The 144,179-nt window shown below is 44.7% G+C and overlaps 1 protein-coding gene across 2 annotated transcripts; it reads left to right on the top strand.

Moving 5' to 3' along the window:
* Positions 1 to 63,183: 63,183 nt before the first annotated feature.
* LOC115085238 (protein THEMIS3-like) lies at positions 63,184 to 140,276 on the top strand. Of its 2 annotated transcripts, XM_029591015.1 has the most exons (5): positions 63,184 to 63,347; positions 86,004 to 86,126; positions 105,582 to 106,040; positions 120,280 to 121,322; positions 140,208 to 140,276. In XM_029591015.1, exons 1-5 carry the CDS (start codon positions 63,257 to 63,259, stop codon positions 140,217 to 140,219), a joined length of 1,728 nt encoding a protein of 575 aa, XP_029446875.1. In that variant the 5' UTR covers positions 63,184 to 63,256; the 3' UTR covers positions 140,220 to 140,276. The 2 variants fall into 2 exon arrangements, with proteins under 2 accessions (XP_029446875.1, XP_029446876.1); XM_029591016.1 differs by lacking the exon at positions 86,004 to 86,126.
* The last annotated feature ends 3,903 nt before the right edge of the window (positions 140,277 to 144,179 follow it).

Here is a 144,179-nt window from a genome sequence, read left to right as displayed (position 1 = left end):
CACCGGCTCCGGAGTAGAGGCAGCACTGGCATAGCTGGAGGGTCCACCGGTTAAGGTGGAATCGCGGATCCAGAAAAGGGCCACAGAAGGGGATGGGCCCTTTTCTGGATGGGGCTTCTTTGCCGGTGGCTCTGTCAACACCGATGCCAAGGGCTTGCCTGGATCGGCAGACTGAGCCTTGTGATCGACATCTTTCTCGATGATCTCCTCGGTCCTTTTCTTGAGGAGGTAAGGAGGGAATCGACACCTTTGGAATCGTCGACGCCGGTCGGGCAGCAGCGATGTCCTGGTGCTGGCGAGAGGTCGAGGCTATCGATGGAGTCAAGGCTATCAATGGAGTCGGTGTTTTCGACTGAAAGAGAAACTCCATTTTCCCTAAACGAACCTTACAGCCCTTCGGTGTCATTTGGGCACATTTGGTGCAAGTTAGGACATCATGGTCGGACCCCAAACACATAACACAGACCCCATGTGGGTCAGTTATGGACATTGTTCAAGTACAGTCAGGGCACCAACGAAAACTCAATGACAGTTTTTGGTTTTGAAAAGTTAGACTATTGAATTGGGTGCAACTTTTTATTTAAGGTTCCCATGTAGATGTTTAGTCAATTATCAAGGCAAGAAATTTATTTTTAGTATGCCACAACATCTAGAAAGATTTTTGAGAGATAAAGAGTTCGTAAAGGAAAATCAGGTTGAAGCAGCAGAAACAGGTCTGTAAAAATAAAGATTTCTACCCCTCTCCTCCTTGTTAATTGTATTATGTAAGTTTTCTTTACCGTATAAAGACCCTCATTTATTGGATAAATGTGACAATCAAATTTACTTTTGACTGTATTAGTCTTCTTGTAATAAGTTTGCCTGAATTGTTCACTGTTTATTGCCTTTTTATGTTAATTTTATTTATTGTTTTGAATTTAAAAATTGAATGAAGTATAAATTATAAAAAAAAATAATAATAATAAAAAAGAAAACCCGACGACATGATTCCATCCAAAAATTTAGCCGCAGTGTGGTCGATGGCCAGTAGGCCCAGAAGGGATAACTCAACGGGAATCGACCGCAAGAAGGGTAAAAACCTTACCTTTCAACCACGGAGTATGGATCTCGATGGGGGGGACCCCCTGTGGGGTAGAATTGTTTTGAAATTTTTGAAAGAAGTTCCATGAGGAAAATTCCTATCAGGAATCTCAAGAGAGTTCCTTAACCCACGTGGCTACTGCTGCGCAGAAAATAGAAGACTGAAGGGGGACCCCTGCTGGATGCAGGGTCAGTGCATTGCTGGACATGCCCAGTAGGTGCCAGTCAAAGTTCTAGAAACTTTGACAAAAGTGTTCCGTGATTGGGCTCCATCCTGATGATGTCACCCATATGTGAGGACTACCATCCTGATTGTCCTGTGAGAAAATATATTAGGGTTTGAGACCAGTCAGAGGAAATTAAAACTCAAGTATGTATTTGGGTGCGCAAGTCATAGTAGGCAGGTCTGTGGAGTGGAGGGTGTTCGTTGAACATTTGTAGTGGCTGTTCTTCTTACATGCTCCAAATATCTTGACAAATATTTAATTTTTTGTCATATATCTCCTAAATATCTGCTTTTCTGATAATTGCTACTTAGGGTTTTTCTGTTAATTGCCCTCCAGATGTCAAAATATTTGGGCCCAATAATTATGAAATGTGAGCAAACGAAACATCAGAAAACCAGCCTTCATGAAAATACAAAATAATAATTAAAAAGTTTAATTGAAGTGCTTTTTTAAAACTAAAATATCTTACCTGAAGTATATTACATTTGTGACATAGTAAATGACAGCAGATAAAGACCAAAATGGCCCATGCAACAGAAGCATGTATAAACTTCCAAATGCAACCCTACACCAACTCCCCTTCCCATATGTCTTCTATCCCATCCCCACACCGCTGCCATCCACATTCATCCCAAGATCCACCACATTGACGGCCTTCACTATCAGGCCATCCCAGGTTCCACCATCTTCAACCCTGCCTCATACAAGATGAACACTCAAATCAATATCCTGGCTCCCCCTGCCATAATCCCCACAGCCACCAAGGCCAGTGAGTCTGCTATAAAATATTACCTACCCATGTTCATAGAAGTGTTGGTCCTCCTATTCGTGGTCCCTCCAGGCAGACCATCCCATCTCTCTTGTTGCACCATTGCTGTGCAGGGATATAACTGCTGCTCTGTGTACTTATTTGGAGGCCAGATACAATCATACCATTGCTGTTTATGGTTGTAAGCACTGCTCCATGCAGATTACTTCATGCCTTCTACTACTGTTCTGAGCTGTAACTGCTGCTAAGTGCAGGTTACCCACTGTTGTTGTGGGCTCCAACTGCAAAATCCTTACCCAGATTGCTTAGATAAATACAATGGAGGAGTAGCCTAGTGCTTAGGGCAGCGGGCTATAAAAGAGGGAAACCAGGATTCGAATCCCACTGCCCCTCCTTGTGACCTTGGGCAAGTCACTTTACACTCTGTTGCCTCAGGAACAAAATTAGATTGTAAGCCGTCTGGGGATAGGGAAATACCTATGGGACCTGAATGTAATCCACTTTGAAGTGCTGGAAAAGCAGAATATAAAAATCTAAATAAATACAACAGAACAAATGAACTGGCTATCAATTTCCTATTGACTTATAATAGTGTTTCTTCATTTAGACCCTTTGCCATGGTACATAATGGTAGCCCCATGCTTACGTTGTGAATTTTGTTTTGTCTGTTCTTTGTAAAACATGTTAAACTAAAGATCCTCTAGTCTGACTTTCTAGAGTAGCTCCATGACCTGTGTAACCCCTTCTTTTGGTAGCTACTAACCACCAATGGGGCTAAAAAAGATGTTTTTTGTCTCTTTGGGGCTGGAGCCGCTCCTGACTAGCTTTCATCGTCTCTCCTTCCAGGGTCAGGATTCTTTGCTGGTGGGGGAAAAGACGTTATCTTTCAGCACCCAGAGTGACAGGCGTGACCTTTCCGCTCCCTGGGAGAGGGGAAGGTTTCCTTCACTGGAGCCACTGATTGTGTCCAAAAATAACAAACTTTGCTGGTGTTGAAGTAGGCAAAAAAATGGCCCAATGAACTCAGTGCCACAGGGGCACTCTTTGATTACAGTCTTTTTCTTCTCTTATCTGTGCAGGGGTCTCCATTGCAGGGCAAGAGAAGCATCCACCCTCCAGGGCTTGACTATTGGAAGGGGGGGGGTTTCTGCCCAATCGAGGATACCCAGGTGGGCAGGGTATCCTCGATTGGGCAGAAACCCCCCCCCCCCACTTCCAATACCGGCAAAAAGAAGGCAGTCTACTGCCCAGAGAGTCCCAAATCCTCCCTCTCTCCAGGGGTGAAGACTCCCGATGGGTGTCCTCAAAGGTCTCCAGGTGTCCTCACCTGGAGACCTTTGAGGACACCCATCGGGATGTTTCTTCTTCTCGTTCTCTCTCAATCGAATCTCTGACGGGAGGGATCCTCTCTGGGACAAGCAGCATTCAATGTCCCCTTGAAGGGCAGGAGGAAGGGCAGCAGAAATCGTCCTCCCTAGTATTCAACCAAAAAAATCAGTTTTCCCAAAAATGAAGTTAACAACAGAGTTTGCCCCTTGCATCGGGTCACCACCATACCTCCTTCCTCATTGAGGGTACAGAGGGGGACAGGTCTTCTGTAGCCTGGGCACCCCAGACACAGGGTTCCTCGTGCTCTGGATCCAGGAGATACCCAGGGGTCTCACAAGGGCTCCTACCCCGAAAATACAAATCCTGAAAAATAACCCAGAGAGAAGCACCTGCCAGCCAGTGAGCGGACTGGTAGGAACCACCTCCCGACCTTGCTTAGGATCCCCAGGCAGGGTTTGCCTGGATCCTCCAGGTAGGCCTGAAAACATATGCAAACAAATGCTCCTTACTGCCACCTAACTCTCCAAAAACCTAAAAGCACTGCCCACAGTTTCTCAGTAGAGAGCTGCTTAAATATCCTTCCCAAGGGGATGGCCATCCCAGCAACTTCAAAGGGAGGGGCGGTATATGAATGGTGCCTCCCCCTATATGCTAATCTACACTGCCTAGCTAAAAGGAGTTAACCAGGGCCTTAATGGTAATGAAACGAAAGGGTCCGTTACACCCTTTAGACCGTTTATAGACTCTTCAGGTTGCATTCTTTAATATCATATCCTTACAGCATAGTCATTATTTAACTTTATTACTAAATGACTCTGCATAATGATTTGAAACTGGTTTTAAACTGCAAAATGCATTGTCCTCAACTATCAAGAAATACACGTGAAAGGGAGTTGAATCTACTTTTTAAAAACAGAGAAAGGGAATGAACTGAGGACGTAACTATAAATACAGAATTACAGTCAGGAAGCTTTGAATAAAAAGGTTTGAATGCCATCTAGAGGTTCTGGAGACATCATCCACCAGAGAAGTCTCTAAAGCAACGACATTACCAAAACAGCTTTTCATTAATTCAGCAAGCAGTTGCAATGAATAAACACATCAATATTCTTTTCATTTGGGCTGTCACTTCATTCCTGACATGAAATACATTTCTGAAATTCTTGAAAGCTCCTCCTGCTAATCGCATGCCTGTGCTAGCACCGCGCCAGTCTCTGCCATGTCTGCATGCAGCACGGACAGCTAAAGAGCTGCCCCAGGAGGGGAGGCAGAAAACGGGAGAGGAAAGAATGAAATGGCAGGGATAAGATGTGAATACCTTGCTTGCATCTGTTCCTCCAAAACTGTAAAAGTTAAAGGCACCAAACAATTTTTGGATAAAAGAGTAAGACAAGAGCTAAATAGAAAAAACAGGGGTGAAATGAGTAAATAGTTTAACAGAAGATACCGCTGCTGCTAAAGTCTTCTAAATTAAAATAAATGTGCATAATCTCCAGAGGTCTGTTGCTGTTACAGAGGTACAGTAAGTTCGGAAGCATAATCTGAGAGCGGGATCAGCCAGATGTCATCATCAGTGGCAGGCCTTTATTTACTGTAAGGAGCACGGGGCAGTAAAATAGTACAGGATTTGATACGCAGCGTGACGGGAAGAGGTGGGGTGCTTCCATTTCAGAATAAGGCTTACAGGTGTGAGTGAGAGCAGTGATGTAGGGACTGAGTGAGATACCACCATCGTAAAAGCAGTACCAGAGCCACACTGGAGAAACCCCTGGGCCAGTTACAGAGTTCACATTTGCTGCTGAGGTTAGCCTGCACTGGCAGATTTATTTTAAGTTGGGGATAATGTGCCTTCTAAACCCCCTGGCATACTGTCAGGCTAGTGGGGGGGCTGCAAGTATTTGCTGCACACGGATTCAGGTTTTGTTCACAGGTGCACCTAAAAGGAACACAGACGGGAGCCGGCTTACACACTGAAGGATATTAGGTAACTCAAGCAGGCTTCCATTATAGCACTCTCTTTCCAGGTACAAGGCTTCACAAGTCCATAATACAGTTCGAGGTCTGCTCACACAGTAATTCAACACTTCACGTTCCATAGACACAGACAAATGTAATTTTAGATACAAGACACAAAGCCTTCCTAATCTTCAAATTGCTGAGAACAGTGTATATTGTTCTCTGCAAACCCCTTTTGTAAGCCCTGAGGACCAATCCAGTTCCTTAGGGTGGAGGTTTCCAGATCTAGGGTGGGGCTGCAAGCAAGACCTTTCTGATTGTTTAGGTTCCCCTCTGCATAGTCACCTGGAACAGGAGCAGCTCCAGAGAAGGTGAGGGTCTCCCTAGACAAGGAGCTTGTCCCACCCCCCAGAGTGGCTGGACCACTGATTCAATTCAGGTAAACCCCTTGCTGCTTGTCCACCACTGTGCCCCCTTTATACCTCCCCCTCTAGAAAAGGTTTGGAGCCACTGCAGACCTGGTGATTCAGAGGCAGAGCTCCAGTGCCCCCTACTCCCACCCCAGTGTCCTGCAGGCCCAAGACTGGCCTAATCTCTTTTACCCTGAAATATACAAGGATATATCTGAGGAAATCTGAGGAGACATAAGGTCTCCAGTCCATTGGGTCACCCATTTTTAAGGTTTAAGGTTTATTTGTACTTATATACCGTTGTCTCGGCATGGCCTTCACAGCGGTTAACATAGCAATAAAATACAATAAAAGAAAATTACAAACAACAGTAATAATAAGAGATAAAATTTTACAAGTAAGAGTAAAAGATATCCTAATAAAATAATGTCAGAAGCCATAAATATTAAACCAATAAATACTAAAACATAAAACATGCTTTAAGTATTGAGGTTAAAAAGTCAGAGCCACCTGAGATTGTACAGTTACATTGATGCCTATTTCTTATCTTCATTATATGCCGCATAGAATAGCCAAGTTTTAAGCACCGCAACAGTGCAGCAACTGGGGGAGAAGAAAGAAAACAAGTCTAGACCTCTGTTGCTGTCACCTATTAAATGGATCCATGGGCAACTTTCCATTTGACTGGAAAATAAAGCTTTCAGCATTTTGTTTATAAAAACTATTCATTTAAAACAGCACTGTAGTCCCAATATATTTTTGTTGCGAATTCAATTGGCAGTTAAAGCAAAGAAAATTAAATACAATTCTTCTTTTCTGATTTTTATTTAGTTTTCAAGTAGGATTGAGTGATTTATATGAACAGTCAAAAATGAAATGTGCATGTGCCAGCTTGATGGTCCAGAGACGGTGCTGCGTGCTCCCATAGAGGAGATCTGAATTCAAGTATCAGACCCAGCTTCTGCTCAGCAGGATGGCAAAGGCTGAGTTTGGTATGGTGGCAACAGTGACTGTCATTATATTATTATACAACCAGTAATGCACACAACAAGTGGTATTAAGGAAATGAATGCAAATTGCTATCTGTGGCCCTCCCCTGTATTCCCCCCCCCCCCATCCCACTGCCCCCTGTCTCCTCCTCGCTGTCCTTCATTATACAACCTAGGTTACAGAGAGAGGGTAGAACCTAACTGAGGGGAAAAACACTAGCTACTGCAAATGAAGGGGCATTGTACCTCATCTTTGGATGCTCTTTCCCATTCATAAATGGCAGTTAAAGCTCTGAGGCAGCTTCCAACTGAACTGAGTGCTTTGGTATGGAGGAAGGCGAGTCAGACTAGAAAATAATAACAGGAAAGTCAAAACAACATTTATTTTGGAGTATGAAACCCCGATTTTCTCAACACCCAAGCAGAATGTGGTAGATTGGTTTGATCCATGCACTTCCCTGTGGGTTGAGCCTAGAATCAGATATTATGAGCTGATAACTGTCTTTGAGAGAGCCTGTTCTGAGGGAGTTCCCAGGAAAGCCTGCTCGAGAATAGGACTGTACGCTCACCTCTCTCTAAGGCAAACGTTTCTCCTAATGTGTGAGAGATCAAATGTCAACAAAAGTGGTAGAAAGCATCCACGGGGTATATCTATCCACATCATGAGCAACACAGCTGTGAAGAAGTTTCCCCACACTGAAAAAGTTGATACTATCTTGAAAAAATTGCAAGAGACAAGGCTGGGGTTGATTCAGTAACCCAAATGAAGAAGGAAACGTGAACATATTTTCTGCTATGAGAGAGGTGATGCCAGGGAATACAAGGGGATCTCCCTCTCTCAACTGTCTCCTACGTTATTCTCCACAGAAAGAAAAGTGTGTGGTATCTGTCCTGTCTTTAATGGTATTTTGGGGAAGCTAAAGGAATTCCTTTCTGTGGATTGGAAGTGTAAGCCTGAGCCTATTTTATAGTGCCAGCAGGAAAACTCTGCACATGGAAAAAGTAGTAGTTTGGGGGCTGATGGAGAGAGACCTCAGATGGAAAAGATGCCCACCTGTGTAGCTGTTGCAATTAGAAAAAAGTAGTTGTTGATCAGAAAGAAAATAAAATAAATTGCTTGAAAAGTAAGGACCCCTAGCGTTGGCAGATGTGGGGTGCATTCTAACATTTTTGGTGCAGCTCTACCAGAAAATGGTTTCAAGAAGCCCTCCAACATACATGTCTATTGTTGGACTCCTTGGTCATCATTCCAAAATGGGTCAAGTGGGTCACCGACATCGCCTCAGACCCCTGACACCTGGCATAGGCCTGCCGCCCAGCAGCATTACCCTGTTAGAATGCACTAAGGACAGTCAGCACCAGTTTACAATCATGCTGGAAGTGGTTGGCCCCATCCCCCTTGATTTTCATCCTAAAGCCCTCACGATGCGAGGGGTGCTCTGGTGGAGGGTGCAGCAGTGGACATCTCCCTCAGCCATGAGGAAAACGGCAACACTACTGCATCAGCTCTGAGGCTTTTGATAACATTCTTCCTGCAAGTAGGTTCTCAAGATACATCTTTGGGGTGACATCTATTCTTCTTGCTGTATTACACTAATACTTTCAGCTATTCATGCCACACAAATTTGCCATTCTCATACAGCCTTGGAGGGTTCATTCAAAACTTTTGAGGGAACGAGGACTGGTATAAGTGAAGATTTGGCTGGGTCTCCAACCTGTGTCCACCTCCCGATGACAAGGACCTATAGCAAGCTTTCTATAGGTGGCACCAACCTCGTCTTGGCTCAGGGGTCCACCTCTCGACGTAACAATTTGCTGAGGCCATGGACCCGGCGGATCTTTCGTGCCTCCAGGCTATTCCAGGCCTAGCTCTGAAGATTCAGCAGCAGCAGCAATTTTTGGAGATGCTGGCGGCCTCCCTCCAGCGCTTGAACGCATGCCTCGATGCCTCCACACCCATGGGTACGCCTCCAGCTTCACTGGCACCCGCAGTACCTTCTCTCCAATTTCCGGCTCCTCCCTGGTATACGGGTGACCCCAAGCAGTGCCGAGGATTTCTCAAACAGTACTTCATGAACTTCACGCTACAGCCTGCACAATCTTCCTCAGATGCTGTGAAGACCACCTTTATCCTCTCCCTTCTTGATGGAAAGACATTGGCCTGGGCATACCCCCTATGGGAATGAGGGGACCCACACCACCAGGATCTGCAGTGCTTTATTCAGGTGTTCAAGCAGACCTTTGATGAGCCTGGTCGACTGGCCGCCACCGGCTTCGATATCCTACACCTCCGCCAAGGAGCACGACCGCTGTCAGACTACACCATAGAGTTCCGTACCATGGCCACTGAACTAAATTGGTGGGAAGACAGCCTGAGAAGTATCTTCCTGGAGGGTCCTGGAGGTAGCCTGCATCTGGGACTGGCCCCAGCCTTCCGGGCTTTGATCCCTACTACGATTTCTGGGTTTTGCCAATTTCTATAGACATTTCATTCCCCACTACTCTCAATTGGTTGTCCCTCTTACAGCACTCACTAGGAAAGGAGCCAATACTAAAGAGTGGCCTGCAGAAGTGCTAAACATTTTTACGACCTTGAAGCAAGCCTTTCTCCGCGAGCCCTGTCTCTGTCATCCAGCTCCCACTTCCCCTTCATCCTGGAGATTGATGCCTCCTCCATCGCATTTGGGGCAGTCCTAGGCCAGCTCACCACTTAGGGAACCTTCCATCCCTGCTCCTATTTTTCCTGTGAGTTCTCTCCAGCGGAGAGAGGTTATGGCATCGGGGATAAGGAGCTCCTGGCCATAAAACTGGCTTTTAAGGAATGGCGACAGTGGTTGGAAGGGGCACAGCACACATCACTGTCTATACTGACCACAAGAATTTAAAGCACCTTCGCCATGCCCAGTGTCTAAATGCTCGCCAAGCTCGCTGGTCCCTGTTTTTTTAACTGCTTCGATTTTATGGTGAAGTACAGGCCAGCCGCTAAGAACATCAGGGCCGACGCCCTCTCCTGGTCTTTGGAACAAAGATAACCCAGACCACCCTGGCTACATCATTGACCCGGCATGCATTCTGCTGGCTGCTGCCCAAGGAGTCCCTCCAGGGACGATGGTGGTGCCAACCTGACTCCGACAATGAGTGTTAGAAACGGCTCATGACTTCAAGGTAGTAGGCCACCCTGGTCGGGCGAGGATCCTTTCTCTGCTCAAACAGTATTATTGCTGGCCGTTGATGGACAAGGACGTGAAGGCCTATGTGGATTTGTGTCCCATCTGCGCTCGACAAAATCCCTCAGTGGGACAACCTTGGGGGCTGTTACAGCTGCTGCCAGCCCCCAAAGAACCCTGGAGCCATAAATCTACCAACTTTGTGGTAGATCTCCCCTCTTCTAGTGGCAACTGAGTAATTTGGGTCGTCACCGACTGCTTTTCCAAGATGGTTCATTCCGTCGCCCTCCCAGCACTTCCATCCACTCCAGAGTTGGCAAAGCTGTTCACCGCCTATATTTTCCACCTCCATGGACTACCTCATCACATCGTCTCCGACCACGGGGTCCAATTCATTGCTAAGTACTGGCAATCCCTTTGTCACAAGTTTAATATCAAGCTAGATTTCACCACAGCCTACCACCCCCCGGGCCAACGGCCATGCAGAATGGACTAACCATACGTTAAAGACATTCCTGCGGGCCTTTGTAAATGAGCAACAGGACAACTGGGCCAGCCTCCTTCCTTGGGTGGAGTTCTCACACAAATCGCACTTCAATGCTGCCACTGGATCATCACCCTTCCTCGTCTGTCCCATCTCTGGCAGCTCAGTTAACAGCACATGAACTTCAGGTACTATGGTCCCAGACCGAGAATATGATCCGCAGAGCTGCCCAGAGAGCGAAGGCCACTATCAACAGACATCAACGTCCCGCTCCACAGCTAAAACCTGGGGACAAGGTATGGCTGAGCACCCACAATATACAACTTCAGGTACCCTCCATTAGGCTGGCACCTCATTACATTGGCCCCTTCTCCATCCTGCGTCAGATTACTCCAGTCACTTATCAGCTCCGCCTCCCCGCATCATTGAGAATGCACAATGTCTTTCATGTTTTCCTACTGAAGCCAGTGATCCTGTCTTGGCCAACCTGGAGACTGCCCAACCCAGAAAGGATCGCCACTGAGGAAGACAAAACGTACCAGGTGAAGGAGATATTGGATGTCCATTGCCGAAACAAGAAATGGGAGTACCTAATAACCTGGAGCGGGTATGGCCCAGAGGAGAACTCTTGGGAACACGCGTCCAACATCCTGGACAAAAAGCTCCTTAAGAAGCCTCACCTGAAAAAAAACAAGACTTAGACGAGGGGGTACTGTTGTGGTATCCAACCGCGGAGCCTCCCGGCCAGCCACACTTACCCTCCAAGCTGGCCTGGGCCTCCCACGCGGCACCTCAAGCCACTGCAGCCGCCTACCTCCAGCGCGGCGGGGAGCTGATCCTGCCGATGCCGTGCCACCAGCCTCTGCTGCTGTTAGGTGCACGCGCGCAGCTCTCGGATACATTTTAAAGGGGCTGCGGCGGGAAAAACCTCCCGTAGCCCTGGATGTTGACACCGCCCTTGGGTCCTATTTAGGGCAGCTCTGTGAAGGAGAGTCTTTAATTAGACTCTTAACTGTCTCAAACAAGAGTTTTGAGTTGAAAATTACTCCATGTATCTGTTTTGCGTAATATTCTTTTTTTTATTTGTTCGTTAGTGTTCAGTATTGGGATAGGTGAGATTTGTATCTTTTTAGTGATTCATCTGTAGGGTTTTTTTGCCATCTTTTTTCTAGTTTTCTTAGTAGTTTTTTAGACTCTTTTAGTTTATCATTATACCAGGGGTTCATTTTTCTCTGATTTTCTTTATTTTTGTTTGTAATGGGCTATGTTCAGCTGCAATTTCTTTGATCATATTTTCCCATGAATCAAATGCATCATAGCAGCTGTTTAGGTTTAAATTAATAATTTTGATCTCTATTGCATTTGTTAGTGTTTCCATTTTTATTTTCTTTCTAAATGTTTTAGGGGCGGATTTTAAGAGCCCTGCTCGCTGGTGCGCCTATGTTCAATAGGCCTATCGGCGCGCGCAGAGCCCCGGGACTCGCGTAAGTCCCGGGGTTTTCCAAGGGGGGCGTGTCGGGAGTGTGTCGGGGGGCAGGGCCGAGCGGCACGCCATTTTCGGGGCGGGACACGGCGTTTCGGGGGCGTGGTTTTGGCCCGGGGTGGTCCGGGGGCGTGGCCGCGCCCTCCGGAACCGCCCCCGGGTTGCGTCTAGGCGCGCCAGCAACCCACTGGCGCGCGGGGATTTACTTCTCCCTCTGGGAGGCGTAAATCCCCCAACAAAGGTAGGGGGGGGTTTAGACAGGGCCGGGGGAGTGGGTTAGGTAGAGGAAGGGAGGGGAAGGTGAGGGGAGGGCGTTAGCGAATTCCCTCCGAGGCCGCTCCGATTTCGGAGCGGCCTCGGAGGAAACGGAGGCAGGCTGCGCGGCTCGGAGCGCGCCGGCTACACGAAATCGGTAGCCTTGCGCGCGCCGATCCAGGATTTTAGCGGATACACGCGGCTACGCACGTATCTACTAAAATCCCGCGTACTTTTGTTTGCGCCTGGAGCGCCAACAAAAGTACACCAACGCACCGTTTTTGAAAATCTACCCCATGGTGTTTTTCATATCAGAGCTTTTAGTTATTAATTTTTTGTATAATAGATCAGCTTTGATTAGATGGTGATTAGACCATGGGATTGTCTTGTGTTTAGTACTTATATTGTAGTAATTAGGATTTGTGAATATGAGATCAAGTGTATTGCTAGCTTTGTGGGTGGCTTCAGAGACATGTTGGATCCATCCTAAGGCCTCCATTGCATCAAGGAACAGGTCGCAAGGGGGGGGGGGGGAGGGGAGGGATCTTGGTGAATCGTTTACGTGAGGATTAAAGTCTCCTAAGGTTATTGATGTTTCTGGAGTATGGAATTCTTTTGTGAAAAGTTCAATAATGGGTGAGCAATCTTTAATAGCCTTCACTCCCACCAGTTATCCCCGTCCCTTAAAACCCCACCGATCTACCTATTTGCCTTTATTTTATAACTTACATGACATCCATTGCAGAAGTATATTACATGGCAGAGGGCATTGAAGCACACTGTAGCGCATAAGTATTTACTGACACATCTCAGCTTCACACCCCGAAACACCCATGCCCTACCCGTTTTTTAAAACTTTCAAAATGTGCATTCTGTGGCATTTACCCATGTATCTGGACAGCTTTTAAAATCTGCTTGGCGTGCGCAAACCCAACATATTTGTGCATCCCGTAATTAATGTGCTCGTCGGGCTTTTAAAATTCACCTTTAAGGAGGTGAGTTTTTGTTTAATTTTCTGTTTTATTTTTCCTAGCATTATAAAGTGCTGTTGTGGGTGCTGTAGGCAACTAAAACGGTAAATACTGAGGAAAAATAATAGCTTTACCAAAAGTTTTGAGAAAAAATATCTAAAGAGACTGAATACAGTTCTGTGCTTTTACTCAAACATAAATTACTGAGGAAGCTCATGAGGCAACGCCTGTGTGAGAACACCTGCATATGCTCAGTAGAGTTTAAAGCTCTGCTAGCTAGAGTCTGTTTAGTGCCACTGGATGATGTCACCCTTTTGTAATGGTTATTTCAGCCTGCTTATCAATAGAAAATCATTGCTGAGATCGAGTGAGTGTGAGTCAGGTAAGAAAAACTGAGTGAGTGCTGTTTAGTTTTGAAAAAGAGAAGGAGAGCCAAAAAGGGGGAAAAACACAAAGAAAACCCCCCCATATTGATTACTGGAGAGTTTTCTGGGCTGGGATACAGAAAGTGTGCATTTGTTTTAACTGAAAGGGTGAGAGGCAATTTCTATTTCAGAGCCCGTGCACCTAGCGACTAATAAATTTGAAAATAAATTTCCAGTGTGGCAGCAACTGGGTTTCTATTCCTTTTCTACTCCACTCAAGATATTAGTCAGCGACACATGTTTTCTGAATTATTTTTCTGTAGTCGGGCTATTACACTTCCAATAAGGTATCCTGTGGGATGAGAAAATACTTGTTCACATAGGGCCTGATATTCCAAATCATTTGCATGCTGAAAATCGGGGTTTACATATGTAAATTCACTTTATCCATTTAAGTGGGCTTTTGAAAATTGATACAATATATACATTTGAATTGTCCATATATTTTACCCATGTTAAGTGCACTTAACGTGGGTAAATGGCTTTTGAAAATCGCTACGATAATATGTTACATTTATATACTTAACTCCCTTGAAAATTATCTGCTTAGGCAGATTTCTTGGTACCAGGGTATTTACATTTTTTTTATTGAGTTGTTTAAAGTTAGGGAGTGTGGATGCTGTTGTAACCGACAGCCAGTCTGGTTACCGGTAAGTCCTGGGATATGTCCTTAGAGCAGTTAGTGAAATAGATAATATGGGGAGGATACCATTCAAATTTCAGCTCCTCCCTTTGTCTGAGAATAGCCATCCTCCTGAAAGGCTTTATAACAGCTCTCTCCCGAGAGTTAGGAGGTGGTGAGGAGCTTAACTTGGTTTGTGATTTTTCAGGCCCAGTCAGAGGAAGCAGGCTAATCCAGCCTGGGGATCCTGACCAGGATTGGAAGGGTTTTCCTTCTAGTCTACTCACAAGCTGGTTGGGACATCTCTCTGGGTTGTTTTTGGTTTTTAAGATTTTTTGTAGTTAGGAGCCTTGTAAGATACCTGGGCCTTTCCTGGATTCAGGGCACAGGGAACCCTGTGTTTGGGACACTCAGGGATAGGGAAGACTCCCCATATGAGGTGGTGACCCGCTGCAAGGAACAACTCTGGTGTAATTATCAGCTGGGGAAAAAAGGACTTTGAGTTCTAAGATCCAGGAAAAAGATTGTTTTGTTTTGGCTGCCCCCATCCTTCTTGCATTGGAGCAAGGTAGGTCACCTGAATCCAGAGATCCCTCCAATCAGGGATCCAGAGGAGAGATTGAAATTGAGAACGTCTCTAAAAGATCCTGAAGATCTGCTATGAGTAAAAGAACTGAAAAGATAATTGAGGACACCCATCTGGAGTCTTCATCCCCGGGGAAGAGAGAAGATCTACTCTCTGTGCAAGGATAGGATTTTGGCCATCTATGGAAGGGGTCTTCCCGCCCAGCTCAAGGTTGCCCTACCCATGTGGACCTTCATTCTGACTAATCCAGAAGAGTGGACGGATCCCCAGCCTACAAATAAGACTCCTGTACAGATAGAGGGAAAGGACTAATGGAATCACCTAAGTCTGTGGTATTGGAAATATACAGTATCTATTGTGCCATTTGCATCAATGTTAACAGTAAAGACTTAAATTTTGAAACACTAATTCATTTACTCCATAGTAGTTATTTGGGCACACAACACACACAGTGAAGAAAATTGCCCCTCTCCCAGGGACAACCAGAAGTAAGTTAGTCACCCCTGCACTGGGCCCTGAGAGCTAACACCCCCCCCCCCCCCCCCCGCCATCAAAAACATCCACATCCTGAGGAAAGAGCCAAAGAAAGAGCTAGCCAGGGTCCCTGCCTTGAAGAACTACAAATATGTTTATGGCCCCATCGGAATGTGGCCTGCCTCATGGTCAAGAGGCCTGAGAAAGGTTACCACGCGGGAACACCATTTCCACTACAGCCTCAGCCTGTGATGGATCTGGAGACCACATGCAAAGAGCCCCATTATGGACAATGGTGAGCTCACTCCTTCATACACAATCACCACACAGATACATATATATTTCTGAGCAGAAATAATTTAGGGTAAACCAGCTTTATTGCAACAATAAAAGGAGTAAACCTGCATACTTTCCTTTCCAGGCACATGCACAGGGAGAACTTGTAGAAGAATACAACGGAGAAAATTCAGAAAAGAACTGTGAGTATTTTGAAACAGCTTCATTATCTAGAAAGGGTCATGTAGAGCAAATTGTTACCTACCTGATATTGTGGTAATTATAGAATCTTGCAAATAATAAAATGAGAGAGTTGGAGAGAAGAAACACACTCCAAGCTCCATTTGTTCCACATATGCTAATTAAAGTTATATACTTACCTGAGCAGGCATTACCTGTGAAGAAAGATAAAATATTGTTAGCATTTTTTTGCTAGAGGGAAAAAGTATTTGTGCCAATAGAATACTTGCATATCTGCATTCACAGATATTTTTGTGAGGAGATACCTGAAAAATTAGAAGTTATAGCTGTATAGGAAACTAGTATCTGAAATGCTCAGACTTTATTCATAATGCCTGATGTGACAGGACTCCCTCATAAATTGGGTCCACTTCTAAAAGTTTGGCACTTGGAGAGAGCATAGAGTTGTCTCTATGGGGAGAATTGAAAGAAAAATGGTTTTAGGTTGCAGTACCACTAACTGCCACTGTATGGCATAAGAAACAATGATGAACTCTACTGTATGTACTTTAATGGGAATGTTTCAGATAAAGGTTACTCAGAAGTTATCATGTTGTACTTCCCTTTAAGAGGGTTGGAAAGGAAATCCTTTGGAAGCATGACCTAGGAAGGTATATAACATGGCTCAAGTGTGGCAGGAGAGGAGTACTGAGAATAACGGCTGAGGCTCCAGAATGGTATTGGAGCCCGCCTTCTCTCCCTGTTTGGAGAGGGTCCTGCAAGGGCTTTATCCCTTAAAAAGGGGGGGGGGGGGGCATATGATAGAAGTGTTTAAAATCATGAGAGATCATGATGTGAATCATTTATTTACTCTTTTGGATAATAGAAAGACTAGGGGGCACTCCATGAAGTTAGCATGTGGCACATTTAAAACTAATAGGAGAAAGTTCTTTTTCACTCAACGCACAATTAAACTCTGGAATTTGTTGCCAGAGGATGTGGTTAGTGCCGTTAGTATAGCTGTGTTTAAAAAAGGAGAAGTCCATTACCTGCTATTAATTAAAGTTGACTTAGAAAATAGCCAACAGTAACATGGAATAGACTGAGGGTCTCATTTTCCAATATTGCATTGGATACCAAAAAGGGTGTACCTTATGCTAATAAGCATGTGTATCATGAATTGAACTATCAGCTATGCGAAAGGCTGTTATTGCACAATTTGGGCTATTTTGAGAGAGAGAGAGAGAGAGAGAGAGAGAGACTTACCAAATTGCCTCCTCCCTAGACAGGTATTTGTATCCCTATGGGAGGCCCACCTAGTAACTCGAGGTGAGGTTTAAGTATTAGTGTAGGGGGTTAGGGGCCACTTTCACATTCAACGTGAGACGTACGAACAGAACAGTGGTCTCTTGTGAAGATTTGATGACCTACGGAGTGAGGAAACTCACTCCAAGATGAGATTTGTGCAATGTTCTCTCCACCTAGTTTGATGGACTCTCTACCTGGGTAACAACAAGCTAGGTGGAGAGAACATTGCACAAATCTCATCTTGGAGTGAGTTTCCTCACTCCGTAGGTCATCAAATCTTCACAAGAGACCACTGTTCTGTTCGTACGTCTCACGTTGAATGTGAAAGTGGCCCCTAACCCCCTACACTAATACTTAACCCTCACCTCGAGTTACTAGGTGGGCCTCCCATAGGGATACAAATACCTGTCTAGGGAGGAGGCACTTTGGTCTCTCTCTCTCTCTCTCTCTCTCTCTCTCACTCTCACTCTCTCAAACAGGAGACACCATGATAAACTCTTACCAGCCTGTAACACAAATGAAAGAGGTGTAGTTATTGGCTGCACTAACAGTGCAGCTGTTTCACAGCACACAATAAATCCTCCCTACTTTACATTTACTCTGCCCCCTGAATACAAAATTTGCATTCACAAATCACATTAACTGCTGTTAGCGCAGTTTGTGGAATTATCATGCGCAGTAACTCCTTGGAAAATGAGGCCCTTAGTTTTTGGGTTCTTATGGTCTGGATTGGCCACTGTTGGAAACAGAATGCTGGGCTTGATGGACCCTTGGTCTGAACCAGTATGGCATGTTCTTATGTTCTAGGGCAGCGCCAAGAGATATGCATGTATGTAGTTACGCACATGGGCCTTTGTCTAGGTCTATTTCAGCGTAAAGTTACTTCGATTTATGAGATGTAAGTCTGAATAAAACAATTTCTGGATATATGAACTGCTTGTGGGGTCTGGCTCAACTGGGGGGAGTGCAGGCTAAAGATCCAGGGGGGCCTTGAGGAAATAATTATAGACTGGGTAAACTGGTGGGTGAACTGGTTAAACTGGTCATATTCTGGACGTGCACATTTTATAAAGTTCTCTCACTTGCACGTCTAAATACCGACTAGAGATGTGAATCGGAACCGGAATCGGTTCTGATTCCGGTTCCGATTCACATCGTGTTTTTTTTTTTCATCCGGCCCGATCACTGTTTTGTTTATCGGCAGCGCCTGAGCCGATAAACAAAAAACCCACCACGACCCTTTAAAATTAATCCCTTAGCTTCCCCCACCCTCCCAACCCCCCCAAAAAACCTTTACAGGTACCTGGTGGCCCAGTGGGGGTCCCGTCAGCTGCCACTAATAAAAATGGTGCCAATGGCCTTTGCCCTTACCATGTGACATGGTATCTGTGCCATTGGCTGGTCCCTGTCACATGGTAGGAGCACTGGATGGCCCGCGCCATTTTTAAAGATGGCACCGGCCATCCAGTGCTCCCTCCATGTGTCAGGGGCCGGCCAATGGCACAGATACCCTGTCACATGGTAAGGGCAAAGGGCCATCGGTGCCATTTTGATTAGTGGCAGCCGACGGCCCGGGAGTGGGAGATCGCTCCCGGGACCCCCACTGGACCACCAGGTACCTGTAAAACGTTTTTGGGGGGTCGGGAGAGTGGGGGAAGCTAAGGGATTAGTTTTAAAGGGTTGGGGTGGGTTTAGGGGTTATTTTTGTGTGCTGTTTTTCCCGCCCTTCCCCAAAACGATAAGAGAACCCTCAAGAACAATATCGTGGGGTTTTCCTATCGTTCTGGGGGAGCCCCCGATTTCTGACGATTTTGAAAATATCGTACGATATTTTCAATTGTCCGAAGCCCGATTCACATCCCTAATGCCGACATTTCCATGCTGAGGGCATACGTGCTTAAAATTAGGAGCACATATACACGTACCAGGCCTATTTTATAACATATGTGTGTACATGCGTGCGGCATATAAAAGTTCAGCGCATCTTGCCATGCATCCTATACATACACATATATAGGCGCCCGCATGCTTGTTTTAAAGTTACCATTTATATGAGGTTCAGTAAGTAATTCATATTCCAGCTGGGAGTGGAATGGTGGAGTAAATAGAGTATTGTGAGAGAGAGAGAACAGTGTTGGAACTTGTACCTTAATTTGTTGATTTCTGCTTATCTTGGATGATGAACCAGTTAAACAATAACTAATTCAGGAAACTTGTCCTACCATCTATAATATTGTAAATAGTTACTGGCAAGTGACCCCCAAAAATAAAAGTTAAATATTTGAATTCTACCTTGGTGTGGATGGTGATTTGGGTGCACATTTTCTGTTAGCAACTAGTAGGGATGTGCAGAAGGAAAAAATGTGTTTCGATTTGTTTTTCATTTCGCCAGGACCCAAATTTGTTGCATTAGTTTCATAGGGGGAAAAACCAATTCGTTGATTAGTTTTATTCGTTTTCCGTTTGCCATTAAAGTCAATGGGGGAAGTATTTGCAGCCTATTTTTGGCTGCAGAATTGGGGTTTTCTTATCAATTCTGATGAAACTTCTGGGGAGCACTCATCAGAACGAGAAAAGAGCTCCAAGGTACTTAGACTGTGGCAAAGAGGCACCAAAGTGGCATGAATAGCCTAAGGCACAGTAAAGGGGCAAAGGGGTACCAGGAGTGGCAAGAGTGCTTTAATAGAGGTGCAAAGCAGCAGCGAGAGTGTCAAAAACACCCTACAGCATTCAAAAGAGAGTACTGATAACAGTTGCATGAACCCTTGAAGGCAGCACGACAGACAAAGTGGCAAGACAAGTGGCATCAACATCCTACAGCACAATGACGGGGGAACATAGCAAGCAGAAAGAGTGTCAGAAAAAAACACAAGGCGCCGATAAAGGGACAAAGCAGCAGCAAGACTAGCACCAATAGACTGAGGAACCATGATAGTGGCAAGAACACCACAAGGAGTAGAGTGAGTCATCTGGTGTATGGCAGCAAGGCAGAGTGGTAGAAAGTTGATAGGGGCAAGACAGGCTGGCAGAGCTGAGGTAGTCAGGTCCCTGTGGTTTTGATAGGAGCAAGACAGGCTGGCCCCGGGGAGAGTTCCCTTTCCTTTGTGCAGGAAAGGGCTCCCTAGAATGAGTTCACCCCTAGAGTGGGGTGGTTCCGTTGGTGTCTAGTGAGCTCTCGCTGGTCTTTTAAAATCTGGTGGACGTAGCAGAAATACAAACGAGAATTTTGAAGGCCGAGGCGGAGGAGGTTTCCATGTGAACAGCGGTTCAATATGGCCTATTGGGGATTTGGATTAAAAGAGCACTGCTTCCTGATTCTGTAAGCAAGACCCAACCACCGTTTTGTACTCAAATGTTTATAGCAGCCTGCAGCCTGCTGGCATTCAGATAGAAATCGAATCAGTTGCCCAAGCTTAAGGAAGCTATTGAAAACTTGCACTTATACTTTAATTTAGCTTCCTTAACAGTCACTAAAAACCATCGAATGGCAACCTTTCTCGGACCTCATCACACAACTGTGACACACATATATTACTGCTTATTTGACACAAATAAACTGTACTCTGATTAAGAAGCTTATGCTCTCGTGGATATGGAGGTGTAATATATGTTTACATGATATTTATATTATAACAATTGCAAAGCAGGATTTGTAATCTGATTTGTTTTTACATTATCTCACTGCTCTATCCATACTCTGGAATTCCTTAGACTTAATGAATTTGCTCTGTTTTCATTTTGGACTCTGCCGTTTTGGGGAGGGGTGGGAGGGTGGGGAATGGGGGAGGGGATTACTGCACTGTATACAATAAGTAAAAGTTTGTATTGGATATACTGTTTCACATATTCAAAAACTCAATAAAATTTTAAATTTAAAAAAAAGCGCACTGCTGTACCAATATCTGTAAGTCTGGAAAACCGCCCACAGATGCACAGTGCAGTACGTTGATGTACATTACAACTGAGACTGCTGTATGTGCACACAACAAAATTTTAACTCCAAAAGAGGCCTACTGGGGATTTGGATTAAAAGAGCACTGCTGTACCAATATATGTGAGTCTGGAAAACTGCCCACAGATGCAGTACAGTGCCTTGATGTACACTACAACTGAGACTGCTCTATGTGCACAAAAAATGAAACAGCAGAGAAAAGACTTGACTGGAAGCCTGAGCAAGCACAATTCCTAGTGATGCTGCTTCTTGTTTGAAAATACCAACTCACACTATCTCCCACCCTCATCACCCAAACCCTGCCTGTGCCCTCACAACCTACCCCAGGAGGGTAAGATCAGCAGCAAAGTGCCACTGCTGGCAGCTTGTCTCAGTGGGAGATACAGAGAGAGACAGTCTTAGTTCAATAAAAATAAAGTGCAGTCTAAAAAAGCCTGGCTGGCACAGCAGCAAAAATGAACAAATATCTTTTTCAATGGAAAATTCTATCAAAGTAGCTAGCAATTGAATACAGATTTGAGACACTCAGACTATGAGTAAAGCCACAACACCCGAAAAGAAAGAGTGTGGCACGCCGCATGCTTAAGGTATAAATAGTACAGCGTCATCAGGAACTGCGTCACAGAGTACTGAGTGAGAGTGGCAATTGGCTGCATTAGAAAAATGCTTAGCTCTGATAGGTCGCATTCTCATCTCCTTGCCAACCTGTCTGACCCACTCTATGACAGGGCTGTGAGGTCTCTTATGACTCACAGGAAAGGGCTGGATTTTGCTATGGATACTCCCACTCTCCTATTTCAAACGGCCGCTAAGAAATCATTGCAAAACAAAAGAATGAAACTAACATGATATGTTTTATTCGTGGGGGATCGCCATGAGTTTCGTGAACCCATGAATCAAACGAACAGGGATTTATGCATTGTGGATTGCACATTCATTGAAAACGAATGCACATCCCTGGCAACTAGCGTAACTGGAGGGCGAGCAGTACAGGGTTCACAGATGGGGAAGACCTGAGAGACAGTTTTTCTGTCCAGCTCAAGAGGTATCTATACCCCACTGCCCCTGGGGGCCTCGTGAATTTCACCATCTGTTTTCCCCCAATTTGTCTAAACCTGCAAAACCCGAGAGTCTAACACTTAATATTCAAACGATGTCAGAGCCTCTCCATATTTTATTATGACCACCCTGGTTATACTGATATGTAGAAAATGTCATTACCTGTTCTGTTATAATGGTAATAATCTTTTGAATACTAAAGGAAGAGAGTCCAATAAAAATTTTGTTATAGATATCCTTGTCCATTTCTTCCAACTTTTTTGACAAACAACTGATCTACTCGGAATACAGTGACTTTTTTATTTTATTTTATTTATTTAAGGAGTTTATATACCGTCATTCAGAGCGTCAAAGTAACGCCATCATAATGGTTTACAGATAAGGTTATGGGGAAATTGGGATGGCAAGGGGATCAAGAAATAACATGGAATAAGACTTGGTAGAAAAACACAAATCAGTCTGAAGATCAATATATGAGTTTTCCTGTCCTAGAACCTCCTCCCAATCTCTGGGACAGGATGCTAAATTTACCATTAACCCTCTAGTGGAGCAGGATTGAGGGGGTTGCAGTGCAGTATTCCCCCCACCCCACTTACATATGGCATCAAGCTTCCTGGTGCTTTCGAGCCAGTAGGGTCCCAAACGGAACTCCGCCGTGCCACCGTGCAGTGCACAGCCGCAGGGGGAGTCTGGCAGTGCTGCGTAACCGCTCGCCCAACCCTAGGCGGTTCTCAACTGCCTCCTGCGTGTAGTCTCAATTTAAGTGTTGGTGCACCTGGCATCAAGGGCAGAGTGGAATTTCTTTGGAATGCAAGGGATTTTCTACTTAAATAAAACTAAATAAATAAGCATAAGCCCAGACCTTCGGTCCTGCCAGGAAATTGAGGGAAAGTGCTGAGGCAGCAGACAGACTGAAGCCCAGCTTTGGGTAAGGGGGTTTGTAAAGGCACAGGCAATGCCGAGCAACAGTGGAACTGCAAACTGCCAGTGGTGGCACATGACTCACATAAACAAAGGGGTTGCCATAGAAACAAACCACTCAGGACTTCATTTACTAAAGCTTTAAGGGGGGGGAAAAAAAGCTTAGTAAATCAGGCCCTGAATTAACTGTCTGCTTGGGGAAAAAAAAACAAACCTATAAAAACGAGCTTAGAAAAAAGCACATAGGAGCAAATCAGTTGAGCGAGAAAGAATTGTGGGAAAAGTCTGCAGCAAGACTCAGTCAAAGGATAAACAAAATCACACTATAATATGTGGGAAAATTAGTCCCTCTTTGTAACAAATACACTGATGCCTTGCACGGAAAGAAACTGTTTACATTATTTACCAGAGATGCTAACTGTTCTCATAAAAAAAAAAAAAAAAAACCCTAAATATTTCTTGGCTCCTGTTCTGTTTATTATGAGGTGAAATATAATCCATGTAACACCGAAGAATCCTGTCCTAGCACATAAAGTTTCCAGGTGACTCAAGTCACTGGTTGCTAGCTAGGTCAAGTTTTCAACTTGTCAACTCATTCCATTTAGGAGTTTGTAGCCCTGATTTGTGGTTTAAATTAGTTCTAATAGCAATATGCTTGTGCCCTTACACAACACCTCTGTTTAAAGTGCTTTGCAAATATATTAAATAATTACCGTAGGCTCTATGGAAAGTTTAGACCGCCATGGAGCTTCCTCACTGCATGAGCATATGGATCTAACTGCAATGCAAGAACAAATAAACCAAAAACCCGATCAATCTAAAGGTCAGCTAGAATAAATCAAACAGTAGATTGTCCCAAATAAGTCAATCACATCAAATCCAGGTTCAAAAACAAAACTGTACCAATTTATAACACATTTTTTTAAACATATTGGGCCAGATTTTCAAAGGGGTATGCGCGTAAGATACGTGCATACCCCCCGAAAACCTGGTCCAAACTCCCCCTGTGCGCGCCGAGCCTATATTGAGTAGGCTCGGCGGCGCGCATAAGTCCCGGGGCTTTCCTGGGGGGGGGGCGGGGGGCGTGTCAGGGGTGTGTGTCACGGCCGGTGCGTCATTGGGGGCATTCTGGGGGTGTGGCTGCGGCTTCCAGACCAGCCCCCGGACCGGACCATGATGTGCCGGCAGCTGGCCCAATGCGCACAAGTTATGCCTGCTTCGAGCAGGCATAACTTGTACAACAAAGGCAGGGGGGTTTAGATAGGGCCGGGGGGGGGGGGTTAGGTAGGGGAAGGGAGGGGAAGGTGGGGGGAAGCCGAAGGAAAGTTCCCTCCGAGGCCGCTCCGATTTCGGAGCGGCCTCGGAGGGAACGGAGGCAGGCTGCGCCGATTTTGGGCAGCCTTGCGCGCGCCAATCCCGAATTTTAATGGATACGCGCGGCTACGCGCGTATCCATTGAAATCCCACGTACGCAAATTTATAAAATCTACCCCATTTTGTTTTTAAAATGAGTATTCATATATACTACTCAAAACACATCACTGAGAATGTTGTGAAATTTAGGTCAGTAAATTCATAGCACCTGATGACACCGCAGGGTGAACAAAATCATTCCTTGTGCTCTTTTTTTTTTTAAATATGTTTTCACATATATTACTTGCCAATATCATTTCCCACAAATGGATCAATGTCTAACCCCTTCTTTGGGGACCTCCCAAAATACAGGGACATTAAGTTTTCCCTGGGGCCACTTGTTTACCAAGACCTCTACTTCTCTCCACTCTCCCTCTCAATGCAGTTCTCCACAAACCACCAGGATGCCAGCATCCATTCCAGCGGGGAGAAGAATACACCTCTGAGGCCATAGGCTCTTGGGGCCCAAAAGTCTCTCAAATCTCTCACAGTCAGGACTCACTACTTTAGATGTTCTAGCTTGATGGCTCCTCCCTTGAAGACATATGGATATCAAAATCCTTCATATCAAAATTATTTTAACCATCCATTGTGGCCATCATAATAGGCACTCCTGGTATCCAAAACACCTTCCTTGCCTTACATATAATCATAGGCCAATATATAATCTTTTTCTTTTTAATTTTTTCTTTTGCACTTTAAAATACACTTATCTTAGTGATATGTGAAGCAGCATTCCCTGATACGGGCCTGTATTTTGAGTGTCTGCATCAGGGGGATTACTGTGGCAATGTCTTCATTTCATGGATTATCTTAGAGGTTGAAATTTTGCTAAAATAATAATAAAAGAATATCTTCAATCACTTGACAGTTTTTCATCAAAAGTGCTCAAATATACCAATATCTTCTTCAAATAAAATGTCAGCAAAATAAATGTGCAGGCAATGTCCATAGTTTAATACAAAACTCCTTATGACTTTAATATTCCGTCAGCTGCTAGAAAGATACCATATTTAGTACTTTTTCCCTTTAACGTTACCCTCTCTCACTATGACTTCTTTTCGATGCCAAAGTGAAAACTGGAAGCTGGGACAGAGATGTCTGGAGATTGTGGGGGTTTTTTATCACAGAATTCCATTCTATTTCAAGGTTTAATCCTCAAGGTGTCACAGCATCTAAATAATATATCCAAATTGCTCCCTTAAATGTAGACGTGCAGTTCGATTACCTCTTCTTGGAGACTCTACCACTTGTTCCAAGATGCCCCACCTGAGATCATTAAATTGATGGTTGCATTCTAAACAATGGGATACCCTCAGAACTTAGATTTTGCCAGTTATGTGCTCTATGAGACGAGTCTTAACACTACGTTTTGTACATCCAACATATACTTTGTCACAAGAGTATTGTAAAAAATAAACCACATGAATTGAAAGACAATTGGTGTTTCCAAGCAATTTTATTCCTTTCCCTGAAGTTGGATTGGTCCACTGAGTATCCATTACAGTTTGTACATAAAAAATACAATTACCATACTGACTATAACCAGTTACTGATGTTGACCGTAAAGATGCCTCTGGGGGTAATAATGAGAGAATGATATTTCTTCCTCTTTTATATGCGATCAACAGTGGATTGGAGAACACTGAATGCAGTGATAAAAAACCTGCCAATATTTAAAAATGATAGATGCAGTGGTTTTTACCAGGTGAGAATATTGCAACATTCACAATAACTGGCTAATTTTAAAAGGAGCACATGTGCCAAGAAATGCATGTTTGTGGGTGTGCGCCAAAGCAAAAGTATTTTGTATCATGTGCGCATACTTGCGCACACAGCAGGAAATAGACATATTTTTGCCAAAATTTATGTGCGTATATGCGCGCAGATCCAAGTGCGTTCTACATAGACATGCATTAAACTGCGCGCACATGCATGCAAGCACGAGGGTGGTACTTCCTGTTCATGGGTGTGTAGCAACATGCCAGCACAAGCCAGGCAACCCAATTTCTCCACCAGGGACATTGCCCATCTGGCATCCCTGGTGGTAGCAAACAAGGGAGAGCTGTTCCCCATGCTTGGCTGGAGAAGGAAACTGAGGCTGATGAGAAGAGCTTGGAGGGACCTTCAGCTGAACTTCAACCAGCAGGCATCGTACCAACGAGGGATAAGTACAATGTGGTTACTGTGATTAACTAAGCTAGTGCATAAGGGGGGCATCAAAGTATGACTATGCATGGGGGCCCCCAAATGACCATCATATAGAGTGATATTAAATATGTATGTATGGAGACTGTAATGATTAAACCTGACATTACTAGCATGGATGTTCATTAGTTGCCTATGGCATACTAGGTAACAGACATATAGAAAGCCAGATTTACAAGAAAGGTTTGAAGCCTTACAGGCACCAATATAATAATGCTGTAAAGAAGAGAAGCTACCTACCTTTTCAGGGTTAAGAACATTTTTTTCAGGCTGATATCTATAGCAATACCTCTCAAACCAGTCCTCAGGGGATACCTAGGCAGTCATGGGTTCAGGATACCCACAATGAATATGCATGAGATAGTCTGACATGTACTGCTGCCATTCTTTTCAAATCTATACCATACATGTTCTTGGAGGATCTCCAGAAAACCTGCCTGTCTTGGTGTGCCCCAATAACTGACTTGAGAAACACTAACTTATAGAATAGCTAAGCATTTAGAAGGCATTTAGAAGACATAGATTGGAACCAGTTGCAGGGTTCTTGGTACTCCATAAGGATATTCCCACTAGTTGCACTGCACAGCTGCGTGATCAGTGACTTGGGGTATCATGGGCCTTCATGGAGGCTATGTGTTCAGATATACTTCAGGTACAGGTGCCATTACACACCTTCTATGTGCATTAATGGATTGCCAAGAGCTGCTACTCAAATCACATTGTAGTAGTATACATTGTCACATACCAGTATGGAGGTCACATTACCAGCTACAAAGTGCCCTCAATGTTCTCATCCTATTTCTTTTCTATAGATTGAGGACCTCAAGAAGAAGGCCCGGTGGCTGCATCTCCGGAAGAGGAGGTGGCTCGACTGGCTGCATAGTCAGTGGGATGGGACTGATGGTAATTAATTTTCAAGCCTTCTGGGCACTGTCCTCATAAAAAGATAATGTATCTGTGTACCTATAACTGGGCATCAATCTCATACTCATACATGCTTTTGTTTTAAGGTGCTGATGAAGAGGTGGAAAGGGAGAATGAAGGTTAGGAGGAAGCACCAGCCCCAGCCCCTGCACAACCAGCCGCCACCGCTGAGGGAGAGCAGGATGCTCCTCCACCAACCCTGTCACCACCTAGGGAGGAAGTGGCAGAGATGGAGCCACATCTCCCAGAACAGGCACACCCTGGGCCTATAGCTGGTCCTGACCCCTATCCCATTCCCGTAGGGCCTCCTCCCCATTTTACCCTGGGAGGGATGCAGAGACCTAGACCGTCCAGCCTTTGAGGTAGGCATGCACGCCCCTCTGCTTTGTCTGCTACCCACCCCTCACCCAGCTCAGCAGCCAAGAGGTTCATCATCGGGAGCACATGCTCACGATGATGAGCCTCTCACCAGGCATGATTTTGAGGCTTTCCTGAGGGGGGTGGCAGAAGAGAATAAAGCTTTGCATGCATACCAAAGGAGAGTGCTCGGGACATTGGATGCCCACTTATGGGCATTACAACTCCTTGGAGCAGTAATTAGAATCCTGGACAACAGGATGCCACCATCCTCAGCACCCTCCTACCTGCTTCCCTAACTCCCTGGGATTGTTATTCCTGGGGGAATTCTGCATAAAAAAAATTTAAATTCTGCACTCAAAAATTTAAAATTATGCGCATAAAAACTTTAAATTCTACAAAATTCTGCATACTTTATATTGATCAAAATAACATACTATACATGACAGTCTTTAAGTAATTAATTTAAAATGTAATACAGAAAAAAGTTATTACTTAAAGATGCAGAGTTTTAAATATTTTGAGCAGAATTTCCCTAGAAGTTCACTGTAAGAGTGTCTCTTCCACCCTCTCTCCCTCTTTCTTTGCCCTCTCAGGCTCTAAATCCTCCACTTGCCACTATCTCTCACTGCCCCCTCTAGGCTCAACCCCTTCCATTCTATCTCCACTCACAGAATTTAACCCCTCTCTTAGTACTGCCCCCTCACACAGGTTCCCTCTGTCCTTCTCTCTCTCACACACACACACAGGCTCCCTCTCTCTCTCTCACGTGCACACACATACATACACACCCTCATACAGGCTTTCTCTCTCTCTCTCTCTCACACACACACACACACATGCTCCCTTTCTCTCTCACACATCCCTGCATACTAGCTCCCTCTCTTGTTCACACTTCCCCTACACATAGGCTTCCTCTCTCTCTCACACACACACATATCCCTTTACACAGGCTCTTTCTCACACATATACACATCCTTTCACACAGGCTCTCTTTCTTACACATTCACACACCCTCACACAGACTCCCTCTCTCACAAACACCCTCACATATACAGAATCCCTTTTTCACAAACACCAGCTCCCCACTCTCTCACACATATACACACTCCTTCACAATCTTCTCACATACGCTTCCTCTCTCTGGAACCCACACCAACACATCCTCACAATGCTTTCTCTCTAACCCCCAGGCTTGCTGTCTTACACATAAACACACACACACACACACTCACTAGGGCCTGTTCCATCTTTGCTGCGAGCAGGATGGCCTCCGCGAGCGGCACACCTGGGCCTGCTTTCAGCTTCACTGTGAGCAGGATGGTCTCCACTTGCGGCATGCCTGGGCCTGCTTCATCTTTGCCACAAGTGGGAAGGGCTATGCTCGCAGTACACTGGGGCCTGCTCCTTCTTTGCCATGAATGAGACAGCCTCCACTCATGGCATGCCTGCTTCATCTTCACCACAGTGGCGTAGCCACGGGTGGGCCTGGGTGGGCAGCTGCCCACCCAACTTAGACCCAGGCCCACCCAACTTGCACCGGAACTGCAATGCTGTCGCGGGATCCCATCCCTGCAACAGCAAACAAGAGAACCCACGCCTCGCGCGCCATCACTGCACACATGGGGAAGCGCTGCTGCGGCCGTATGGCCGACCGATCTTCCTGTTTGGGGGGGGGAGGCGGAAGCGCCACGCACAGCTTCCACTTCCTCCCCCCAAAGCAGGAAGATCATCTGGCCTCTCTCTCTTGCCACCGGCCTCCTGCTATCTTCGGGCCATATGGCCGGCCGAACTTCCTGTTTAGTGGGGGGGGGGGAGCGGAAGCGCAGTGCACAACTTCCGCTTCCTCCCCCCTCCCCCTCCCCCCCAAGCAGGAAGCTCGGCGGGCCGTCCGGCCCAACCCCGAAGATAGCAGGAGGCCGGTGGCAGCAGGAGAGGCCAGTTGATCTTCCTGCTTTGGGGGGAGTAAGCGGAAGCTGTGCACGTGCTTGAATGTGTATGTGTGGATGAGAATGGGAGTCTGGGTGTGTGTGTGGGTGTGAATGGGAGCTTGAATGTGTGTATATATGGGTGAGAATGGGAGCCTGGGTTTGTGTGTGGGTGAGAATGAGAGCTTGAATATGTGTATGTGTGGGTGAGAATGGGAGTCTGGGTTTGTGTATGGGTGAGAATGGGAGCTTGAATGTGTGTATATATGAGTGAGAATGAGAGCCTGGGTTTGTGTGTGGGTGAGAATGGGAGTCTGGGTTTGTATGGATGGGTGAAAATGGAAGCTTGAATATGTGAGTAAGAATGGGTGCTTGAATGTGTGTATGTGTGGGTGAAAATGGGACCTTAAATGTGTGTATGTATGGGTGAGAATGGGACCTTAAATGTGTGTATGTGTGGGTGAGACTGGGAGCATGGGTTTGTGGGTGAGAATGGGAGTCTGGGTTTATGTGTGTGGGTGAGAATGGGTGTCTGGATGTACGTCTGTGTGTGCATAAGAATATAAGCCTGGGGAGGGGTGAGAAAGTGAGAGCTTGTATGTGTGTCTGCAGAGAATGTGAGCTTGTGTGTGGGGGGGGGAGAGCATATGAGAGTGAGAGCGTAAGTGTGTGAGGGGGAATCTGTGAGAGAAAGCGTGTATGTGTGTGTGTGTGGAAGGGAAGAAGACAGTAATAGAAGAAAGACACTGAAAAGGAATTGGGAAATGAGCGACAAGGGAAAAAATGGGAAAAAGAGACCAGGACCAACTGATTAGAAAAATACAAAGATCAGACAACAAAGGTAAAAAAAAAAATTATTTCGAGAAGCTAGCAATTTAAATATAAGCAACACAACCGCTCTCTCAAAATTTATGGACAGGTAGTAGCCATGTATAAAATTGTAATAATAAGAAGGCTAAAGTACCACAAATCACCATGAATTATGTTTGTATCATTAAGTAGACCTCATACTTAGGTGTAGATGTGAAAGCTATTCAGCATACCGTTTTACACCAGTAGTATAATCATGGGTCGGAAAAGAATTTTATATGCTTAGTGAGTCCAAAGTGAAAAGAATTCAAAGTTGATGTAGCATGACATTTCTCATTGTATTCATTGTTACAGAATTTCTTAACTCATCATAGTATTGACAACATTCAATTTCTTAAGATAATGTAGCTACTTAGCTTTTTTTGCATGTGAAGAAACGCCTGAGAGTTAAAGATGTTACAAAGCTCAAGGTGTACTAGCCCGACACGGACCGTGTTTAAGCGTCTGCCTTCATCAAGGAGCCGAATGTATGTGAGATGATTTTCACCAACATGGAAGTAATGCGTTTCCTCACTTTCCTACACTATCTTAAGAAATTGAATGTTGTCATTACTATGATGCATTAAGAAATTCTGCAACAATGAATACAATGAGAAATATCATGCTACATCAACTTTGAATTCTTTCCACTTTGGACTCACTAAGCATATAAAATTCATTTCTGACCCATGATTATACTACTGGTGTAAAACGTTATGCTGAATAGCATTCACAGCTACGCCTATGTATGAGGTCTACTTAATGATACAAAAAAACATAATTCACTGTGATTTGTTTTGTTGATAATCTGTTGTACTTTAGCCTTATTATTACGAGCAATTTAAATATGTCATCTTTGGGAATGTGTATTTCTTATATTTTTGTATTTTGCTCTTTCTTAAGTATTCTACTGTTCAGAAATTTTAGTTTCTCAGGCTTTCTATTTTGGTTTTATCTGCATGTTTCTGTTTCTAATTTATAGTCTCTTGTTTCTATATTAGGTAAGGGTCGGTCTCAGTTTTGCCTGTGTGTGACAGAAATGCAGTATTTCTGCTAGTGTGTAGTTTCTCTGTAGTACCCTGTTTCCCCGAAAATAAGACATCCCCTGAAAATAAGACCTAGTAGAGGTTTTGCTGAATTGCTAAATATAAGACCTCCCCCGAAAGTAAGACCTAGCAAAGTTTTTATTTGGGAGCATGCCCGTCGCACAGAACACCAGAGCATGCAGCTGTGATTTTTTTACCCTGCAGGATTCACAGTTAGTTGTCATCACAAACCAGCATAACCAGACAACTATTCAGAATATGATAAATGTTCATTTTTTTGTTCAACAATATATGTGAATTCTTCTTCATGGAAAAATAAGACATCCCCTGAAAATAAGGCCTAGTGCATCTTTGGTAGCAAAAATTAATATAAGACACTGCCTTATTTTCGGGGAAACAGGGTAGTAGTCCAGCTTGTTCTGTTATTCCCATAGGTGATGTATTAATGTTCTAGGGCCTGGTGTAGTATTTGCATTGCTGCTTTTTCATAAGGTTGCTGTTATTTGAATCTTGAGAGTCAGTGCTGTGACTGTATGGCAAGGTTCTAGATGCATCTTTCATTGCAAGAGTTTGTGTTACTTCACAAAATAGCAGTGGAGGGTTATTTTTTGCTGAGGTGACACCAGAATTTGAATTTTTTTTTTCATGTTAGTTGTAATGTGAATTGCCCTAGCTCTGTGCTGCACCTGTTCTGATGATTAATTATATTTTATTGTATTTATGAAGATTTCTGGTTTTCTGCAAAGATGGTTCATGAAAGAATACATTAATTTTTGTTTTATTACATGATTGGATCTGATTGTTTTCTATACTTATGCATTTATAAACTGCAATAAATATAAAATAAATTCTGATTAATAAGGAATGTTTAATGCTGGTAAGTGCTAGAAATAATTGAAGTAAATTATTTTAAAGTTTCATACATGATGCACAATGGCTGTTGCAAATTACTTAGAAAGCCATTCTAGGGTGCAGTATATGGCATAATTTATCAGTAAAAGAACAACTAGTAGACCTGCATGCCTATAGCCCACCCATGTTAACCTTGTGCCCACCCAAAAAATCAATTCTGGCTACGCCACTGCTTCACCATGAACAGAGTCCAGCCAAGATACATGCGTAAGCCTAATTTTCTGCCCGTGGATGTTGACCTCCTTGTAAAGGAAGTAATAAATGCCTACAGTGCTCTCTATGGCGAGAGGGCAAAAACTATGGGCTCCTACCAGAAGGAACAGATCTGGGAGCAGATTAGGCACAAAATTAATGCTGTTTTTAAAAACAGTAGGAGTATGGATGAGTTGTGCCACAAATGGAGAGACCTGCGATGTCTTTTGAAAAGATAACAGGCGTGGAGGCTAACAGAAGGGACAGACTCCCATGTGACCTTCACAGCGGCGAAGTGGATGGTGTTGTCCATCCATCTCAGATTCAGCTCTGATTGGGGTGAGGGACTTGCACATCTCACAGCCTCAACAGCAGCACTGTGAGTAATGTATATTAGATACGTAGTGCTGGTATATCTACATGACATATAGTTAGTGTGGGCATACCCTTTCCTTCTACTTTCATGATGTAGGCCACAAGTGCTCACAGAGAAGAGCATGATTCACCTCTTGGTTCCAGAGCATCGGGTCTGGAGTGTAGGGCACTGCACTAAAAGATAACTGTTTGCTGTGTGTGCCATGATATTATAGTTGGACCGATGGTCTGCACATAGAGGGCATGCATTTTTGGTAGGAGACTGGTACTTGGGATAATTTTTGTACTTTCCATCTGTGACGTAATGGTGGCTACTGTACTCTCACCTCCAGACCCAAATAAATGGAATCTTCTTTATCGGATTTCATATTCAACCATATAACTTAAATATGATAGAGGAGCTTGCAGAACACTGGAACTAGAGCCAATAAGTAACCTTTTCCAAGAGTTTATGCAGATAATTGGTTACCTCAGCAGTTAGGCAGGCAGAGTAAAAGCATGTGGTAACAGAAACGAGATGTTTGGAAGGGGTACATGATTGATATTATTAAGGGAGAATCAGCAGGTACAGAAAGAGGAGTTGAGGGCCTGAACTGATTGTGAACATAGACATTCTTTAGACACTTACACACCTCTGATGTGAAGCATCAACATATTCCATGTTTACAGCATGTTACCTTTTAAAAAATTTAGCATTAGAATGTACTTTCTATGAAAACATTACTAGCCATGTTAACAAAATATTGGAATTGTAAACCGTTGTGATGGCAATACCGAACGACAGTATATAAAACTCTACAATAATAATAATATTTATTTATTTTATTTTATTATTTTTTTTATATACCAGTGTTCGATTTTGCATATCACATCGGTTTACATTTAAACAAAATTTGCAGGAACTCATGCGTTACCTTTGTCAAATACATTAAACATTTAAATATGGGGATTGTTAACAATAATAATAATAATACTGTTGCAGGGAGCCGAGATGAAGCCCAGGCAGGGCCAAGTGGCCTGCAAAGGCCATGGTGCCACATACAGCATACAGAGGAGAAGGACATTGCAGCAGAGTACACCAAAGGCCGGGCATGGAGGAAGATGAGCCATAACCCTGTGGTGATCCTGAGCAAGAGCTGGAGGATGTGATGCAGAAGGAGACAGTGAGGGAAGAGCAGCAAGCTGGCACTGATACCTCTAAAGAGGAGGAGGGTGCAGAACACCCACCGGTGGAGGCAAGGCCTGCAGAGTGCCTTCTGATCAAGCTGAATGCTCAAATGCTTGAGGAGGTAGCCACACTGTGTCCGGTACTCCACAGCCTGCAGGAGGTGATTGAGCAAGAGGGACAGGGGCTAAGGGAGGAGCTGAGGGTTCTGCACCAGGAAATGGCGGGACAGACTGTAGTATGGAGGGAGCTGCTCACAAGATTGCCCTCTTGACAGCCCCAGCCAACACCAGTGGTCCGGAACCAACCTGCCACACTATCTTGCAGCCACCTGCATGAAGAGCCTGGTCCTGCACCCTCTGAAGGCCCATTGCTAAGGAGGAGTATAAGACACAGCTTGCCCAGTGCCCCTCCCCCCATAGCCCAAAAAAGGGAAAGCATAGGCAAAAGACATTTTATTGTTATTTTATTATTTTTCTTGTTTTAATTTGTTTTATCTTGTTTTAAAATATTTTATTCATGTTTGTTGTATGTCATTGTGATTTTATAATGTAGAAATTTATGTTATCTATTAAATGATTAAACAAGTTTTAATTGTAAGCCACTCAGAACTTTGGATGATGTAGCATATAAATTTTATAACATAAATAAATAAATAAATAAACTTAATTTTTTTTCAATTCAAGCCTGAATAAAATCACATTCACCTACAAAAATATCTTTGTATTACAGTGTTCCTATCCTCTATAGCCTGTCCTTGACTGTGGCGCTGTATCACTTGCAATTCCTCCTGTCCAAGCGCTTGTTCCTCCTTCTTTTCTTCTTGATTTGTATTCTCATCTAGTCCCTCTGGAGGAAGCATGCATCTGGCTTTGGCCAAGTTATGTAGCATACAGCAGGCTAGGAATATCTGACAGACTTTAGGAGGGTTGTAGAGGAGGCATCCCCCTGATCTGTCCAGACAGCGGAAGCGTGCTTTGAGTAAGCCAAAGGTTCTCTCGATGACAGCTCTGGTCATCCATTGGATCCTGTTGTATTGCAACTCCGATGCACACTGTGGGGTGGCCACAAGGAATATAAGCCAGGTTTTGAGGTAAACTGTTATCTAGGATTCCTGGTTGAACTGGATACTATGGGATTAGGCTGGGTCGGAGCTCTCCTCCAGGACAGGCAGCCCACATAGAGACGTTGGATACCCACAGAGGAGGCTGGTTGTGATATGGTATTAGCAATGAATTGTTTCTTACCTAGTAGCCAGCCCCATGATGTGACCTTCCTGGAAGTGGTCATAAATTCCTGACTGGGAGAGGATGTAGCCATTGTGAGTGGATCCAGGAAACGTCCCTTAGCGTCACAGACCATCAACATATTAAGGGAGTGGAATCCTGTGCGGTTGCGGTAGGCGGCCTCATCTCCCCTGGTGCCCTTATAGGGATGTTTGTGCAATCGATTGCCCCCCAGGACAGAGGAAAAGCATGCCACCTGGTAGAAAGCCTGCATGATTTGTTCTGAGGGAAGGATATATCCTGAATATAATACCCATTTGAAGGACTTCTGTATACAGTGTAACAGGCAATCTCTTTCCAGTAACCGTGAGGCCATAATGCATGCCTGTGTCTTATATTCTTTCACTGAAAAGCATACTTGTTGAAGATGAAAGAATTGATCTACAGGGAGACTACCACGGCCTAGACCTACGCAAGGCTGAGGCTTTTCCTGTGCCTAGGCCTCATCAGCAGATTACCCCAGACTGGGTAAGTGGGGGCTGGGGAGGATCCTGGCCCCAGTATTTTTCCAGGTGGGAGGGATGGCTGGTGGAGATGGGCAGCCTTGGAAGGCCCTATTTCTTTCTTTTTTTTATACATTTTTTTAACATTTATTTTATTTTGTAAATTAAAGAAAACAAAATAAACATTAAATGAAACAAAATTCATGGAAAAAACACTTCAATAATGACATTTAAAAAATGAAACTCAGTTTTTACCCCCTGTGCGCACAACTATTAATAAATTCATATTTTTTTAAAGTCTTCAAAGTTTGCTCAAGTTATTTACAATAACTGGCATGTTTGTCTCTTCATGACATTTTTTTCGATTCCACCACCTATACCAGAGGAATTCCACCAACCTATACCAGAGGAATATATGGGATATCATTTTGCATTCAGATTTACCACCTGAAAACATTTTGGCAACGAGGCCTCATATTATTCATTTTGCATGTCATCAGTGTAATTTATGTGATTAAAGTATTGAAGGTGCTACTTGAAGATATCTAATATTTGGCATAAAATACGGAAGAGGACTTACATTACATGTACTTTGTCTTGGGTGGACAAAACATGCTGTGAAAACAAGGCTGATACAACCTTGTAGCTGCATCGCCATCTCAAACGTGCAAGCCCCACTTGTCACATTGTACCTTGCATCAGCACAAGTTTGCAGATCTGTGCTGGAGAGCTTTAGATCAAAATCTCCCAGTGTGGTGGGGTAGTGCAGTATGATATCACATTTAAACTATCGTGAACAATCTTGGATTTTCAGATTGAATTCTGTGCAACTGACTGGCTTAAATAAGAAACTGGAATGAACTGAATGATATGAGTGGGGAAATTTTGTAGAAGATGACGTGGATGTTTCTGATTGTCTGCATTTTTAAAAGTCTCTAAGCCTCTCCTTCTTTTTTCAGTTAAAGAATGATGAATAAAGGCACAAGATGGATGCCTACAGCTAAATTGAATTCATGGCGGACCCCCCCGATGCATGTTTGTTTTAAAACACGGTCCGTGTCAGGGCTGGGATTGAAGATCACTGAGATATAATGCTGCATCTGGGAGTCAAGTAAATTTTATTTGCAGAAACAAAATTGATGTAAAAGGTATGTTTCATAAAAAGATTAAACTATAATAGACCTATCATTACAGTATATCTTTGAATTGCCATATAATATGGGTAGCCAGGACATACACTTCTCCCCGCACCCGACCTTTCAAAAAGATCAACACAATAAATACACAGACAACAGAGTGGGATCAAAAATAGGCTACAAGTAATAACCAGGTGCTCAAGCTCAGCATAAGCAAAAATAACCAACCCACAGTGCACATCCGCCACCGACCAGCAAGACGAACATCACCAGGCCACCCGGCCTGTAGGTTACCAACATTAACAATAACCGCACCCACAACCCCCACCACTGCCCAACATGGAGCCGTAATGTGGGACAACTGAACCCAGTTGTATTCACAGGAAATCCAGACATGACCACCGTCAAGTCAGCCAAACATTCAGCGCCAGGCTGAACCCCCAATCGGCTTGGGCTACCCCCTCCCACCTCCCGCCCAAGGCTGCCACGATAGAACAATACCCAACAGCAAACAGAATATAAAACAAGGGCGGGCGGGTGGGATTCAGAGGCGACAGCATCAGCAAGCAAGAGCGCTTCACACTGCCACGCACAGCCCTCAAAACCCCCAAACTCCTCCCATTACCAGACTATCCCCACGCCTGGGAACCAATCGGTTTGCAAATCATTCAAACCACACTGCCCTGACCTACTGGACTGAAAAACTCCAGTCACGACCCCCCCCCCCCCCCCAGGCTTGCACACAAAATAAGCCTGGCACCATATTAATAGGGGCAAAAGATACGAGACCTGCCTGCCCATCCAAATAGTTTGGTGGAGGATTCACTGGTAGGATGGTCATTCCACCTTTATAAGCATGATAGCTGTGGCTGCATTTTGATAAAGTTTCTGAAGAGTATTCTTAAAGGTGTCTGGGGAAAGTATTTATAGTATATTTACATGTGGGTCGTTTCTCTGCATTGGCTATTTTTTGTGTGTTGTAAAACCTACTTACCACTATTTATTCATAAAATATCCTCCTCCCCCCCTAAGTGTCATATGAAGAGGGACACAACAGACAAAAACCATAAGAAAACTTATTTGCTGATTTACTGGAGTGCTTTTAAAGACGCATAAAAGTGAAATCTTTTTCTTTCCCAACTGTTGAAATGAGTGGTTACACAGATAAATAAGAACAATCTGTTCAAGTACAGAAGTACATTTAAGCCCCTGGTAGAAAATCCATCCATCAATAACTTTCAGACTAGTTTAAAAATAGACAGTTTCACAAGTACCCACTAATAAAAAAAAGCTATTTAAGTAAAGATTGGTTTGTATTCTTAAGCAGCCTTAACTACTAAAAAGCACATTGAAATTTACAGAGCAGGAAGCTGTAGATTTTTTAAGCTATATTGATGTTACGCACCCCATCCGCGCCCGGCTAGCGCACGGGCCTGCTCACCTCCATGGTTCCAAGCACTTCCAGGCAGCTGCAAGCACTTCCAGGCCTCGGCGTTCCGCGGCGGCGGTTGCCGGGCCTTCCACTGCGCACCAGGCCTCACTCTGGAGCTCGGTGTCCTCGGTGGCGTTAGCCACGTCCCTGCACATGCGCGGACCGCCTGGCCTCTTGTAGGGCCAGGGGCGGGTCCTATCTCCGTGGCGTGCCCTGATTGATTCCCTGATATAAGGAAGTCCCTGCCTGTACTTCCTTGCCTTGGCAATCGGGTTAGTGTCTTGCTAGATTGTCACTGCGTCTGAACCTTGTTCCAGTCTTGTTCCAAGTCTCGTTCCAGGATCCTTCTGTTCCAGTTCTGTTCCTGCCTTGTTCCTGCATCCTAGTCATCAGGAGTTCAAAAAAAAGCTAAAAACATGGCTTTTCCGTCAAGCCTTCCCAGATATCTAATGCTACCTAATCAAGTCTTTTAACCCAAATCATGGGTTATCTCACTGTTTTTTCCTATTACAATTTTTTTCAACTGTACCTTAATTTTTGAGCTCTTTCATCTTTGTATTTATACTTTACTCACACTCCATTTACTCTATCTCTTTTATATTATTTTTTTTTCTATATAATATTTATTACTACATTACTATGTTTAATTGGTTATCTATTCTATTTGTTCCATAATTTATTGTTAGTTCTATTGTTACCTGTTTTATTGTTCAACTGTTCTATGTAAAGCCCACTACTCTTTTTGGGCATTTAAAAGTTGTATGTAAACCGGATTGATTTGTAGTTCCTACAAGAACTTCGGTCTATAAAAATTAAAAATAAATAAATAAATAAATAAATAGTTCTCCAGCGTCCTTCTGTTCCTGTTCGTCTGTCCGCCTCCCCAGGTAGTACCTCCAGACTGTCTTACTGGTACTGACCTCGACTTGCTCCTTGACCTGCCTGCCTGCTGCCTGCTTTCTGACCTCGGCCTGCCTGTGACCTCGTCTGACCTCCGGAACCTGACCCCTGCTTTGTTGACCACTCCTCGGACTGACTCCCGGATTCTGACCTCTGCCTGCTTGACCACGTCTCCAAATTCTGGCTCTGTTCCTAGCCTTGTCGTCATCTACACTGTTCTGGTCCTCCCTGCTCCATCTGACCTCCAGTCTCGAACCTGACCATGCTCCTCTCCTGTCTGTGGGCACACCGGACTTCCATCTCTCCAGGAGACCCTGCGAGGCCCACCTAAGTCCAAGCGGCCCGGGTGCCTACGGGCTCACCTCGGGCTTCCAGTGGTGAAGCTCATCCTAGCCTCTGTCTCCTTCAGTGCTCTGCCCCCTGGGGGCAGGTGCTTTCTGGTCCCTACCAGGGAGCTGCTCTCAACTTCTCCAGGACAAGGGCCCACCCCCCCCCCCCCCCCACCCGAGCGCAACAATTGACTGTGGAGATGCAACTGCTATCCCTTCCTCCTTGCTTCTACAAGCCATCACTCTCTCTATATATACATCTGCCCTCCCACAATATCCCCCTGTTCCCTTTAACCCTCCCTTCCCCTAGTGGTTTAGCTAGCCACTCTTTCAAAACATCATGCTGCCTATATATGGTACCAGTGACGGTGGAATCAGCAGCATTCCTTGAGCCCAGGGACTGAAATCCTGTGCGTACTCAGTCTCTGTGGCAGACCTGTCTCATCCTGCTCCAGCACAGTACCATTTCAAACCATCCGTCCACTTAATCAGAGAATAATTGAACACAAAAGTGCAATAAGAAGAAAGATAGAAGGTAAACCTATGGTAGAACATTGCAATTCATCTAGCCATACTTTTGATGACTTGAAGTTTTGTGTTATACACAAACCAATTCTGAATTGAGAGGTGGTGACTTAGATAGTCTATTCTTAAGACTAGAACAAAATAATATTTTTAAATTCAACACGGTCTCCCCCTTTGGACGCAATCAGGAAATTGATTTTCAGTGTTTTTGTAATTCCATTTCTTTATATTCTGCTATCTTCATATATCTTTCTATATTTGACCCCTTTTTTCAGTATTTTTATTTTTTCATTTCTTCCCTACTCATTTATTTCATATTAACTATTATGTTTGTTTTAGTTGTGTTTTAGTCATGTTTTATGAATTAAAAGTTTTTATTAGTCAGTTTATACTGTCTCACACTGGTTATTATTATTATTGTTTTTATTTTTATATAGATATATTTTTTTTAGTTTTTGTTCTTAATGAATGTATTTTTAATGCCCTTTAATTATTTATTTAATATCTATTATTATTCATATTTCATTTAACTTATTTATAATTTTTAATCATACATTTTAAAATTTTTTTTTTTTACCTTTTAACATCTATTTGATTTTAATGCTTTATAATTCTTTAATTTGTTTTCATTTTTTACCTTTTATTTATTTATTATTATTTTTTACATCCCTATGGTCATCGGTGAACTAATGTACAGTGTAGATGCCAATCAAACCGCATTTCAAAAGGATATGACATCAGCATAGTTTTGGCAGGTTTTGCCATGTTTATATTGCCATTATCCAGTCCTGACTAGTCTTTCTTGCCACATGATATGCCACATCAGAAACATAACGATACAGGTTTGCTTCGCCTAGTTCTAACTCTCAGTATATATATATAATTTATTTATTTTACAGTTTTCCGGTGAATCAATTTTGTGATGGAATTAAGCTTTTAGAATTTTATTACTTATCAGATCTAAGAGTCAGCTTATATTAAGTTATACCTCATGAGATAACAAGTTATAAGGCGGTATTCAAACCTATAAATTGGATTTTATCAGCGTCGAGTACGACGCCTTACACAAAATCAAACTGAAGCGCAGCAGTATAAAGATATCTGAATCACTCCTTGAGATTTATGTTTTTTACTGAATCCGTCCCAGAACACTTTTGGTAGAACACAACCTATATATATATTTGTGAGCCATTTTAAAAATAATTTTCTTTTACCTTTTATTTTCTTTTTTTGATTGTTATTATTAAGTACCGCGGTATATTTTATTATTATGTTGCTAACCTCAAGATTAGATTTTAGTGGCGATTAGGACCTGTTGTATTGAATTCAATCATACCATGGCTGTCCTTAGTTTTAACTAGTCAGTTTAGTGAATGTTTTAAATTTTATATAGTTTTTCTTTTTGTATATTATTCAATATGTTTTTTCATTTACTCAAATGCTTTTATTTAATTATTATTGAGCAAACCAATTTTAACATTTTTTTTGTATTTCATTTTGTAGTGGCTTTATGCTCCGTTCAATGATCTTTACTGTACAATAATTCATTTAATTAGTCAATGGTTTAAGATAAAACTTTATCTATATAGGATTATATGTTATAGTTCAAAGACTATGGTAGTCAGATAGTGGACCCTCGGGCCGGGCTGCCAGGGGTGACAGTATGGCAGACCGGGAGGCGGAGTCAGAAGCCTGGTAGGACTTCACCCGGGACCCGGAATCCCCCCGGGAGGAGCCCATAGGGACCCAGGCCCTTGGGGCTTAGGCTGTGCAGCGAGAGTCCGGAGGCTGAACAAGGGGTCAGTCAGGTAGCCAGGAGAGAGCAGACCTTGGAGCGGGCCAAAGCGGAGAAAGAGTAACAGAGTCCAGACTGATCCGAGGCTGGGCCAACGATCTGTGGACAAGGTCAGGGCAGACCGTAGAAAGGACAGAGTCCTGTAGCAAGGCGGGGTCTGGACTGGCAGCAGGCAGACAGGGGAAGTGTGAAGCAAACCGGGATCGAGGCAGGCAGCGGCAAACAGGCGGAGTACTGAGGCAGACTGGTTTCGAGGCAGGCAGTAGGCAGGCAGAGTACTAAAGCAGACCGGGGTCGAGGCAGGTGGCAGACAAGCAGGCAGTGTACTGAAGCAGGCCGGGGTCGAGGCAGGCAGCAGACAGGCAGGCAGAGTGCTGAAGCAAACCGGAGTTGAGGCAGGTGGCAGACAGGCAGGCAGAGTGCTGAAGCAAACCGGGGTCGAGAATCAGAAAGTCAAACGAGAACGTCACCGAAGCAGGTACAGGAACGGAAGGCAACTAGTATTCAGAGAACCTCGTTGCAAGGCGTTTAGTAGGAGACTGGATGCCGGTTAAATGCGGTCCGGGGTGTGACGTCAGCAGAAGGGGCCGTCTCGAACTTCCGGGTGCTGGCCGCACATAAGGGCCTTCCTCGCACGTGCGCGTGAGGCAACGAGAGGGGCGGAGCTTCTGGCGGCCTGGACGGCGTTCTCCACGTGGTGAGGCAGCCGCCTGGCGGCCTACTGGACCGGAGGCCCGGCACGGTCCTCCACGGACCGGGATGAAGGTAAGCGGACCCGACCCCGAACATGGGGGAGGCGGTCGGGACCGCAACATTATATGTCTTATTTTCACATTTTTAAGTTTGGCTGGCTCATAGTATTCTTTTGAACTTAATACATTCTAGATGATTGAAGCACCTTGCATATGAATTAAACTAGATATCAGGTGGATCCCTGGTTTTGTAAATCATAATCCACACTATTATAGTTTTAACTTGAAGGTATGTATAATATTTATATATATTTCTTTTTTCCTTTTTCTTTGCTTTCTTTCACCACTGTCCCTATTTCTCTGGTCTATTCTTCAGTGGATCACAATATATTATATTCATGAATATATATTTGATACTACCTTTCATTTTTATTGTCAAGATTTCTGTTATATTAGTGTTGTGTCACCACCATTTTTTAGGCTCTCATCAATTACTTTTTGTCAGATTTTTATTGATTTTAATGTTTTCAATGTTTTTCGTGTTATAAAACTAGGTGAAGTGTCTTTGAATATGTAATTTTAATTTGTATTTTGTTTACTTAAAATTACCTTATGTGTATTTTGCAGCCCCTGACGCAGTCCCGGTTTTTGGGCGAAACTCGGCCTCAGTCGGGCATATTTGTGGACTGTTATTTTAAAAAAGGAGTCCCTATATCTAATTCCACTTTGTTTGCCTCCTGGGGACAAGTGTGCCAGGAACAAGTCTGTTGTGGACAAGTGCGCTGGGGACAAGTGCATCTAAGGACAAATACACTCGGATTAAGTGTGCCGGTGACTTGTGTGCCAGAAAGAAGTGTACCAGGGGCAGGTGAACAGGGAACAAATGTGCCCAGGTTAAGAGTGCCGGGGACAAGTGTGCCTGGGTTAAGTGTGAAGGAAAAGTTTCCCGGAGATAAGGGCACCCGGGTTAAGTATGCTGGGGACAGCTGCACCCAGGTTAAGTGTGCCGGGGACAAGTGCACCTAGGATAATTGCGCCTGGGTTAGGTGTGCCAGGGACAAGTGTGCTGGAGACAAATGTGCCAAGTTAAGTGTGCCAGAGACAAGTGTGCCTGGGACAAGTGCAGCTGTATTAAGTGTGCCAGGGACAATTGTTCCAGGAACAAGTGCACCGGTGACAAGTTAAACTGGGACAAATGGGTCTGGGCTAAGTGTACTGAGCTCGTGTTTGCCAGGGACAAGTATGCCCTGGTTGAGTGTGCCAGGACAAATGTGCCAGGGACATGTGTGCCCGCGTTCACAGTGCCAGGGACAAATGTGCCGGGGACAAGTGTGCCAGCTTTAAGTGCACCCAGGTTAAGAGTGCTGGAGACAAGTGTGCCGTGGAGAAGTGCTCCGGGGACAAATGAGTCAGGATCTGGCATGCTTGGGTTAAGTGTGCCGCGGACAAGTGCACTGGAGATAAGTGCACCAGGGAGACGTTTGCATGGGTTAAGTATGCCAGGGGCAAGTATATCCGGGACACTTGCACCAGAGACAAATATGCTGAGGATAAGTGTACCGTGGACAAGTATTCCTGGGTTAGTGTGATGGGGACAAGTGTGCCTGGGTTAAGTGTGCCGTGGACAAATGTGCTGGGGAGTTTTGTGCCTGGGTTAGGTATGCTGGGGTAAGTATGCCAGGAACAAGAGTGCTGGGGACAAGTGCTCTGGGGAGAAGTGTGCCAGGGACAAGTGTGCGTGTGTTAGCTGTGCCAGGGACAAGTGCACCAGGGACAAGTATGCCTGAATTAAGTGTGCTGGGGACAAGTACGCTGGGGACAAGTGTGCCAGGTTAGATGTGCCTGTGACAAGTATGCCAGGATCAAGAGTGACAGGGACAAGTATGCCAGGTTAGATGTGCCTGTGACAAGTGTGCCAGGGACAAGAGTGCCGAGGACAAGTGTACCAGGGATAGGTCACCCGTATTCTCTCTCGAGCTTCAGGCTTGCTTCAATGGTAATGCTACATTTCAAGCAGCAAAATCTTGAGAGAAAAAATGGTATGGCATCTCCCATCCCTGACATGTATTTTTTATTCTAGTTGCAGGCTGTCTTGCTGTTCAGTCACTGTGTTGGAAGGGGAAGAGAATGAGCCTCATGCTGCTCTATGGATATTTGAGATGACACTGGCTGATTATTATTATTGTAAAACATTACCTGAATAATGAGATTTCCTGTTGTAAATTACAGTCCCTGAAGCTAGATAAAAATAGAGCCTTGGAGATAAGCGACAATTCTTTCCTATACAAAGTTATTTTAGCTGTAATCCCATTAACCTGGAGAAGTATTAATTGTATACATTTTCTCCAATTCAAAGGGCTTGAGGGGTAATGAAACTATATGAAGAGATAATTTCCCCTATATCTCCAAACTCACAACTTTGTGTAGTTACAGGACATATAACCTATGGCAGGATTCTTTTTTTTTCCTCTCTTGAAGCTGCTTTCCCAGGAAAATTATGGCATGGGCCTATGGTTGTCTCACAGCTGTCTGACTCTTGCTTCTTATTTCTCCCCTGAATATCATTATCATCATCATTTGTATATAGTGCTGCATACCAGTCAAACACAGGGCTGTACAGAGACACAAAGAAAGGGTAATGTTAACACTGCCCGCATTAGCAGGCCCAGCTCAGCCTTCAATTCGTGACTCTCCCTCATCTAGATAGGCTTGGATGTGCCCCCCGAGCCCAGGCACTTCTCTCTTTTCTGGAACTGCTCCTGCCTCCCCCCCCCCCTCCTCAAGGAGACCTTCTCCCGGCACTCACAGATTCCAGGCCAGAGCCAGTCCCATTCCTGCAGAATCCCCATAAGACACTCTGCCACCTCCATGCCCTGAGACCTGGCATCAATCCTGCTCCAGAGCCACAGCTGCATGTGGTACTTCCTGCCTTCAGCTTGGAAATCCTAGAAAGAACCATTGCCTCCTGTGGGAAATAACAGGGGAATGTTTGGTTTTTTTAAATTTTGTGAACAAGGGAAGTTGTGTTGCGCTCCATTTTCCCCCTTAATTCAAGCCCTAACTTCAGCCCCTCTCAATATTGGAGCTGCCAAGGTGGAGTCATTTTTAAGAGAGAGTTTTTCAGCCCATAGTGTCACATACCACCACTACCTCTTCCTTTTTTCCCCATCTTTCCATTAAAATACTTTATTTGGCTGCAGGACTGGAAGAAAAAGGGCAAATACCATCTGCCCCTCACCCCCATTTTTGACCCATCCTAGCTAGTTCTCTGTTTATTGTAAACCGATGTGATATCACTATTGAATGTCAGTATTTAAAAACTGTTAAATAAATAAATAAATTACAGAAATCTTCAGCAAACTTAAAATAAACAATTTTCCAATCTTAGCTTCATTTATTAATTTGTTCAATCACCTTACTGGAGGGATGGGCTGTGGCTGATCCTGGGTTTAAAAGATTGTGTCAGTTTCGGTGCAACTGGCTCTGCCGGCTTCTGCTGCCTGCAGTCACAGGGATGATTTTTTTGGCTGTGACTGCTGAGACTGTACATGTGATTGCTGGTAAGAATTGTGATTGATGTAAAGGAAAGTGCTTATAAGGTTTCCTTTGGTACTATTTACGGTACTGGGTGTAATAGTACTTGGATGATCCAGGCGCATCCAGGGCTGCCGACAAAGATTGCTCTGCTCTGCCACATTTTGCTCCTAATTTGGGAGACCTTTTCTCTTAGGGCAGGGGACGGGAACCAATGGCTCGCGAGCCAGATGTGGCTCTTTTGATGGCTGCATCTAGCTCGCAGACAAATCTTTAATAAAAAAGTAAAAATCTAATAAAAAACCCCACCCTCCTGACGCCCCCCAAGACCTCCAAAATTAATTTACTACAACCCCCCCCACCCCAAGACCTGCCAAAAGTCCCTGGTGGTCCAGCGGGGGTCCAGGAGCGGTCCGGGAGCGATCTCCTGGACTTGGGCTGTCGGCTGCCAGTAGTCAAAATAGTGCCGACGGCCCCTTGCCCTCACTATGTCACTGGGGTCGACCAATGGCGGCGGTAGCCCCTGTGACATAGTAAGGGCAAAGGGCCGTCGGCTGCCAGTAATCAAAATGGCGTTGACGGCCCTTTGCCCTTACTATGTCACAGGGGCTACCGCCGCCATTGGTCGACCCCAGTGACATAGTGAGGGCAAAGGGCCGTCGGCGCCATTTTGATTACTGGCAGCCGACAGCCCAAGTCCAGGAGATCGCTCCCGGACCGCTCCTGGACCCCCGCTGAACCACCAGGGACTTTTGGCAGGTCTTGGGGGGGTCAGGAGGGTGGGGGGTTGTAGTAAATTAATTTTGGAGGTCTTGGGGGCGTCAGGAGGGTGGGTGGGTTTTGTTAGATTTTTACTTTTTTATTAAAGATTTGTCTGCGAGCCCTGGACCTCCACTGGACCACCAGGGACTTTTGGCAGGTGTTGGGGGGGTCAGGAGGGTGGGAGATTGTAGTAAATTAATTTTGGAGGTATTGGGGGGCATCAGGAGGGTGGGGGGTTTTGTTAGATTTTTACTTTTTTATTAAAGATTTGTCTGCAAGCCCTGGACCCCCGCTGGACCACCAGGGACTTTTGGCAGGTCTTGGGGGGGTCAGGAGGGTGAGGGGTTGTAGTAAATTAATTTGGCAGGTCTTGGGGGGCGTCAGGAGAGTAGGGGGTTGTAGTAAATTAATTTGGTAGGTCTTGTATGGCTCTCACGGAATTACATTTTAAAATATGTGGCATTCATGGCTCTCTCAGCCAAAAAGGTTCCCGAACCCTGTCTTAGGGGGTCATTTATCAAAATGCGATAAGGCGTTTTCACATGTGTTAACGGCTTATCGCATGTGAAAAGCCCCGTTAACGCATGCGAAAATGTGTTTAACGCATGCGATAGCACCATATCGTATGGTGTGATGCAAATTCAGAAAATAGGAGGAGAGTGGGCTGGGTTAGCCTGTCTGCAAAGAGCTATTGCACAGCTGTAATGCTGATTTTAACTACACCTCTTTGAATTGTGATAGCTGCTGTGACTGTGCAGTAAGGTTTCATTGTGATTGGCCCATAGGTAGGTATTTGTATCCCTATGGTAGGCCCACCTAGTAACTCGAGGTGGGGTTTAGGTAAGAGTGTAGGGGGTTAGGGGGCCACTTTGACATTCTATGTGACACCTACGAACAGAACAGTGGTCTCATGAAGATTTGATGACCTTTGGAGTGAGGAAACTCACTCCAAGATGAGATTTGTGCAATGTTCTCTCCACCTAGCTTGATGTTACCCAGGTAGAGAGTCCATCAAGCTAGGTTGAGGGAACCTTGCCCAAATTTCAAAGGATCTGCAGGCACATCGAGTATCCTTAAAATTCCGAAGACTTCTGCACGAGGATCAGGCATCTTCTTAATCTCTATTTTCAAAAGGGCTGCAAACTTCTCCACAAATCTTGAGTACGAAATGTCTCCCGGGGGGAGAAGAGGGTTCTGGTGGTTCTTCTGGGGGATCTGAAGGTAACCCTGTGGAACTCGAAGGTGAGGGAGGCTTGGACTGGTTACCTTGATAGTCTGAAGAGGGAGAGTCTTAGTTGAATAAGAACCTCCTGCCAAGGCAATACCGGTTCTTCTGTGGGTTTTGGAGTCATAGTATGACAAGGACTCTTGGGCCCCGGCATATGATGGGGACTCTCCAACTCAAGGTGATGAATTGGTGACAAATCCGGATGAGGAAACACAGGATGTAGAGAGGATGTAGAGAGGAAAACAAATTCTTGATGAACATCTCAATCTGTTGTATGGCGTGTGTGGATTGGCTTACCGGGGACGGAGACCTAGGTCTCTCAGGGACCAGAGGAGATGAGAAACTGGGCTTGTACTCTCACTTCCAGCGACAAATCACCCTGCTCCTGAATTGGTGCAGATGCAGAGCTTTCGGAGTAAGGTCTAGATCAGCGGTTCTCAACACACTAGTGCGTTGCAAAGCACCGGCATATGTGTTGCACACCTGCTGCTCTTCTTCCCCCTCTCACCTCAGCGAGACGAACACTGCTGCCATTCCTGCCCAGGCTATCAGCACATTCAAGCCCCGAGGGGAATGGCAGCAGTGTTTGTGGAAGCTGCCAACAGGAACGTGACCTTTTCTTCTTCCCACCTCTGTGGCCCGGAAGAGGAAGTGATGTTTACCGGGCACGCGAGAAGAAGAAAAGGCCATGCATGCATACTGCTGCTGCAGAAACCGCATCCCAAGGCTCCCCCCCTGGCCCCGCTACACTCAGCAGTTTGCCTGTGCTGCGATCATCGCGGCACTGAGCAGTCAGCTGAGAATGTGGCCACCAGGATTTCCTGCCTCGCTGCTGTTGGGGAAATCCATCCATTAGCTGCCCGGACCCAGAGCTGAAGATCAGTGCTGGCTGGCCACTTTGCCAGGGGCTGCAGGAGTATGGTGCCACTGCCCCCGACCCTCCCCCCCCGGCCTGGCTCTGACCTCCTCTTCTCTCGCCAGTGCGACACCAGCAAGAAAACATAAAAATAATAATCAAATTGCAAAAAAATTAAAGGCTGGGGTGGGGAGAAGAAAAATCGATTTTTCTTCTCCCCACCCCCAGCTTGTGCTGCAATCGATCTCAGAAGAGATCGATTGCAGCACAAGCAAACAGCTGAGTGATGCCTTCTTACCACTGCAGGGCAGGGGAGGTCACTCCTGCTGAGGTTTCCAACCTGTCAGGACTCTGCTTTTAATAGCAGCATACTGGCTACCTTGTGCTGTAGCTGCCATGTGTGCTGTGGGTGGGGATGGGGGTGAGTGAGTGAGACAGAGAAAGTGAGCCCCTTGTGTGTAAGTGTATGAGAGAATGTGTGAGATTGAGACTGTGTGTGTAAGTAAGAGAGAAAACATGTGAGAGCAAGAAACTGCTCAGGAAAGTCACTGGTGTGTGTGAGAGAAAGAGACATTGGTCAGGGAGGTGACTGGTGTATGTGTGTGTATGTGTGTGAGAGAGAAAGAGAGATTGGTCAGGGAGGTGATTGAAGTGTGTGTGTGTGTGTGTGTGAGAGAGAGAGAGAGAGAAGGAGAGAGATCGGTCAGGGAGGTGTCTGGTGTGTGTGTGTGTGTGTGTGAGAGAGAGAGAGAGAGAAAGAGAGGTTGGTCATGGAGGAGACTGGTGTGTGTGTGTTTGTGTGTGTGTGTGTGAGATAGAAAGAGAGATTGTTCAGGGAGTTGACTGGTATGTGTGTGTGAGAGAAAGAGAGATTGATAGGGAGGTGATTGATGTGTGTGTGAGAGAGAGAAAGAGAGAGTGGTCAGGGAGGTGACTGGTGTGTGTGAGAGAAAGATTGTTCAGGGAGGTGACTGGTGTGTGTGTGTGTGTGTGTGTGTGTGAGAGAGAGAGAGAGAGATTGGTCAGGGGGGTGACTGGTGTGTGTGTGAGAGAGAAAAAGAGAGATTGGTCATGGATGTGACTGGTGTGTGTGGGAGAGAAAGAGAGATTGGTCAGGGAGATGACTGGTGTGTGTGAGAGAAAGTGTGTGTGTATGTGTGAGATAGGCTAGTCATGGGCCCTAAGGAAGAAAAGCGTATAGACAGAGCTTCAGCAGCCATTGCTGCTTCTAGTATGTGTTATTGGCCTACAAGGGAAAGGAGTAGGAGGCCGATACAGTACAGTACGCTCCAGCGGAGCGCACTGTTAACCTGCGATTGGACGTGTGTTTTCGACGCGCTAGCTTTACCCCTTATTCAGTAAGGGGTAATAGCGCATCAAAAACACGCGTCCAACCCCTCCCCCGAACCTAATAGCGCCCGCAACATGCAAATGTATGTTGATGGCCCTATTAGATATTCTCGCGCGATTCAGAAAGCAAAATGTGCAGCCTAGCCGCACATTTTACTTTCAGAAATTAGTGCCTACCCAAAGGTAGGCGTTAATTTCTCTGGGCACCGGGAAAGTGCACAGAAAAGCAGTAAAAACTGCTTTTCTGTGCACCCTCCGACTTAATATCATGGCGATATTAAGTCGGAGGTCCCAAAAGTTTAAAAAAGTAAAAAAAAAAAAAAATTTGAAATCGGCCCGCGGCTCGAAAACCGGACGCTCAATTTTGCCGACGTCCGGTTTTCGAACCCGTGGCTGTCAGCGGGTTTGAGAACCGACGCCGGCAAAATTGAGCGTCGGCTGTCAAACCCGCTGACAGCCGCCGCTCCTGTCCAAAAAGAGACGCTAGGGACGCGCGAGTGTCCCTAGCGCCTCTTTGCCGCGGGCCCTCATTTGAATACAGAATCACGCGCACAGGAGAGTGGCCTGTGCGCACGCTGGGAGAGCGGGCATTCACCCGCTCTCCCGCGACTTTTACTGCATCGGCCTGTAGGAGAATTATTGGAGAGAGGGTAAGAAAGGTAGCTTTTTAAGTTTATCTTTCTCGATGACTGCCATTTTAATTATTGGGTATAATGTAATGTGTCTGCTGTTTGAAATATTTTATTGGTGTTTAGAGAATTTTTAATAATTTGGTAAGTTTTTAATGATTGGATATTATTCTATGTATTTGTTTTTTGAAACATTTATTATATTTATAAGTCTAGTTTTAGAATTATTATTTTATATTACTTGAGAAATGTATAAATAGAAATGTGGAATGTGGAAACAGCAAAAAGCCAGACTGAGTGTATGCAGTGCAACAACGCAAAAACATTAGCTTTATGGTCACTTTATTCTGTATTTTGTGAGGGTCTGTCTGTATTCAATGTGTGTGACCCAGGTAAGGGTATTTTGCCAGCTTGTAGTTTCTGTGTAAGGATCTATAGCAGCTTGCCTTGTTCTGTTTTCCTAATAGGAGGTGTATTGGTGTTTAGGGCCTGGTTAAATTTTTGTAGTGTTGCCTTTCATAGGAAGGGTTGTTACTGTTTGAAATCTTTGCGTATTAGTTTGTGTACATTATTGTAGATCTTGGGAGTCTGTTAAGAGCTATATTTCTGTTTGCACAGAATGCAGAGTGGCTTTTTTGGGTTTCCATTCTAGTTTCTGTCTCCATATTTGTACTTTACGGTCTTTCTGTACTTGGTGAAGGTTGATTCTATGTGTGTGACTGAGGTGAAGTATTTTACTAGCATATAGGTATTTGTATCAATATTATTTGTTGTGTTTTCTCAATAGGACATGTATTGGTGGTAAATTACTGTTTTTTCATAAGGAGGGCTATTGCACCCGGTAGGAGAGTGTTTATGTTGCTGTTACTGAGATGACACCAGCAATATCTTTTTTGTATGGTAAATTGAATTGGGAGTGTCCTAGTTTACATTTAGCCCCGTGACAATCATGTGTTCAGTGTGTCACGCATGTGAGAACCATCTGTCAGGTGTGTCCTGACAGAAAAAAGGTTGAGAACCACTGGTCTAGATGGATATGACCATGGCTCTGATGCCAAAATGTTGAGAATTGGATTCACGTAACAGCCGGCAGGAGATGTCCAATCCTCTCTCCTCCTCTTCTGAGAAAGTGGATGAGGTCTTACTTGCAGGTCAGACTACTGTGGATGCTTCAAGTTAGGCTGCTGGTGATCCCAACTGCATCTTAGTAGGGTCAATTTTTGCATCATAGATTTTAGGCATAACGTCAAATGGGGCTGCAGTGCCTTCAATACTCTGAGCATCACGTTGTGGCATCCTGTCGATGCTAGATTGAGACGATTCTCCACGAAATGTCGACTTCATCGTTGCACCGTAGGAAGATCTTGGCTTTCTCTGCGTCATGCGATCCGACACTTTCTTAGTCACGACATCTCTCGGCAAATCCTGCAATGACTCTTTTTTACCTTTTTATGTTTGGTTATTTATAGCTCCTGACACAGCCGCTGTGCGAAACTCGGTCAGAGTTGGGCTCTGTTTAAATATATCTGCCAATATATATCTTCAAGCTAAGGTGACTGGTCTGTCTTGCTTCTGTTTGCCTTCTGGCTTCGACAGAGCATCTTCCGGTCTGCTTTGTGGAACCATCTCATTGACCTTCAACACAGCTCAGCGCTCCCTGCATCGATGATGCCCTCTTTGCTTCAATGCTGTTCAATGCATCATGCGTTAGTGGTGCTCCTATAGTCTCAGTATGCTTGGGTGTGATCTTCGTGACTCAGGCAGCTTCGGTATCGGTTTTGATGAGGGGATTTTTAGTGCTTTAGTGACCAACGACCCCAATGCCTCACTTACCCTAGTCAGGATAGTGAATGCACAATGGGCAAGCCTGTAGGGTTTAGAAAATGGTCCTTCCAATGCTGCCCTTCTGTCCTGGTCCCAATGATTCTTTTTAGGCCTGGGTGAAGAGTGAGTTGATAAACGTGGTGATGGAGCATAGCTGCCAATTCTGGCCTCCCGCTCCTGAAGTGCTGCTATTTTTGATGCTCTCTGTCTCTGCACCCTAGGAGACATATGATGACAGTTGTGGCACAATGCTTGGTCATGGTCTGGGCCCAAGCAGAGATAACAATAATTATGACCGTAAGTGATGGACATATGTCCACACTGACAATACTTAAAGCCCGGCTTTTTAGACATGCTAAGTAGCACTGAAAAGTGCTGTTTGGAGATCACTTGTGTGAAACTAGAAATCTGAGGAGAAAAAAAAGGCCGAGAGAGACTTCTACACGTATGCGCGAAGCACAGAAAAAAATAGACTGAGGAGGAATGTACCTCATGTTTGCGTGGGAACTGCTGCGCAGAGCAAAGCACCAATTACTGAGAGAGAGCTCTACTTGGTGCACCGTCGGATGATGTCACCCAGACAGCATAGCTAATTCAGCCCTGCTTATCGATGGAAAAAACAAAGATGCAGAAAAATGCTTAGCTCTGAAATGGCTTAACAGGTATCTCTGCTGCCTGCATCAGCAGCATCTCATATGTGTCAGGCACAGGACCGAGCAACTCTCATATACACATGCTCCCTCTCTCTCTCTTACTCACACCCACACATATTCTAACAGGTGGAAGCCTCTCTCCTTTCTCTCACCCTTTTCCTTCCCATCCCTTCCCACTCCCACCCTTTCTTTCCCCTCCCCTCTCACTCACATCTTCCTTTGCCTCCCCTCCCCACACATTGTCTTCCTTCTACTACAAACCCACCACACCACAGCTCTAATTTGTCCTTCAGCCAGTGAGTGTGTCTTCCTTCTGCTGGGGGGGGGGGGGTCTTTTCACCCCACTACAGCAGAACTCGCTCTTTGCCAGCAGTGGGTCTTCCTCTTGTTAGTGGGGAGTGAGAAGTCCACTGGCAAGTCATTTTACTGCGCCACTGTGAGAATCTCTCTTCACTGGTGGAGCTTGGGAACCCCACCAGCACAACATCCACACATGTCCTGTGCAACTCCTGCCTGGCTAGGAAATGAGGCAGATGCCACAGGTGTGTTTTGGAGGGCACTTGTTGCCACCTTAAATTTTGTCACCTAAGGCAGCTGCCTCACCCTGTGAGGACCCATTGCCAAGTGCTCTTCCAGCCTGCAGATGGTGTGAGCAACGAACTGGCTAGTCCTCCCAGCTCTATGCTCTTCACATCCCCCAGCGGCCATCTTGTTTCCTGTATAGGCTTGTACTTATACTGCGGCAATCTCAGCAGTCAGTTGCCAGAGCTTGATCCTACCTTCTGGTCCTCGTACACTGGCTCTGCTTCTGATTTCAGAAGACTTCAACTGTCAGCTTCGACATCCAGCGCTCCCTTCTATGGTCTTTCCTGGCCTACTGGATTTCTGGTTAGTTCCAGTTCCTTTTCCTGTGTCCTGCCTCTTGCTACTGTTTGGGGCAACCCCCATCTCTCATGCCTTGCTGGCTACCAGCACCGCAGGACTCAACCCAAAGGGAAGAAGGCTGGCCTAGGCGGAAGTCCATCTACCAATGGTGGCCGGGATTTGACTCTCCTGGGACGAGGCTGCTCACTTTTGGGGCAATCCACACACTACAAACATTACATATCCTACCTACATTCCCTTATCTTTTCAGCATCATCCTTGGCTTTTTATACTGTAAACATGACCATAAACAAAATTGATTTAACAACCTTGCGAAAAGCCAGCAGATTAGTCATTCTTCTTGCCTCCTTAGGCAGATTATTACACAATCTAGGGCCCATAGGAAAAAAAAAAAGCTCAATAACGTTTATTGTATAGCTTAGTCAATTTTACTGATGGTATTTCAAGCTGAGCTGTTTGCAAAGAATGAATAGCCCTTAAAAATTTGAATAGAATTAATCTGTCCTTCAAATAAGAACAAGGCCATGTAAAGCATTAAAAACTAAAATCAACAATTTAAAATGAGCTCTGGCTGACATGAGAAACCAATTCAAAGTCATTAAAGTTGGGGGTAATATGCTCACTCTGTTTACTCCCATAGGGCCTTGATCACTAAGCCACATTAGGCCATTTAACGAGCAAAAAATGGCCTAATGCGAGGATTACACATGGTATTTCAAGTACCTTGCATTATTATAGGCCCGGCACTGTGTGTATTTAAATGAGCTCATTAGCATGCAAACACATGCTAATAAACTCATTACTACTCTAAAATATGTAAATCAAATAAATCAGCTTGCCAACAATTTCACAAGCTTTGTTATTTGACTTGAGTTGTTAGTTTCCCAAGTGTTAAGATTTGCGGCTCGTCAGTAAATCCCATGAGCCACGGCATTCACCCCCGACACCGGTCAGTCTCAGAGCAGCTGGAAGCTAGAGATGTGAATCGTGTCCTCGATCGTCTTAATGATCGATTTCGGCTGGGAGGGGGAGGGAATCGTCCAGCGGGGGTCCGGAACGACCTCCTGCGTCGAATCGTTTTGGTCTATGGCCGCCGCCATTTTGCGGCGGCCATTTTGCAAAATGGCGCCGGCTGAAGACTACATGATTCAGCGTGCCGGTTTTCCTGCTCTCCCTCTTCCCCCGATTTAGCTACGGACCGCCGCTACGGAGGTAATTTAAGGCATTTGGGGGGGGTTCGGGAGGGTGGGGGATTTAATTTAAAGGGTCGGGGTGGGTTTTAGGGGGTTTTAGTGTGCCGTGTTTTAGTGTGCCGCTGGACCCCCAGGTAATTTAAGGCATTTGGGGGGGGGGTTCGAGAGGGTGGGGGATTTAATTTAAAGGGTCGGGGGTGGGTTTTAGGGGGTTTTAGTGTGCCGGTTTTCCTGCCCTCCCCCTTCCCCCGATTTACGATTTTTTGACGATAAATCGGGGGAATTGGTATTGTATCATGGCCCTAACGATTTTTGACGATTTAAAATATATCGGACGATATTTTAAATCGTCAAAAAACGATTCACATCCCTACTGGAAGCCACTGCAGTCAGCCTCCCATGCCGTCTTCTCTCTCCTGTTAGCCCTGACAGGGTCCAGCCGCAGTGTAGCAGGGATGCCGCTGGATCCAGCATCCCTCACTGCCATGACTCCACAATCTGGTTTCCCCTTAGGCATGCACCTACACAGTTCCAAACTTACAGAGCCTGTGACGGGAAAGTCCCCGTAGTGCCCTCTGATGACATTGGACATCCTTCGTATATATGGGATCCACAGACAGTTTACCATTGCCTCAGCAATGGGTCTCCTGCGAGCCTTGCCTCATCCAACCTTTCCTCATCCAGCATTGTTTTCCAGCCTTACTTCATCCAGCCTTGGTCTCCAGCCTTGTCTCGTCCAGCTTTGCCTTCCAGCCTTACCTTATCCAGCCTTGTCTTCTAAACTTGCCTCATCCAGCCTTGTTCTCCAGCCTTGTCTCGCCCAGCTTTGCCTTCCAGCCTTGTCTCGTCCAACCTTGTCTTCTAGCCTTGCTTTGCCCAGCCTCCTCTTCCTTAATTGTCTTGTCCACCCTGGGCTTGCCTCTTTGGACCTTGACCTTTTGCGTGGACCTGACTACCTGTGTCTGCTGCCTGGATCTGAACTCTTGCTTTGCCCTGACTATTCTTGCTAGCTGCCTGCCCCAACCTTGGCCTGTCTCTGACTCTGTCAGCCTGCTGCCTGCCCAGACCCTGATGTGTATCTAGACTCCAGTTCTCACCACTGCCCTAGGGACCCACCTATGTCCTGTCAGCTGCCAGAATCCAAGGGCTCAACCTGCAGGGGAGGCGGCTGTTAAAGTGAAGTTCCAGACTGTCCCGTTACAGGGCGCATTTGCCAGCTTCCAGTGTAGGCCTTGAGGGTTTGCCTTCGAGGCTGCGTCAACTACGTTGCAGCATCAAGGGCTCACATACCTGCTACCCTTCACACTGAGGATGCCTCAGTACGTTAATTGTCCCAAGGCATCCACGACCTAGCTATGGATGACTCCCTCCATCTAGTAAAACCCCTGGGGGTCTGCTTAGACTCCCTTGCCTCCCCCCCCCCCCCCCAGGCTGCCCTTGAAGGTGGCCAGTTGTTTTACATATAAACTATTTTTATACCAGCCCTCCCTCCTCCAACCCTGCCCTTTTACAATAAAATCCAGCCCCAGGGCTGAGACCCTCCCCAGACACCCCCATCCAAATATTATCCCTGGTGGTCTAGTGGACCCCCCACCTCCCCCAGACCCCCTCCCCAGACTCCGTCCTTTTACCTCAAAATGATCATTGGTGGGACAGTGTGGGCCCAGAGCACCCTTTAGGCTCTGGGCCCAGGTGGCGCCATTGTCCAAAATGGTACCGCTCGGCCTTTGCCCCATCATCCATCCATCTCCTGCATCTTTGATAGCTTTGTTTATTATCCTCTCTTCTTCCATAGACTCTCTTCTTCTATAACCAGCATTTTATTTCTCTTCCTCCTCTCATTTTTCATCTCTTATCTCTTTGTCCACCCCAACCCCATCTCTCACATTATGTCTCTTTCCTGCTTAAAGGTGAAGCATTGGATTTGTTTTGGCCACTAAGAGACTGCCCAACCCTGCAGAACTATTTCACCATATTAGCTGAGATTTCTGCGAAACAAAGTTAAGTGGCTATCCCTGAATTTGAGCCCCATTCCTGTCAGGCAACCAATCAAGGCAACTTACCTACCTTTTCTTCTGCCTTAAAGAATAAACCAGCTATTGCCAGGGGCTCTGTTCACCATGCTCCTTATTGGAGAACAAGCTGAACCTTGTTCCTGATATTTTGAAGTCCATCACTAACCCAGAGCCTGAAGGGGACATGTCTGACCTAGCTGGCATTATTGTACAAGTGAAACAGAATATGCAGAAGGTCCAAACTCTTTTGGGTAGAATTGGTACAGCTGCAGTCCCATGGGAACTGCAGTTACCAAGGATGGTTATCTGCACTCTAAGGCTGAGCAAATAAGTGACTCTGATTTTAATAAAGATAAACCTGTGCCTGAAGCAAAACTGGCTGCTGTGTTCATACCTGTAGAAAGTGCTCTTTTTTTGCCTGGGTGTGTAGCCCCAAAAGCAGTCTCGGTTCCTATTCAGGATACCATGCCTGATTTCATGGAAGTGTTTATTCTAAAGGAAAACACAGCTGCAATAGTTAACTTTGAGACTTTATTAGGGAAAGACAAAGGGAACAGGGAGAGGGAACAGAACAAAGCACAAGGACATAGTTTATTCTGGGGGGCAACAGGTCCATACAACTGTACAATCACCAAACCACCCCCCAGTTCTAGTAGTGTGCAGAACCTTTTATACCTCTCATACTGACCAATCAGAATATATTCAGAGTGTTGATTCTGGATAAGTGCAGTGCATTTCATTTGAGAATGTTTTAGACCAATCAGCTAATGGGTCTGGGGTGTTGGCTGGCTGCATTCCAGCATGTACACAGGGTCCTCAGTAGTCTTAAACTAAAACTAGCATTCTTGAATACAGCAGAGATGAGGTACTTCAGAAAGTCAATGCACAATATCACATACAGAAGATACTTCAGCTGAATATGTGCTTGAGGGGGGGCATGATATCTGAAGCTGCACCAGCCCCTTTTGCTGGAAACAACTCAGCTTGCTTTGGTATCTGAGACAGCCCCAATTGTGGAGGACCTGGAAGATGGGCCTGAATCTGTACATACAGAAGGTGCTTTACTACATAAACTTGTGACTAATAAACCTATTTCTATTTCAGGGATTATTGATTTGGGCCTTGCTCCTTAAGGCAGGATCACGTTTGTGCCTAATTAACCTGTTTCTATTGCAGGAACTCTTGAAATGGACCCTGTTCCTGAAGTGCAGACCCGGGTGACCTTTTGTGGTACCTGGATTTCAACCCTAGAAGTGGGGTGCTGTCAGGGTGAAATGTGTTGCAGCCAGCCTGCAACTGAGGTCACATCAGTTCAGGGCTGGTATGCTATGTGTCGAGTCACAGAATGGCTCAGAGTAATCCAGGCCCAGACTACTGACAGCCTAGTGTATGGTCTCACCTTTGAGGATCTGAATTGGTCCTCAGGGGATTCAAAAGGTATGCAGGGATGCCAAGAGGGTGCTCCTGGCATTTATGCACCTTGATGATGGTGTGGTTCCCATAAGTTCTTCTCCCTGTGTGTACTGATATTGTGTTATGCAACGTGAAGGTATTGAAGCTGTGTGTTAAGCCTCAAAGTAGATGTGTCTCTATTTACTGTGTCTGCCCCTCAAAATGAATTTTCTGTGGAAACTGGACTAAATAAATGGATTGAATTTAAGCTTTGTCCCAGTCATCATTTTTTTATAACCTTTTTGAAGTTACCTGTTTATTTATGCCTGCAGTAAATCACGGCAAGTCAGGGAATGTTTATGTTATCGCCGTGTCTATTAATAAACCAGCACTGAGACGCCATCCTTAGCATGGTTTGTAGTCATACCTGGGAAATCTCTGGATATTTCCACAAATTACGGGGTCTCTGGACAAGATGACTAAATCTCTGGGTGCCGCGAGAGGCTGGAAGGCACAGACACAGTGCTATCTGCAATCTCGCCTCTCTTCTGCCGCACGTGCCACTGCATGCGGGGTGTGCTGGAGCGGCTGTCATGGCGTGCTCGCAAGTGCACGGTGCCTTCTTTCTGTCAGCGTGGAGAAGCAGACCTGACGGAGTGCGAGTGATCCCTCCAGCGCCACCGAGGCACAGAAGAGGCTGCAGAAGCACTGGATAGTAAGTGAGGATGCTGAAAACCCCTTCTGAGCCCCAAGCCATGTATAGCAGTTGGCGGTCTGGTACTTCAAAGCAGTGGGTGCTACCGCACTTCTGCTTCCAGTGTTTGTAAAAGGGGCTGAGCGCACTTTCGGTAGTCTGCAAATGAGTCCAAAAATCAGAGCTGCGACCTAATTTCCCCTGACTTTGTGATATATTACAGTATGGTATGGTAACGTCAGGGGAAATGAGATTGTAATTCTGGTTTTTGTTCTCATCAGGGTCGGATTTCCCATAAGGTCAACCTAGGCCATGACCTAGGGCGCAGCAGTCAGGGGGGGGCGTATATACAGCAGAAATAACAATAAAACATTTTCAAATTTTTCAGTAGTATTTTGAAAAGGCCATATAAAATGCTGTTTTTTAAATTTACATCCATATACTTTAAATAAATTGAGCAGTACATTTAAGTTGCCCATCTCTACAGTTTGCGCTGTCTTGCTCAGTCACAGGCAAAAAGCATTTGCTATTTCTCTCTCACACACTCAGCGTGAATCACGTGTTAAAGGAAAGTTCCAGATTTGGCATTACAATAGTGATTCCAAGTGATTCATTACGCTCATATCGCTTGTCTTCTACATATCTACTGATAATAGGTACGTAAAATATATCGTTACTACTTTTATATACTGTTTTGTTAACTCAGGGCTGAAAGCCGTAAGCAGAAAAAGTTGACGGGGGTGTTCGCCAAATTATAAGGGGGCTGCGATTTTTATTACAAAACATGAAACATACACAACTTATGGCTTGTTTACGCAGCATCATTTAATGTGGAGTAATGTAAGCTTGACGCAAAATGCAAAACATTTCAATAAAATTCTATGTCAGATGAAAATCGATGTAAATCTTCTGCATTTTATGTCAATTTTATTCGCTGTTTTTTGTATCGAATACGCCATCTGGGTGAATAATTTGAACTAACCAAAGAAGTGATGGCCGTACCTCGTATGGGTTATTATAGATGTCTGCATTTTGCGGGCTGGCCCGACCCAAACCCGTGGGCCGGGTCGGGTTAAAAATATTTCAGCGTGGGTCGGGTCGGACAGAAGAGCTTCCGCGGGGTGATGCGGGTCCTGCGGGCTGAAAAACATTTTTACTGGTTTTGGTCTGTTTTATTTTGCTTCTGGGTTCACTCCTCGCAAGTTTAAATACGTTTCGAATAACTGGCAGGGATTACATATTAAACTGATAATATGGGCATCCAGGACCTCACTCGTTCTCTCCTACCCTTTCATATTCCAAGAATCACATGACTCATAGTTTGGGTAAATAAGGCCGCAGCTTTATTGACATGAGGGCCCGAGCCAGACATAACAATTAACAAATGCGGTTTCAGCTTTCACCCCCCCCCTGACCATCCGCCGCTCCCCCCGGCAGGAATAGTCACTACCAGCCTCCGGCTCAATAATCCGGCACTCCCCCACCGGGTTCCGACTCCCGCCACCTGCCTGCAAGGAGCCAACCCGGGTGGACTCCCGCCGCCAACTTGCAAGGAGTCCGGCCGGCCGTCCCCGCCGCTTTCCGGCAAGGAGCTCCGCCTCGACAACAGCCCCCTCAGTTGTCACACCATCGTTTCGCTGAAACCCCGTTTAACAATCAACCAAACACCTACCTATTATGGCTCGGGCCATCCGCACACACACCCCCCCCCCCCAAGCTGCGACAAAGAACATAAGCCCCACCAACCACAACTGAACCTAAGGGCGGGCGGGAGGGGATCCGCACTCGCTGCTGCCGCCGTGCTGTCGCCCCGAGCTCTCCTCTGCCTGCACGCTCACTCCTCGTGCAGCCCCCCCCCTCGCTCATCTGCGCTGGCAGCCGTCCAATCAGTGCCGACGCTGCCATGGCAGCGTGACCTGTTCCCCAATCCCTGCCTTTCACCGCCTACCCCTCCTGTTCTCCTCACCCCCCCCCCCTTCTCCCTGACCTCCCGGCGACCTACTCTCGCACCCGCTTCGCCCCCTGCCCCTTCTCTCCTCTCCCCCCCCCACCCTGGGCCGCCGGATCCCCCGAGTGGGCCTGGGCCCACATTATCCTGCCCAAGCGGACACAGGGTCCGCTCGAGCTTCCAAAATTATAAATCAACTTTTGAGGGGGAGGGGGGCGCAGAATTGTGCTTTGGCCTAGGGTGTAGAAATGTGTAAATCCGGCCCTGGTTCTCATTTGCAGACTGCAGATTCAAGCCTTTTTACAACCACCACAGGCGCTAGAAGCAGGAGAGGAAAGAGGGTGGGGTGGAGGGGCTCATCTGGCTCGTCTGATGGTCAGTGCAGTCCACGGGCACACTGCAGGGCACCTCTGTCCTATGAAAGCTGTCTTGAACAGGATAAGAAACATTGATTTATACTTTTAGCTTCACATTCACTCCTTGCTGACAGTGTTCTGTTTTCTGCTACTCATGGAGTTCCTCTGAAGGAAAAAAAAAGCAAGGTGGGAGCCAATGCCTTTACTGATTATAAAGAACAGGAATATGAGGATAAGCCATGGAAAATATGACTTAATGTCTACTTTTTGGGCCTCGCCTAGGGGGGGGGGGGGGGGGGGATCTAGTTTATTGAAGCATCTGTGTGCTGTGCCGAATCTGCGATCCAACCACTCCCACTCATCTACAGCAAAACTCAAAAGTTCCCAGATAGATTTGTACTGCAGGCACTTCCAACTTGACAAGGCGGCTGCTTAGCAGTTCCTGCTGAAGTTCTGTTCCAATATTCCTTCCCACGATAGTGGTGTACAGCACACCTTGTTTTGGTTTTGGTGGTGCTTATGACGTTATACCCATGATTCCAAAAGCAAAGTTATTTCCTACAGACAGAGATAAGCTGAATTAGCATTATAAGGCAGCACCAGGGAAGGGCCAGGAGATAATCAGAGAAAAAGAAATGCAGGTATACAGAATAATTCCAAAAGCAATATTATTTCCTGCAAACCAAAAACTTCACAGTCACAGGAAGGCTAATAATGTGTCCCGTCACAAGTTCTGTTGTCTGCATATTCCACTTCCTTATTCACACATTGAACATTGCACAGGTGCAGACACACAAAAAAAAAATACTGCATTGGGCTTTCTGAAAAAAAGATTTAGAGAACTCCTTTGACCATCTAAGTGGGGCTAACTTCTTAGCTGTGAAGGAGTTAAAAACAAGAGCCTCGATGTTTTGCTGTAAATGAGTTACATCTTCAATGATCTTTGGACCACAAACTATTCTTTTGTCCTCTGGGGGATTTTCCTGGACTATCTAGTTCCTGATTTTCTTTGAGAACTATAATTAAGTGCAAAGAGCAGGCACCCAGTTCAGTTCCTTCCGGATTACTACGGACATCCTTTAGGAGAGATTATTTTTTCTGTTTTCCATGGAGCAATCTTGGAGTTCATTTGTGAACTCTCTGAGTCCTGACTTTGTAAGCCGCACTGTGCAGGTGGTCGAAGGAAATTATCAATCGGGTAAGAAAGAGGGATGGGACGGTATACAAGGATTAACACCTTACCAATGAATGTAATAATCATACAATTAGCTACGATGCAAATATTTTATATTCCTTTTTTTTTAACTGATTTCATGACATATGAAGGGTATGTGTGGAAGTAAGAAGCACTGGAAACCAAAGTCCTCTATTTATCCCGTGGACTGGCACAGCATAAAGAATGACAGTTCAAGTTTCCATTTTATTATTTTGTATTATTATTTTATTTACTTGATATACCACAATTCCTTTAAGACCATCAAAGCAGTCAACAGAGTTTACATTGGGATTCACAGTCCTACCCACGTGCATCAACTCTGTCTTGGTGAAACAGTCTCAGAAAGTGAGAGAATAACTCAAGTTTGATACCTGAGGCCGTTCTATCTTTAGCCCGCCCGTTGAGACTACCAACAAGGGCGCCAATTAATGCCAGTTGTGATATGGGTTTGAATCTGTATTTCAGAGGTAGGAGAGACGTGTGCTGATAAAATGCTTGCACTCTGCCGCTTTCCATGCTGTATTTATGGGACATAGTTCATATTGTCACAGCAGACACCCATCTCTTTCCAATATCATGGTTGCATTCCAGCCTTAAGTGTGTTAATTGATGCTTTTGCTTGTGGCTGATAAACTAATGGCAGAGTTTCAATGTGGTACAAAAGTTCATGCAATCAAGACCTGGCATGAAACCTAGCATGCGCACTAAATCACGCTTTTTTTGTGAAATTTCTTAACATGGTGTACCCAAAATATGACAGGCTGAAACCAGGCCCTAAATCTGATTCTATGTCACTAGTAAAATGTCCTTTTGTCTCCAGTCCAAATGTGATCACCTTTTGCTTCATGATGATTTATGCTGTCACTGAAGAGTATATAGCAGGATATTTATCTGCCTCTTTAAGAAGAGGGGGTTACAATTGACCATTTGGGAGGATGAGGATACATTTTTACTCCAGCATAAGATTCTGTTCAGGGTGGGAGTGTGAGATTTTCTGAATTGGAATTTTCTGAGTGAGACTTTGAGCAGGGATTCCTGGTGGGTCCGCTGATACAGCACGTCCAGTAAGGCCATTGCCACCAAGGAAGCCAGCTCCTACGTTGTGCACATAGGGCACCTAGAGGGGACCTATGGACCACAACAGCCTTGTGGGAATTGCTGGGAATCTGCTGATCAGCAGTGCTGAGACTCTGGATGAAAAGGATTTTGTGGAGGGATGTGAGTACCTATGGGACTTGCATGAAGAGTTTCCAAGGCACTGAAAAAGGGATGAGAAATTGATTGAAACTTAGATGAAGATCTGAAAGAAGAGGAACTGTAAAAGTGTATTTGTTTTGCTGTGCTGTTTATCTCTGCCGCTGATTCCTATGTTTCCTCCTTTTGCTGATTTTTATTATTGTAATATTAATTGCTGGTAACTCCAGAAGAATAAAAGTTTCAGATTTTTTAGGTCTACTTTTCGGATTGAGTCTCTGCTTGCTAGATTGCAGGGTTGCGCATTCAAAGGTATGAGTTTGGCAGTCTAAGGAAGAGAAAATGAAAGAGTATGAAATAAGGGAACAGTCAGTACTTTTTCCTGTCTGCCTTGAGAGAACATGGCCCTTGCCTCTGGGCCTGGCCAACTACACTCTCTGCTTGACCACTTTTGTAACTTTTGAACCTACGGAAACTGGGGTCAGGCTCTGAAACCCAGCATCGGACATTTTGTACTCCATAGGAAGGTTTAAAAAATATTTAGTTTATTTCCTATTAGAAGAAGCAGCAAGTGATCCAGATAGGGTTGCCAACTGGCTCCAGATTTTTGGGGCAGGTTGATCCAATCCTGGTTTTACCCCATTGTATACTGGGACTTATTCTGATTTCCCTATTGCATTCCCTAAAAAAAGCAGGACTATAAGTACCTGAAGGCAGGGGAGTAAAACTAGGACTGGATCAACCTGCCCGGAAAATCTGGAGCCAGTTGGCAACCCTAGATCTAGATACAAGCAGCACGAATCTGCAGTAAGAAGCAGGAAACAGTGACTATAAACAGGCTTCAGAAGTGTTTGTGTCCAAATCAGTCCCCTGGTCTTAAGCAGGTGCAGAATGACATAAAAAGAAGCATGAAATAGTTTAAAGTACCTATCAAAACCTTCCAAGGAGAATAATGAACAGTGGAATGCTCTGGCCATTGGGATTTCCCCCGTTTCTCTCTTTTTAAAGAGAATGGTGGTATATTTTAATCAACCAAAGCACTAGAATAGGAGTTCCCAACATTTTTGGAGATCATGGAGCCCTTTTCAACCTCCAAACATTTCATGGCTCCCCACCCCCCCCACATGCTTCACTTTAATTTTTACATGCATTGAAATGCCATATGGTAAACGAATTCTTGTATTAATAAATAATATGCACTCCACAATCATTTGTAATAGATATATCTTAATATCAAATAAAGGATGATTTCTGCTATAAACTGTGCTCTTCCTCCTGCCCTCCTCTCGGCCTCTTTGTGAGTGCTACAACACTCACATACAGTACCAGCATGGCCCCCTCCCAAGGACCTTACTTCCTGCCCTGGTCCCTTTTACCTACAGCCCCTTCCTGTCCTTTCTCCTCTGCAGCTCCTTCTCTGGTTATCTCTCTCCTGCCCTCCCATCCGTGACCCTTTCCTGGTTGCTCACCTTTCTGCCCTGCCTAATCCACCCAAGGTTCCTTCTCTAATGCCTTCCCTTCTATTCTCTCCCTCATGTGGCCCCCTTCCCTGAGTGTTCTCCCTCCTGCATTCCTTCCTCGCCCCCCCCCCATTGCCCTTTCACTACAGCCCCTTTCCAAGTATCTTCCCTGTCTTTATTCTCCCCATGGCTCCTTCCTGAGTGTCTTCCTTACTGTCCATGCCATCCTACTCTCCCAATGGCCCCATCCCACTTATTCTCCCTCCTGTCATCCTCCCTGAGTGTTTTCACTCCTTCTCCGGCCCCCCCCCCCCTCCTCGCCATGGCTACGTTACTCATTTATGAGCCGATACAGTAATGTCCGCGGGAGAGCGGGTGATTCACTATTCAAGTTAGGCCCGGTGGTAAAAACAGGCGCGTCCCTAGCCTCTCCTTTTGGACCGGAGCAGCGGCTGTCAGCAGGTTTGACAGCCGATGCTCAATTTTGCCAGCGTCGGTTCTCGAGCCCGCTGACAGCCACGGGCTCGGAAACAGGACGCCGGCAAAATTGAGCGTCCGGTTTTTGACCCAACAGCCGTGGGCCGACTTCAAATTTATTTTTTTTTAACTTTTGGAAACTTTCGGGACCTCCGACTTAATAAGTTGGAGGGTGCACAGAAAAGCAGTTTTTACTGCTTTTCTGTGCACTTTCCCGGTGCCCGAAGAAATTAGCGCCTACCTTTGGGTAGGCGCTAATTTCTGAAAGCAAAATGTGCGGCTTGGCTGCACATTTTGCTTTCTGAATCGCGCGGGAATACCTAATAGGGCCATCAACATGCATTTGCATGTTGTGGGCGCTATTAGGTTCGGGGGGGTTGGACGCGCGTTTTCGGCCCCATACTGAATAAGGGGTAACGCTAGCGTGTTGAAAACTCGCGTCCAATAGAGGGTTAACAGTGCGCTCCATTGGAGCACACTGTACTGTATCGGCCCGTTAGTGCAGCTTTTCTCCCTCTCTGTTAGGCCAGCAGAACAGCAAGAACACATGCGACAGGGGCTAGACTTGTTCCTCAGGCTTATCATGTGGAGTAGTGGTTTGTTGAAGGTGTTGGTGATAGTGCACTTCCCCTTCTCCTCCCCCTCTTGGTGCAAATCAGCTGCGCTCTTCTGTTTTTGGTAGGCCTGAAGTAGCACATGATTATCTTTCAGAATGATTGATTGAAAAGATGGATCATTACCGGATAATGGAACACAGGAAACCAGCATACTTTTAATTTTTGATCTTCAATTCTGAATGTGGAGAGCCTAAATTTCCTCTGCCTTCTAGGACACACCCAGCCCATCTGCCATGCATCCCGGTTCCTCTACCTGCTCTTGCAGCACTGTGGAAGCAGCCACATAGCTGCTACTGAGGCACGGGAGGAGAACTGCACTTCCTGTCTCTGCAGCTGACCCCTCTCCTCCCATCTCTGCAGGGTAACTGCAAGGCTTAGAAACAAACTGCAAGTGGTGAAGAAAAGAGGAGGAGGCCGCTTAAGTACAGGAAGCATAATATTTTTATTACCAATGAATTCGGGACTGAGTTTTATAGAATTCTGGATGATTCTATTCTTGCCTCCTTGAAAGAAATGTTTCAGGCCGTGCAAATATCTGGTTTGTTTGAAACAGGGCAAAATCTAGCTACAATGGTTTTGATTCCTAAACCAGGGAAAGACTTTCTTTTCCCTGAATCATAGAAGATGTCTTCTTTCTCCTTCAAATGATATTGGCAGCTGTAAATGCACCAGAGTAAATTAACTTTGGTGCATCCGCCTCAGTGGAGGGCACCATTTTGCTGTACAGCAGTACAATTTACTGCTTTACATCAAAATGGTTCTCTCCACTAAACAGTATGCGCAGGAGTTAATTTTCTCTGACATGTCCTCAATGGACAGTATCATTTGAAGAAGAAATAAGGCATCTTCTATGAGACCTTGGTTCCAATCTCCTGACCTAGGCCTGACCCTGAGCCAAGGCCCCAGTATCGAGTCCCGGCCTCTTGGCTGGGTCCATGCATTGGGCCTGGGCCCAGGCTCTGACCAAGTCCAAGGATCAGACATTGGGACCCAACCTCTGGGCCAGGCCTCGGCATAAGGCCTGGGCATGGGCCAAGACCCAGGCATCGAGGCCTGGTCTTCAGTCTGTAGGGAAAAAAGCTTAAGATTTATAAACCTCACCCTTCCTTTAGGTATGTACCTACTATTTACCAGCGACCCTTCTGTTCTTTGTTAGAAAATTACACAACTGTCTGAATAAAAACAAACCTTCAGGTTATTTTATGTCAAGAAGAAACCGGACTATACTATCTGGGTTTTAGAGCCCCTCAGAAGGAAGCTGCGGATTATTAGTATTCAAAGATATACAACAGATTGCCTGTATAGATATGCACAATGTTAGTCAGTGACAAGCAACACGCATATAAACAAAATAATTGGGAAAACTTGGAATTTGAGAAAGGCTCCAGGGTCAGTGGCAGACTTTACCTGTTGAGTGCCCACTAATAAAAAACAGATTTTCCAGGTCAGATATTATGGTAACAAAATTGCTGAGGCACAAAAGAGCAAATAACCATTTGGAGCATGCTGAGATCCCACAACACAGTGAAAGGGTCAGCAGTGAGCTTAGACTGAAGTTCACTCAATATAAAGCTTATCTGACCCATGGTAGGATAAACACCAATTTCACTTAACTGAAAATGCATCGCATTGGCAGTCAATCAATCCATGAAAATTCAGAAGGTAATACGAACATAATTCTGACAAAACAGGTAAAAGGTTCATGGACCTTTTCATGAAGCCATCTGTTAAGACTGTTTCTTCTCACATCATGGTTTCTCTCCTGAATCCATTCTGGATGCCAGAGGAATAAAAGATATACAGGTAGACAGACTTCGGGTTACAAGTGTCAGGCTATTAGTAAGCCCTGGTTTTTAGTAGACAGTTAAGTTAGTGTAGGATGGTTCATGGGGAGGTTCCATTCACATTCAGCTTCTCCTTCTGTGGGGTCTGGAATGGCCATCCCCCTAGGTAGGGTATATAGGGATGTGTAGAAGGAAATGATACTTTGCTATTCGGTATTCGTTGCGCTGGGATCCAAATCAGTTGCATCCTTTTTCATAGGGGGGAAACCCGATTCGTCCATTAGTTACATTCGGTATTCGTTTTACATTAAAGTTGGAAAAACAAAAAAAAAACCCCACCCCAACCCTTTAAATGTAATTAGCTACAACCCCCCCACCCTCCTGACCCCCCCAAGACTTGTCAAAAGTCCCTGGTGGTCCAGTGGGGGTCCGGGAGCGATCTCCTGTACTTGGGCCGTTGGCTGCCAGTAATCAAAATGGTGCCGACGGCCCTTTGCCCTTACTATGTCATAGGGGCCGACAAATGACACCGGTAGCCCCTGTGACAGAGTAAGGGCAAAGGGCTGTCGGCTGCCAGTAATCAAAATGGCACTGATGGCCCTTTGCCCTTACTATGTCACAGGGGCTACCGGTGCCATTGGTCGGCCCCTGTCACATGGTAGGTGCAATGGACGGCCGGCGCCATCTTGTGCTCCTACCATGTGACAGGGGCCAACCAATGGCACCGGTAGCCCCTGTGACATAGTAAGGGCAAAGGCTATCTGCGCCATTTTGAATACTGGCAGCCGACGGCCCAAGTGCAGGAGATCGCTCCCGGACCCCCGCTGGACCACCAGGGACTTTTGGCAAGTCTTGGGGGGGTCAGGAGGGTGGGGGTAAATTCGATAATGATACGTTGCATTTGTGGGGGTTCACGATACATTTCACGAACCCACAAATTCAATGAATAGGGACCTAGCCGTTGCGGATTGCGCATACATTCAAAACGAATGCACATCCCTAGGGTATATTGCAACTCCCTTGCTACAGCTTGGGAGGTAGCTCTTTTAGGTTGATAAACAGTATGGCTGTTTTGCAGGCCCAGTCAGAGGAGCCAAGCAAGCCCTGCTTTGTGGTCCTGACCAGGATCGGGAGGGGTTTTCCTTTCCAGTCCACTCACTGGCTGGTCTGGATTTTTCCCTCTGGGTACATTTTTTGGACTTTACCTTTTAGCTAATAGATCTTTTAAAGTCAGATTAGACATAACAGAATCAGATTCAGTATCAATGTCTACAGGGGTCCCTCAGGGTTCCTCGTTGTCACCTACACTTTTTAATGTTTATATGGCACCACTTTGTAGATTTTTAACTGGCTTGGGATTGGTGCATTTTCTTTTTGCGGATGACGTCCAAATTTTGTTACCCATTGATGATTCTCTTCAAGCTACTTTGAAACTTTGGGAACTCTACTCTTCATCTATAACTCAATTATTATCGCATATGTCTCTTTCGCTAAATAGATCCAAAACGGAAATCCTATATTTGAGTAATAAAGTTACTGAGAAAATGGATAGTGAGATAAAATCCCTCTCACCGGCATATAAAATTAACTATGAAGTAAGAGATTTAGGTCCTATTCTTGATGCTGAGTTAAATATGAAAGCTTATATTAAAGCTATCAATAAAGATGGTCTTTTTAAACTTCACATTTTAAAAAAACTAAGACCGTTTCTTCATTCTGGGGATTTTCGCACAGTGCTTCAGGCTCTGATTTCTCCAAAGTTGGACTATTGTAATGCGTTATTGTTAGGAGTACCAAATGTCACTCTTCGCCCTTTACAGCTACTTCAAAATGCAGCAGCCCGCCTTTTGTCTAATAGGAAGAAATTTGATCATATTACACCAGTTCTGATAGAACTCCATTGGTTGCCGATTCATGCAAGAATTCAATACAAATGTCTAACTCTTATTCATAAGACAATATATGGGGATCATTCCGAATAGCTTAATGCCTCTCTCAGGATCCATACTCCGGTTAGAAATTTAAGATCTCTGGGAAAAGCATTGCTTACAGTTCCTTTTCCAAAAGCGGCACATTTGAATTCAGTTAGAGATAGGACTTTGTCTTTGGCTGGTCCTAAAATTTGGAATTCCCTTCCTGTTGATATTAGAACGGAAACTTGTATCCAGAAATTTAAGAAATTGATAAAGACTTGGCTATTTGAACAGGCTCTTTTAGAGTCAAGTTGAGTTATTTAACATCTTAGATTCTCTTATTGATTATATAGAATTTTAGTGTTATTGTTTTTTAAGTTAAATTAATCTATTTTTAGATTTTTTAGTAATATTTTATGTTTTAAGATGTACTACATGTGTATTAAATAGACTTAGAAATGTCTTTTATAGAGATTATAAATGTATGATGTATTTTATTATTGATGTTAATTGACAAAAATGTGCATCTCTATGATCGTATAGATCTGTATTGACGTTTTACTCTGTTAACCGTCTTGATTTCTTTTTGAGGAAAGTCGGTATATAAAGATTTGTAAATAAATAAATAAATAAATAAGTGGTAGGAACCTTACTGGAGCCTGTTCAGCTCCTGGCTCAGGGAATGGGGAACCCTGGGTCTGGGCAGGTTAGGGAAGACCTGCCCTCCATACCCTCGACGAGGAAGGGGATGCCAATGACTTGCTGAAGGGTACACTCCAGTGGTATCCTCAGTTTCTGGAAGATTTGTTTTTTTCAAGATCCAGGAGGAAGTTCTGAATGCCCTTCCTTCCTGACTGGAGCACAGAGAATTTCCTGATTCAGGGGATCCCTCCCATCAGGGATCACAATAGCAAAGAACAAGGACTGTATCAGAAGAAAGGAAATATTGAAATCCACTGAGTAGAAGGCCAAGCCTAATACCTCTGAAGACACCCACCCGATGCTTCCAAACCCCTGGGGGGAGAGAGAGAGTTTATCTCTTTGCACAGAGACTGTAACATTGTGACTTGGCCAGTTGCAGGGGTGTTCTGCCCATCTAAAGGACACCTACCACTTGGGGACTCTATTTTTCCAAGCCCTGGAGGGTAGAAGTTCCACTGGGTCTGGCAACCGATAATCCTGCACAGATAGAGAGGAGACTGTAAAGCAACTAATTCTGTGGTGCTGTGGATCAGTATTGTGCCGTTTTCACTCATTTGTAACAGTAAATATTTATTTGGACAACTAACATAGTGGCTTCAGTGACTTTATCTGGCACCTCCAGCACACACTGGGACATACAACTCCCCCTCCCCAGGAAGAATAACAAAGGACACAAGAGATCACCCTTAGCACTCGGGGCCTTGGGAGTAATCTCCCCCCCCCCCCCCCCCCACTTGACAAAGAATCCAGGCCCTGAAAAGAAAAGCCATTGATCAAGCTAGCCTGGGAAGGTACAAGCCCCAAAGAGTAAAAACAAATATTTTTATGACCCTATCGGGTAGCAGTCAGCACCAGGGGATGGGGTTACACAAGGATAGAAATGCAACCCCTACCTGTAGAGATCAAAGTTGGGCAACTGTATTATCTCCCTGATGAATTTCCACTCAGGGAGCTTTCACCGAGTCTGTCTCAACTGAGAAAATCCAACATCTTCTCAGTATTCATATGGCCATATGTGATGAACAGCATGGAAGTGAGCCCTTGGTGCTGCAGTGTAGTTGATGCTACCTCGTAGGTGAACCTATGAGGTCTACGCTGACAGCTGGTGAACCCACCCTGAGGCAGTACAGGCTGGAGCTTCACTATACTAGCTGCTTCTCCCCCCAGGTTGAGTCCTTGGGTTCTGGTGGCTGATAGGGCTTAGGTGGGTCCCTATGGTGGAAGAGAGAACAAGAGTCCAAGGGCACGCAGGGATCAGAACAGGCAGCAGACTGGAGAAGCCAGAGGCAGGCCAACATTGGGGCAGGCAGCAGATGAGAGTAATCTGGTCCAATGTAAGAGATCAGGTCCAAGCAGCAAGCAAGCGAGGTCAGGTCCAATGCAAGAGGTCAGGTCCAGGTGGCAGACAAGAGAGGTCAGGGACAGGCAGCAGGCAAACATGGTAAGGTCCAATGCAAGAGGGCAATACCAGGAGTTCAGGTTGAGGATGGACAAAGTCACACAAGAGACACTGGATGAGATGGGCTGGGCAAGGCAAGGCAAGGCTGAATGATACAGGCTGGGCAAGGCAAGGCTGGATGAATCAGGAATGTAGGAGCAACATGCACTGCACTAGGCAAGAGGCGAAATAGGAAGCACGGCTTCCTTAACAATCCAACCACATGATGTCATCAAGGATTACTGGCAGGCCTGTTTCCCGCCACGGGGACTTCAAAGGATACTGCGTCAAATGCACGGCTCAAGGGTCCAGTGAAGTTGGCAGTATAGTGGCAGCATCCTTGCTGCTAAAGACAGGACTAATAGCATCTGAGCCATGCTGGAGACAAGTAATATTCCATGGCCAGCCAAATGTAACACCATGTAAATTGAGAGATTAAAGAAAATTTAATATAAAACCAAGACTCCAGTCTAGGGTAATAATATTCTGAGGAAGAAGTCCAGAAACTTCTCTGTTAAGAGATGGAAATAAGAAAGCTAAAAGAATTTGCATCTGTGGGAATCTAGATTCTGTCTCTGATCACGGATCAGTGAGAGGTCTAGACCAAGTTCAGTCTCCTAACCCACTTTGCATAGTACTTTAAGTCCTAATGCTACAGATAGCCTCATCTTTCAACAGAACAACCTCTTGTTATAAGAGATAATATTGATAACTGGATGCACAAGGACCAGTTTGTCAGCCAACAAACCCTCACAACTTTCAGGTTTACACTTATTCCCTCCATAGAAAGGGGAGGTGAAAATCTCTAAGTGACCTCAGTCATATGCAAGACTCCAAACCCAGGATGATTAGGGTAAGATTTGCTAGACAAGTTCAGAATAAATCAGCTATCAGAACAGTGTGTTTCTCACAGCTGAATATATAGATATCATCTAAGACATGGAGGGGATGGAACCATCCATCACTTAGCAGTCAGTGCATAACCCAAATATGACACTGACTTATCTGGAACAGCTGCAAAGTGATATGTTTGTTTTGCACAGCAGGTCTTTGAAAAGTGGGAGAAAATCCTTATCTGCTGCAGAGGAGTAAATTCCTTCTAGAGGGAATCTATTGCTGATGCTGATATTGCGAGATGCCACAGTTTGCAACAGCCTCCCCACATGTCTTGCAATATCTGGGCTGTGCAGTAGTGCAAAGTGGTGGTGTGAGCTCTGCCTGGATGGGTCCCTGAATTCAGCAGGATACTCAGTATGGTTGAGGAAGACAGCAACTACTTAGAAGCAAATTCACCAGAAGTAGGGAGAATAAAAACCTCCCCTTCCCTGAGAAGGAAGCAAGACACTACGAGGAAATTCTAGTAAGGTTTCCCTTAGCAAACCTAAAGCAACACACTTTCATCCCGGATGGAACTAAGTTTTCAACTTTTACAGCATCAGCATTTCTCAGAGTGATTACCCTGTTTTGAGAACTCGAGTACTGTGGATACTCTGGCTCTAGTTAAAAACTCAATTCCACCTATATATCTGAAGGTGGCACAGTGGCACTGTTGGGATCCGAGCAATGAATCTCTTATTTCAGAGTCTCCTGCCCTTTGTACATGAGCATGAACCACTAATGGATAGGGATAATACAGGAACACCGGTATATAAAAATCTAAAAATAAATAAATAAATGTGCATTTGTTTACAACAAATGTCACATCCACAACGAAAAGGTCCCTATTCGTTTCATTCGTGGGACCACGAAACGAATGGCGATCCCCCACGAATGAAACATATCATATTAGTTTCATTCATTTGGTTCACAGTGCTTTCTTAGCAGCCTTTTGCAATAGGGGAAGATCATGTGGGAGTATCCATAGCAACCAGCCCTTTCCTGTGAGTCATAAGTGACCTCATAGCCTGGTCATAGAGTGGGTCGGACATGTTGGCAAGGAGACCAGAATGCCAACATATCAGAGCGAAGCATTTTTTAAATTCAGCTAATCGGTGCCCTGTGTTGCTCATCCTGGTGTTTTTCTACCTTCAGCAAGTGTACCACAGTGCACTTTCTTCTTGGGTTCTATCTGAGAAGGTTGTTTGCTGATTGAGCTCTCTCAGAGTGTCTCAATTATCTATTCAATTGCTGAAAATCAGAGCTATTGCTATTGCTGAAAAAGATTTTTGTCCTTTTGTGCTGCTGTGCCAGGTAGCCAGGCTTTTGTTTACTGCACTCAGACTGTCTCTCTGAATCACCCACTTAGACAACTGCCAGCAGTGGCATTTTGCTGCTGATCTTGCCCCCTGGGGTAGGTTGCAGGCAGGGTTTGGGTGGTGTGGGTGGGAGATAGTGTGAGAGTTGCAGTGGCTGTCTGGCAGTGGGTATTGTTCAACTACAAGCAGGATCACAGCGAGTACTGTAGGATTGGGCTTGCAGACTCACAGCAGGAGTAGTCAGGCTGTGGCTTCCAGTGTTTTATCTGGAGTTTCAGTACTGTTTTTGAGCACATAGAGCAGTCTCAGTTGTAGTGTACAGCAAGACACTGCACTGTGTGTCTCTGTGTGTAGTTTTCCACATTCACATATATTGGTACAGTGGTGTTCAGTACAACCAATAAAGAAATAATCCTTTTAATTCAAATCCCCAGTAGGCAGTGACATTAAAATCTATAATGTCAGGGAAAGGTACACGTCAAGCGATTGGCACTGGCAGAGGAGGCACTTCAAGAGGCAGTCCTCCATTAAAGTTAAAAAGGGACCTGTTTCAATCTAAATCTCTGGAGGGGCAGGCAGTTCCAGTCAGAAAAAACTTAAATTTAAAGATGATGCACCACCACCACCTGTTTCTGACCCTGTTTTGGAGGTGAGGGAAGGGGAGGCTGAGCCAACCAAGGCAGTTGGGGTAGTGGAGAAAGCAAAGGAGCGAGACCCAAAAGCAGCAGTGCGACAGCAGCCTCTAGTTAGCACTGACGATGTAGCACAATCACTCTTTGTTTCTGATTCCGATGAAGAATCATCTTGTATGGGATTCCCTTCATCAGAAATGGAAGACTTAATAGCTGAAGAAGGTTTAGGAGGATTAGTTAGTTCTGTCTTAGCCTCCACTTCAGTGCTGGAGGGGAGAGAGGAAACTTGTGATGAGGAAGAGCAGTCAGTGCAGGCAGAGAGTGTGACTGATGCCCCGGGCATTGCTTCTCAGGGTGCACCCACTACCTCAACTCCAGTGCCAGCATCCACCCCGAAGGCTATAAAGAAGGGATCACGAAAGACATCTGTGATCTGGAGCCACTTTAAAGTGAGGGAGGACTCGCGAATTCCTCAGTGTAATTACAGTACCAGGGATATTAGCAGAGGCAAGCAAGTGGGCCATCTAACTAATTTTGACATGATGCATCTTTAGGCAGAAACAACATCCAATAGTACTGACATCTGGGGATAGTGGCAGTTCCAGTCAGGGGACCCCTTTTTCCAGGCAGCGTAAAGTGGTTGAAAAGGAGCAGAGTCATCCCACGTCCTCAGCCCCTTCTAGCAGTCAGGTGGCAGGCCAGCAGCCCCCTGCCATGTGTCAGAAGCGATAACCCACCATGGAGGAAATGGGGTGGTGTTTGGTAGCACTATCCCGGGGAAGGAGGCAGGCAGCCTCAAAAGTTGTAACCAGTAGCATCAGGGAAATGATTGCCCTTGATGACCAGCCCCTGCAGGTAGTGGAGAATGTGGGTTTCAAGCGTTTGCTGCAGGTCTTAGCTCCAAATTACAAAGTCCCCTCCAGAACCACATTTAGCAGAAAGGTTCTCCCCAGCCTGTACAACCAGTGTCACAGTCGCATCCAAGTGCTGCTTGCTAAGGCAGAGGGGAGTGTGCATTTCACCTGTGATATCTGGACCACCATGAATGCTTCACACTCTTACCTCTCCCTGACAGCACACTGGTGGGACCTGGCTAAGGCAGGGGCAGGCAGCAGCTCTATTAGTGAACAAGTATCAGGGTGCAGGTGGGCTTTACTGCACACCCACCTGATGGACGAGGCCCATACCTCGGCTAATATTCTATCATGCATCAGAGAAATGCTGGAGGGGTGTGTTGTGTTTGTGCCTGTTCTCGCCCTCGCTCCACCCTCTCTACCTTAGTGGCGACTCCCTTTGGGTCTGACGGACAGATGCTGCCGTGGCTTCTCCTCGCCGTACTTCCTGGAATCCCCGGACTGGCCTGATGCTGCAGATCCGCCATGTTCCTGATGATGTAAAGGCGCGTGCGCTCCCTCCAGAGTTTGTACCGGCAAGGCTGCGACCCTCGGGGGCGTCCCTCCGTAGTGACGTCATCCGCTTCCACTTTAAAAGGTCTTTGCTTACAACTACGAATTGAGTTAGCAAGGGGAATTCTTTCTCCGTTACTCTGCCTCCACCACCTTACCAGGGGTACCCACTCCTCAGGGGTCCCGCTCTCTCTCTTCTTGATTTCAGATTACTAAGACGGGATCCGGTACTCGCTCCTCGAGGACCTACGTTCCCTAATGCTCAGAAGACTCCTGTCTACCTGGAAGCGATCGCAGACGTGAACACAGTGAGTTCTATTACAGATTAGGGATGTGAATCGTGTCCTCGATCGTCTTAACGATCGATTTCGGCTGGGAGGGGGGAGGGAATCGTATTGTTGCCGTTTGGGGGGGTAAAATATCGTGAAAAAATCGTGAAAAATCGTGAAAAATCTAAAAAAAATCGCAAAACCGGCACATTAAAAACCCCCTAAAAACCCACCCCCGACCCTTTAAATTAAATCCCCCACCCTCCCGAACCCCCCCAAATGAGTTAAATAACCTGCGGGTCCAGCGGCGGTCCGGAACGGCAGCGGTCCGGAACGGGCTCCTGCTCCTGAATCTTGTTGTCTTCAGCCGGCGCCATTTTCCAAAATGGCGCCGAAAAATGGCGGCGGCCATAGACGAACACGATTGGACGGCAGGAGGTCCTTCCGGACCCCCGCTGGACTTTTGGCAAGTCTCGTGGGGGTCAGGAGGCCCCCCACAAGCTGGCCAAAAGTTCCTGGAGGTCCAGCGGGGGTCAGGGAGCGATTTCCCGCCGCGAATCGTTTTCGTACGGAAAATGGCGCCGGCAGGAGATCGACTGCAGGAGGGTCGTTCAGCGAGGGTTCCGGCGCCTCGCTGAATGACCTCCTGCAGTCGATCTCCTGCCGGCGCCATTTTCCATACGGAAAATGGCGCCGGCCATACGCGTATGGCCGGCGCCATTTTCCGTACGAAAACGATTCGCGGCGGGAAATCGCTCCCTGACCCCCGCTGGACCTCCAGGAACTTTTGGCCAGCTTGTGGGGGGCCTCCTGACCCCCACGAGACTTGCCAAAAGTCCAGCGGGGGTCCGGAAGGACCTCCTGCCGTCCAATCGTGTTCGTCTATGGCCGCCGCCATTTTTCGGCGCCATTTTGGAAAATGGCGCCGGCTGAAGACAACAAGATTCAAGAGCAGGAGCCCGTTCCGGACCGCTGCCGTTCCGGACCGCCGCTGGACCCGCAGGTTATTTAACTCATTTGGGGGGGGTTCGGGAGGGTGGGGGATTTAATTTAAAGGGTCGGGGGTGGGTTTTAGGGGGTTTTAGTGTGCCGGCTCACGATTCTAACGATTTATAACGATAAATCGTTAGAATCTCTATTGTATTGTGTTCCATAACGGTTTAAGACGATATTAAAATTATCGGACGATAATTTTAATCGTCCTAAAACGATTCACATCCCTATTACAGATAGGAACCGGTACTCGCTCCACGAGGGCCTATGTTCCTTATCTCCAAGACTCCCTTCTGTCTAAGACGTTATCGCAGATACGGAGATCGTGAGTCATTATTGTGGATTGCAGATAGGAACAGGTACTCGCTCCATGACGGCCCATGTTCCTAAATCCCTTCTCAACTCTCTTCTATTTCAGAAACTATTGTATACCTATATCTTGTGCATTACTATTATAGGGATTGCAGATAGGAACCGGTACTCGCTCCACGAGGGCCTATGTTCCTAAAACCCTCCAAAGACTCTCTTCTATTCCATAAGCCATCTCATAAACAGATATTGTGAGTTCTCATTTCAGACTGCTTATAGGAACCAGCACCCGCCTACGGCTCCTGTTCCTAAATATACTGAAGACTCTGTTGCAGAGAAGCCATTACAGATCTCTGCAATTGTGAGTGTTTCATCTACTACTGGTTATGTATCCAGCATACCCTGTCTACTCACTACCTATAGTCTCTCTCTACAGCTCAGCAACCCAGAGACCGCAATTCCAGTATCTGAGGTACTTCAGCCCTGCCGGGCACATCAGCTCACTACTGCCACCTCTGGTGGTTCTACTTCCTGTCTAAATAAAGAACTATCTGTGTTTGTCTCCATACTCCAGCCTAGCCGGTGGTCCCTCTCAGGATATCGTCCTGGGGGCACAGTCATCTGCTATCAGCCCAGGGATTCACCAATTTCCTCAAGTGTTTATTCATTACACTACTAGAGCGGTATTATACAGACTGCCACTCTGTGGGAAGCCAACCCACCGCAGATCATTAACTCCGCCTACGGAGTATTACAATTGTTAGCTCTTCCCCTTGTCAGGGTGATCCATAACCGATTGCTAACTCCCTGGCGGACTTATAACAGATTGCTACCCATAGCAGCAGGGATTGATAACAGATTGTTACTCTTCTCTCTCCAGGAGGAGATCCATATCAGACTGCTAACTCCTCCCTCTACAGGAGGAACTTGATAATAGATAGCTAATTCCGAGCAGCAGAATTATAATAGATTGCTAACTCCTCCCCTCTGGACAGATTGCTAACTCCTCCCCTCTACGACAGTTTGCTAACTCTGCAGTCTAATCCACAACAGAGTGCTAACTCCTCCCTTCTTGAGGAGTAGATCGTAACAGATTGCTAATTCCTCCCTTCTTGAGGAGTCAAGCCTAACAGGGTGGCAGCTACACCAGAGAGCCAGGAATCTCCAGGCAGGGTTCTTTGTCACAGACAATGGTGCAAACATGGTAAAGGCAATATCCGACAGGGGCTTTCAGAACATCTGATGTTTTACACACACTCTGCACCTGGTAGTGAAGTCAGCTCTGGGGTTGGAGTTCAAGCACCAAGACAATGAATACCTGCATACGTTAATACAGAAGTGCAGGAACATAGCAGGGTTCTTCCACAGAAGTGTGAAGGCGGGGCAGGTTCTCTGTCAAAAGCAGACTGATTTGGGGATGCCTCACAAGTGTCTCATTCAAGACATTGGCATCCAGTGGAATTCCACCTATATGATGCTGCAGAGGTTAGTGGAGCAGCAGACACCCCTTCATGACCTTTCTCTGGAATTGGAGATAGGTGTGCATAGTCCCCTAGGGCATCATGATTGGTTAGTCATGAGTCAGCTGGTAAAAATCCTGCAGCCCTTCAAGGATGCCATGGAGGAGCTGAGTTCCAGAAGAGCCACTTTGGTTAACATCATCCCTATAGTTAATATTCTGGAGGAAAATTTGGAGGGCTTTAAACAGGAAGAGGGAATGACGCAGAGGTGCTGTGTTGTCTGGACGTTTTGCAGAAGCAGGTGCAAGAGAGATTAGGACCTTTAACAAAAGACGACAAATACATGCTCGCCACAGTCTGTGATCCCCGTGTGAAAGGGAAACTCACCCTACAGTCCGAGTGTCTCACATTTGTGAAGAACCTGCTGTTAGAAAAGGTCTGTGAACAGGAGCGCCGAAGGCAGAGACAGATTAGGCATGAAGCAGAGGAGGAAACAGCGGGCACTTCAGAGAGTAGTGCAAGCCGAAGCAGGAGCAGCACTCTGTCAGCGACAGCTAGTACTTCCTCCTCCACTTCAGTACACCAAAGCCATGTTGCCCCTAAAAAAATCATCTCTTCTGGCACAGGCTAGTGAAAGCGGCTGGCAAGAAGGACTCTCAGCCCACCCAAGCAAAGGAGACGCCAGCACAAATGGCAGTGACAGGGTATCTCACAGAGCCCACTGAGGACATGGAGACAGATCCACTGGCATATTGGGTACTCAAGGTATCGCTAAGCCACACCTAGCCAAAGTGGCTTAGTGATATCTGTCCTGTCCACCAACCAGTGTGCCCAGTGAACGTGTCTTTTCAATGACAGGGGATATTATGAGCCCTCATCGCTCAAGGCTGGCACCAGAGTTGATGGAAAAGCTAGTGTTTTTGAAAATAAACATGCCTTTGCTTGGGTTTCCAGATTTTCCCTGTGAATGGCAAGATGAATAAAAGCACGTTAAAGCCTTGCAGCAGCTCCAACTGCCTCATATGCTCCAGATATATCAGCACATGGACTTGACTTCATTACTGTGCCTGTCTGTCTCACGCCTTATGTCACACTCAAGGGCCTGACCTCATTGCTGAACCTGTCTCGCGCCTTATATCTATATCAACCAACACCTTTTCTGGGGTCTGATGAGTGTCGGCATCGGGTGCCTTAACCCGGCATTTGGTTCATCCCGCAGCACCAATTCTGCTTACCAAAAGTGGCCCACTAGGTATTCGCATTCCATACCCAGCTCCACGCCAGCAAGTCGGGCGTCTTACCCATTTAAAGTTTGAGAATAGGTTGAGATCGTTTCAGCCCCAAGACCTCTAATCATTTGCTTACCAGATAAAACTGGTGGATGGCCCGAGTGCTAGCTATCCTGAGGGAAACTTTGGAGGGAACCAGCTACTAGATGGTTCAATTAGTCTTTCGCCCCTATACCCATGTTGGATGACCGATTTGCACATCAGTTTCCTCTGGCTTCGCCCTGCCCAGGCATAGTTCACCATCTTTCGGGTCCTATCACACGCTCATGCTCCACCTCCTCGATGGGGGAGGGTTTGTGAAGAGCAGTCAGGCCGCTTCTCCCCCCCCCCTCCCCCAGGGCATCGGTAATGATCCTTCCGCAGGTTCACCTACGGAAACCTTGTTATGATTTTTACTTCCTCTAGATAGTCAAGTTTGATCATCTTCTTGGCACTCTGCCAGGGCCGTCGCCAACCCCAGCGGGGCCGATCCGAGGATCTCACTAAACCATCCAATCTGTACTAGTGACGGGCGGTGTGTACAAAGGGCAGGGACTTAATCAACGCGAGCTTATGACCCGCACTTACTGGGAATTCCTCGTTCATGGGAACTAATTGCAATCCCCAATCCCTATCACGAATGGGGTTCAGCAGGTTACCCACACTTGTCGGTGAAGGATAGACACACGCTGATCCATTCAGTGTAGCGCGCGTGCAGCCCAGACATCTAAGGGCATCACAGACCTGTTATTGCTCGATCTCATGTGGCTGAACGCCACTTGTCCCTCTAAGAAGTTGGATGCCGACCGCTGGGGGTCACATAACTAGTTAGCATGGAGGAGTCTCGTTCGTTATCGGAATTAACCAGACAAATCGCTCCAACTAAGAACGGCTATGCACCACCACCCACAGAATCGAGAAAGAGCTATCAATCTGTCAATCCTTTTTGCAGCTGGGCCAGTCCCGAGAGTCATATACATGTTTTGCTACCTTGTGCAGTATGGCAGCAGTAATAAACTGTGAATGACAAAGAGCTGGAACAATTTCATCTTCCTGGTGGTACCCTTCCGTCAATTCCTTTAAGTTTCAGCTTTGCAACCATACTCCCCCCGGAATCCAAATACTTTGGTTTCTAGGAAACTGCTCGGCAGGTAATGGGAATAACGCCAACGGATCACTAGTCGGCATCAGTTAAGGTCAGAACTACGAAGGTATCTGATCGTCTTTGAACCTCCGACTTTCGTTCTTGATTAATGAAAACATTCTTGGCAAATGCTTTTGCTTTGATTTGTCTTGTGCCGGTCCAAGAATTTCACCGCTAGCGGCACAATACGAATGCCCTCGTCCGTCCCTCTTAATCATGGCCCCATGTACGAAACCAACAAAATAGAACCGGAGTCCTATTCCATTATTCCTAGCTTAAGTATTCAGGTGACCGGCCTGCTTTGAATACTCTAATTTTTTCAAAGTAAACGCTTTGATATCACTTAATACTGACAGACTGTAGGTGGCACCTGAGGGTATAGGACAGAGTCAGTCAAAACTTCTCTGTCTCCATCTGCTGGTGGGGAAGCAAAACCCAGGAGTCTGAACTGACCCATGTTGAACTGCTGTTCACATGGAACCCTTCTCCACTTCAGCCTTCAAAGTTCTTGTTTGTATATTTGCTATGTTCCCCAGATTTTCAAAGACCAGCGAGAGCTTACTTGACACTGCTGGACCTGTGACGCTTTCCAAGGCTCGGGCCCCTCTCTTGGGGCGAACCCATTCCAGGGCACCCTGTCCTTCACAAAGAAAAGAGAACTCTCCCTGGGGCTCTCGACTGAATATTTGCTACTAGTACCAAGTTCTGCACCCACGGCCGCTCCACCCAGGCATTGTTCATCATCTTTCAGGTCCTAGCACATGTGTTAGACTCCTTGGTCCGTATTTCAAGACAGGTCGGGTGGACAGTACATCCCGGTTGACAGTTGCGCTGGGAGTGGGGGGTCCCATCCCCCTTCCCCTGCCCCCCTCAGAGTCTGGTAACAGGCCAAGGTGAGGGCAGGCAGCGGACAAGCAGTGTCGATGTCCAGACAGAGGTCAGGGTAGGCAGAGATTGGGCAGTGTCAAGTTCCAGGCAGAGGTCAGGGTAGTGGAGATCAGGCAGCATCAAGGTCCAGGCAGAAGTCAGAGCAGGCTGAAATCAAGCAGTGAGGTCAGAATCCAAGGCTGAGCTCAGAACTGGAAGACAGTCAGAGACAGACAAGACACAGATAGACAAGGGCAGGACTGGAACTAAACAGGATACAAGGAATGGAACACAGCAGGAGACAAGGCAGGGTCTGGAGCAAGGCTGGAACAAGACATGGCAGGAATAAGGAAAGGTAGGAACAGGGCAGGAAAAGGCAAGGTAAGGAACAGGACAAGGCAGAGAGAAGGCAAGGCAGGAAGTGGAACAGGCTAGGCAGGATCACGAGCAACACGCACTGCAGACAAATGTAGGAGGACCTGTTGCTGAGGTGCCAGTTGAGATGGCAGCTGGGGTTTAAATCCCCAGCCTGCACTGACATCATCTCCCGGCGCCATGCCTCTCTCCTCCGGCTAAAGAGCCTTTAAGAACTGGTACACAGTGCATGCACACACCTAGGGGGAGCCTGGAAGGCATGCCAGCATCTGAGTTCTGACAGTTTCAGAGGCGTCTTGGGGTGAGTGAGGCCAAACCCAAAGCTGACCCGCAGTCACCCAAGCATTACTAAAGGTCAAGCAAACTAGAGGATGAGTAAGGGCCAGACAAGATCTCCACAATCCGATCACTGGATACTTCTTCAAATTGGCAAAATAAATGCCTAGGAGGCCCTAGAGTTGCAACAAGTTGGGCATCAAGCTTCAAATAATCAATTCAAAGCCAATCTTCAAGATCTTATCAAAATGGCAGGCACATTTTTCACATTCTTCATTAGATAGTTTTAACTGGTCCTGCTGAACATCTTGATGAATAAAGCCTAAATGAATAAAAAAAAAAGTTGCACATTATACGCCCCCTTAAAGATTAAACCACAAGACCAAAAAGATTAAGCTACAATTATATGAAATGTCTTATTCATAACACTGGCAGGGCCGGTGCAAGGGTATTGGGCGCCCTAGGCGCTGGTATAGGTGAAGTGCCAGTTGGGTCTCTGCCTCATCATACTCCGCCAGCCGACAGTGGGGACCTTAAGGGCTCCTCCCTGCAGGTTGCACCAACTCCACCTCAGTCCACCTTCACTGCCTTTTTTGTAGCTCAATTTGAAGGCTTTGCAGATAAGGTGCGTAATAAATATTGCAGATAAATAATTTGCTCCATGCTGATTATGCTTTAGTTTATCCTGCTCTGAGCAAGATTTTAGGAAGATTCTTTATAACACCTCCTTTTCTGTCTTAGATCATCTATTTCACTGGTAAATTTGGCCAATGAATTCTGCTTTTTAACAAAAAAACCTTTTTGGGTGGGGGAGAGTCTAGTTTATCCAAATCCCTAAACATTCCCAAATGCTCCACCATTTCACCTACTGTAAACGGTGCTGGGTTGTTAGCAAGGAATTCCCCAGTTCTCTAGCAGCACCTCGGGGGATGGAGAGGGGACTTCTATCTTTAATACAATAAACCTCCTTAACCAGGAGATTTGCTCAACAGTGTTCCATAGAACTGTTCACAGCTAGGCTCACTAAAAAGTGATCAGTCCAGGACAGCAGAGCGATATGCAGATTCTCATTATTATGAGCAATTACTGTAGATAGGGATATAAAAATTAAATCCAGAAAATGACCTGCCTCATGGATGGAGACCCCCAGCTCAATGACTAAGCAGAAGGGCAGCCATCCCTTGAATAAAATTACTGGCAGATTCAGTGAGGAATCCTCCGCCTAAGACAAGTAACTGTTTCTAATCTAATAAAGCAGTCAAAGTAAGTACCAGGAGGTCAGACAGGTTATGAGAGGTCTCAGCAGGTGCCTGACAAAACCAGGCGCAGGGAATACTGGCACTTTTTATCAGCTTCTGGCTACCAGCAGTTATCGTCTTATTTATTTATTTTATTTATTTAAAACTTTTATATACCGACATTAGTAAGGAACATCATATCGGTTTACATCCAAACTAAAAAATGGAAAGTACAAAAAACAGGTAATGGGTAGGGGCAATGAACAGAAAGAGGCCGAAAAGAGGCCAGAAGCATATCAAGGAGGAACAAAATGCAAATAACAGGTACTGAGCAACAAGTAACAAAGTGAAAATAGAACTTTATACAGGATCAATTAATACGGAAGTTAGCCGAAAGAGGAGGGAGGAAGGGGGTCTAGTCTGGCTAAGCCTGCTTAAAGAGCCATGTCTTTATGCAAATATTCTGGGTAATAAGTAATAAGTCTGGGTAAGCCTGCTTAAAGAGCCGTGTCTTTATTCAAATATTCCTGGAATGGCAAAAGAACAGAGGTAAACGTAAGGAATTTGTTTCAGGTATTGGTACTGAAGGCCATATTTTTTTGTACAATTTTTATCTTACAGGGTCATTATATAACCTATCATTCTCCCAAGGTGACCTTCTGACCATTGTGGATGTGCTGATAACAGCTGACCTCTATGAGAATAGGAAGTTGGGATCCATCAGCATACCTCTTAGCTATAAAGGTACTCCATTCAGTTCAATTCAGTTTATTTGGTTTGTATTACACCCTTTCAGGCACTTCAAAGCGGATTACCTTCAGGGACTGTTGGTATTTCCCTACCAGAGGGCTCACAATCTATCGTGGTGGTTATTTTTATAACGGCATGTTTACCTTAACCTACTCTCTTCATATGCTTTGCATTTGCACTGAGATTTGGCAAGGCAGGTGGGACTACCAGATGCCTCTTGGCCTTCCAAATTTCAAAGAAATTGGTTTAGACACAGATAGGTACAAAAAAAAAATACCTGTCACATACTCATTTTCAACAATTTTCTTATTATTTTGTCCTTGTTTATAAATAGGGAGTTTTGAACTGAAATTGGCACCTTTCCTCAAGTATAGTTTAAACCAAACGAAGAGCATTCTTTTTGGGGGGAGGGGGTGGGAATATTTTAAAATAGCCCCCGCAATTGAAAATTATGCAAGCAGTTTTATCGCCAGTGCTTTAGGGAAATTTTCAAAGAGAAAATACCCATATTATTTCTCTTGAAAATTATCAAGTGCAAGGTCCATGCATTAAAAGCATCTGTATTGTTACTGCCTGCTCCGTGTGTAGGCAAGGGGTGGCAAAATAGTGCCTGTAGATTTGGAAATTGAATGTACACGCTCTATTTTCCCTCCCATAACCTAAACACCCTCACAAGAACACATCTTGTGAACGCTGCTAATCGTTCACGCAATGGAACCCGCACACACTTTTAGCCTCATTGCAGGAAGGAAATTTTCATTCAGGTCACTTCACCTGGGTAGCTACCCTCTTGAAACCACACTTCTGATGTGTCACAAAATATGATTTTAAAGGTTGAGTTCTCTGAACGATTTAGCTGAAAGTGTATTCTCACACAGCAGCACACTTGTAGGGAATCGTACGTGTATAACATCGTCCAAAGAGAAGACGACTTCCAGTTTCAAAGATGGTTTTCCGTGCTTGCATTGAAAGTCATTGAGGTCTGGAGGAGGCTGAAGAGCTGAGGGTCCTTCAAACCATGTAGATCATAAAACTATAGAATGGCCTGATACTAGAGCTTTGGACCAATAATAAAAATGGCCAGCAATTATGCATGGCATAGGTGGGATTTTTTAAGATTAACAGTCCTGAGATAACCCAAAGTCAAACCATTGTTTTGAAATAAGCCATTGCCTTGTCCATTTATGGCATGCATGGTCAGCTTTTTTGTGTGGCTACCTACAGCTGAATCTGGCAAAGCAAAGACAGTTTGATTTCTTGCTGCTTCACTCTCTTGCAGAAGGTGACATGCACGGTGAAAGGCGGTAATGTGTGAAGAATGGGTGATGTTAAGTAAACTAAATGTATCTCTGGAAGGATATTTGCATTCTTTCTGTATTAAACATCTATTATTGCACAATTATATTGTGTTCCTGGCTGTTACAGTTTTAGTATTTAATTCTTGCCAACTTCCTGGATGTGTTATGTTAAGAGGAAACTTTGTAAGTGCAATGTACTAGAAGCAGCTCATTCTGAGTTTCCTTTGATTTTCTGTTACTATACAATACATATCATTCAAGCAGAAAGCTAGAAATCACTTAAAATACCATACTACAGTGTTTTAGAAGTTTCCTTTTATACATTTGACAAATCATTTGTGGGTTATAATTTTGAGACTGAAGCTTTATCATTTTAAAACTTGCCAGAACGGTGCGGACAATATTGCACAGCATGAAATGTTGCTCTGTCCAGTATGACCCAACAGCCTCTGAACAAAAGAGTCATAATTACTAGGGCACAAATTGCTATTTCTTTATATAAATGGTTTTGATAATTGTCCTCCCCATACTTCCATGCTTCAATCAAAATATCTCATTTGTTTTCAATTGGTGAAGGAAGTATTAGCTCCCAAAAGCTGATCAGAAATATATTAATGTTAGTCTAATAAAAAAGTGTCACTTTTTTTTTTTTGCTGACCTTTATTCCCCTTATTTCTTTGCAGCTAATAGGTGGTAAGCTCTTGATTAGATAGTCCCTCCTGCATAGATCTTACAGTCTCTTATGTGCTTTTGTACAACGCTGCATATGTCAAGTAGCTCTATAAAAATGATAAGAATTCGTGCTAAGGACTCTCTGTGCTTATTCCATACATTCTTGAATTCTGCTCCGGCTTTCCTTACAACATGATAACAAGATACATTTGGAGCTGAGATAGAGTATAATGAGCTCCTCCAATCCAGTGGCACTTTTTGTTTTAAAGACCTCACCCTGAAATGGGCTGACTTTTCACCTTTGGTTTTGGTTTTCGTTCACTTTGCTCTGTTGAAGAACTGATGTTATAGTGCCATCTTGTGGTAGGAGGCAGTACTAAACCTGTAATACTGAATGTCCTGTATTGTGCTATAAAATCATAAGTGCAATCCTGTCAATGAAATCAGTTTCGCTTTACATTTTCTTTTAATAGGGTCCATTTTCTGCAAGATTCATTCAGTGTTGTGGCAAAGGGAAAATCCATTGTGCTTTTAATGTCGGTGTTAACTGACATTTGAGAAAAAAATTCCATAATTCACAAATTTTATTTCTGAAAAAGAATCTAAAGTATGAGGGTTTTTCTATGAAATATATATCAGTTTTTGTTTTTTAAAAACTTTGGGAGTTTGAGGGTGGAATAATAAAGAATAAAAAACCAAGGGAGTCTATATATTAAAGAGTGTTAGTGTTAACACCTAGTAATGTAGGCATCATTTAGAATGTGCACTATTTGCATATTTGCATTCACATAAGTGTTATTATGTGGTAATGCTAATACATATGCAAATTACCTACTTAAAAAAGCAAGCATGCTAATAGCATCTTAACCTACTATCCAGCATTAATACTTAGAAGACTTAATATGACCCTTCTAACACAAAAAAGTGACATACACCTCAGGATGGGTCTCATCATTGTTCCTGTTGGAAAGTACAGGTATTTTACAATGCATTGATTTTTGGAACACTGAAATAATAAGCATGGACTCTGGGTACATGACTAACCATATGCTTATGTGGCACTTATTGCACCGTGCTTTCTTATGGATTCAGGAAATGCATTTGTAAAGTATAATTTATTATATTGTTTTTTTACTTCCACTCTTTTGTTGGTTAAGTCCTAAAAGTGCCCATCCAGTACCAGCTGGAACTGAATTCTGAGTCTTGCCTGCAGCTAGCAGCAGGGCCGGTGCAAGGGTAGTAGGCACCCTAGGTGACTTCTGCCTTGTAGCCACCTCCCCCAGTTGCGCCACCCCCGCCGGTCTCAGCCCTGTTTCCTACCTCATTCGCGCCACTGACTGTATGCTTCTCGGGGCCGTGAGCAGCATGTGCTGCTCGCAGCCTGACAAATCTTTGCTCCTCTTTGCCATGAGCCGGATAAGCTCCATACACAGCACCACATGGCTGCTCTTCAGCGTCCCCTAAGGGTCGGCGCCATAGGTTCACCTAATGGACACGCCTGCCCTGACTAGCAGCATAAGAGCTAACATGGAGCCAGGATCAGCAGGTATTGGGTTCTGGTAGATGGAGAGTGGCAGGTTAATTTACTAAGAAATGTATGCATGCAGCAAGAGAGAGTCAATGAGATTCTCGAGTGATCCCATCCAGGTAGACTTGCAACAGCGTTTCCTTTGGGGGAGTCAAATCCTGATAGAAATCCTTGTAAGAGGAAAAGTCCTGGAGATGTGTGAAAAGGCTGAATCTCATATGAGGAAGATACTAACTTATCACCCCCTAAATGTACTGGGGTGCAAAGTGTCACCATCGAAGAAGTGTATTTGCATAAAATTTCTTTGGACTAACGTTTCTGTGTGTAGCATACGCAGGGTGTGTTTGAGAGGCTGGTTCTGAATATCTTTCCCGCAAATCCCTCTCTCCGGTAATGATAGTGGAAGTGGGGCTATATTTACTCATTATTCAGATTAGGAAAGAACAGCTTTCTGCAGAAGTATTTTTTGAAAATGTACTTATTTGCAGAACAGAAACCATATTATTTCTTTCTCAGTTTTCATTGACTTGTCCTCAGAGTCAGATGTTGTGATACAAAGATACTAGTCACGATTTTTCTTCTCGGTTTTCATTGACTTGTCCTCAGAGTCAGATGTTGGGGTACAAAGATACTAGTCACGATTTTTCTTCTCGGTTTTCATTGACTTGTCCTCAGAGTCAGATGTTGGGATACAAAGATACTAGTCACGATTTTTCTTCTCGGTTTTCATTGACTTGTCCTCAGAGTCAGATGTTGGGATACAACGATACTAGTCACGATTTTTCTTCTCGGTTTTCATTGACTTGTCCTCAGAGTCAGATGTTGGGATACAAAGATACTAGTCACGATTTGTAGAACTAGTTCAAAGGACACCAAGAACATAGCTGGGTGGACCTCATACCTAGAAGTGTTTAAAGATGCAAATTAGGAAACTTTCATTTATTATCTCCTGTGCCGATGATTAAAACTAAATGTGAACCAGGGAGAGAAGAGTTTATCTCCAATGTCTGTATCTTGTTCCATAGAAGTGTGTTTTGGCGTTCGATGCATTTCAGGGATGGCGCGTCTCTGTTTCCTAGTATTGTACAGTCTTCCCTTTGGGGACTCTTTATTGTTGGCAAATTTACAGGACTGCTATGGTCTTGTCCTTGAGTATTAATTTATGCTTAGCTAAGTATGGAGTTCTAGGAGCAGTATTGGTCCTGACGAAAGCTGGAATTTTGACATTCTATTAATTAAGGAGCTCATTTTGAAAGAGCTGCTAGATGGTTCAGATATCTGATTATGTCTATCTAGATATTTTTAAGCTAATTTTCTGCCACAAAATAGGGAGCTGAAATTTACCCTAAATTAACTTTATCTGGCTGACTACTGAGTTCCCAACTGAAATTTTACCTTCAAGATTCTACCCACCTAACTCTATAATTTATGTATAGATTCTTTTCTACAAAAGTCCTCTCTTCGTTCCACTCAGTCCATACATAAAGATAGTTTTCCCCTTCCCGCCCCCCATTTTCCATCCTGCTGGCCCAATCTACAAATAAAAATAGTTTCTCTTACCTTCTCCTCTTGAGCCCTAAAATGACATCAGGTCCTCCCCTGGAACCCATTCTCCCACCGTTCGCCCCTCCAGAATCTGTATTTATGATTCCGGAGGGACCCCATCTTCACTGGCAGGAGGGCGAGGGTTCCGAGAGCCTCCTGCCGGTACTGTGGCTCACTGCTGAATGGCAGCATGCTTTCAGAGATGCGCAGTCATCGGAAATGATAATTCCTATGCCATTTCATGTCATTTTCTAACAAAATGATCTAAAAAATAACCCTAATGAAACATCATTTTTGGCTTTCATTTTGCACATGTTATTTGTAAATAGCATGCATTAAAAACAAAAACATAAAATGACAATGAAACAAATTTAAAAATTACATAAAATGTATTAAATAAAAAAGACAAACTGAAGAAAATGAAATGTTTTGGCTGCCCACTCCTGCTATTAGGTAGAGAGATTCTAAGGGAACTGTCTTTATTTGAAGATGGAGTGGAAGGGGAGATGAGGGGCAGGGGCTTTCTTTATGCGCAGATCAAATGGGAGGAGAGAGTCAAGGATTGATTGGGGATTCTCTTTGCATATTGGTAGGGAGGAGGAGAAAGTTGCCTGACAAATGGTGCTGAATAACAGCATCAAGGTGGATAAAGTTGGATTTTCACACTTCGAAGCCGAAGTAATAAGACCCACGATGAAATCGGTGTTTTGTTAAGTAGTAATAGCAGTAGTCAGTGCATATTGGGGCAGATTTTATAACCTGCACGCGTGGCCTACATTTGTGCGCGCTACCCGGCGTGCACAAATGTACGCCCGATTTTATAACATGCACGTCCGGGGTCGGCGCGCGCAAGGGGGCGCACACTTGTGCACCTTGCCTGCGCCGAGCCCTAGGGGAGCCCCGATGGCTTTCCCCTTTCCTTCCAAGGCCAAAATCGGAATGCATGCCTCTGGCAGGTGTAACTTGTGCGTGCCAGCCATCTGCTGGCGTGCCATCCCCCAGCATGGCCGCTGTGCCGGAGGACTCGGGACCGCCCCCGGACCACCACCCCGCCCCCTTCCCGCCCCTTTTTCAAAGGCCCGGGACATACGCGTGTCCCAGAGCTTGTGCGCGTCGCCGAGCCTATGCAAAATAGGCTCGGCGACGCGCAGGAGCAGGTTTTCGGGGTTACGCACATAAGTTACGTGCGCAACCCTTTGAAAATCTGCCCCATTATTTTTAGCGTGTGCAACAAAAGCAGGTACCTCCACAGAATGTAATAAAGGACACGTATGAAAATGAGATTTGCACAAAAAATCCACGCCAAAGTGAAACATGCAAAAACTTGCGCTCACAGCCCTATGTAATAAACTGCGCAAAAACCCACGCTGAAACCCACATTAATGTGGTGACCCGCAAGTGATTCTCAGGCTGAAAGCCTTCAGTTTTTATAAAACAGTGAAGAAGTTAGTGGTCCGGGAGTGGAACTGAAGGTGAGTAGAACAATGTCTAACGCTTTCATGTTCTGTCTCCGACCGCGTGGCAGCTGTACCAGCGGGTGCTGGCAGGTGCTGGAATGCAGTAGAAATTTCTACAGCTGACCCCTGAAAATGTTCCAAACATCTGGAAAATGTGAAGATAATCCATGACTACCCCAGAGTAAAGTGGTCTCCAGACATGCGCTTTAACTTCCTTCCTGCCCTGACCCTGGTGCTGAAAAACTCTCGTTCAAAAAAACCGCACTAACTGATGCGAGGCCTCCTGCATAGCCTGTGAATAGCTAATTGCCTCCTTTCCATGTACTCAATCAAAACCAACCACAGGTTTTTAAGCAGGTTTATGCCTGCATTTTTCCTGCACTGAACACTTTATTACATACCTGGGTAAGACTACATGGGAAAAACGCACAAGTATGTGCAAAAACCCACTGCAGCTTTAGCGCTGCTTATTCATTGGTCTCCTAGTGTGCAGTTTTGCCCCGGCCTTCTGCTTACACAAATAATAGGTGCAAAAGACCAGGCACTTTTGCACCTACCTTAGGGGGTCATTCTCCAAGCGATACCAAGATCGGGGTGGAGTCAGGGCGGCATGAGCCCCGGAAGAGGAGGAGTCGGGGCGGCACCGGGGCTGACGCCGCGAAGACTTCGCCAACAGCGAAAGGTACGCTGCATTTTCACTGCCAGTTTCACGCCGAATAATTACACCTTTTACGGTGTAGTTATTTGGCGCGACGCCAGCAGCGATCGCACCGCGGAGGTGCGATCGCTGCCGGCTAGCGCAGGACCGCCCGCCACTTCGCCCCTCCGCCCCCATTACCGCGGGATTCAAAGAGCCCGGGGGTATTAGTAAATCCAGCCCTTAGTGATAACAAACCAACCGAAGTATTTCTTCCTTGAAAATTCACATCAAATTGCAGAGATACAGAAGCACCCATGTACCTCACATCTCAGCCGATGCACTGAGAATTGGGTTCTACCATCAGACTATTTTCATAGGGGCTCCCATTTTTGGGGGTAAATTTGTAGCAGCACACATAAAGTAGACAATAAATATGGGAAAGTTACACCAATTTTTAAAGGACAAGTACAATGCGGGAGCACGTGTTTTCACCTTTGGAAAATGGTCTTACCGAAACTACCAGCTTTTGATAGAAGATAGATAAACAGAGAGTAAGCCGAAAGTAGTTTATTAGTGTGACAAGAAAAGAAAAACTGAATATCATCAGCATAGACAAAGTAGTTTAGACCTAATGCAGAAAGAAGTCTGCAAAAAGGTCTTAGATAAAGAGGAGCCTTGTGGTACTCCAGTGTTCAAAGGAAACCAGTCAGAGGTTAATGGGCCACATCTGATTTGCTGCATTCTGTCAGATGAAAAAGAGGAGAACCAATTCAGAACTGTCCCGCCAATGCCAATTTGTACAAGATGAGCACATAAAATGTTGTGGTCCAAAGTGTCAAATGCTGAGATCTAGGAGAAAAAGTTGGTAACCTGAACCCATATTAAATCCTCTATGGATTACATCAAGGCTAGATCTAAGTAACAATTCTTTACTATGCTTTTTACGGAATCCAAATTGAAAATTATCAGAAATATGATTGTCATCTAAAAATATCTGTAATTACTTTAATACAGCACACTCAACCTCTTTTACTGGAAAAGGTAAGGAGAAAACTGGTCTATAACTTGTTAGTTTTTTAAACATCATCTGATGATTTTTTAAGAAGAGGACTAATTGTTGCTCTCTTCATGGATGAAGGCAATATGCCATTAGAGAGAGCTAGATTAACAATTCTGAAACACGATTCACTATCTTCTGTTAAAGCTCTCATGATAGCTGTGCTGCAAGTGTAGCGGGCATAAGTGATAGAATTCATGCTCTTTACAATAGAGACAATGTCTTCCTCACTAGCTTCTGCAAACGAAGACCAAAGTGGGTCATCATTATCAATTCTAAGATCTCCTGGCTTGGGAAGACATAATAATGGAACTGCCAGATCAGTGATCTTCTTTTGAAAATACATAGCAAACTGGGAAGGGGAGATTTCAGAGGCACACGTATGAGAACAGATTTTACTATTAGTAAGCCTAGTAACAGTAAAAATAGTTCTTTAGAGTTATTAACTGCAGACTGAATAAATTTACCAATGTAAAATGTATTTGCATTAATGACAGCTATTCTATAGCCTTCTAACGAGTTAAAATAACTGTTCAAATCTGTTTGAAACGTACGCCTGTGGCACTCAGCTTTATGCTGTTTCAAGGCGGACGTAAACCACGGTAGGACAAACCTCCTTTGTGAATACTAAGGGGATTCTGTGAATAGATTACAGGTTATTTAAAGAAGTACAGCAATGCCCATGTCCTCAAAATGCCAGCTAATTATTCTACCTCACTTCCTGTTATTGTTACTGTTCTTTCAAGAGGTCTTTAATTCTGATCAAATATATTTTATTTCATTTGTTGTGGATTTTTTGCACGTTGTGATATCTTTCAATAGGCAAACATGACATTTATCCACGGATGCTGTCAGACGTGAGCTTCCCAGAGCATGTAGGAGCTCTTTCTTCAAGTAGAATCTCAAAGCTTACGGATAACGATCTGTTTGGATAATTGTCGTGTTGGTCCAGTGAAATGTTATCATAGCCAGGAAAGACTGGAAAGAAATAAGATACAGTATATTCGAGCGAAAATAAAGACCTGTTGAAAGAATAATAAAAAGAATCACAGCCTGCAAAGAATCTCCTAGAGCAGTACAACCACTTGAACTCTGTACCACAGTATAGAAGATACACAATTATCATCATTGTTGTTTAGTTTTGACTCGCCTTTTCAGCTTGGGAGTTCAAGGCACATTACAGATAGAAACAGCATAGCAATTTTGTGGAAGATACATGGAAGATACAGATAAAATTATTAACAGGGTACAGCACAGCAGTTTTGCTTAAGATACTTGGCAGACCAGAAGTCAGTGTGCCAAGGGTTTGTCTGAGGAGCAAAACCAGAGATTTTAATATCTCCCCCGTCTGACCAGTTAGTACTCATTTATCTGGATGAAAAGAGGCGGTGATGGAGGCATTATTCAGTGCTACCCAGCCTAAGTTGGCCAGGTAACTCATGTTGGAAAAATACCTGTTCCGAAGTTAACTAGATAATTTTATCCAGCTATCAGATATATTCAGCGGAATGCTTACCTGGCTCTGTTCTGCCAAATATCTGGGTAATGTTATCCAGGTAACTTTCCTGTTCACTGGCTGTCATGACATCTGGCCGGAGCATGCATGTGTCCTGAAGAGCAAGTCTTTACTGTCTGGGCTGCAGATTTGATTCTCAGAGGGGATAGGGAGCCTCTCGGATCAGCTTAGTCTCCTCCCTCACTTATTGCCCATTGGTCCTTTGTCAGTGAAAAGGACTAATCCCCTTTCAGGACAGCCTTCTGAAAGGTGATTGTTCCTTTCACTGACCTATGACAGGGAAGGGAACAATTGGCAATAAGTGAAGGAGTGAATGAATTAATATTAAGTGCCCGACACTTTAATATTGATCTATACACTCCTTAGGTACTGGTAGACAGGTTCGGAGAATGAACACTGTATATATCAGGGGAGCGCAATCGCCCCTAGTGCCTTCTCGACAGCACAAGCCCTAATTTAAATATTGCATCGCACCCCCAGGAGATGGTAACTTTTAAACAGGCGCACACATTCATTGGTCCGCGCCCAGGGATGCAGCCATTTTATAACATATACACATACATGCACGCAAGTTATAAAATAGCCTGAACACGGAATTTTAAATGGACCCATGTCTCCATACACAAATGCCACTTCTGCCGCATAAGTAGGGGAACTTTAATGGACACGCATGCCGGTGCCATTACCAGTTTTCCCAATTTGCTCCCAGGTAAGAGATTGGACTTCCAAATCTCCCTAGTTTAATAGCCTCCCTTCTCCTCTGTTCGCCCTGACCCTTAAAACCCCATCGATCTATCATCATTTTATTACTTACACGTCTTCCGTGGCAGAAGTAAAGTTGCCCGGCAGGGGACCCCTGCATTTACCAGTGTGCGTTTATTTATGCGCAAATTTGAAGTTGAAATCCAGGAACGCCCACACCCTGTCCCTTTTTTTTCGAACTTTTCATTTTTGCGTGTAGCAGAAGATGTGTGCGTACCCACATGGATTTTAAAATCCACTCGGCAAGCGCCGGCCCAACTTGTGCACGTATCTCCCAGTTTTGGTGCACTGGGCTTTTAAAAGTCACCTGTAATGGTCTGACTGAGAAGCAATCTTGAGTCCCTTACCTCACGCTGGGACTCATGGGGTCTGGCCTAACCTTGGCATTCCCCCCTCCTCCCTGTGTGGCCCCTGGGAATGTGTTTGCCTGCTTGGCCTAGCTCTTAATATTAACGTCTTCCATTCACCATTAAACATCTGTTATTAAGTAGTTTTGAGTTAGTCTCCAACATGGGCAGTGTTATAGTTTCTGAAAGTACAAATTGGCAGAATTATAGTTTCTGAAAGCACAAATTTAAGTAACCAAAAATACATCAATCCCTAAACATCTCATAATTCCTTACCCAAATTCCCAGCAGTTATAACACAATTTCTTAGACATGTGTTGAATTTAAAGAGTTAACAATCTAGCCCCTTATGTCTAGATATAAACAGCCACCGTTGGTGTCCCTGCAAGTAAATGACTTCAAACAGATAACTTCACTGTTTGAAAAGCACAACTTAAGCTTAATTGCTAAAATGCCAAGCATATGCCTCCAAACACACAGCCTCAGCTTTTCAAAAGCACAGCTTAAACCATTTAGGAGCATTCAGCTATCCAGAAACATCTTCCAGAGCTAAAGATCTCTTATTTTAGAGATTAGGCATGTAATTTTAACCTCTCCCAAAACCAGCTAGCCTAGCAATGCAGACTCAGAGTTCTCCTTGTAAAACTGCCAAGTAGCCTTAATTAATAATTAGGTACAGGATTTAAATATCTTGTCCTCACACCTGCATTACTACATCCATCAATTTTATGTTAGTTTAACTGGCATAACATACTGGGTTTAAATATATAGAGGATAACTTTAAAACAAGAGCAAGCGCACCCATATACGCAGCTATATAGACACGCATGCATGCATATGTATTTTATATCATGCACACAAATGCACGCACACTATATAAAATACACTTAAATCTACCCAACAGCATGTTTGCATATCTAAAAGATACGCAGCATGTATTTTCAACACAGCCGGATAAGTTTTGATTTGTCCAGCTAAATAGCAAAGTTGCCACTTAGACAGAAAAGTCTCATGAAACGCTACTTATTCGGCTAAGTAACGCTATCCTAAGACTTATCTGGATAAGTAAAAGAAATGCACTACTTAGCCGGATGAGTAAGATAGTGGGATAACTAGCATTTGAAGTCCTATCCAGCTGTTTCACTTACGCGGCTAATTAGCGCTTTTTTAAGACTTAGCCAGATAAGTCAAAATTTATTTGGATAAGTGGTGCACATCAGCTATTTGTGCGTAATTGTGCCCCTAATTTTAATCATTTACACAAGAAAATTTAACTCATATATTTTCCTTAGTAATTGTTGGCTTTTACATGTGTAAATCATCAAATTTTGTTACATGCACTCCTGAAGGAAATTAACAATTTTACGAATTAGTCCACCAGTTTGCCCAGTCTATCTCTAGATCATCAAGACCGTCCTGGTTCCTCAGCCTGAACTCCCCCAAGTATACCCTGACTCCTCACCCAATCGGTATTTGGCTATAAAGAACTTTATTCTGACTTATACCAGATAATTAGCAGCTGTGAATACGTACAGGTAACAGCTGTACCCGCGTCACATTCGCAGGTTATAACTTCTATGTGTAAATGTAGGCCACACCCCAGAATGCCCCTGGCCCACCCCCTTTTTATACGAGCAAATTTTATTCACACACCATTACTTGCACATGGATGTCTGAGGTTTATAAAATAGCACTTACGCAATTATGCGCTATTTGCATGCGCATGTGCTTATTTGTATGCATGCATCTGTGAAAATTCACTTTTTAATTTCTTTGGTGAAACTGCTTCAATTCTCCCTAAAGACAAATTAACAATTATTTCACCATTAACCCTGTAACGAGCTTCCTTCGTTTCTTATTTATAATAACTTATTCTAGCAGTATGTGCAACTACTTCTAGATAATGTGAGCCAATAAAGCAAATTAAACCATCCACTCTCTACCAGGTTTTTCCTTTCCCAGAACTGCTAGCCAGCACAGTAATGCCTTGCTACTAGGCCTACCTAACACTACAGTAAGACCTCTACAGATTTTACAAAATGCTGCTGCAAGAATTCTCACTGGAAAAAACAAAAGAGATCACATAACAGATACGCTCGCCACCCTACATTGGCTTCCCATAGAACAAAGAATACAGTTCAAAGCACTGTGCCTAATACACAAACTGATCCACGACGATAAAGCAGAATGGCTGAACACAGCACTCAGAGTACATGTCCCACACAGAAATCTAAGGGCAGCAAACAGAGCCCTCCTTCCCATTCCTTCTGTGAAAACCGCAAGACTTACCCAAGTAAGGGAGCGAGCGCTGTCTCTATTCGGTCCCATATTATGGAACTCCATGCCCCTTGACCTTAGACTTCAGAGCGATCATAAACTTTTCAAAACACAGCTCAAAACCTGGCTTTACATACAAGCCTTCAAGAAAGAAAACTGATGCGGGCAATGAAGTAAAAGTTATGCAGCTTAAAGCACCGAATGCCTAATTTTATAAATCCTTACTGAATTATTTCAACATTTTTTTTAACTGTAGGCAACCTTCAGGACGTATTGCTATGAAACACTTAATCCCCCTAATAAACGCCTTATTGTTACCGAATACTATTGGCACCACCTATGTAATGTACGACCCATATTTTTTACTGGTGCCCTATTGTAAACCGTTGTGATGGTGAATAACTTAATGACGGTATATAAAAACTCTTAAATAAATAAATAAAATAAATAAATATCACAGTCACCTGCTTTCAGCAGTGGCTAGGGCTCTAAACTTTTCCTCAAACCATAATCAAATACTTCCTTTGCAGATTCCAGTCCTCTCATGTCTTTCCTTAAGTTCTTCTCAAAGTCATGTTAAATACAAGCTCAGTTTCCTTTCATTACAGCTGGGAATATAAATGTAGCTTAGAATGTAACTGGAAGGCTCTACGTCTGCGTCATTCTCCATTGTGGGATAGACTGGGCTGGCTTCCTCCTCTCTCTCTTCCTCCATTGCTGCCTTGTTATAACACCTGGCTTCCTATAGATGTGATGCTGCTGATTCATTCTGACTCATCTGTCTCTGTTTATGCTTTCTGGGAGACTAGGTGCAAGGGAAACAAGGGGGAATATAATTCTACAAGGGGCAGCCATCTTAGTTTAACCTTAACTGCTTCTAAAACAGGTCCTGCTTTGCAGTTTTTGCCTTTCATCTTTATGCACAGTGATTAAGCAACACCTAGTAATCATCACACCGGCCCATTGAATAGCAACTTGTTAGTTCTTTTCTGTGGCACCTCTTTTTATTATTATAATTAGTATTATGACCCCATGCCTGGTTGTTTGAACAAGCTTTCACTCAATGATCATTGACTAATCTGAAATGCAGTTTTCCTGTTTAATTTTTCACCAGCTCCATGTTCATCTTCACTCCCCATGATTGTTACAATCTGCTAATTTCTCTGTTCTCCATTTACTCCTTCTCTCCCTATGTGCAATATCTGTGACTTGACATTAACTTGACATTGGATTAGGCCTTTAACAAGTTAATGGCATATTTTCTCTCCTGCTTCGTTGTTGAAATAGAATATGCAATTACCCCGAGCCCGGCTGCAAATCTTAGCGCTACCGCCGTGGGCATCCAAGCAGCTGTGGTGACAGCGCTGGAGCCCGAATTAAAGAACATTGCCGCAAAACTATCGGGCCTTACAGAGGCAATTGCTGGCTACGATACAAGGCTCACCCGGGTGGAGCAGAGGGTCTCCCACACAGAAGATGGCCTGCAGGCCTTTCAGGCAGAGGTAACCTGGATGCAGGAGGTTTTTAAAAAGCATGCTGACCGCCTGGATGATTTAGAGAATCGCTCACACCGTTCTAACCTGCGGTTCGTGGGGCTAACTGAGGCACTGGAGGACCAAGAACTGGCCCCCTCCCTAGAAACCTGGCTCACTAAGGAAATGGGCCTTTCAAAGTGTCATGGCCCGCTAAGGGTGGAACGCGCCCACAGCCTGGGGCCTAGGGGCACCTCATATGGGGAAACCACGAGTGGTCATTGCAAACATTTTCAATTTTGCCCATAAATCGGAGCTTCTGCAAGCTATAAGATCTGGTAAGGGTTAACATATGACAACCAGAAGATCCTGGTATTTCAGGATTACTCTGCCTCCCTAGAAGCGCAACGCCGGATTCTGGCTCCTCCCTGCTCCACTCTGTTTAAATTTAAGCGGTGATGGTGTATCCGGTGCGGGTACAGACCTCAGAGGGTGTTCAGTGGTTGACGGATGCCGAGGAGCTGCAGACGTTCGTGAATACCCGGGAGCGGGTGGCGGCGCAAAGCCCGAGCAGAGCAGGAGGAGCCCCTCTATGAGCCTGTCATTTCCAGATCAGAATACCTCTGTTTGTGGTGAACTCCTTTTGGGTGCTAGCCCATAAAGTTCTGTGCTCCATGGCTCTGGTTGCACTTACAGCAGCTGTGCTGTGGAGCTGGAGCCCACCGGAGTGGACAGTTTCACCATAGCTAATTCATGGGCACCGACCCTCCAGGCACAGACTGGGAGGGCCAGGGCCTCCCTGTCTAATGCCTGGTGAGGGCTGAACCTTTGCTGCGGGATCTGCGCACCTGCCTACGGTGCACAGGGCATTTGTTTTGTTGCTTTGTTCTATTCCGCAATACAAGTTGGAGTTCAATTTTATTGTACAAGTTAGCGGGTGGGTGGGGCTGGATCGACCCATTGGGGAGGGGGGCTCGTAGGCATAGATGTGGTTTTATACCCTTTAGATAGCTAGAGGAGATGGGGAAACTTGGGGGTTACTTGGGGTATGAGGGGAAGGGGGGGAGGAAGGGGGGAGGGGGTGGGGGGTGCAACAGGTTTGGTATAGATCTGTGTCAAGGATGTTTTGTGTTTTTCGGTGGGCCAGTGTGATGTGTCTCCTGACCATTGGATGGGGGGGGGGGGGGCGGCCTCAGCTGGGAGGGTCGCTCCTCTTTCTCTGCAATCTCTCTTCTTTGCTATTTTTCACAGGTATTATATTGAATGAATAAGCAGGGAACTCATATTATTTCCTGGAAAGTCTGTGGCATAAATTCCCCAATCAAGAGAATAAAAATGTTATCCCTATTAAAAAGAAAATCTGCAGATATAGTGTTTTTACAGAAGACACATCGCACGGATATTGAACACTGGAAATTGCGTCAGCACTGGGTGGGAGAGGTTCACTTTGCATCTGCTTCATCCAGGTCAGCTGGAGCAGCCATACTGCTTCATAAGAGCCTTCCTTTAAAAGAACAAAAGGAGTATGTTGATCCGTTGGGACATTACGTTATTTTAATAGCAGAATTGAACTGGATGCCTGTGGTGCTGTGTAACCTTTACGTACCTAATGTGTATAACCCGGCATTTTTTCAAGACATCTACAACTTACTACTACCCCATGCCCAGTCCACTTTGGTGATAGGTGGAGTCTTTAATGCGGTACGTGACCCATGTCTGGATCGGGCCCCTGACGTGTCCACAGTCCGAGGCCCGAGCAAAGGGATCTTTTTTTTGAGAAGCCCCTTCACATGATCGATTCTTGGAGGACCCTACACCCTACTGAAAAGGATTCACACACCTTTCCAGGGTCCATTCCACACATTCCAAACTGGATTACCTTTTGGTCAGTGCCCATCCCTTTTCTAAGGTGGCAGGAACAGGTATAGACGATATTCTTGTTTCTGACCATGCGCCTATCTGGCTAGATCTGGTAGGGCCTGGCACCCACAACCCGCCTTGTCCATGGAGGTTTCCCTATTTTTTAGCGGATGGCTCCCACTTCCACAATTTTATCCATGCTAGGTAGAAGGACTATTCAGAGCTGAATGGGGCATCCTCAGATAACCCAGTACTACATAAACATAGAAACATAGAAATGATGGCAGAAGAAGACCAAACGGTCCGTCCAGTCTGCCCAGCATACTTTTCTGTTACTCTTGTCCCTTTAAATAACTTTTTTGGTTCTATTTCCCTTCCACCCCCGCCATCGTAGATAGCAGTGCTGGAGCTTCATCTAAGTGAAGTATCTAGCTAATTGGTTTGGGGTAGTAACCACCGTAATAAGCAAGCTACTCCCACTCTTGTTTACCCAGCCTGGGCAACTCAGTCCTTGTTGGTTGTTTGAATACAAATCATCTTTTCTTCATTCCCCCTGCTGTTGAAGCAGTGAGCTGTGCTGGATATGTATTCTAAGTGAAATATCAGGCTTGATTCGGGGTAGTAACCGCCGTAACAAGCAAGCTACACCCATGCTTATTTGTTTTACCCAGACTATGTAATTCAGACCTTGTTGGTAGTTGTCTGAATATAAATCATCTTTTCTTCATTCCCCCTGCCGTTGAAGCAGAGAGCTATGCTAGATATGCATTGAAAGTGAAGTATCAAGTTTTCAACAGTTGAAAACGCTGAGATCAAGCAAATTGAGCGCAAAAAGGACTTCTGAAGCAAAAACCAAATCGGAATCAAAGCACACGACCCCCAACAAAGCAAGCGAAACACGAACCGTGTCGGGTCGCTTTCAATGATAGTCTACGCTCTGCAATGATAAATGCTTCTTTTGCTAAAAAGATTTTATTGCGTTAAGTGCTCTTCCTGCTATCATTTAAGTACCTTGTTTGCTAAAAAATGTAATTCCAAAGTTATTCCAAAGTGGGTGGTTACCAATGATTAAAAATATAATTTACAGTCTCATATCCAACTTTTGACTGTAAGGTGAGTTTAACCGCTAAAAATGGCGGTAACACCAGGTAGCTATTCTCATAACGGAGAAAGCTCAAAAAGATTTATGAGGTTTCCACTCATCTATAACAAAAAATTATATATAAAAAATAAAAAATATGAAAAAAATATAACTAATTAGAAATCAGTACACAAACATCGATCAGCTGTTAAAGATGATGTTTTGATGATTCATAAGATTGGGTATTACATCATCATATACAGTTTATTTATTTGTAGCTGAAGCAGAAAAGGCATTGGTGGCTCCATTACATTTATGCTACGTGTTGCAAGCCCCCACTTCTGCGCTGCTGCCCTCACTGCAACGTCATGTTTTACTAGACCCTCTTCGCAAGACCTGGATGCAAGTTACTAAAAAGCTGGGTATCCTCAATCTTTTACCAATTAGGGGAAACTATGCATTTGTCCCAGGCTTACAGTCTGGAGCTTTTAGATTGTGGGAGGGATGGAGTCTTTGTCAGCTAGGGCATCTTTTGGATGAGGAAGGGAAAATTCTTACATTTCTAGAACTGATACATATATACGGGATGCCCAAGTCACAGATTTTCCCCTATTTATAGATAAGACATTATGTATTATCCTTACCGCGGGCTTCATGTACCCCCAACGTTTTCAATGTAATCATCAATGCTTTATTATTACTGGAGGCTCCGAGGTGCCCCTCCTTGTTGACCTATTATAGGGGGTTGGGATGGTTGGGGGTCCTGGAAGCCTGTTCAATTATAGCTGACTGATGGAACAAAGATGGGGCAGTCACATTGATCCTAGCGGTCATTCAAGCGGGGTTTGGTCAGATATCGAGTTCCTCTTTAAATATGTACTTTAGAGAGATGCAATATAAATTAATTTGCCGGGCCTTTGTTTCCCCGCAGGTTCGATATGTTTCCAGAATTTCTGACTTAGCAAGCTGTGTTAAATGAAATGCCATGCTGAGGGGTCCCATTCTCATATGTTCTGGGTATGTCCTGTAATTAAGCGATTTTGGAATAGAATTGTCGTATACTTGGCAGCAATCATGAAGGTCCCAATCTCCCCTTCCCCTTTGTTGCTTTTATTTGATTGTTTCACCAACGCACCAATTAAGGATCCTGGATATCGCCTTTTCATAAAAAAGGTGAGTCTGGTCGGACAGCGACTTATTCTTCACCACTGGACAGTAGCGACTTCACCGTCCTTTTGGCAATGGAGAAATAGCCTTCATCGCATGCTGCAAATGGAGAAAATGGTTTCTCAGACTTCCCCACATTTGAGAAGGAAATTCTTATCAACCTGGAATAGCTACATACAATCTCTGCCTCCACGTGCCAGGAGTCTCGCACTGAATGACTGAATGCATCGAACTATGGTGATGGCATTAAACATGACACAAAGACACGAATCCATGAGTTTTGGTATCCTGGAGAGGGGTTGGGGAGGGGAACAATAAGGGGGGGGGGAAGGGGGAGGGTTTGGGAGAAAAGGTTAATACTAATACTACTGTATGTATTGTTAAAGAAAATAATCTTTGTATTGATGTGCCCTGTATTGGATTCAAAATCCAAGTCCATCGGGATGATGTTATTTTTGCCAATAAAAAATTGTTGAAACTAAACTGCTTCCCTCTGGTTCTGTTTCAGATGTTGGGGCATCAGCATTCTGATGTTCTTTGATTTATGCCGGTAGATGGTAATGGATGCAGAGCTTGCAAAAAATATGCATGCAATCTGTCTCTGGAATGAAAATAAAATCAGAAGGGAGGAAATGGTATTTTATATATTTTGTTTCCTCTAATTTATTATATTTTATTCTTTTAGGTTCTGTTAGCTAAAAGAATGACAATTCGTTTGAGCTGTCACTGTCTATAATCTTCCTCTTTCTCTCTCTCTCTTTGCATTTCAGGACTATTTCACTTGATTCCAGATCCTACTCCCTTTGCAACAGTAGCGGATCTGATTCAGTCAGTCAGACTGGGCAACAGTATGGAAAGTCCTCCATGTTTTAAAAGCACGGTTTCATTTTGCCTGAGGAAAGAAGAAGTGCAGAGAGGAGAAACATTTTCACTGATTGGCACTGAAACAGTAGTGAAAGAGACTTTCCTGCAGTGCAAACTTATTGAGAGAAGAGCCAGTCCAACTGTCCAGCTGCCTATGAACTGCAGAGGCATGTTCCTGGAATGCCATGATGACCAGCACTATCCCATCAACACCATTGTAAAGTGGAAACAACTCGCAGGTCGGAATCGGAAGATAAAACCTGTAATGGGGTATCCCGCGAGCTCTCATGGCGACTTCATTCCACCAAACTTCTGCGGTCACTTGGAGCTTCACCCAGTCATTTCAGTAAAGGCAGTTTTGAGAGGTTAGTGATTCCAAAGCGTTACTGCAAAAATACTTACAGTGGAGAGTGCTTAAACCCCATGGCTCGCACACTGCATTGTGTAAAGTTTTCAAAATGGCTCAAGGTTTTAAAACAGCTGAAAAGGCAAAGTTTTGCTATGAATGCAGGGGTTTGAAGGAGCTCATTGGAAGATCGTTTTTTGTGCATAGCATTACGAGGGCTACCTTTGATTGCACTGCCATTTTATTTTAAACATTTTCAACCGGTAATTTAAAAAAATCATTAGATTTCTGTTTGGTTTTTTTAAGGAAGTGTGAAGAAATAGGGGTCAACAAGAGCTTTTTTTATATTGGACTGACTCAATATATCTTGGATTGGCTTTCGAGAATTACGATGGTAACTTTTAAACAGGCACACGGGTGCACATGTGCACACGTTTGCAGGCTTGCGCCCAGAGACGCGGCTATTTTGTAATATACGTGCATATATGCGTGCATGTTATAAAATAGGCTGAACACATGCACATGTGCGTGCAATCTTTAGTGGGCACGCGCCTATGTGTGCAGATGCCGCTTCTATTGCCTCTTCTAGAACTCGATACGACCGCATACCTCTAAATTATTGCAATTACCCAATTATACCTTAAATCCTGCCATTTCTACATTTTCTAATATATATCCTGTGAATCAGAATATGAACGTACTCTTCAAAATACCACAAATATCATAATATATTAGTCCATGTAAATATTCAGCAAGCTACATATCTTGGTTTAATTTGTTAAGTTCTTTTCAGTTTGACCTCTGTTCCTGCCAATATTCCGGCTTCTTTCCCTTTCGTTTACTTTATCCGCTACCCTTGTCCTTGTTAGATGTACTTTCAACCTTCAGTTTGGATGTAAACTAGTAAGATGTTACCACTAATACCGGTATAGAAAAATGTTTAATTAATTAAATAAATAAATAAATAAATAAATAAATAAATAAATACAGTGGGAGGATTTTAATAGGCACAGGCACCATCAGCATTATCAGTTTTCCTAGTTCGTTCCCAGCTCACCCAGGTAAAAGGATAGAACGTCCTAACCTCCCCCCACCAGTTAATTAGCCTCTCTTCTCCCCTGTTAGCCCCGACCTTTAAAACCCACTGATCTGTTTATTTTTTTTGTTTTATGAATTACACGCCATCCATAGCAGGAGTAAAGTTATGCATCAGGGGGATCCTGGCGTGTGCTTGTGCGCATAAGTATTTACAGGCTAATTTCCATGTGCAATCCAGAAAGCCCAGACCACGCCCATGCCCCACCCCTTTTTTGGAAAAGAAATGTTGTGCGCACAGCAGGAGATACGTGCGTATGCGAGCAGCTTTTAAAATACGCCCGGCATGCGCCGACCCAACATATTCGCCTCTCTCCTAATTGATGCCCATGCCGGGCTTTTAAAATTCACCTTTAAGCTCCCTCCATCAGGTCGCCTTCACTGACGCTAGTCACGGGCACGTTGAGAAGGTCCAATAAAACGGTCCGATCAACAGCTTGTTTGTTGACCCTTATTTCTACATATTCAAGCGGACTGACACAGCAACCACAATACTTTACTTCAGGAAGTAGAACATGAGGCTTATCCACAAAGAGGCCAATGTACAAACCCAGAGGATTTCCCATGGGTTAGCAGCCTCACTCGTTTGGATGTTTTCTATTTATGCAAATTAGCTGTGTAGAAAACTTTCATGCAAAGCTAAGCTCCAGGGCTGGCCATATAAATATAACTATGCCTCACTGAGGTGTAGTTATGTCTTTTCCCCCCAAAAAAAACCAAAACGAAAAGGGAGTGGAGGAGTAGCCTAGTGGTTAGAGCAGCAGGCTGTGGACCAGGTAAGCCAGAGTTCATATCCTGTTATCGCTCCTTGTGACCTTAGGTAAATTGCTTCACTCTCCTTTGCCTCAGATGCAACTTAGAGCAGTGGTTCACAACCTTTTTTCTGTCAGGACACACCTGATAGTTCCCACATGCATGACACATTGAACACATGACAGTCACAAGACTAACCCTACCCCCGACCCTCAGTAATGGGTATAAAGCAGAACTAGAACATTCCCCATACAACTCATTATACAAAAAATATTTTCTGGTGTTATCTCAATAACAGCAACACAAACTCCCTCTACTACCAGGAGCAATAGCCCTACTTATAAAAAGACAGCAGTTCACCACCAATGTATTTCCTATTGAGAAAACACAACAAATAAAATGAGGTATTTTACTAGCCTACATGCTAGTTAAATACCTCACACCTCGGTCACACACACAAAATCTATCTTCACTAAATACAGAAAGACCACAAATTACAAATATGGAGACAGAAACTGGAATGGAAACCCAAAAAAGCCAGCACCTAACATAGTACAAGGATCTGCAATAATACACACAAACAAAGCCGCACAAAGTTACACATGCATTATGATATGCACTCACAAGGAACAACCCTTCCTATAAAAAGGCAACAAATATTAAACCAGGCCCTAAACACCAATACACCTCCAATTAGGAAAACAGAAAAAGCCAAGCTGTTATAGATTCCCACACAGAATTGTAAAACTATGGGGTAGATTTTCAAATAGCGCGAATTGGCCTACTTTTGCTGGCACATCAGGCGCCAGCAAAAGTAAGCTGGATTTTAGTAGATACGCGCGGAGCCGCGCGTATCTGCTAAAAACCTGGATCGGCGTGCGCAAGGCTATTGATTTTGTATAGCCGGCGCGCGCCAAGCCGCGCAGCCTACCCCCGTTCCCTCCGAGGCCGCTCCGAAATCGGAGCGGCCTCGGAGGGAACTTCCTTTTGCCCTCCCCTCACCTTCCCCTCCCTTCCCCTACCTAACCCACCCACCCGGCCCTGTCTAAGCCCCCCCCTTACCTTTGTCGGGGGATTTACGCCTCCCTCTGGGAGGCGTAAATCCCCGCGCGCCAGCGGGCCTCTTGCACACCGGGATGCGACCTGGGGGCGGGTACGGAGGGCGCGGCCACGCCCCCGGACCGCCCCGGGCCGTAGCCACGCCCCGTACCCGCCCCCAAAACGCTGCCAACACGCCCCCTAAACGCCGCGACGACCGGGCCTGCCCCCCGACACGCCCCCCTCGGAGAACCCCGGGACTTACGCGAGTCCCGGGGCTCTGCGCGCGCCGGTAGGCCTATGTAAAATAGGCTCACCGGCGCGCAGGGCCCTGCTCGCCTAAATCCGCCCGGTTTTGGGCGGATTTAGGTGAGCAGGGCTCTTAAAATCCGCCCCTATATGAATAAATGTTTCAAAACAGCTCATGAACAGAATAACATATAACAATTAAAAACTCTTACAAATTATTACAAATTCTTCAAACACCAATAAAATATTTCAAAACAGCAGACACATCACACAATACCCAATAATTAAAATGGCAGTCAATCAAGAAAAATGAACTTAAAAAGCCAACTTTACTTACCATCTCCAGAAGTTCTCCTACTCCTTTCCTTTGGAGCCATACCAGAAACAGCAGTAGCTGCTGAAGCTGCCTCAGAGTTCTCTTCCTTAGGAACCACAACCAGTCTCTTCTCTCTCTCTCACACACACACACACACACACACCAGTCACAACCTCAGGACCAGTTTCTGTCTCTCACACACACCAATCATCTCCCCGACCAGTCTTTCTCTCTCTTTCTCTCTCTCTCACACACACACACATACACACACACACACATACACAAACACATACATACCAGTCATCTCCCTGATTGGTCTTTTTTACATATGCACACATCACCTCTGTGACAAGTCTCTCTCAATCACACAATGCTCTCTCGCTCTCTCTTGCTTATACACAGGCTTTCATTCACACATATGCTCTCTCTATTTCACTTATACACAAGCTCTCAATCACACACATGTTCTCTCTATCTCACTTACAAATAGGCTCAATTATACACATACCCCCCTCTCTCTCATAGCCACAGCCAGCCAAAAACATGCTCCATCTCTCTCTCACACACACATTGACACACACAAGCACCCTCCCTGTCTCACATACGCACCACACGCTCACAGAAGCACCCTCCCTGTCTCACATACACACCATACACACACAGAAGCACCCTCCGTTTCACATACCCACCACACACACATACAGAAGCACCCTCCCTGTCTCACATACACACTATACACACCATATTAAAAAATTCTTCAAACACCAATTTGTTTCACATACACACCATACACACACAGAAACACCCTCCGTTTCACATACACACCACACACATACAGAAGCACTCTCTCTGTCTCACATACACACCACACACTCACAGAAGCACCCTCCCTGTCTCACATACACACCATACACACACAGAAGCACCCTCCATTTCACTTACACACCACACACATACAGAAGCACTCTCCCTGTCTCACATACACACAGAAGCAACATCCGTGTCTCACATTCACACCACACACACCACAGAACTCCCTCCCTGTCTCACATACACACCACACACACACATTGGTCCCCAACTCCCAGCTGAACAGCTCATCTTCGGCTCCACCAGCCTGGTCTTGGGTGGCAGTGGCCAGCGGCTCCAATCTTCGGCCCCACCAGCCTGGTCTCCAGCAACAAACAGCAGCGTCAGTCTTTAGGTCTTCGGTCCCGCTGGCCTGGTCTCCGGTGGTGGCCAGCAGTGCCAGTCTTCATTTCTTCAGCCCCACTGGCCTGGTCTCCGGCAGCGGCCAGCAGTGCCGGTCTTCATTTCTGCCTAGCAGACAGACACGAACAACTACATGAACACTACTACTATGGTTGAAAAGTAGTCTCAATAAAATCTAAAGGTATTGTGGGTCAGGTTTAAGGGTTGGGCAAAAACATTTTGCATTTGTCTGCACCAAACTGAAAGTTTGCACAAAATCTCATGCAATTTCTACTACTTTATAAAGAAATGAATAATTTTCTTTCACAGTTTTAAAACAGCAAATGATTTTGCTTAAGGATCTGTGACTATTGATTTGTTGGGGAATTTTTGTGACTTAAAGTTTGGAGGAATAGAGAGATTGTGGGGTAAGCTGGTTATTTCCCTGACTTTGTTTTGTCTTTAGAAGTTAATAACTAGATTATTCCTGTGTCTTTTTTTTTCCACTCACTCCAAGCACACTCTGATTTATAGACTGTTATCCCAATTAAAAGGAAAAGAGAGACAATTTCACAAGAGTTAATTAGGGATTTAGATAAAACAAGGGAATAACCTTGCCTTTATAAATAGATTAACTGCTGTCTCATTGCTGATCATTGACAAACTAATATAAAATACACCAAATACATTTAAGGGACCTTATATTAGATTAAGCAGCCCTACTCCCTTAGCAATCTTAAATAACAACTCAATAATAATAAGATGCAGATAGCAATCCAGCTGCTAGATGTGAGCTATCTAATGATTTGCTACCTATGACGGTAACTTTTAAATAGCCACATGGGCCCACTTGTATGTGCGTGTGCTGGCTCAAGCCAATGGATGCAGCCGTTTTAGAACATGTGCTCATATATGCGTATATCTTATAAAAAAAACTGTACGTGCTTACACGTGCACATAATTTTATATAGACGTGCGCATGTGTGCACAAATGCTGCCTCTACTGCGTTAAGTGGGAGGATTTTAGTAGACATGCGTGTTGAAGCAATTACCAATTTCCCCAGTTCATTCCCAGTTCGCCCAGGTAAAGGATAGGACTTCCTAACCCTCCCCTAGTTAACTATCCTACCTTTTACCCTTTGAGCCCCAGCCCTTAAAACCTCACTAACCTCTTTAGTTTTTTTTTTTTCTTTCAGGACTTGCACGCCATCCATAGCAGAAGTAAAGTTACGTAGTAGGGGACCCCAGCACGTGCTTGTGCACATAAATACTTACGCACAGAGTTCAATGAGAAATCTAGGAATGCCTATGCCCCGCCCAGACCATGCCCACTCCCCACACCTTTTTTTTTTTTGCAAAAAATCTTTGTACACGCGTACTTGCGTACTTTTTAAAATCTGTGCGGCTTGCACCGGTCTGATTTCTGCATCGTTCTCCCAGCTTTGTCGCATATAGGGCTTTTATAATTCGCCTATATATGTGAACACTATGCAAAGAGCCCCTGGCTCTCAGAGAATGAGTTTGACCTCTGTAGGCTTGAGTGACAGACCTGGAGGAGCTGTTGCAGATAGAGGTATACAGAGGAGACCATCAGGGACATAGTAGAGTTGTCCCACTTCCAGTCTGGGAGCCCCTGTGCTGCCTTAAAGATCACCTGGAAGGACAGCATCACGCTAGTGTGGCAGAAAATGATTCTGTAGCTAGGATTTGCCCTCCAAGTAATGATGCAGTATCCTCTCACACTGAGGATATGTCTCCAAGTACATGTGTCCAGGAGGGAAGTGTTTGAACTGCCATTGTAATTGGTGATTCAATCATTAGGAATGTTACATAGCTGGGTGGTTGTTGAACATGAGGACTGCCTGACTGATACAAAGGTGGCAGACCTCATGTGTCACCTAGATAAGTTTTAGACAGTGCTAGGGAGGAGCCAGCTGTCGTGGTACATGTGGGCACCAGTGACATAGGAATCCATGCGAGTATGTGTGTGGAGGGGAGTTCTGGAAGCCAATTTTAGGCTTCGAGGTAGAAAGCTGAAATCCAGAACCTCCATGGTAGCATTCTCAAAATTGTTCCCCATTCCATGCATAGGACTGGAAGCACTAAAGCTCTACCAATCTACACACAGTGGGGGTATTTACTGAAAATAGCACCACGAAAACCCACACTAATTAACCCTTTTGGGTATTAATAGACCATAGGTGTTTATCCTTTTTGTTGTATTCAAAACCTAAATGGTTCAAAGCTTCAAAACATACTTGAAACAACACTTTTCACATTAAGACATAAATCACCAATTGGTTACCAGAGAAAAAATTTTTGAAGAGTGTAAGTGATGATTCATAAAACTTTTAGGGCACCATCCCGGTGTACCTTGTTTAGCTTTTTAATCATGAGCACCACCATCCACCCTAAAGTCCTTTTTATTTTCTCAAAAATAATTTTTTGTTAATGTGAGTTCAGGGCTCATCTGGTATGGGTAAAGGTTGTAGCTGACCACAAGAGGTTTTTGTCTGGCACAGTTGGTACAGGCCGCTACATAAGCGAAGGCGTCTTCTCTCATAGATGGCCACTAGTAGAATTTTTGCAGCTTTGCCAGGGTTGAAGTGCAAAATGCATACAGCATTGGTTGAGGAATCCCCTGCATGTCCAGGCTTCCCCTGAGAAGCGAATAGGAGCAGAGAGGGGTACAACTGTTTTAACCGTCCCTTCTGGTGGTATTTCTTCTTTACCTGAGGTAGTAGAAGCATTCATCTGTGAGTGCAGTAGATTAAAGGCCACAGTCAAGCTATCCAGCGTGTTCTGTTGTTCAGTGATTCGCTGGGCCAGGCCTGGAATAGCCTGCAACACGATGAGCTGAGCCGAATCCATGGAGTTAACAATCTGTTATGATATCGAGGTGTTTGGTGGATTCTTAGGGGCAACAGTGATAGTGGCTCCTACGGGGAGGAGCCCCATAGGGAACTGTAGCACCAGGCTAGACTCAGATGCACAATCACAGATATATCTTTATTATGCAGCTTGTATGGTTCACCAGAGGTGGCAGTAGAGAGTGGATTAGATAGAAACAGTCTGTGATCCTCAGCAGAGGAAACCCGACCCACAATGGTGGTATAAGGCCCCGATGCAGATATCCAGTGAGGCGCTGTAGGACAGACAGACTGGCAGATGTTATTACACAATCCCTTGTAGCTGAGTAGATAGAGTTCCCAATAAGCAGTAGAGAGAGGATAGGTAGCAACAGTCTGTGATCCTCGGCAGAGGAGTCCCGTTCCACAATGGTGGTGTAGGGCCCGATGCAGATAGACAACGAGAAGCTGTAGATGAACAGACTGGGAGAAGTAGTACTCACTCTCTGTAGCTGATAGGTAGTGTTCCAGCAGGTAGAAGAATTGGTAGCAGGCACCAGGATAGACACACAGGCCCTCGAGAAGCAAGTACCTGGATTCAGGATAGACACCTGGAAATAAGCAAAGGGCCCCCGAGGAGCGGGTACCCAAGTTAGTAGAACCCCAGAGGGTGAAGATAGCTTCCAGCAGCAGCTGAAGCAGCAGAGCAGCTTCAGACTGGAACGAATCCAATCCATTGCTAACTCGGCGAGAGTCAGCAAATGGGCAACCTTTTGTAGTCGGAAGCAGTGACGTCACTTGAGGGGGATGCCCCTGAGGTTCGTACCAACACTGCTATAAGATGTGAGGCATGCGTGCGCCCTAGGATGCCTCAGGTCAACATGGCGGGACACCGTGCCAAAGCCGCTCTGGGGACGCCGGAAGGTGCGGCAAGGAGATGCTACGGATGCCATTCTCCCGAGGCAGGTGGAGATGGCTGAAACAGAGGTGAGGCATGTCGGGTGAAGCCGTCTGAGACCGATGGATGCAACACAGGAATTCGTTGCCGGAGGATGTGGTGAAAGCTGTTATTGTTTCTGGATTTAAAAAAGGTTTGGACAAGTTCCTAGAAGAAAAGTCCATAAACCATTATTAGGTGGACTTGAGGAAATGTACTTCTTTTCACTGGGATAAGCAGCATGGAACCTATCAACCTTTTGGGATCCTGCCAAGTACTTGTAACCTGGATTGGCCATTGTTGGAAAAAAGCTACTGGGCTTGATGTTATCTCAGAGGCTTGGTGGAAGGAGGATAACCAATGAGTCACTGATAACAGTATACAAATTATATTGAAATGATAAGCCAGGTCAAATTGGTGAAGGGGTGATGCTTTATGTTAAGGACAGCATACAGTCAAAAAGGATAAACATCCAGAAGGAGACAAAATGCACTGTGAAATCTGTGTGCATAGAAATTCCCTGTGTGATGGGGAAGAGTATAGCTATATTACTATACTACTGTCTGCCTTCCTAGGCTGAAGAGACAGACAGTGAAATACTAACAGAAATTAGGAAAGCTAACAAATTAGGCAACACAATAATAGGGAGAGATTTAAAATACCCCTATATTGACTGAGTAAAGGTCTCATACTAGGAAGGATAGACATCAAAACAGCAGGGAGCTCAGGGGCCATGGCCCCCTCAAAATTCCCACTGGCCACGGAAGAAGAGAAGCCTTATTAGTGCTATCCCCCCAGCAGCTAATGCCACCAGTGCTGCTGCCGCCCCTCACTTACCCTCCATGATCCTGGAGGATTGCGGCCTTGCAGCACCTCGGGCCCTCTTCGCCCTCCTCAGCTGCTGGTCCTCCAATGACGTCACCCGGCACCGAGAGCCACGGAGAAGAAAGAGGCCCAAGGTTCTGCAAGGCCTCAATCCTCTGACTCTTTAGGAGCATGGAGGGTTAGTGAAGGGATTGTGGCAGCAAGGAAATAATGCGCCACCCCACCGGCCACCAATGAGGCTTTTCTTCCAGGGGGAATGAAGGTGAATGAGCAGGAGTGAAGGAGGTGAGGGGATCAGGAGGGGTGGGAGGAAAGGAGGTGGGGATGGGAGTGAGGGTGAGTGAGAGGATTGTGTGAGCAGGACGTAGGTTATGGGGGGGGGGGGTGGCAGTGAAAGAGATGAGAGGAGAATGTGGTGAGGAGGGAGTGAAAGAGTGAGGGGATCGTGGTGGGTGGGAGTGCGGGAGGTGAGTGAAGGAATTGTAGGAGTGGGAGTGAAAGACGTGAGTGAGGGGATTGTAGGGGAAGGGATGAAGGAGATGAATGGGAGTCAGAGAGAAGGATTGAGGGATTGTGGGGAGGTGGGATGAAAGAGGTGAGGGGATTGTGGGGAGGAGGGAGTGAATGAGGATGAATAAGGGGATTAGTGAGAAGGGAGGTGTGGCAGGGGAGATAGCAAGGTTGGGGAGAGAAGGGGGCTGAGGGGAGAGGATAGGGCAGGGGATGTGCACAAACGGGAATGGGTGAGAGAGAAGGAATTGAAGGAGGTGGCAGGGGAAAGAATTGGGATGCTAGAGGGGAGGGGCTGGGGCAGGAAGAAAGAGGAAGGGGACTAGAAGACTACTATTACTACTTACTTCTATAGCGCTATTTGACATACACAACGCTGAACAAAAAAATAAGAGATAGTCCCTGCTCAAAAGAGCTTACAATTTAATCAAGAGGTCAAGCGAAACTTTAGGAATTTTATTTATTAAGAAAATGCTTAAAATCAGCATGACTGAAAGTGAGATAATCAGAACTTAAGATTTAAAAGCAGCCTCAACAAAGTTGGTTTTTAGACCGAATCTGAATAAAGCAAGAGAGGTAGCGTGAACACCGACTCAGGAAGTTTATTCCAAGCATACAGTGCAGCCAGGTGGAAAGCACAGAGTCGGGAATTGGTAACAGAGGGAAAGGGCATAGGTAAGAGTGATTTGCCTGATGAGCAGAGTTCATGAGGAGAACAGGGAAGAGAGAAGAGGGAGTGAGGAGCTGCAACGTGAAGCCTCTTGTAGGTGAGTAAGAGGAGCTTGAACTGTATGGGGAAATGGATAGGGAGGCAATGCAGTGACTAGAGAAGAGGGGTTATATGGGTGTAGCGACTTTGGCAAAAGATAAGTCATACAGCTGAATTTTATATGGATTATGGTGGAGAGAGATGGCTCACTCAGAGACCTGTGAGGAGCAGGTTGCAGTAGTCTAAGCAGGAGGTGACGAGAGTGGTAAGGGATCTAGTAGTGTGTTCAGAAAGGAAGGGGGTGGATTTTAGTGATGTTATAGAGAAAGCAATGACATATTTTAGTAGTGTTTTAGATATGTGTAGAGGAGTAAATTATGTCTTCAAGGTTACAGGCTAAGGGGACTGGGAGGTTGGCAAGTGTTATCCACAGAAATTGAGAAAGAGTGGACAAGGGGATGTGGTTTAGGGGGAAAAATGAATTCTGTCTTGATCAGGTTGAGTTTAAGATGTCAATGGGACATCCACTAAGGAATTTGTTGACAAAGGATGTGGTGAAAGCAGTTAAAATAGCTTAAATAGAGAAGTTCCTAGAGGAAAAGATCATAAACCAATATTAACCATATAGACTTGGGAAACCCACTGCTTAACCCTGGTAATGAGCAAGAAGGATTGGATCTATTCCTTGTGATCCTCCTGGGTAGTTATGACTGGACTGGCCACTGTCAGAGACCGGATGCTGGGCTTGATAGACCCTTAGTCTAACCCAGTATAGCATTTCTTGTGCTCTTAAAAATTTGACATAGCAGAAATGTAAGCAAAAAAATTACACCACCTGCAGGATACTCATATAGCAGTGCAGGACTTTTGCCTGACATTTTACCCAGGATCTGTGCAGTACATATCCTAATTTCTAGCACTGCCACGTAATTTCCACTTTTTCATTGCTAGCATTTTTTATTTTTTTTTGCAGGGGAAGGGGCACAAAAGCCCTTGGAAAGAGCAATGGACAGCTGGCGCCATTTTAAAAAATGGCGCGGGCCATCCATTGCTCCTACTATGTGACAGGGGCCGACCAATGGCCCCTGTCACATGGTAAAGGCAAAGGGCCATTGGCACCATTTTGATTAGTGGCAGCCGACAGCCTGAGAGGGGGAGATTGCTCCTGGGACCCCGCTGGACCACCAGGGACTTTTGGTAAGTCTTGGGGGGGAGGGGTCAGGCAAGTCTTGGGGGGTCAGGAGGGTGGGGGGTTGCAATTAATTAAATTTGAAGGGGGGTGGGTTGGGGTTTTTTTTTTAATGTGCCCTTTCTCCCCCCCCCAAAAAAAAACGATGATAAAACCACACGAAATTTCGTGGGTTTTCCTATCGTTTCGTTGGCGCCCCCCCCCCCCCCCCCCCCCCGAAACACAACGAAATAGGAAATATCGTCTTTTTTTCATATTTCATTGCAAACGAATGCCATCACTACTTGAAAGCAACATGCCCTTTCAATATGGTGCTTCTTCTCTTTATCACAGAAGATTGATGTTACTTTTCAGGGTCAGAGTTAATACAGTGGGTTATGCATGCTTGCATAACCCACTGTATTAATGAAAATGGACTTTTGTGGGCTTAATGGGAGATGTGAACTATAACAGGCTTTCCCAGTCAGTGATGTGCGTAATAAATATTCATTCGATTTGAGATTTATGTAATTCTGTGTATCCCAACTGTAGTCTTAGCACACTTTACAAGGACAGTTTTTCAAAACCTTATAAACAGGTAGATAGCGATTTACCCAGGTACTAACCTTTGAAACCAGACCATTTGGAATTGAAAACTCCTGTTTGCTAGAAATATGACATGTATTGAAGCTTGACGCATTGTCCAGCGCACCCGGGATATTGCATAGACGTCTTATACAATAAAATCAGTAGCGTTATGGACGCTGTTTTTCCGAGCTCCGTGCGTGCTTTTGGTGCCGCTCTGATTAGCGTCTTATTAGAATACAGAATTGCACGTATAAAAAAAACGAGTTGTGCGCGCGTTAAAGGAGTGAGCGCGGGAGACATAAGCACATTTTTTTACCGCGTCAGTACTGTATCGGCCCCTGTTTGAGCTACACAACAGTTGTTTGAGTCCTTCTTCTTTATAGAGTTGTGTGACTTACACCAGCGCAAAGATTCATGCCCTAACCTCGGCTAGCAGGAGCGTGAATAAACTCTAATCCGTCTCCTATGACGATCTGTTTCAGGGACACTAGGACACAGAATAATAAACCTCTGTATGTGGGAAGAGATTAATTTCTATAATCATTAGGTCTCCATGTCAGTCTGTATGATCAGGGGTTAAGTAGGAGATGGACTGAAGTTGATTAGAAGGGATGAAGTGGTAATGGCGTTAATACAGGTTTAGCAACCTTATTTGTTTCTGAGAGCAGGCAGGTCTGAATTAAGCTCTTAGAGCTAGGTTTGCCCAAAATATTTTTTGGCCTAAATGGACAAGTATCAAGACATGTTAGGGAAGCGAATGATATTAATCAAACTGATATTTTTAATGATATGCATGTCAAAGGTATACCCACTCCCAGCATCCACACACAGACTTTGTATCGCTCCCAGCTGTTTACCTTTCTCTTTTTCTGTTTTTCTCTAGTCTACCTACCCTATTTTGATCCTCTTCTCCCTTTCTTTTATTCATACTTACCCTTCCTAGCCTTCTCTTAAAAGAGGACTCACCGAAACAGAATATGACCTTCTGCCTCATCCGAAAGTAACACAGATCCAAGCCTTGGCATCTGACGTGCGAACGAGAGTTGCTAGCAGCTCTTTAAAAGTTTCAGGTGCAACTTGCTTCTGAAGAAAACACAACTGACAGGCAACTGCTTTCATTTTATTCTCTGGCAGACCCCACAACATTTGTACTGCTTGTTGCCAGGCACTGATTTGTATGGATTTCTCCATTTCTTTCTGAACTCTTATTTTGGGAGAAAAATCACCATTCACTTTTCTCCCAGGTGGTGCTCACTCATCCACCCAGTCTTCGGTGACAGGGAAACCCTCACAGCTTTCTTCTTCCTCTCGTTCTCTCTTCCCACCCCCACCCTCAGTGCAGACTCCCAGGCAGGCACCTCTGTCTCTCCTCATTGTTTCTTCTCCCCAGTCAGATTCTGACCGGCGGCAAGCAGCGTCACTCACAGTCCAGAGTCCTCCTGCATTAAGTCTGCAGGCAGATGTAAGCCTGTGAGCCGGCATTTCCCAGACTTTTATCTCATATGACCCCCATTTGTAAACGAAAAATCACGAGACCCCACGTGACAACCCAAAAGAGCAGATGACCGCTCCCTCCACCCCACTTACCCAAAATGGGAAAGTAGTGATGGAAGCGACGGCAGCAGTGGTGGCGGCCATCGGTGTCCCCCCTCACAGGCCCCACGCTAACCACTGCCACCTGTCGCAGGCCAGAGTGGATGTCCATGTGGGGAAGAAACAGCCATTTTCATGGACACCCTTTGGAATCACGACCCACAGTCTGGAAACCTCTGCTATAAGTTAGCGTATCCTCACAGGTTTCGCACTTAACCCTTCAGAATCATTGATTGGAAAAGAAACAAATGCAGGTTAATCCAAACCAACAGGCGTATTAGGTAAACTGGGGGGAAAGCTGGCAGAAACCAGACCAGCCCTACATTGTACAGCTGCACTTCAAGTAAAACCATTCACACAGACCTAGATACAGTATGATATCGATGCTATAACACTTATTTCTTAACCCTTTTTTTGTGTGTGTTTTTTTTTACCAGGTGGTGGTCTTCCAGCTATCACAAAGACTATTCCTTCAGATCTGGATATAAATGTGATTGATTTTATTCATTCAGCGAGGCAAAACCTCCTTGTAGAGCCATCACCAATCAGCACTGTATACAATCTGCCAGAAGAAGCTTTCCCGATGACAATCAAAATTGTAGATTTGATCAGTCAATCGGAAAAGACAAAGCACCTCAAACTTAAAAATGGCCATGTGTTAAAAATTCTCAGAAAGGCGAATGCACAGAACATCCTCGTCTCAAACGTTTCTCCACTGCAGACTCGAAGATACTTCCTCGTCCCGCCCACCTACGGAGGGATGGTTGTTAAGGAGGGTAGACATTTCAGGATTGTGTATGACGTGGGCCTTGCTATGCAGGAGGAAGGTGAAATTCAGTTCATGGCATCCCGAGACTACGTGGCAGAAGCACCCGAGTTATCGTCATTCAGATCTGGAGACTGCTTTAGAGCCATTGCACACAGGACGTTGACTTTTCATGACGGGGGCCAGCTACAGCACAGAAAAGTTCTCCAGTGTGAAAACATCCTCACCAAAAGCACCGTCATGCTTCCACTCAATGCAGAAGGGAATTTTGAAGAATGCTTCCATGACACCAGAAAGTGCACAATTCAGGAGCTTGTGAGCAGGAACCCTTTACCTTGCTGTATCAAAGTGGTCAGCTCAGACTTATCTCTGGCTTCTGATCCCCTTAGTGATATCCAGATTCTGAGAATTGACAGTGTGATGACAGAAGAATGGCTAGTAGCCAGCTTGACAGATCGTCCACTAGACACTTTTGAATTGTATGTAAACCAGGAGAGCATGTTGGTGCGCATACTTCATACAAACGCGATGGGTAGTGATAGCAGGAAGCCCATCATGCAGGCTCGCAGCATTGAAGAAATATCTGAGCAGGAGTACCTGTTAATTCAAGGTCCTGAGACAGGGTCCCATCCACCACCTCCTTTGCCGCCAAAGCCCGCATTATTGGCCTGTGACAGAGAGAAACTGTCTCCTCCCGCACCTCCGCCACCCAAGGTAATACAGTGACCAAGGTGTGAATGGGGAGCTGGTGGAGGGGTGGATTTGTTTAGTCAAATGGAATATAGTAAACAAACATAACTTTGCAGCAGAAGTATTTTTTGGTGCTTGCATCCCTGCACAGGTGATTACCTAGAGCTCTACAGTCATACAACGAAACAGTGAGAGGTGCAAGCTTCTCCGTACTGCTCCATCTGCTTTCTCAGTCCTCTTGTGGACAGATTAATGTGCATTTATATATTTATTTCAATTTCTTACTCGCCTTTTCGAATACAAAATTCACCTCAAGAGGCTACAGTACATTAGAGGTAGCAGCAAACGTGTGAAGATCATTTGCAGCTTTAGAAGAGTGTATAACTATTTAAAGTGTCAGCAATTTAAGACAGTAGCAATAACAATTCAATTTGGCAAATAAAAGGCGCTCGCAATATGCTGGTTCAGTTCTGCAAGAACAGCAAACTGGGAAAACATAAGTGAATTGATTTGAACAAAAACAAGTAGCATGGAGCAGAAGTATTTGCAGCTGCATGTTTCGGCGACAGTATTTAAGGCATTGAAGATGATGCCAGCAGCGTCCTGTGATCTCCCTTTGCATTTCAGGCTTGGCACTAATGACCTGACAGAAGAGCAAAGCTTCTATTTGCTTCCTGAAGTGAGAGTAATCATGTATTTCTGGGAGCTTAACCAGGAGGGAGTTCCAGAGGGCAGGTGGTGCACCCGAGAAGGATCTGGTTCAGATGTCTGTTCTTTTTGTTATTTATGAGGACGGAATTGGCAATGAAGATCCTAGTGAGGATCTTAGTGGTCGGGGTGGGGGTGGGGGAGGGGGACATGTATACAGATAGCCTTCCCCTCAGGTATGTAGGCCCATCTCCCCTTATAGCCTTGGCAAGTGTTTTGAATTGTGCTCGGCACGGTACTTTTGGAGAACTGGTGTGATGTGGTCATGTTTTTTCTATCCTTCTATCCATTATGCAGAGGAGGTTTGAATCATCTGGAGTCTGTGAACTACCTTATTTGTTGGACCCTTGTACAGGGCATTGCAGTATTCCAGTCTAGTGGCATGAACCAGTATGAGTAGGTTTGTCTTCTTGATGAATGGATGAGGCCTTCATAGATTTCATAGGCGAAATTGACAACCTTTTACTGTTGCCAGGATTTGCGGGAGCATGGTGAGCACAGAAACTAGTAGGACTCAGAGGCTTTTGACTTGTATTTTTAACTGGAGTTCGTGGGTTCCAAATTGGATTTTCAGATCCCAGACTTTTCTGTGTTTATTTTGCCTTCTCTTTGGGTTTAAATTGTGTTTATTTTGCACATAAAATCAAATTGTAAGCTAGCACCTCATTCACTGTCAAAAACAAAAAAAAAACAAAAGGTGCAATATTTATTGTGTTTGAAAAAACTTTTCTTCAAACAATATTATTTTGTTCATTAAAAAACATTTAATAACTTGGTATCAGAGTCTACCCCACCAGTCTCCTCCCTTCTGCTCCATTCTTCCCCCACAATCAACCCATCCACACTGCAGGCTCTTCCCCACCCTTACTTGTCATCACTACTCTCTCAAACCCCCCTCCCCCTTTTTCCCTCATTCTCCTAATCTCCTCTCCCTCTCCCCATAAGAACATAAGAAATTGCCATGCTGGGTCAGACCAAGGGTCCATCAAGCCCAACATCCTGTTTCCAACAAAGGCCAATCCAGGCTACAAGTACCTGCCAAGTACCCAAACACTAAGAAGATCCCATGCTACTGATGCAATTAATAGCAGTGGCTATTCCTAAGTAAACTTTATTAATAGCCATTAATGGACTTCTCCAAAGACTTATCCAAACCTTTTTTGAACCCAGCTACACTAACTGCACTAACCACTTCCTCTGGCAACAAATTCCAGAGCTTTATTGTGCGTTGAGTGAAAAAGAATTTTCTCCGATTAGTCTTAAATGTGCTACTTGCTAACTTCATGGAGTGCCCCCTAGTCCTTCTATTATTCGTAAGTGTAAATAACCAAGTTACATATACTTGTTCAAGACCTCTCATGGTCTTAAAGACCTCTATCATATCCCCCCTCAGCCGGCTCTTCTCCAAGCTGAACAGCCCTAACCTCTTCAGCCTTTCCTCAAAGGGGGGCTGTTCCATCCCCTTTATCATTTTGGTTGCCCTTCTCTGTACCTTCTCCATCGCAGCTATATCTTTTTTGAGATGCAGCGACTAGAATTGTACACAGTATTCAAGGTGCGGTCTCACCATGAAACGATACAGAGGCATTATGACAATTTTCTGTTTATTACCATTCCCTTCCTAATAATTCCTAACATTCTGTTTGCTTTTTTTGACTGCTGCAGCACACTGAGCTGACGATTTTTAAAGTATTATCCACTATGATGCCTAGATCTTTTTCCTGGGTGGTAGCTCCTAATATGGAACCTAACATTGTGTAACTACAGCAAGGGTTATTTTTCCCTATATGCAACACCTTGCACTTGTCCACATTGAATTTCATCTGTCATTTGGATGCACAATCTTCTAGTCCGCTTGTGATTTAACTACTCTGAATAATTTTGTGTCATCCACAAATTTGATAACCTCACTTGTCGTAGTCTTTTTCAGATCATTTATATATATAAATATTAGCCGTTGAAGCCGTAACAACGGGCTACATTTACAAAAAAAAATTTTCGGTCCATTTCCTTCCACTACCTCACTTCCTCCCCCCCCCCCCTAATCTCCCTCCCCTCTCGCCTCACTCTTCCTCCTCCTCCCCCCACACTCACTCTCTCCTCCCTCCTCTCACCCTCCCCCCTCTATTCTCCCTCTCCTCCCCTCACCTCACTCTCTCCTCCCTCCCACCCACCTCACTTCCTCTCCTCCCTCTCAACCGTCCCCCCTCTATTCTCCTCTCCTCCCTCCCCCCACCTCCTCTCTCCTCCTCCCTCTCACCTCCCCCGCTCGATTCTCCTCCTCCCCTCCCCTCACTCCTCTCCATCCCTCCCTCTCACCTCCCCCCCTCTATTCTCCCTCTCCTCCCTCCCCTCACTCTCTCCTCCCTCCCCCCTCCCCTCAGCTCACTCTCTCCTCACTCTCTCCTCCCTCCCCCCTCCCCTCAGCTCACTCTCTCCTCCCTCTCCTCCCCTCAGCTCACTCTCTCCTCCCTCCCCTTTCAGCTCATCAACAACCGGCAGACAGGGGGGTGTCCCTCCCTCGCACGCGCGCGTCGCCGCCGCTATTGCTCCTCCCTCCCTCGCGCGCGCCGCCGCTCCTGCTTGTCGCGGCCGCCGCTCCTGCTCATCGCCACCGCCGCTCCTGCTCGTTGCTGCTGCCGCCGCCGCTCCTGCTCCTAAGGAGCAGGCGCCATTTTTTTGGGGGGGGGGCTCGCTCTGCTCTGGCCGACGTGCTCGCATGCGTGGTAGAGCTGCTCTCTACTGCGCATTTGCGGCACGTCGGTCAGGGCTCCCTTATCTTGTAGATTGAAAAGCAGCGGTCCAAGTACAGATCCCTGAGGCACTCCACTGTTTACCCTTTTCTACTGAGAAAATTGACCATTTAATCCTACTCTCTGATTCCTGTCTTTTAACCAGTTTGTAATCCATGAAAGGACAATGCCTTCTATCCCATGACTTTTTAGTTTTCGTAGAAGTCTCTCATGAGGGACTTTGTCAAATGCCTTCTGAAAATCCAAATACACTACATCTACCGGTTCACCTTTATCCACATGTTTATTAACCCCTTCAAAAAAATAAAGCAGATTTGTTAGGCAAGACTTCCCTTGGGTAAATCCATGTTGACTGTGTTCCATTAAACCATGTCTTTCTATATGCTTTACAATTTTGATCTTGAGAATAGTTTCCACTATTTTCCCGGCACTGAAGTCAGGCTCACTGGTCTATAGTTACCTGGATCACCCCTGGAGCAGTTTTTAAATATTGGGGTTACATTGGCCACCCTCCAGTCTTCAGGTACAATGGATGATTTTAATGATAGGTTACAAATTTTAACTAATAGATCAGAAATTTCATTTTTTAGTTCCTTCAGTACCTTAGGATGCATACCATCTGGTCCAGATGATTTGCTACTTTTTAGTTTGTCAATCTGGCCTACTACATCTTCCAGGTTCACAGTGATTTTGTTCAGTTCGTCTGACTCATCGCCCCTGAAAACCATCTCCGGAACTGGAATCTCCCCAACATCCTCATTAGTAAATACGGAAGCAAATAATTCATTTAGTCTTTCTGCGATGCCTTATCTTCCTTAAGAACCCCTTTAACCCCTCGGTCATCTAATGATCCAACAGACTCCCTCACAGGTTTCTTGCTTCGGATATATTTAAAAAAGGTTTTATTATGAGTTTTTGCCTCTATGGCCAACTTCATTTCAAATTCTCTCTTCGCCTGTCTTATCAATGTTTTACACTTAACTTGACAATGCTTATGTTTTATCCTATTTTCTTCAGATGGATCCTTCTTCCAATTTTTGAAGGATGTTTTTTTTGGCTAAAATAGCCTCTTTTACTTCACCTTTTAACCATGACGGTAATCGTTTTGCCTTCTTTCCACCTTTCTTAATGTGTGGAATACTTATTGACTGCGCCTCTAGGATTGTATTTTTAAACAATGTCCAAGCCTGTTGAACACTTTTAACCTTTGCAGCTGCATCTTTCAGTTTTTTTCTACCTATTTTCCTCATTTTATCAAAGTTTCCCTTTTGAAAGTTTAGTGTTAGAGCTGCAGATTTACTTATTGTCCCCCTTCCAGTTATTAGTTTAAATTTGATCATGTTATGATCACTGTTGCCAAGTGGCCCCACCACCATTGCCTCTCTCACCAAATCCTGTGTTCCACTAAGAATTAAATTTAAAATAGCTCCCTCTCTTGTTGGTTCCTGAACCAATTGCTCCATGAAGCAATCATTTATTACATCCAGGAACTTTATGTCTCTAGCAAGTCCTGATATTATATTTACTAGGGGTGTGCATTCGGATTGACCGCATTAGTAAAACGCAACTCATATTTTTTTTTTACTTAAAAAATTGATTCGACATAAACGATCGGATTTCCCACATATCGAACATAGATATGTTCGATATGTGGGAAATCGCGATTGTTGAGCCAAAATAAAAATATAAACCCCCCTCACCCTCCTTAATCCCCCCCCCCCCCGACTTACCACAACTCCCTGGTGATGGAGCGAGGAGTGAGGACGCCATTTCTGCAATCCTTGGCGAGAAGCATGTGACGTCGGCGGCACGTCGAGTGACGCCGGCGTCACGTGATTCCCGGCTCGTTCGCGCCGGACGGCTCGTTCGGCCCAAAAAGAACTTTTGGCCAGCTTGGGGGGCCCCCCCAAGCTGGCCAAAAGTTCTTTTTGGGCCGAACGAGCCGTCCGGCGCGAACGAGCCGGGAATCACGTGGCGCCGCGTCACTCAGACGTGACGTCACGTGATTCCCGGCAAGTTCGCGCCGGACGGCTCGTTCGGCGCGAACAAGCCGGGAATCACATGACGCCGACGTCACGTGATTCCCGGCAAGTTCGCGCCGGACGGCTCGTTCGGCCCAAAAAGAACTTTTGGCCAGCTTGAGGGGGTCAGGAGGCCCCCCCAAGCTGGCCAAAAGTTCTTTTTGGGCCGAACGAGCCGTCCGGCGCGAACTTGCGGGAATCACGTGACGTCGCGTCTGAGTGACGCGGCGCCACGTGATTCCCGGCTCGTTCGCGCCGGACGGCTCGTTCGGCCCAAAAAGAACTTTTGGCCAGCTTGGGGGGGTCAGGAGGCCCCCCCAAGCTGGCCAAAAGTTCTTTTTGGGCCGAACGAGCCGTCCGGCGCGAACGAGCCGGGAATCACGTGACGCCGCGTCACTCGACGTGCCACCGACGTCACATGCTTCTCGCCAAGGATTGCAGAAATGACTTCCTCACTCCTCGCTCGATCACCAGGGAGTTGTGGTAAGTCTGGGGGGGGGATTAAGGAGGGTGAGGGGGTTTAATTTTTTTTTTGCACATATGTACATATACCCAACTCATTGGATTTTTTTTATGTCCATATTGGCCGCAAGTGGGACCCCCTTTCGGACATAAAAAATATGAACATAAAATTTTGCTCTGCACATCCCTAATATTTACCCAGTCAATATTGGGATAATTGAAATCTCCTAAGCAGAGACATGAAGCAGGGGTAACTTGCACAACAATCAAATCAATAAGTCCAGCGTGCAAGAAGCAATAGCAAAGTCCATCAATAACTTTATAACAGATTTTTATTAGAACCAAGATATCAACTGTTATTTATGGCAACTCCATATACCTTCAAAGATGCAAGTGCAAGAGTCCCCCGACACGGTCCGTGTTTCGCGGTCGCTGCATCGGGAGGGACCCACAGAAATAATTTCATCTACAACATATAAAGAGTAATAAACGATGAACCGAGGAAATGTGGCCATTGAAAGTTAATACAGGGTATAAAAAGCATACCTTATGTGTTCATCCTGGAGCGCATCGGCTCGTACAATAGGTAACTCATTTAAAGAAGCAATTTGGCGCCAAAGACAGGAGATATCGCGATAGTATCAGGAACAGTCGCGATAGAATCAGAAATCAACATGAAAACCACGCCCCCACTGTGAACAATTCAGCTAAATAAAAACCACTCAATATCTTTATTGAGACCTGTTGGGTGGACAGAAGACAGTTTGAAAATCCATTTTTGTTCCCGTCTTCCTAGGATTTCAGAATAATCCCCTCCCCGGAACGGGGGTGTCACTACCTCCAGAACTGAAAATCTTAAATCAGCGATACAGTGATGATGCTGAGTCCAGTGCGTGACAAGGGGTTCGTCCATCCTAAGAAGACGAATATTCGAACAATGTTCTATTATACGGGTTTTGACCATCCTCGAGGTCTTACCCACATATAATAAAGGGCAGGGGCACTGTATAGCATATACCACACCCCGAGTGGTACAATTCGAACTATTCCGTAACTTAAACCGAATCCCCGTGTTAGGATGGATAAAAGAGTCTGACAAGGCAGTGTGGCTGCACATAGTGCAGAGGCCACACGGGCCATGTTGGCCCTCCCTACTCTCCATTGTGGGTCTGTTGAAGCTGGCATGTACTAGCTGGTCCCGGAGATTAGTCCCTCGCCGAACTAGCCACTCTTGCTCTTACCAAAAATTTTTTTATGTTTGATCAGCAATATTATCAACAGATTAAAGGGACGGCAATGGGGGCCACTATGGCCCCCTCGCTTGCCTGTCTATATATGGATCAGTACGAGTCTTCATTGGTGTATCCCTCTGAATGGTTCCCCTTTATTGATTTATGGTTACGGTACATTGACGATATCTTGATCATTTGGAAAGGGACAGATATTCAATTCTTGATGTTTTATGACTGGTTAAATTCTCTTAACCCACACATTCAATTTAACTTCTGTATTCACCCCGATAAAATTGCATTTCTTGACATTGTCATTTCTGTAGAAGAGGATCAATATATGACCACCCTATTTAGAAAGGAAACTGATAGGAACACGTTACTGGCATATTCTAGCTGTCACCCTAAACCGCTGAAGGATAACATCCCTACGGGACAATTTTTAAGATTAAAGCGTTTGTGCTCATCCCGTACTGAGTTTTTGGCACAATCGAAGCTGATGTCTCAGCGGTTTGTGGATAGAGGATATCCTCTCCGCGTGGTGAAGAAGGCTTTTAAAAGAGCCTTATACACCAATCGTGACTGGTTGTTCCTCCCCTCTGCGGCTGATGAGAATCAATGCTTCAATTGTATTTTACCTTTTTCTACTGCTAGCAAAGATATTGCAGCAATGATTCGTAGACATTGGAATAATCTGTCCCTATCCTCTCTTTTTCATGGATCGCTGCGGTTTACTTTTCGGCGAGGGACTAATCTCCGGGACCAGCTAGTACATGCCAGCTTCAACAGACCCACAATGGAGAGTAGGGAGGGCCAACATGGCCCGTGTGGCCACTGCACTATGTGCAGCCACACTGCCTTGTCAGACTCTTTTATCCATCCTAACACGGGGATTCGGTTTAAGTTACGGAATAGTTCGAATTGTACCACTCGGGGTGTGGTATATGCTATACAGTGCCCCTGCCCTTTATTATATGTGGGTAAGACCTCGAGGATGGTCAAAACCCGTATAATAGAACATTGTTCGAATATTCGTCTTCTTAGGATGGACGAACCCCTTGTCACGCACTGGACTCAGCATCATCACTGTATCGCTGATTTAAGATTTTCAGTTCTGGAGGTAGTGACACCCCCGTTCCGGGGAGGGGATTATTCTGAAATCCTAGGAAGACGGGAACAAAAATGGATTTTCAAACTGTCTTCTGTCCACCCAACAGGTCTCAATAAAGATATTGAGTGGTTTTTATTTAGCTGAATTGTTCACAGTGGGGGCGTGGTTTTCATGTTGATTTCTGATTCTATCGCGACTGTTCCTGATACTATCGCGATATCTCCTGTCTTTGGCGCCAAATTGCTTCTTTAAATGAGTTACCTATTGTACGAGCCGATGCGCTCCAGGATGAACACATAAGGTATGCTTTTTATACCCTGTATTAACTTTCAATGGCCACATTTCCTCGGTTCATCGTTTATTACTCTTTATATGTTGTAGATGAAATTATTTCTGTGGGTCCCTCCCGATGCAGCGACCGCGAAACACGGACCGTGTCGGGGGACTCTTGCACTTGCATCTTTGAAGGTATATGGAGTTGCCATAAATAACAGTTGATATCTTGGTTCTAATAAAAATCTGTTATAAAGTTATTGATGGACTTTGCTATTGCTTCTTGCACGCTGGACTTATTGATAATTGAAATCTCCCATTATTATTGCACTGCCAAATTGGTTTGCTTCCCTCTTTTCTCCTTCCATCCTTACTCCCTCTGCACTATTAGGGGCCGATGCACTATAGTGCGCTCAGCCAAGCACACTGTTTAACCCGCTGTCGGACGCGGGATAAATAGGCGCTAATCCATCCCCTAATGCAATAGAGGGATTAGCGCCTATTTAATGCATGTCCAATGCGGAGTGAATGAGATAGCGCTCATCACATGCAAATGCATGTGAATGAGGCTATTACTCATTCACTCCAAATGCAAAAAGATAAATGTGTGTCTCAGATGCACATTTATCGCTCAGATATTAACGCCTCCCTGGAGCTTTTCTATACTTCTTTTTTAAAGTAAAAAAATAAATAAATAAAATAACTCGGCAGACTGCCGAGTTATGAAGACCAACGCTGGTAAACTCGACCTCGGTTTTCATAATCGGCCGGCTGCCAGTAATGAAAATGGCCGCCGATAAACACAGGCAGGTTATGAAAACCGAGGCCGAGTTTACCGGCGTTGGTCTTCATAACGGGCAGCCGTGGCAGTGTCGCGTTAGCAAGGAGGCGCGACCCCCTAATTTACATATTGCATGGTGCACCCCCTTGCGGGCGCCATGCGTGCGTTAATAAAGCGAGCGCTGAAAAGTCAGTGCCCGCTTTCCGCGAAGATTATTGCATCGGCCCCTTAATTCTCCCCCTCTTGCTTCTGCCTTCCCACTTTCTGTAGCACTTCTCCCTGCGCTCACAGATTCCAGGTCAGAAAAAATCCCATGTCTGCAGAGTCCATATGAGACACTCCACACCTGCATGTCCTGAGCCCTAGCAGCTCAGTAGTCAGTATCGCCCCAGCTCCAGGGCCATAGCTGCATGTGGTGCTTCCTGCCCTCGATCTGGAAACCGCAGAGATAACCGCTGTCTCTTGTGGGATGCAACAGGGAAATGTTTAATTTATTTTTGTGAAGAAGCGGAACGATGTTCATCTCAATTCCTCCTCAATTCAATCCCTGACTGCAACCCTTCTCAATACTGGAGCTGCCAACTTTTACGAGAAAGATTTTGAGTCAATGATATTGCAAGCCACCACAACCTGCTGCTCCTTCCAGTAAAAATCCTTACTTATCCAGGTGACTGCAGGGCTGGGAGAAAAGGGTAAACACCGACTTCCCCTAAGCTTGACCCTGCCCAGCTAGCACAGATATCTGCACCAAACTTCATATAAACAATTTTCTAGCCTTCGTGTCTATAGTTTGACTATCTTCTGTCTCTGCATGCTCTTGGCTTTCTCTTAGATTCTGCTCTGCCTTTTCTTTTAAAACTTATTTTCTGGTCTTCCTTTCATTTTTTAAATAATTTGTTATGTTTCTTCCATGTGTATCTCTCTTTATATCCATCGGCTGTCTCTCCACACCTCAGTACAACATTTCCCAACCTTCTCAAGTCCAAGACACACCTACATTAACAAAAAGTAATATATGGTACACCAGCCTCCATGGAGCAGGCAGGGCAAGCTTGTAGAGGGCCCACATGGCCAAGAGATCTACGGGAGAATTTTAGCCCCACACGCCTCTCTTCCATATTTTAAAACAAAGGACAAGAGGGAGCAGAGATATACATGAACTCATCACAATGGACCAGCTCCCTCTATATGCAAGTGCAGGAGAAGGGAGAAGTCAATGTGGTGCAGGCAGCCGGCTCAGTTGGTTACCTTGGCTGCTGCATGTGGCTGCCAGAGCTCCTCCATTGCTGCCCAACATTGAGACTCAGTCACATGCAGTGCCCAGACCATGCTCTCCTCCTCTCACTGAGTCTGGGCATAAGACAGATGCTGGAAAGAATCAAAGATTGGGAAGGTGAGTAGGTGCTGTTTGCAATGTGTGAACAGCACAAAGTGGGTTCCCAGTTATACAGACCCTGCAATGCTGCCCATTAATTACCACACTCCAGAGCTCATGCTGTAGCTAGGAAGAAGGGGCATGCATGATTACACATGATCTCAGAAAGGAGCTCCTACACATTTAAAACCTACCACTAGTGTCTCTTGTTCCTGCAAGGTGCTAAGAGCAGAGTACAGGTGCTGGCCTGGATCTGAGCATCAGGCAGTGATGACCTGGTCAGGCCTGAAGGCACACTCCTAGCCAATATCTCCTTTTCAACTAACTGCCAGCAGTTTTCTCAGCCCTTTCTCGCCCTCTTTATAGCTCCTCTGTCCCTCTTTCCCTTTCCTAGTCCCTCTATCAACAGCTAACCCCCATCTCCACTGCACCTCACAAAGCCTGTCTATCCTACACTGCTGCTGTTCTCTGGTCACCCTGCAGTCCATTAGTCAGACATTCCACAGTCAGCCAATAGGCTACAGGGGAGAGGCAAGAGCCATTTCACAGGAGACATAGGTTCTTCTTGCCTGCCCTCTCCTGTAGCTCATTGGTCAGATGTTCCACAGCCAGCCAATAGGCTGCAGGGGAAGGTGGGAGCAGTAGCAAGGAGAGAGAAGCACTTCCTTCCTGTCCTAGCCCACATCTCTAGAGCATGGAGCTGTCAACTCCCAATTTATAGCATGCAGGAGACAATATTGGGAGTGCTCAAGTACCCCCAGAGTTGGCACCTATGCAAGGGTGTGCTTATTATCCCCATTACTTTTCTTTCCCCATCCCATGCTTAAATTTTTAAAGTGGAAGCATGCAGGATGAGGGGAAGTAGCCATGAGACCGTGAGCATGCAATTGCTGGAGCTGCTACTACCACTGGACAGTAGCCTATTTGTGCCATTAGAGGACCGAGGAGGGTACCACCGCCATTTGTTAACTCTTACATCAGCTGCCTCCAGGCCTAGGTTTTCTTCTATTAATTTGGTCTGATATTGGTCAGGGAAAATAGCAAGTAGATAGAGGTGAAAATGAGGAGTTTGGAAGAAAGAATGGAGAATAGGAATCTGGATGCAGGAACATTAAGAACTTGGATCAATTCCAATTTGGGTTTAGGCAAAAGCACAGCACTGAATTATTATTGAGATCTGGTCTTGATGTCATGCATCCAGGGTTCAATTGTGGCACAAGTTTTATTTGAATTTTATTAGCTCTATAGACCGCTTTTGTTACCCTCGATCATAAGATTTTGTGTGCTTGCCTGGATCAGATTGAGAATGATGGTACTGTTTTATAATGGTTCCATGCCTTTCTTTCAAATGCAACCCAACAAGTTAAATTTGCACTAGAGTATCCCAGGGGCAGATTGCCTTATCAGGGGATCGGGCTTCCCCCAGTGGGCAGGTTGCTCCCGTCACGTGATTTTATAAACTTTCCAGCCAAAAAGAAGAGGGGCTGCTGCGGCCCGAAGAGAAAGCTGTGGGGCCAGGAGAGCGGCCTGCAAGGCCGCGGCAGAGCCCATCCTGCCAGGCCAGGAGATAGCCGTTCTGGGGCCGGAATAGAGGCCTGCAAGACCGCTTGACCCCCCCCCCAACTTTGCAGGAGCCGAGTGTCAGATACCCCATGGTCCTGTTTTGAAAAAATTTCCCAGGTCGATATTTTCCTGCAATCCGCCCCTGCCCAGGGGTCAACCCTCTCTGTTCAATATTTATTTGAGACCCCTACGCAAATTTCTTTCTGGTCTGGGTTTGCAATATTGTCTTTATGCAGACAATATCCAGTTTTTCTTTCCATTCTCTGTTGATATCAATCCCATGCTTGATCTGCTTTCAATCTATCTGAGTGCGATAAAGAGACAAATAATAGACTCTCGTTCAATCTACTCAAAACTGAGATTTTATGCTTGAGTAGGTTTTCTGAGACATCATTTCCACCTTCTTTTGTTTTTCAAGGTCATACTATACCTATTAATGGTAATTTCAAAACAAGCGCGCATGTGCCTATACACACGTGTCTCGGCGTGCGAGTGCAGGCGCGCTGGAATTTTAAATCGTGCGCACACTTGCACGCATATATTTTAAAATAAGCCAACCGCGCATGAGTATGCTCCTAAATTTAAGAGGATACTCAAGCCAAGCTGGCACGCGTGTCTTCCATAGGACTTTGTCTTTTTTTTTTACGCACATATGTAAGTGGATTTTAAAACATAATCGCACGAGCCACTTTCCCATTTCCCAATTAGTCCACCAGTTTGACCAGTTAATATCGAGGTTGACCCGGACCCTCACCCTGTCCTACAAGCCTTAAAACTTGAGGCCTACAAACTTGCTCCTCATCAGGAGCAGCAGTCAGCAGTAAAGTAACATGGATACCTAGCCTAGGTGCGCTGTGGTTTTAGGTTTTAAAACCTGCTCCAGAATGGCCATGCCCGTCCATGCCCCACCTTTTTTTAATTATGTGCACCTATACGCACAGGTACAGGTGCACATAATTTGCAGCTTTTTAAAATCTGCATTGCTTACTCGTGGCCCACATTCGCGCATATGTGGGCATTTTTGAGCAAACAACACTTTTAAAATTGACCTCTAAGTTAGACAGGCAAGGAATTTAGGCTTCATAATTGAATCTGATTTATCCTTTACAGCTCATGTTAAGATGTTGAGTTATTTGTGTGATTAGTCATTATTGCCTCAATTCATGCATTGAACCACTATGATTGCAGATTCTTCTCTAAACTAGTTAACATATCTTTCTAAATTGGATCCAGCTCCTGTTATAAGGGGGGTGTGACTTTAACTGTATGAAGGAATACCTGCTGAATACGAGTTCTCTTTCATCATCTCATAAGCTAGGAAAGTGAAAGACATTCAATTTCTGTGACAGTTTGGCTCTAGTGGATATATGGAGACTACTACACCCCAAAAAGAGGGTCTACACCCACTATGCGAGAGCTCACCTCACTAAATCTAGAACAGATTACATATTGATTTCAGAAACTTTATTTAATGATGTGAAGAAAGCTGACATCGGGAACTTGGTAATATTCGACCATTGCCCAGTATTTTGCTCGATGGGGAGCAATGTTTTACCCAGTTCTTTATTTAAATTGAGAATTTCTGACTGGTTAGAACCAGATTTTCCAGCTTATCTGAAAGGAAAATGGGAACAGTCTGAAGAGGCTAACAGAGAACATAAAAATAACCCAGTGTTATTTTGGGAGACTGCCAAGGCGGTCCTAAGGGGTGACATTATAAATTACACTGCTTTTAAGAAGTGTCAAAGAAATAAACAATCAAAAAAGAGAATGACCTATTACAAGCAGCAGTGGAAAAGATCTAATGTGGATGAATAGAAAGGTAGGTTTAAAGAGGCCCAACATATTTTAAATGACTTATTGCATCAGAAGGCCAAGGGAACAATTTTTAATTTTAGACATACATTATTCCTTCATGACAATAAAGCAGGGTGGATGTTGGCCAACCTGGTCAGAGTATGTGAGCAATCTAAATTTATAAGTGGGATTAAAAAAACTGATGGATCACTTGCGACCTCCACTGCCCAAATAGGGGAACTGTTTAAAGTGTATTACCAACAACTACACCAGGCAGAGACATCGGATCTGGAGAATCCGAGATTTCTTTTGTAAGGTGAGATTACCTCAGTTGACTGAGAAACAGCTTTCCAAACCGAGTGCTCTCTTTTCTGAACAAGAAGTCGTGCAGGTTATAAAAGAATTAAAAATGCATAAGTCACTGGGACCCGATGGGTTCACTTCACTTTTTTTATAAACCCATACAAGCCTTAGTATCCCCCCCTCCATTAAAAGAAATGTTCAATTATATGGTACAAAATGATGTTATTCCAGACACAATGAAAGCAGCAATGATTGTTTTACCTTAGCCAGAGAGAAATTTGACTGAACCTGGACATCAAATTTTATGCCAAAATCTTGACTAATTGACTTAAATATATTTACACCTCTGTTAATTTCTCCAGAACAAACAAGTTTTGTTTTTGGAAGAAGATCTAAGACTAATATTAGGCACTTGCTGGTAGCCTTGGAAACCTGTTGCAAGTCTCAAACACTAGAACTATTATTGGTAAGTTTTGATGTGGAGAAGGCATTCGATTGAGTGACCTGGGATTTCTTATTTTCGACTTTGGGTAAGTTTGGGTTTGCAGGTCCCATATTAACGTCCATCCAACTTCTTTACAAAGATCCTCAAGCTTTCACCTGCCTCAATGGAACTACGTCACAAGTATTTAAATTGGGACGGGGCTCCAGGCAGGGTTGTCCCTTGTCTCCCATTCTGTACATTTTATTGCTTGAATCATTAATTCACAGAATCAAGGAAGATGAAAAGGTACTGGGTATTCAGGTTGTCAGACAGGTAAAGAAAATGATGCTATTCGTGGATGATATGCTGATAGTCTTTGCACAGGCACATAAAACATTACCACTGGTGCTGGGATACATTTCTAAATTTGGTAGTTTTTCAGGTCTGAAACTAAATCTATCCAAATCGGAAGCTATTGATATTGTTGAGCATTTGCAACCATCATAGCACAACTTCCCGCTAAAGTGGACAAAAGAGACTATAAAGTATTTAGGCATACAACATGGGGCAGATGTATCAATACAATATCCCTCCTATTTTCAGGAATTTAAGAAGAAACTAGCTAGTTGGAGCCACTTTCCTTATCGCTTTCGGGGTACCTAGCATTGGTTAGAATAATACTGATCCCTAAATTACTGCAAATGGTGCCTTTCTTTTTACATAAGAAAGATCTAACGATGTTACAATGCTTATGGTCTGGGTTTTTTTTTTTTTAATGCTAAATGTCCGAGGCTGAAATTTGCAAGCTTAATAGCCCCTCTCGATGAAGGTGATCTGGGTTTCGCTGATGTTCGTTATTACAATGAGGCATTCTTATTAAAGACTTTAAAAGAATGGTTAATGGAGCATTCTGTTGACTCATTGGTGAATCTGGAAGGTGAGTTCATGTCACTGTACAGCTTATCTTATCTGCTTCATGCCCCGAAGGTGATTCTACGCTCCTAAACAGCACAATCTATTATGGCAGGAGCGATTAGGAGATGATGGCAGGTGGTAAGAGGTCAAGTAGGGTTGGAATGGCAAAAGTCATATTGTTTGCCTCTGATTGGTAATCCAGTTTTCGCCTGGTATATTGCATAAAAAATGTAAAATCCTCCATGAGAGTGTTGTTGGTACTATTTTACCATTTATCAATTTACAACATGGAGGACTCCATACATTTGAATATTATTATCAACATCTTGGTTTCCAAAAGGAGGACGACTTCCCCTACCTAGACGACTGGCTCATCAGGAGCACAACGCAGGAAGCTTCTCTACGCTCCTTCCACTTGACAGCCAAAGTGCTACAGTCACTGGGGTTCGTGATCAATTTCTCCAAATCCCAGTTGAGTCCATCCAAACGGCTAGCATTCATTGGGGCTCTGCTGGACACAACCCTAGCCAGAGCGTTCCTTCCCCGGGACCATGCCCAGACCCTGGTGTCACTGGCGCACTCTGTCCACTACCATCTGACAGTCTCTGCCAGGGTACTGACCGCTTACTGGACCATATGGCAGCAGTGGTGCATGTCACTCCACTCACCCGGCTGGCCATGTGAGTAGCACAGTGAACACTCTGCTCCCAATGGCTCCAAGCTACCCAGGCCCTCTCAGCACCAGTCCAAGTTACCTCACCACTCTGAGCCTCCTTCTCCTGGTGGGAGAGTCTGCTCAATTTGGAAAGAGTGTTGTTGACCACCGACGCCTCCACCTTGGGTTGGGGAGCTCATGTGGGCAGTCTCCACATGCAGGGCATTGGCCTGAGCAGGAAGTGAGTTGTCAAATCAACTTCTTGGAGCTGCGTGCAATCCAGTATGCCCTTTCGGCATTCCAGGATCACCTGGCCCACAAAGTGGTTCTGATCCAGACCGACAACCAAGTCGCAATGTGGTACATAAACAAGCTGGGAAGCACAGGCTCCTTCCTGCTCTGCCAAGAGGTGGTACAGATTTGGGCCTGGGCCCTGACCAAGGACATGCTCTTGCGATCTGTTTACCTTACAGGGACAGAGAATGTGGTGGCAGACCTCTCTCTCCTGTGAAATAGGAAGTATTGCAGGGTGTGAAAAAGTTTACTGCACCCTGTGATACTACCTATGAAAAGTGCCATTTTACTGCATGGTGCAATAATTCTAAAAATTACCCTAAACACATCTGTTTCTCTTACAATGGGCATTTATCCATGCGATATTATAACATTTTGCTGAATTTAGGGGTTAGTGTCAGGTTCCCACCCTCAGGGCTGGTACAAGCATATTTGGTACCCTAGGCAAACCTTTGGTTATTCACCCCCTCCCTGTCCCCTAACTACTGGTGGCAGTGCTCCAGCACAACCCTCTCTTCTTTGCCAGTTTTGGCTGTGGTATAGCTCCCCTCTAGACATTTTATTTAGCAATTCTTATATTCCACTACCTCCACATTATGTTCAGCAGGATTTTGCCGCCTGCCAAATCTTGTACAAAAAGCAGGACTTACAGCTGGAAACCAGAGTAAGTTGCACTTCCTAAAGTAATAGGTTTTGTGGCAAAATGCAGAATAACCTTCAGGTTGTGTTGCTGTGAACAGCTTCCCAGCAACCCCTTGTAGCTAAGCTCCAGTCAATCCCTGTTTATCAAACCCAGAGTGTGGCCTCCAGGGCTCTCTGAGCCAGATGTTTGCTTGCTACAGGTGCTCAGGTGATCTGGAGGCTAAAACTTCAGTCCTGAATCTTGAAGCCGACACCACTATTTTTTTAACTGTTTATATTTGAAATCACACAGAAACAACTGTGTAAAGGAAACATACAAATGGACATAAGCGTAGAATTAAAAGATACAATTCGAAAAGATAGAAAACAGGCCTATTCACAGTCTATAAGAATCGCACATCCACCTCCTCCAGATCCAGTAAGGGTCCCAGACTTAACTGTAAAACTCAGGTTTATCTCGCAAGGCAAAAGTGATCTTCCCTTCACTGCTGTCTCTGTCACAGTGGTCTTCCAATGTTCCAAGACTGGTGCAGTCTTCCAATGAAAAGTTAAATGGGCAGAATGCAACAAGTGATAAATTGATTGCTTAACCTCAGGGGACGGCTCAAGGCAACATTTCAGATTCCATCAACAGGAAGGACATATTATTTACCGAAGAAATTTGACTGTAAGACCATTCAAGTGATTTATGTAATTATATGTCCATGTGGGCTTTATTATATTGAACAAACAAAGAGAATGATTAAGACTAAAATAATCGAGCATTTGAGTAACATTCGCACGAGAAGGGAAAATGCTCCATTAGTACAACATTGGTATGAAAAGAATCACAAGATTCAGGAATTGAAGTTTTGTGTGCTTAACCAAGTTTTATTAAGAAGGGGAGGTGATGTTTCAAAAACATTGGTCCAAAAGGAACAAAGATATATATTCCAGTGGGGAACAGTGGAACCCCTGGGGTTAAACCAAGATGTGGAGTGGAGTGCATTTATTTGAGTTTACTCATGATTGGTTATAGTGCGATAGAGGTGGATGAAATTCACTTTTAGTTTTCTTTGATGTTAGTAAGCGATTATATGTATTGTATTTGAATAGTCCATAAAAGAGTCAGTGGATATGGAGTAAAGTGGGCAAATAATAAGGGTTAGGATGAGGTTGAGGATCTGGGCTGTTTAAACTGGTGACGTATATAGTGGGAGTAGCCGTGAGGGCTTTAAAAAGAAGAAGGAAGCGCTGAAATGTGCAGCCACAGCGTCCTGGCAATGTGCAGTAGTGGAGTCGGTATGGAGAGTTGTTTTGGAATTGTTATAGGTTGGTAGGCTAAAAAGTTGGTTTTGTGAGCACTATGTGATAGATAAGAGCACATTTCTCTGAATGTTTTTTAGGTTAACGATGTGATAGTGTGTATTCAACTATTGGAACTGTGAAGAAATTTGGAGAGAATTAGGTGGGCTGTTGGGCAAGTTAAATGAAGGCAGTACTACCGGGTATTTTTGAACAGATACTAGAAAGTTGGTATATATCGCATTACAAGTATAATGGAAGATTGAGGTATAATATGATGTGCTGTAAGGTAATCATACAATATATGCTTTTTCATTAGTTTGAGCGATGATGAACCGTTGAATGCTGATTACATCGTATTGTGGTGGAGGAATATAAAGACTCATTGGTTATAACCTCATTTGAAAATAGTGAAAGTAGAGGTTGTAGGAGATATTGAAGAGTGCAAGAGGTGAGTGAGTGCAGTTAAAGTGTAACAAAATAATCTTTTGAAATGCATTGGTGGTTTGGATCGTGGTAATTGGGTAAAGTTGTTTAATTATGTGGTTTTTTAAATGATATTAATTATGGTTTTTTGTTATAGATTAGGAGAATGAAGTGAGTTGAGGTGTATAAGTAATAATGATTTGGACAAGAAGTAAAGTTCCCGATGTGAAATAAGAACTACAGGAAGTTAAAATCAAATGGATGCTCCCTTAGAAAAATAAAGAAGAACTAATGGCTTAGATCCCCTGAGGAAACCAATAGGTGAAACGAGAGTCTCTTGTTGGGAGTGGAGTGAAGAAAGAATAAGAGAAAAATCTCGGGAGTTTTTGAGAAGAAGAAGTTTGCTTCTTGGGAACTGTTGTAGAAATATCAACAAGAAATGTATGAATTTTAATGTAAAAGGGATATGTGCAATAGGCGATATTGTGTTTAGTGTTATGTGAATGAATGTGGTTTGAGTGTGAATATTATATAGATTTTAGATATTATATGTATGTGATTAAAGTAAATAAATGTTGATGAAAAGAGATACAGGTATATATTGTATATTTATTCATGTATAACTAATACCTGTAGCATTACCCATATGTTGTGATTTATGATCGACCTTTAATTAAACCAGTCTAGTCAGGATGAACCAAAGATGGCATTAGATGTTCCATTCTGAGTTGCAATATTTTAGCAAAGGTCTTTATATCAGCATTCATAAGAGATACAGGTCTATATGTGCTGTAGTCCAAGGGGATGTTTCCTTTTTTATAAATCAGTGTAGTAAGAGCATCCATTAAATGCTCAAGCTCTTTACACTGGATCTCACTATCCCTTATCGACCACATATATCATCAAGACCGGTGAGAGCTGCTTATAGAGACACTCTCCTCGCCCCACCCATCAAAACTTCTCTAAATAAACGATCTCTATCTACAGCAGGCCCGGCACAATGGAATTCTCTACCTCCAGAACTCTGGCAGGAACCTTGCCCGATCACATTTAAAAAGAGACTCAAAATTCCCTCTTACCACACCTATCATTCATTCAACCAATTCCATCAAACTCCATCAGATTTGAGCTTAAGTTCAGAGTCCAACTCCACAAACAACCAAACCAAATATGTACTCCATGTACTGAGACTTTAATTCATGCCAATATACACCTAGATCTTTAACCAGAATAATTTAATCTCTACAACAGACTCCTATCACTTGTCTATTTATTCGTTGCACGTTACTCCCCAGTTACTTTGATCCTAGTTTATCTCCCTTGTTCTATGTAATTGCATTCTTACATGCCTGTTCAATGTTCTAATGTAAACCGAAATGATATGTAACTCTGCTACATGAATTGCGGTATATAAAAATGTTAAATAAATAAATAAATAAATAAATTAAATAACCAGAAGGAGCAGAGGATCTCAGATAGTTAAACACTTCCATAAACAACAGAGTAAAATCTGCCTCAATAATTTTGTAAAAGTCCAGAGGGAATCCATCTGGACCAGATTTCTTTTTCAGAGCTAAGGATTTGAGCCGATACCACTTCATGTCCTAGACGGGGTCTATTCTGACTCTTAAGATAACTAAAACTGATGCTCCTAAATTAGGCCTGCTGTTTATTTTCCTACATTTAGGAGTCGAAGTTAGGCACCTAGCGCTGGAAATCAGCATTGAGCATCTTATTTACATCCCCTAACCTGGCCTTGCAACTTTTTAGAAGCCTAAATCTAGGCACCTAGTAATATACTTAGGAGCTCAGCAGGAAAAATTTTCATTTAGGAAGATCTAGGCATCTAACTCCTTAGATTAGGCATCTAGGTCATTTGAATATCAGCCTGATAGCTTTTATTGTATGGTGTTTTGTCTCCCCTTGATCACACATGTGAAAACTTTCAAAATGTCATATAATTTATTATGTTTTTCCTTTTTTCTTCTAGATTTCTTCTCCAAAAGCCCTGCTTAGAAAATTTCCATTATTTGCTAAAAGAAAACAAAATGAGCCATAAACACAAGACATTAAGGTAAATTTCTTATTCATGGTGCAATCTCAAAAGCTTCTGCGTACTTAAGGTAGAATCCATAATTAAAGAATGGATTCACTAAAGGTTTTGTTCCCATTCTGTGTCTATGAAGAAAAAAAAGCCTAGTTAGACTATAAGGCACTCACACATACAGTGTACAGTTTCCATAGAAACTGCACTATAGCTTAACCAGTAGAGAAAAGGTAAAAATGCCTCTGTACAGGTTGTTGGTGAGGCCTCACCTAGAATACTGAGTCCAATAGGATATAAACAGGCTAGAGATAATCCAGAGAAAGGCTACCAGAATAGTGCAGGATCAGCACCAATAGTCATACGAGATGAGACTTAAGGACCTAAATATGTATACCCTAGAGCAGGGGTGGCTACCTCCAATCCTCATGAGTGTGATGGATTAGTAGTATTCACGATAGTCCCTGTGCAAATAATATACTGGTAGACAGGATCTAGCTATCTGTCAAAATAAAGAAAAGCTAAGATGGCTGTCAAAGGGGACTACAACTCCCACAATTCTCAGTACCCAATCTCTGATAGAGCATGAATAAGAGTAACTGGACCAGAGTGACTCAGCAGGTTTCCCATAAATAGTGGCCAGGTGCTATAAATGAGGAAGCTCCTTGACATGAAGGAATTCCAGGTTCCAGGGGAGAGCCAGCAGCAGTCCCAGTATCAAAATCTGAGGAGAGACAGAGGCAGAAGGAGAATTACCTGCAGACAGAACCCTTACACATAGTTAAGTTAGAGTTGGCTGCGTCTCTTTTATTATTGCTAACAGAGAAATGGAAAGGAATAAGATATAGGTTGGGGTATCTAATGCTTCCCTGTGTTTTGTATTTTGATTTGGGAAGGTTAAAAGTTGTAGTAATCTATGAAAGAGATTTTCCTTGAAGCTACTAAGAGATAATTAAAAGTTACTAAGTTCATTATTGAGCATGGAGAGCTAGACCCTGAAACTGCTTGAATATGTCTGCAGTAATTGATTCCCTGTAAACGTTAAGTTGCTAGAAAAGTGATTCCTTGTTTAAAAATGGTTTAGAAGCTGTCCTGGGACACTGCTGGCATATTGGTCTGAAGTAATAAATTCCTTCTAAACTTTAAAGCAGCTGGTGAAAGGTTTTTTTTTTTCTCTGTTTAGAGTGGTTAAGACTGCTTAAGCCCTACTATTATTTGCAATACTAAAGCTTTAGATATTTGTACTTGTTATCTAGACAGTTTAAATGGTAGTAAAATATAAATGTCTGGAGCAGTTAAAACTGAGAAGAATTAAGCCTTGTAGATTAAGCTAAAGTCCTTTCATAAAAGTGTGTCTATAGCTAGCAAACACATAGATCAGGCAATCAAAAGTGTCACCAGTTAGTTTATCCTAAAGATTTCTTTATACAGGTTCTGGGCACCAAAGGTGAAATACTGAGAGTAGGGAAAAGGGCTCTCTAGGGAAAGGTCCTGGTTATAAGCACTGATTTGAAGATGAAAAAGGAATTGTTAGAAGCTAAATAAAGTGGTGCTCTGGTTGTACATTTTACTGTTGTTCTAACCCCCCTCCCAGGAAACTTGTTTTTCTGAAATTATAAAATGCCATGTTAAACCACAACTTTATCACTTCAGTTTTCTTTCTGTTCTGCATGAGAGAGTCTACTTAAGCCTATCTAAGGGGTTAGGCAATTGGAATGAGAAGCTGTAAAAGTACTATGTTAAAGCTACAGATGAGGAAATAGGTCAAGTCCTCACTCCACAACATCCTCTTTACTAGTAGTCCCCAGCCTATTGAACTTT

This window comes from Rhinatrema bivittatum, chromosome 2 (assembly GCF_901001135.1).
Source record: "Rhinatrema bivittatum chromosome 2, aRhiBiv1.1, whole genome shotgun sequence".
Taxonomy (NCBI): domain Eukaryota; kingdom Metazoa; phylum Chordata; class Amphibia; order Gymnophiona; family Rhinatrematidae; genus Rhinatrema; species Rhinatrema bivittatum.
This window is presented reverse-complemented; position numbering and strand designations above follow the sequence as displayed.

Excerpts from the sequence above, each read along its gene's own strand:
- LOC115085238 (XM_029591015.1), top strand. The coding sequence starts at position 63,257 with ATGGAGCAATCTTGGAGTTCATTTGTGAACTCTCTGAGTCCTGACTTT. Across the intron at positions 63,348-86,003 it reads CGAAGGAAATTATCAATCGG|GGTCATTATATAACCTATCA; the intron begins GTAAGAAAGAGG and ends TTTATCTTACAG. Across the intron at positions 86,127-105,581 it reads CATACCTCTTAGCTATAAAG|GACTATTTCACTTGATTCCA; the intron begins GTACTCCATTCA and ends TTTGCATTTCAG.